At 40.6% G+C, this 120,658-nt stretch overlaps 5 protein-coding genes, 1 long non-coding RNA gene and 3 other non-coding genes across 13 annotated transcripts; 6 read left to right on the top strand and 3 right to left on the bottom strand.

Moving 5' to 3' along the window:
* Positions 1-1,088: 1,088 nt before the first annotated feature.
* Positions 1,089-47,338, bottom strand: MSH2 (mutS homolog 2). The gene is made up of 16 exons (XM_027713020.2): positions 47,080-47,338; positions 44,923-45,077; positions 44,215-44,493; positions 43,749-43,895; positions 42,593-42,742; positions 40,519-40,652; positions 23,036-23,235; positions 17,904-18,013; positions 16,002-16,125; positions 14,789-14,939; positions 11,789-11,886; positions 10,436-10,681; positions 8,756-8,960; positions 8,131-8,378; positions 3,921-4,093; positions 1,089-1,501 (listed from the first exon to the last, which is right to left on the bottom strand). Exons 1-16 carry the CDS (start codon positions 47,297-47,299, stop codon positions 1,328-1,330), a joined length of 2,814 nt encoding a protein of 937 aa, XP_027568821.1. The 5' UTR covers positions 47,300-47,338; the 3' UTR covers positions 1,089-1,327.
* Positions 47,339-52,697: 5,359 nt separating this feature from the next.
* EPCAM (epithelial cell adhesion molecule) lies at positions 52,698-59,537 on the bottom strand. The gene is made up of 9 exons (XM_027713027.2): positions 59,202-59,537; positions 58,675-58,779; positions 57,822-58,062; positions 57,475-57,540; positions 56,203-56,266; positions 55,737-55,838; positions 55,386-55,580; positions 54,968-55,009; positions 52,698-54,317 (listed from the first exon to the last, which is right to left on the bottom strand). Exons 1-9 carry the CDS (start codon positions 59,272-59,274, stop codon positions 54,276-54,278), a joined length of 930 nt encoding a protein of 309 aa, XP_027568828.1. The 5' UTR covers positions 59,275-59,537; the 3' UTR covers positions 52,698-54,275.
* A 352-nt stretch (positions 59,538-59,889) lies between these two features.
* Positions 59,890-65,380, top strand: LOC120322700. Its single transcript, XR_005562537.1, has 4 exons — positions 59,890-60,744; positions 62,089-62,296; positions 62,844-63,047; positions 63,998-65,380. It is a non-coding gene; the product is annotated as an uncharacterized LOC120322700 (long non-coding RNA).
* A 5,855-nt stretch (positions 65,381-71,235) lies between these two features.
* On the top strand, positions 71,236-84,848 carry SPDYA (speedy/RINGO cell cycle regulator family member A). Of its 5 annotated transcripts, XM_027712989.2 has the most exons (8): positions 71,273-71,328; positions 71,456-71,470; positions 72,012-72,258; positions 73,113-73,171; positions 73,429-73,514; positions 75,140-75,311; positions 76,425-76,713; positions 78,147-82,170. In XM_027712989.2, the coding sequence occupies exons 3-8, from the start codon at positions 72,030-72,032 to the stop codon at positions 78,233-78,235; spliced, it is 924 nt and encodes a 307-aa protein (XP_027568790.1). In that variant the 5' UTR covers positions 71,273-71,328; positions 71,456-71,470; positions 72,012-72,029; the 3' UTR covers positions 78,236-82,170. The 5 variants fall into 5 exon arrangements, with proteins under 5 accessions (XP_039234623.1, XP_039234622.1, XP_027568788.1 ...); XM_039378689.1 differs by lacking the exon at positions 78,147-82,170 and adding an exon at positions 84,292-84,848 and having other exon boundaries at positions 71,236-71,470; XM_039378688.1 differs by having other exon boundaries at positions 71,236-71,470; positions 73,462-73,514.
* On the bottom strand, positions 78,421-85,127 carry TRMT61B (tRNA methyltransferase 61B). The gene is made up of 7 exons (XM_027712985.2): positions 84,503-85,127; positions 84,300-84,402; positions 81,333-81,523; positions 80,072-80,163; positions 79,433-79,668; positions 78,730-78,810; positions 78,421-78,536 (listed from the first exon to the last, which is right to left on the bottom strand). Exons 1-7 carry the CDS (start codon positions 85,085-85,087, stop codon positions 78,493-78,495), a joined length of 1,332 nt encoding a protein of 443 aa, XP_027568786.2. The 5' UTR covers positions 85,088-85,127; the 3' UTR covers positions 78,421-78,492.
* Positions 85,128-85,299: 172 nt separating this feature from the next.
* Positions 85,300-111,378, top strand: WDR43 (WD repeat domain 43). The gene is made up of 18 exons (XM_027712990.2): positions 85,300-85,494; positions 90,095-90,229; positions 92,745-92,866; positions 97,945-98,065; positions 99,224-99,363; positions 99,870-99,972; positions 101,012-101,076; positions 101,449-101,620; positions 102,123-102,209; positions 104,032-104,163; positions 104,595-104,732; positions 105,536-105,622; positions 107,016-107,047; positions 107,859-107,922; positions 108,819-108,932; positions 109,360-109,429; positions 110,052-110,107; positions 110,205-111,378. The coding sequence occupies exons 1-18, from the start codon at positions 85,300-85,302 to the stop codon at positions 110,322-110,324; spliced, it is 1,953 nt and encodes a 650-aa protein (XP_027568791.1). The 3' UTR covers positions 110,325-111,378.
* On the top strand, positions 93,279-93,356 carry LOC113983674. Its single transcript, XR_003539168.1, has one exon. It is a non-coding gene; the product is annotated as a small nucleolar RNA SNORD53/SNORD92 (small nucleolar RNA).
* LOC113983675 lies at positions 99,484-99,567 on the top strand. The gene has a single exon (XR_003539169.1). It is a non-coding gene; the product is annotated as a small nucleolar RNA SNORD53/SNORD92 (small nucleolar RNA).
* Positions 102,985-103,063, top strand: LOC113983673. Its single transcript, XR_003539167.1, has one exon. It is a non-coding gene; the product is annotated as a small nucleolar RNA SNORD53/SNORD92 (small nucleolar RNA).
* Positions 111,379-120,658: the final 9,280 nt, after the last annotated feature.

Here is a 120,658-nt window from a genome sequence, read left to right as displayed (position 1 = left end):
CTTGAGCTACAATTTAAAATGCTAAATTTCAAGGAGAAAATAAACTTGTTACCAGCATGCTTTCAAACTGTCTCAATGAGAGAAGTACATCAGATAAAAATCAATGCATTCTTACCTTGTAGACAGACCTCACAAATCACGACCAACTCAGAAGTTCCAGTTAAACTGTAACTTCACTCCAGCCTCTGCTTTCATTACAAACCCACCAAAATATGCAAGACTTATCACCGCTCAGGCATAAAGAGCAGGCCCACAGTATATGTGAGTCAAGCATTGCCATCCACAGAGAAAACAAAAAAAAATCCTATCCATCCCACCCCTCCTCAGCTCTGTGCAAGGACACATGTAAAAGATTTCTGGAAAACCATAGAAACATTTGGTTGGAAAAGACTTGTAAGCTCATCAAGTCCAACCATTAAGCCAGCACTGCCAAGCCCAGTACTAAACCATGTCCCTAAGTCTACACATCTTTTAAGTACCTTGAGGCTGTTTCTTTTTGTCCTGAGAGAAGAGACCAGCTCCCACCTTACTACGCCCTTCTTTCAGGGAGCTGTAGAGAGCAATAAGGTCCCCCCATAAGCCTCCTTCTCTCCAGGTTAAATACCTCCAGCTCTGTCAGTTGTTCCTCATAAGACTTGTGCTCCAGACCCTTCACCAGCTCTGTTGCCCTTCTCTGGACCTGCTCCAGCACCTCAATGTCCTTCTTGTAGTGAGGGGCCCAGAACTGGACGCAGGATTCGAGGTGCGGCCTCACCAGTGCCAAGTACAGGGGGACAATCACTGCCCTGGTCCTGCTGGCCAAACTATTTCTGACACAAGCCAGGATGCCATTGGCCTTCTTGGCCACCTGGGCACACTTAGATCAGATGGGGTTTTTTTCTAATGGAGCACTAACATAGCCTTACTAAATCTTCGATGAATTAATTAATATAATTGCATCCCACAGAAAAGAATCATGGTATGGGATAAAAATTCTGTGTATGCACTGTTGTTTTTTAAGGCTGTGGTAGTTGTATGCCACCTCAACTGTTACATTTTCTAGCACACTTCTGGTAAAATACTACGCATTCTGTTTGTGCCGCCAATAATTCTCTCAATATGAAAAAGCACTTTATTGAAAACTTCTAGAAGAGTACAGTGGTCACAACTAAAGCAGGAATCTGGCACATAATGTGCTCAGAATTTTTTACAAAATAATTACAATCCAAGAAAAAAAATGCCTACATACATCAGTACAAGTATCATAAAGTATAAAAGCTACAAGACAAGAAAATTATAGTTCTTTCAATGCAAAATAGGCTTCAAGAGCTGTATGCTGTTCTCACACCTATAATGATGTAACTTTCATTCGAGAAATTATTTCATTCACAAAACTGTTGTTCTTTGCCAGCACATCATTTCTCAGCTGTTTCAGCTTGATTTTGATGTCTTCTTCTGACATGTCTGTCAGGGGCAATGCTTTCACTTGACAAAGAAAATCCTGAATTATCTTTTCACCTTCCTGAAATGGAGGGAAGAGAAGTAAAAGAAAACAGAAAGAATGTTTAGATTGCAAGCAGGATTTTTGCAAATTCCCTAAAGATACAAAGCACTGTTCATCAGGAGAAACTCGGTGCAGGCAAAAAACATGGTTGTTTTTGCACTTGCTATCAAGTTTTCAACACCAGAACAATCCAGTTATACTGGCATCAGGAGTTCTTTTCCCTTTCAATCCCTGAGCAAAAAGCATCAGTTGATCAGCAGAAGTACAATACTTAACATTGAGATGTCCTATATATGTTCCACATTTAATCCCAGTGTGCAGCCACATGAGGTGAGGATTGCCAGCAACAACAGCATAAGAATGGCCATATTACCCAAACTAGTTACTTTTAGGGGGGACCGTAAATCAAAAGCAATGTTTCAACATGCAAAAGGAAAGAACGAATTGTAACCAAGCAACTGGAGAGTGGTCGTCACCAAGGAGAACAGATGATAATTAAGCTTTATGCATATGCTTTTATACAAACAGGCGAAGTGGAACTTCTAAACAATCTGACTTGAATAGCAAGAACAAACATTTCAGTGAACAGTATTCAGAATCCCTGTATTGGAAACAATTTGCCCATAATACAGAATTTTGTCCAGTCCTCTGTATTTTAGAATTCTACTAAAAGGTTTTCTTAATTTTCCCCTATCATGTAAGGCTAATGCAGTTTTCAGTGCACAAGTCTCCAAAGCACTCGGAAATGTAATAGCACACTTTTCCCTCTAAATGTGATGTCAACCAAGGCAGATAAATTGCCTGGGTGAGACATCTAAAGCTCTGCCATTCTATTGCCTAGAGAGTTTATGAAATATTATGTATTACTGAAATATCCAAGAATAAAACATGATGCTGTATTTGTCACAAGTGTTTGCTGTGTCAATTTAATTTACATCAACGTATGACCGTGCAGCCAGGTCCAACTAATCTGAAAATTTCTTCACCATGACATCTAGCACACTGACAAAGGAAAGGTAATAGTGGAGCAACTGAGGTAGTTTGAAAGAAAATCTCCTGGCAGTAAAAGTACAACAAAACAGAGATCATTCATCTACAACATCAGATCCACTTACTGAGTCAGGAACAAATGCAGTTGACCTCCGAAATTGAAAACAAAGTAACAGATAACAGCCTCTGTCTAAAGCAAAGGCTTTTTAAATGTAGAAAGTGCTTTGGATATGGACTAACACTTCAAGGCTTCCATACACTGGAGTATTACCAAGATTGCCAGGAAGAGATAAATGAGGTGCAAGGCTGTGAAGTTTCAGATCGACTGCTGGGACACAGAACTAAGATCTATAAGCATATTTCTATGCACACAGCAAGGAGGACCTGAACTGGTGAAAACCAATGCAAGCCATAAGGTAGCACATGGATTTCCTAGAAGGCTGCCACAGATGTCAATGGAAGGATTCTTAATCCAGCAACAAGATGACACAGGATATCCTGAGAAAGCTTCCTGCAAGCCCTTGTTTTCTTTCACACTGCCTGCTAATGAAGCTTCTTTAAAAAGAAGGCAAAGGGAGAAAAAACAGTTCAGTCAACATTATACAATTGTATTATACAATGTAGACATGATCAGATCTATGATGAGATGTGGGTTTCCTCAACCTGTGCTCAAAGACCGTGTAAAGCCAAGAAGATTTTACTTCCCAGTTGAGTAGAGAAAGCCAAGCTAAAATTCTCTCATGTGAAATGGGAAGAACTTCATAACATCTGTAAATCAGACATTCCAGGTCCTTTGATATGATCAGCTTGTGAGATGTCTTAGTACTGATGGGACACGGAAAGGCACAAAGGAGAAAGCTGTGTACTCAGCTTTTCTGTGATGTGAACAGATCTGAGCACATTGAGCTTTAAGAAATTGGCACTAATGAGCTCTCAAACAAGGGGGAGCAAAACCAGGTGCAATCCAACTGCGGAGCTAAGAATAATCTACACAGTTATAATAAAGCTTTGTCTTAAGTCCCAAGAAACTTTGCACACAAATTAAATAGTCAACAAAAGTGATGAACACAAAATTCTGGCTTGGTTCACAGCATAAATAAAACTCCAAAGGTCAGGCAGAGACATGGTCCTTTGTATGACCCCAGTTGTTCACCAATCATACTCACTGGTGATCACTATTCTTTAAGAAAAAAAATGAGTTTCAACCTCACAACTACGTCTTTAGATAAAATTCTTGCGTATGTTAAGTTGAAATGAATCTAAATCAAAACCCACTATCCCTGAACATCTCTTCAATTCTTAAAAACTTCATAGCTAAAACATTTTGTTATGGAAAAATGTATTAAAGGTAATTATCCTCAAGCACTGGGGGAATCTGAATCCTTAAACTATTTTGCTTGAGCTATTCCAGCAAAAAAACTTTTAAAAAACATTTCTGATAGCAAACCTCTCTCTCTCTGTAGGGTTTCTTGGCTGATGGTTCTCCTTCAGAGTCCCTGGACTTGCCAATGTTCTGAAACTCCTCCAGCTCCAAGGCTTTCGCTCTTGCACTTTCTATCACATGTTTTGGGAAAGCTGCCAACTCTGCTACATGTATTCCAAAACTCTGGTCACAAAAACCTGGATGCAGAGAAATAACCCAAGAGTTAACAATGCTCAAAAGATAATATGGCTACATAGAAATTATATGAACAAGCTTGTAATAGTTCTCTGTTCTGAAGAATTAAGTGTGTATCATCATTTGGTTCTCCCCAACACTTTCTGATTTACCTTTTGAACTAAACCTGATAACACAGACTAAAGAATATGCTCTTATTTAATTAAGCTCTCTTAGAGCAGTAATTGCAGAGCTCCAAAGTGCTTCAGGAAGAAATGGAAAATTCTTCAGGCAGAAAGAATTTCCCTCTACTACTTGAATGACATTGAATAATGATTTTTATTAAAGCACTTCAGCACAGTCTGCAGTATATAGTAATTTGCCTCTTTTTTAATATATATCTCTCACACTTATATAATATAAATTAGTTATTTATATAAATATATATGTGTGTGTATGCATAAATATTAAAAATGTTGCATTCTCAAACATCCCTTTTCTCCTTTGCATCTGTAGCACATAACTCCTCAGTCTCCAGGAGTCCCCTCTAATTATATCAAAACCTTTCAACTTTAAGTTTACACTTATTTTAATTAATACATGGTTTATAACACTTGGTTGAGAAAGAAAAGTTCTCATAATTGCTCAAAATATCTAAATTATACATGGTTACATAAAACAATTTTCAAAATCTGTCAACTTCATTAGTTTACATTATCATAATTCCATTTGGCACCCCACAAATATTACTACATCCTTTTAATTCTGGTCTCCAGCCAAGAGTTATGAATAAATGAATTACACATGCAAAATGACAGTTAACTAATCATCTATTAAATACTGGGTATCCAAAGAAGAGGTAAAGGAAAACTTAGCATTTAGGTTTTTTTCTGTTTTATTAACCTTGTAATCTCTTAAACTTCTCAAAAGGAGACTACCATTTTTAAGCAGAAACTAGTCTCCTTGATTTTATACTAAAAACACACACCTTCCCAGACACAAAGCTAACTTGGTTCTCACTCAGAGAATCCTGAGCAGAGGCCTGGAGAACAGTACTTTCTGTGTCTCCTCTTTCAGAGATCTTCTCACACTCTTGAAGCATGAAGACAGGGTTGAACATACTGTATAAAAAGTTCCTTGTCACACACTTCAGATTTAGTTATGCATTTCAAATGACATGAAACCTGTTATTTGTTTCAAAACACAGCTGTATCCAAGCTGCCTCTACTCACATCCTTGTCAGAGCAACTTAACACTTCCAAAAGGGAAAGAGCACAACACTAAATGCAAAAACTTATGTGAGAGAGATCCAATTTTAGACCAGGTATTTTAAGATGAAGACTTCATAACGTTGTATCTCTTCGGTAGATAGATAGATAGATACATACATACATAGGTAGATAGATAGATAGTAGATAGATACAAACTACTGTGCCTCTACACTCAATAGCACTTCCAAGAAAATGGATGGAATGAAAAGACATTGCACGTACAGAGAAAAGGTGGGTATGACTAAAAACGGCAAAGATGATTCAAGAAAAATATGAAAATGGGCTTCTAGAATTTTTATCAGGACCAGAATAGTTGCATTAATACAGGTATAAAAAACAAAAGGAGTGGGTTGAAGAAAGAAAATTCACCCAACTATCTGGGAAGTATTAGGGGATTTTATCGTAAGAATTGCTATTCCAAAGGATGTAGAAGGTAGAAGGTTTTGATACAGTGTATATTAATTCCCTCCCCAACCAACGTGCTCAAAATAAGGCATCTAAATAAAGAAGGTTTGTTTGAAGATAATGTACATCACCAGCTCCTGCTGCACCAAAACCACTCATAGTTTCAATGTGTGCTTGCAGCAGCTTATTACTATATTTTTCTTCAGTTCCCATGCCACACTAAATCATCTTCTAAGCACTGATTTGAGCAACGCATTCAGAGGGCTCTGAACCGTCACTTGGTGGAAGGAGCTCAACATATGCTGCAGAAGATGGGAAACAGCACACTCGGGAAGAACCACAGACACTGCCTCTCCATGGGCAAGGCTGGGTGCCAGGACCGCAGCACTCTGGACTAATACTCAGAAGCCTGGAAAAGTGCACGAACCAAGAGCATTTCTAAGGAATAAAGATCCCAAAAGGCAAGGACTCAGGGTTAAAAGAAACAAGGCTGTGGCAGCCAGAGCTAATCTACCCAGCTGTAAGCAGACTCTCAGTAAAACCAGAGGAGAGCAGTACTTCTGGTCCTGCTGTGATTCCCCTTGTTCAGAGCGGTCTCCTAATCTTAGAGAAAAGTATCCAAAATCTAATTGGAAGATTATAGCCAGAGGGGAATACCAGATTAGAAATGGTCATACATGTAATCAAAGGGCAAGAAATGAAGTAATTTCATGGATTTAAAACCAGAAGAAACGAGTAAGAAATAATTAGTAATGTCATAGGAGCAAAACTTGCATGGTACCACTCCAGGGAGGCTCAGATCAGGAGATAAAACCACATTTACCAATTATCTAAGGACATTTAATAGTATGGTGATAGCCTGTGAAGATTATAAAAAATATCTTTAAAAGCATCTCAGTAAAATTTGATAGCTGGGCAGCATACGAATTACATTTCAGAACAATATATGTCAGAAGGAATGAACTGAAAAGTCCTAAACTGGCTAAAAAAATGAGGAAACAGTGGAGAGAGTGCCAAGATAATACATACTGAACATGCACTGTTCACAAATAGCAGAGTTATTAGGATGAACAAGGTAAGCAAAAGCAAGTGTTTGATATGTCAGCATAACAAAACAGCTTTTAAAATGAGGAATGTAGTACAGCAATTGTACCAGTAAGATTAAATCCTTAACAAAAAAGATATAAGTAAACGTCAGTCTCCAGGATTTGAGATGAGACATGGACTAGCTCCTTAGCCTTAACAAGGATGGATGATACTGAGTAATTCTTTTAGTAAAGTTAACAGCCTAACTCCTCAAATAATTATTCCTTTTTTGAGACAAAACCACTCCACAAGGTAAGCTGTTGATCAGATCCAGTCTAGCCAGAGTGCTCTACAGGAGCCATGTTCTACCTATTTGAGAGTCATCTAACTCATTCCTTCATTGTGGAACTCAGAAAAGGAAAATTAAGAGGCATTTTTAAGTGAGAATATAGAGTAACAGTACTCTGCCCACATTTTAAATCAAAATATCGGTCCAGAGGTTGCCAACCTGACTGAAATGCTCTAACGAGAACAATAAAAAAATCACTGTAGGGTTGACAACTAAATTAGAAGGCCATAAACGAGCACACCTTGCAAGCCACAGTTACACAGCCCTCCTTTATGTAGCATAAATACAGGCTCCTGCTGAAGGGAACAAGAAATGATTGGGGATATAGAGAAGCAGGAGGAACTGTTTTCTGCAGTGAACAGATTAAATTTATGCCTAATAAAAAATTGTTTAATTTAACACTGAAGGAATAACTGGATCCATTAAAGGATTTTAATTAAATACATCTAACTGATTTTACACTAACAAAACAGGCTACTTGTTGTTTCACTATGATGCCATTTGCTAAAAATAAACCATATGATTTTTCCTACATCAAACTACTGCATAAATTGGGCAACATAAGACTAAATCTTATCACAATGAAATAGACATTATTAAAAATTGCCAGTACATAAAAGTTGCACTCATTTCTTTTAAAAGAACAGTTTAAGGAACATAAGTATTTCCAACCAGCACGTTAAAATGGCTGATTTAAGAAAACAGAAAATAACCCTTTGGAACCATTCCCTCTGGTCCTTAAAAAAGGAAAAGGGAGTGACTCAAAAGCACCAACTTGAGTGGCAGAAACAACCTAGAAGTCTTAACAAATAATCATCAACATCATCACCAACTGCGTTCACACATGGTCACAGCTCCTGCCGTACACACTCCCTACGGACAGAGAAGAATGTGTCTATTATAAAACCAAAGCCTGAAGTATGACATTAATTTATTCCCCCCATTAAGACTTTTTCCTCTCTCAGGGCAAAATGAAGTTTACCCTGATTCACCATATACACAGTCTTACCTTCCTTGACACGATAAAGCATCGTCAGTGTGTCATCAGTGGTCAGAGCAGTAACATGTAGGTTATTTACTGTTGGCACTTCGTCAGCAAGAGCTGTCAGTTCATGAAAATGTGTAGCAAACATAGTGAAAGCACAGATTTTGGTAGCAATGTATTCTGAGATAGCCCATGCTAAGCCAAAGCCATCGTAGGTAGAAGTTCCTCTTCCCAGTTCATCAATAATTATCAGGGAGTTTTCAGATGCTGTCCTAAAAACACAAGAGCATTTTATAATGTTTGAGAACAGCATGAGTTCAGGATATTGGAGTATCACAAGTTATGAAGAAGCAAAAGACCTTTCCTATTTACATAACAACATACAAATAAAGTGCAAACACAGTGTCACACAGATCATTCCAAATTAGTTCCTTTGTCCCGTTCAGACTTTGGCCTCCCGGTAGCAGCTCTGTATTGACCGCTGAAATAAACAGAAGGCAACTTCAAGAACTTATGAACCAGATAAAAAGGCCTTGAGATCCTCCACTGAGGTTCTTCTACACAAAAGAAAAACATCAATGCATCTTTCTTAGAGCATGTCCTTCCCCATCAGCCCCAACCAACACAACCAAATAAGCACAGGACTTGCCTAAGGATTGAAGCAGTTTCCAGCATTTCAGCCATGAAAGTAGACACGCCTTTCAGCTGACTGTCTCCTGCTCCCACCCGAGCCAGGATACAATCCACAATGGTTATTTCTGCAGAGTCACACGGAACAAAACACCCAATTTGGGCCATAAGAACAATCACTCCTGTCTGCCGGATGTAGGTTGATTTTCCCCCCATGTTAGGTCCTAGAGAAGAAATTTTGCAAAAAATAATTAAAAAACCATCATCTTTTTACAATTCAACAGTTCTTTTAGAGGAGAACAGGCTCTAAATTAAAACAAAGAATGTTTAAACTTATAACTCTCTTGCCAGTAAAAAGTAGCAAACTTGTCTAACAGGTGCAACAAGTGGCTCCAGTACTTGGCTGGTTTGTTCATCTTTCTCACTGTGCTTTTTCAAAAAGAAAAGTGATCAGAGAGCATAAGTTTTAGGACTTTTCAGAAGTACAAGCAGTCATCTAAAATATACCTAAACCTTTAAAGTCATCAGTATTGCTGCTCAAGAATAATATTAATTTGTTTTCACCTCAAAAGACAATTAAAATTTCCCTGTAAAAATGAAACAACTTAGATATAGAGTGGGTAAAAGCTAATGGGTGATTTAAAATCAGCAAACCCAGATATTAATAAGTTAATTGTAATGAAGTATAAATGAAATAAAAATTATTTTTCAGAAAACTGATCACTAAAACCAATTTTATGCTTTTGCTAACCAGAAAAACAAGTGTCTTACCATGAATTTTTTCAGATTTTCAGTTTTGCTTTTTGATTATCTTAGAAGTGTTCATTAATCATTCTCTAATTTCAGATCTTTGCTACTCAGAATGTATGTCAAGGACATATGGATGGAAATTAAGATTCAATTAAATCTATAAACACTAAAAATGTTTTCCTGCGTAGTAAAATTATCTTAATTACACCAGAGAAAAGGGTAAAAAATGGTACCGTCATTGAAACATGTTTTGCATTTAAAATCAACCTTAATACTTAACAAAGAAAACACTAATGAAGAGGCTGCTTAAAATCTTGCCTACAAAAGATGCCTATGTGGCTACAGTACAATTGATACCCAGTGGAATTTTCCAAATCACTTAAGCAGTTTCAGGTTCTCCAGCTCCTGAGGTTGCCTGGTTTGTGGAGTTACATTCACTAAGGCAAAGAAAACATTAAAGAAGGACTAAATTCTTCTTTTCTACTGTCCTAGCAGCCTCTCTCTTCATGAATGACTCTTTCGAAATTAGTGATCGCCTTCTACAAAGAGTGCACCATAACTACAATCACAATAACCAAATCCATTAATATTAGTTTGGATGATGAGAAATATGCCTGTATGTGCAGAAACATGTAGAATATCCGTAATCAAAGGTAACATTTCACTAGAATATTATGGACACTTTCTTTTTTTTAATATAATAAACAACAGTAGCTTACAAACACCCTCTCTTCTTTTACAGAGCTAAATCTTATTCCCCATTCAGAAAGAAAAGTACTTTACTAGCTGTTTGTTGATTAGAGAAATTGTTTTGACAGAGTTCTATTAAATTGCTGGTTTGTTTTGCTTATTTTGTTGGTTAGGTTTTTTTAAAAAAACATCATTATTGGAAATACTCAAGACATTTATAAAGTAAATAACAACAGAAAAAGAGAACAGAAGTATTTACCAGTAATAATGTGGAACATCTGCTTGCCCTTCTCGAATGTAACGTCATTGGGGATGAAAGCCACCTCATCCTGCATTTCGAGGCAAGGATGCCTTGCACCTTTCAGCACAATCCTCCCCTGTCCCTTTTCCAGAATGACAGGACGGACATATGGCACCGGTGCTCCGTTGGACACGTGAGCAAAACTGACAATCACATCTAACTGAGCTACCACGTCGTTCATTGTCTGCATTGGCTCTGCATAACCTGTTTTGATTAGGGAGACACACAAATTCAATACTGTTAGCAATTTTTTTGCCCTTGCTGAAGAGGTGTCTTAAAGCCTGTAGCAAGCCCATAAAATCAGTTCATCTGCATTAACAACTTTGTTCATGGTGGCAGTCACCTTCTGGGAGAGTCCAAGATGTAATCCTAAAGTTCCCATGCCTTGAATACTAAGGGGACTTCTTCAGACTAAGACAGGGAAGAGTTGAGGCCATGTTGACTATTTTCGCTCAACACCCAGACAGTGAGAAACAGCTTAACCTAGTACAGGAGGCAAACACTCGCAGTGGCAGATGGCTGGAAATCCAGTACCTTTCTTTCCTCCATAATACACTGTATTCTGGTGCTCAGGCAAGCAAAGAGACACAGCACAGACACTTCAGGCACAGCAACCATCTATGTTTATGTGAATGATGGGAGGGAGAGGTCTATGAGATACAGCGCCTGTGATACCAGAGAACCAGACTGGATGGCCCAGCATCCCCAGTAACAGTTCTAAGTTTAGGTGTTTGGTTTTCTCCGGTGAAAGGGATGAGGTACAGGAGTCTACAGCCCAAATTCCCCAATGTCTCTTTTGCTTTTGGTGAAGAATACTAAAGAATGCTCTGTCAGCAGGCAATCTTGGAGCAAAATATATGGTAATTATTTATGAAAACAAGGATTTTTTTATTGCACCATTTAAGCAATGACTAACTTGATCTTATATTGCATACCAACGTTCTTCACAGACCTCGGGTCCCACTCCCTCAGTTCTCTGTTGTCCTTTACCACTTCTGCCATTTGGGTGAAGGTGCCCAGAGTCAGGGAGGTAGGTGAAGGATAGATGTGGCCTTTATGGGCTTATTTTTGTCCCTTCCATGGGATTAGCATTTGCACACACCTCATCACTGCCCATTTGTAGCAATGCCAGGAAAGGGTCTGACCACAGAAGACAACATATTTCAATCTTCCAACAACTGTCTGAAAGCCACACCTCACTTTTCACGTTAATTCTGTGGGGAATGAGAGCCTCTACAGAAGGCTCTCAAAGTAACTGCAAGTCCTCCCAGCATTCCAGACTGTGATACCCATCAAAACTGGCATTTTCACCTGAAGCAATGCTAATGATTTCCTTAACAATTGCATCCTGAGCCTCTTCATACTCTTCTCTGTTCCTTTTATATTCTTCATTGACAGAGCTCAGTTTGCTGTGAAAAAAATAATAATATTTAGAAGCCGTGGTGTTCTGTCTTCACCTGCAATGCCAAACTTCTGGCTCCTCATCTATGAGCCAATACCAGTTGTCCCCCACCTGTCTTAAGAGCAAGGTTCAGCACAAGGACCACAAAGCAACTAATCTACAATTCGTTCACACCAGGATATCTGCAATATTAATTCCAAGTTGAAGAACACCCACAAGGGCCAAACCACCAATTCTAGCATCAACACATGATTCTTCAAAATCTTCCAGTAGTTGTTTGTTATAGACACTCCATGTGATAAGGACTATCGCTTAAAGCTGAATTTCTGGCCATTTTGCTATGGGATGCGGCACATTATAGAACTGGTAGAGAAGAATTGCTGCTAAGCAACTGTGTAATTAGCCCAGAGTCCTACAGTAGGCTTATCAGAGCTGAAGGCATTGACTTATTTCATTTAGTAAAAACCTCAGTGAACTACTGTCACTGAGAACAGGTTCTAGTCTTCAAAATAAGGCAAGCTGAAATCAAGAGTTTAAACAAGTCTTTAGTTTTCTCAAGTTCGTCTCTCAAACAAGGAGCATGGTCTGCAAGATTGAATAAGAAACACACTCGAGTAGTGTACCCACACTATAAGCAGAAGTCAGCCTTGTGCTTCTAGCACCACCAACAGAAGCAACTATAACTCAAGTAAGCACAGAGAAATCTGTTTTATTAGTGATGCATGGGCTGCTTCCCTAAGGGAAAGTAACAGATGACACAGAACAGGTTCTAAGTACCATCTTCTCAGTTACAGAAAAGCCTAACTTCATCATACATTTAGATTCATAATATATCTAGAAGCAGAAAAGGCTGTTTTAAATTTCAGGGATGTTTTTAAAAAATATCCTCTGAGTAAATGTTAAAACAAAATGCAATTAAGGCTTACACTTTGTTCATTTAAGTAAATTGGTGTGAAATACACCAACACATTGGTTGGTGTGAACCAATATGTTTGCCCTCCTTTTCAAAGCAAAGGATTTATTACTATGAAAGTGAGTGATTAACAGAAAACAGTCACTACTGGTAATAGCCCTGTCTTGAAACCAACCTTCCCCTGTAGGCAGAGCTCCTCATACTTGTTTGTCAATCAAGATCTCTCTCTCAGTAAACTCCCTTCTCTGCTGCTAATTCCAGCAGGACATAGAGCAGTACAAGCAGGGTTTGTCTGAAACAGACTGCATGATATATTAAATTCTGCTGCTTTTACCCTTCCAGGTAGCACATGCAGGAGACTTAAAAATTAGTTTTCTCTGGGACCTGCCATTGACAGGTTTGTCAGAAGGCTGAAGTCCAATTAGTGGCTGATTATCAGAGGCATTTCTTAGGGTTGATACTGGGGCTGATACTATTTATGCTTTGATTAACAACCTGAATGATGGGGCTGAATAAACTCTCAAAGACTGTGAACAATACCACAGGAAGGAGAGCTGACAGTACGCGGGAGGACACGGCTGCTATTCACTGGGATACCTACAGACTTGAAAAATAAGTGGACAACAATTTCAGCAAAGGCAAACGTAAAGTCCTGCACCTGGGATGAAATAACTTCATGTAATAGTAGAGACTGTAGTCCAAACAATAAAAAAAATCATTAAATACTTGGGGGATCCAGTGGACAAGAAGCTGAGCACAAGGCAGCAGTGTGCCCTGAGGCAGAGAAGGCCAAGCCCATGTTGGCTGCACTAGCAAGACTGGACCCAGCATGTTGAAGGAAGCAATTCTTCCCCTCTATTCAGCACTTGTGAGACCATATCTGCAGAGCTGTCTCTGTTTTCTTCTTCCCTGTGAGAGAGATCAAACCTGGAGCAGATGGTCACCACAAAGATACAGAGCTGGAGCACATGGTACACAAGGACAGGCTGACAGAGGTGCCTGCCCAGGCTAAGAATCTGAAGTCAGCCCAGAGGGAAGAGGCACCAGACTCTTCTTGAAGGTGCACAACAAAAGAATGAGATACTAAGACCTCGAGTTTCTGAAAGGAAAATTCTCATTAGATCAGATCAGAAAAGTTTTCACAAAGAGTGATTCAGCACTGGAACTTCTGCCCTGCTAGGCTGTGAAGGATGCCTGAAGGATGGGCCCCTGGGTAAGGCCTTGGGCTACAGTCATCTAACTTGCAGATAGGATCTAATTTCCAAGGTGGATGTGCTTTGAGGGAGAGATAAGAGATTATCACCCAATTCTGCATATCTAACTTTCTACTTTAGTTTGCTCTGAGGAAAAACACTGAAGAACAGAGACATTAGATGACCGATGTAGTCCTTGCTCCTTCTAGAATGCTCTAAAAGAGCTAAAATTCAACAAAGAAAAAATAGACTTTTTGCTCAGTTGACCTGTGACAGAACTGCTGTCCAGACAAGGAGACACTGAAACAGCATCAGCCTGAAGACTGGAATTTTTAAATAGCTTAATCAAAAGAGGCACTGAATTGATGTTCAATACATAGGACTAACATTAGAGCATGACTTGGAACAAAGAAAAGGTAATCACCAACAAAATTGCTGCATGTCATATTTGGTGATAAACATAAATAGCTCTTTCCCTACTGCAGCTTGTAAAAGTGTCTGTATAAACACTTCAGAGTGACTGCAATTATGCTACTTGCTGCAGCTAAAACGGAGGAATTAGCCCAAGTCAAAGGACCAAAAATAGCTAACAGTTGGCAATGGGGAATGCAGCTTTTAACATAAACTGTATGACTATTCTTCCTTCATGCCAGTCTTGCTCCATATTTCAATCTGTGAGCCAATTAAAAATGTGAAAATTCAGCCATTCAAGATGCAGGGAAACCAGTTCATCGGTATAATTAAAAAGGAACAATCCTATTACTTCACAATAGGCTTGAAAAAGCACCAAGATGACCTCATACCTGTTGGTGAATTTCACACCATTCTTCTGTGTATCAACTATTGCATATTTTGAATTGTTGCGGAGAACTTTTTCCTCCTTGCAAGTTATTCGAAAGTGATGCCCAAACTGTGAATTTGTCTCCAGTTTGATACTTTTGCCAGCTTCCAAACCTTTTGGATGAAAAGAAAGAAAAAGAAAGCAACTGTATTATCACAAATCCAGCACCCTGTCCTATTTCTGCTCACTATTCCCCAGTTTCCATAAGCCAATTCAGCAGACTTGCTTTGATTCCGTACAGGTATGAGAAATATCCAGACCCAATAGGAGCACACTGATACATTCTCTGCTCTGACATTGATATGCTCTCAAACTGCATATTCAAATCAGGCTCACAATTACTGTATTGCTATGAATTCTCCAGAAAAGTGAAAAATGTTCATAGCAAATTGCAAGGACATTCTGCATTGCTGCTGCAAGCACAGCACCTATACTCTTGTGATCCTTCTACTAACACATACTTCTGCTGGTGAGATTTCTCATCTCATCCCTACACGATCTTTTCTTTCCTTCTTTTCATCCAGGTATCTTGTTTACACTAAAAAAAGTACCAAGACTACAAAAAATATGCAAGCCCTTAAAGGTGTAACCTAAAATGGTGTTGCCAGTTTTCCTTGCCACATTTGCATTAAAAGTTGGTGGCTTTTGTTTTTTTAAGTTGCTCTTTGAATGCCTGATTCATCAGCTGCACATGGAACTTTCTGCATAGGGTAATCAATTCTTTAAATGTCTCATTTGCTTATACATTACATTTTGCAAAGAAACATAAAAAGAAAACTAGCATGTCCTGAATGGACACTCAGGAGAATGCACGGGGGGGGGGGGGGGGGGGGGGCGAAGTTTCAATGCATGTCCTCAAAGGATGTAAAACAGAACTAGACTTAGCCAAGAGTTTGATGCGTTACAGTTCTACAAAATGAATTCTGCAGTATATTGCAACACGCTTGATAATTTCTGAAATGCTTCGGAATGCTGTCTTCAAAAAAAAATAAAGGCCAGGTTCTAAACCAAAAATCACTCTGTTTTCAACAGATTGTACTGCGACAACTAAAGTCACACCAATCCAACAACAAAATAATACAAACATACCTTAACTCCTCTGTACCAGTTTTCATCACTTGATCGCAAAACATTTTACAAAGGAGGTAAGAATCAAAGGCAGTTCCAAACCCTACCTAGTTCTTTGGCTGCAGTCTTTAACAAGGACTGCATTTGCTCTTCCAGTTCATTCATCTTCTCACTTAATTCTGTTAAATTAGGATCAAAAGAAGACTTGACAAGAAATTCATGATTATCCACCTAGGGAAAAATAACAAGAAAAAATTCACATGAACAGAGGCAATAAAAAAAAAATTACCTCCCTGATCATACACAGTGAAATGAATTCACTTAATCATTTATTCAATTTTTAAAACACGTATAATTTTGTAATGCAATGTTATTTATGATAGTTGGTGTCTGATTCAACTGCAAAACAAATACAGATTAAATAAGTTGTATTTCATCTTTTTTCTCTCTCTTCCCCATGCTTCCACTGCCAGGTGGCTGTATACTGAAAGCACCAACAAACACTGAAGCTGCCCCAAGTTGAGGAGGAGGTTGGAATAGAGGGTTTTTCAAAGGCCTCTTATGATTCTGTGAAAGACAAGAATGGAAGTGACAGTTTCTCAACTTTTATTACAGCTAGGTAAATGAATAACCACATCCCACGCTTTTTGAACTCAGATGTTTCTTTTTATATTAGAATGGATTATTGACATAATTTAGTTGCTATGACAACCTATCCTTCAATTGCACTCAGAATAGAGCTGGTTTTGTTTGAACTCCCTAAAAATCTAGGGGGAATTTCAAGTCAAAGTGCAAGTTTTAACATTCATATAGACAAGGGTTATTCTCCTGGTAAAACCAGTGTTGGCTTATCTATAGCTACTTTCCAGTACCTTGATGGGGAGGAAAAATCAAATCCAACATAACAGATTCTATGGTACTTGATTAAAAATAACTGACTTGTTATTCTGTTTAGGACAACAAAACATTTTTAAAGTAGAACCTGAAAAGAAGTTTAAAGAGCTGGACTATGAAGGGTGAAGGCTTAGAACAGCTGTTAGTTAAAGAAAACAGAGTCCCAGGGCACACGAACCGCATCAACAGATGGTCTGTAACTAGTATAAAGCTATAAATTTCTTCATTACCATATATCACAAATTACAGCAACATGTCAATCAAACAGTCTTTCCATAAACAGTAGAAGGCAGCTGATGGATGCATAACACAATACAAAGAGATAAAATGCAGTGCTTCTGCCTTTGGAGAAAAGTACACGTGTTCAAAATTTTAAAGCCACTGCAGTTTCCACAAGTTCGACACCTTGCCCTTGCACAACGTCTGGCACGAGGTTAGAGAGATTTCATCCTTTCAGAGTCAACTGAGACTGACACTTATGGCAATCTTAAAAGACTTCCCAAGTTTACCAAAATTACTGAAAGACCCTGCTGAGAGGAACATTAAATACATTTCTAACCAAGTATGTCCATTTCAAAATCCATCTTATCAGTTCTCTAACAAAGATAATGGGAGAAAAGTAAAGTCAGTCTTTAAGCCTAAGGCAATAATTTTTCAGAGAGGCAAACTGTTAGTTATGAAGACTTAATCCCACTAAATAGCACCAAGTCTAATGAACTTCTTTGAAGCAAAAAAATATGTAATAAACATATTCTGGCTACATTCTAGATATGAGGCATATCACAGTAACTTTAAAAATACAAAGAAGCAGAGAAATTACAAAATTACTTCTCCACTTTCAATACTGATGAGGTTTTGAAAAAATAGTTTCAGGTCCACAGCATCTCTGTATACAGAGCCTTTTCTCATTGGTTAGATAATTTCAGATAGCAGGTGAATATCCTGTTGATATTCAACTGCTATACTAATAACAGTCTTCATATATTCCACAGATAAATTATCACTAACTGCTTAATATAGAAGATCAATTAAATTTAGTGAGTGTAGAGCAGATTGCAAAGTTCAATAAGAAACTTTAATTGCCAAGTAAACCCCTCCCACGCACCAGCCCGTACCTTCTCCATATCCAGTGTTGTCTCTATCATCTCCAGAAATTTTGAGAAGTCAGAGTAGATATCATTAAGGGGTGTTATAAACACTGCCAACAACAACATCTGGTGAGCTCCTGTTAAGAACAAACAAGAAAAATTATCATTCACAAAACCCCACAAATTTACCAGAATTCACTTATCCAAGGTAAACAACACAACTACATAGCTGGTTAATTTTTACTAAGATGATTATTTCACTGGAATACGTGTACCTTCTCCTAAATTGGCATTATCCCACCTACATTCTGATCGAGTTTGTACCTATTCTGTCATCTTTGTTCTTAACTGGTTGTATTCCTTCCCTTCTACTATGAGTAAGACTACAGACAAACAACACTTTGAAAGTAAACCTGCTGTCTTGATATTACCAATTCTTGCACACAAAAAGCTGAAATGGCTTTAGTAAAAAGTGTAGGTCTTATCATCCACACTCAGTTTTTAACTTTTCTTAAGACAAAATTACCAAAACTTGGGAATATTTGGTAGATTACAATACAGACAAATAGAAATCGAGGTGTTTGATGTTATTTGATTTTGTTTTCCACAAAAAACCCAGATCTTTATAGTCACTGATGTTTCCACTAAACGGGAAGTTATCAAAATTAAATTAGTCTCTTCCAAGGTATTTTGTTAGCACAGATACTCTCTGCCACTAAGTGACATATTGGCTGGAAGTCACCAAAAGCAGTTTACAGTTAACATGCACAAATATTGCCAATTTTGTGAAAGAAGTATTTTCTTCAGGCCTACAAATAAGTACCTACACTCAGCAGCCAGCTCTGAAAATATTCTGACAGGAAATAAATGTTTACACCTTTGCAGTCACTTCAAGTTATGATTTAATCACAGAAAGATTAGCATTATTGACTATGTGATTTACAGAAAATGTCTCAAACTGAATCCAATACTAGGATCTTAGAGTCACAGGATTATGTACAGAATTATGGTATTTGCCTCTAATGTTTGCAGGCAAGGCTGCAGAGAAATACAGAATTAAGCTTTGGCTATTCCACAGCCTCTCAATTTCTCACCAGACTAGGGAAAAAAGTCCTAATCTTTCATAAGAAAAATTTCCATACAAATTTATAGAAGTCACATAGTGAGGACATGATTACCCAAGGGAATCTCTCTTCTCTCTCAGCTCTGTAATTCAAGTAGAAAGAAAAAGTTTGGTTTGATTCCTTTTCCTCCCATGCCTTTTTGCTTCCCCACTCTCTCAAGCTTTTAAACTTAAAGCTCTAAACTGATTAGTCTCTATTACTAGAGAAAAAAATTATATATTATTGAGAGATTATTTAACTTGTAAAAATGGAGTTTTCTGCTGATTAAAATCTTAAAAATTAAGAGAGAGATGAAATAAAGTACAGCTTGTTTTTTATTCCAAATCTCTTGCTTGGCTTCTCCTCCAGTAAGAAGACACCTAGAAAATAAAAGGAGTCGGCAAAGAAGGAAGAGACTGAAGAGCAGAAAACCTTCACATCTGCTCTTCAGAGTGGACTTAGCAGTTTCCAGTGCTCCAGCTGACAGAGTACATGGCACACACCATGAAATGATTTTCAGTATTCCTGAATTAATGAGAAATGATTGTGTCTGAACCTGAAGTAGAATTTCTTTTACTGAAAGGAGTAAGCTAAGTAGGGAAGTTTCATTATATCATTTAATTATTTAAGTTTGAAGAGTACATCTTCAGACACCACAGAACAATATCACATTCAAAAATTAAAATATATTAATTTATTAAGTAAATAAAATACCAATGTATTTATACATATTTATTACATGGTTAGAACTGATACATTGCAAAATTTATTTACACTTTCAGTCCAACTTGAAACTCAGTATCCAGCATTTGAAGGAAGTAAAACAGTGGAGTTAGTAAATAGTGAGGCTTTTTAAAAGCTGTATGGGTACGCCTTTCTTAAAAGCATAACACCCATCTTTAAGAGAATATGAGCAAGAAACACCATTGAAAAATTCTAAATGAAACTCAACATGTCTTGTACATGCATTCATAAACTCATAGAAAAGATGCATAGTAAAAAAAACTACTTTTGCACATACTCAACATTATCAGCATGTAAGCTAACCATTGAGAGAAAGAGTAATGAACCTATGTACAGTCAAAAGCACAGATGCATACTGATCACAGAGCCTATCTGTTCCCAGGTACAGTTTTTAATTTAAACCATAATTTACTTACTGAAGCACAGAGAAGTGTTTATTACACACATTAAAAACGTGACTATTAATATGGTTTAAAAGTGTTGTATAGAAATTAAAATCAAGCACTGACCTTCAGACTTGAAACACAGTTAGTCTGGCAACAAACTGACACTACCCAGGGAATACAGACAAATCTCATGACTAAGTGCACCAGCCATTTTGATATCATAATTGAAACTGGGATAAAAGGAAAAGAACAATGGAAATTGGGATAAAATATAGTACAGTTTACTAGAGGTAGATCATACCCATATAGTGCAACATCTCTCTGAGATACTGAATGCCTAAAACAAAGGGAAATCTGCAGACCTAATTTGGGCTGTTCTAAAGCATTCAGCAGGGTGTCACAGGAGATGTTAAGGTGCAAGGTCTATGATTCATGAAATGATCAGGAGGTAGATAAAGGGGACATCACCCACTTGCAAAGGATGAAAGAGCTGAAAGGACATCAGCAATACAGTCCCTCCAGGACTTAGACAAGCATTTATTTTTAAAAGATGTGTGAATTTATATTATTGCACAGAAGAAGGTTGTTTATAAAAGCCACTAAAATATACAATATGGAAGATACCAGTAGATTATATTGGAATAAGATGAATCAGAAATAGATCAGCACTAACTGACCTTAAAAACTGGGCTAATAGAAATGAAGTAGAATTTAACACAGAGTAAGATGACACTGATATATAAATGTGTTTCCACTATGAGTAAGGGAATAATCAGCTGTGAGAAAGGAGGGGGAAAAGCCAAGTTTTGATCACAAAATGGTTATAATACACCAGCGCAACAGTCTTGGAAAGAACAGTACTGAAACAGGCAATAAAAGGTATTTCCAAAAGCAGAGGAGGGGGGATTCAAGTCACTGTACACAGAGTGGTAAAAATACACCTGAAACCCAGCATCCAATTTCTGTGTCCTGCATATTTACAGCCTTAAGATAAAGAGTGTCCATTTGAGATGGGAAGGAAGATGTTTCAGTAGCTTCTTGAAGACAAAAATCTTTTAAGTACCAACATTTTACGCCCCAGTAATTTGAGTAATGAACTGCTGCTCCCTTTTGCCAGCCATAGCAAAATGATTTGATGACTCAGAGTCCTTTCCCATCTTATGCTGATTTCTTATGTCTAAAACAGAAGTCACCTTCACTCATTAGCTCCCTCCACAGGTTTCACCATCCATAAAAACAAGAATCTCAATTAAGCAATGCTTCGCACTGAGGGAAAGACAATCACTGCTGATCACTTCATGGTTTAGTTGCTCCATCTCCCCATAGCCATTCATGAGATAAGAAGTTCAGAAACCGGTAGATGCTCAGAATGGTCAAAAATCTTTCTGGTTTCCCATCCCTTGATGAGTTAAAACAGTTTGTACAGTCACAAACAGAAAAATTACCAGATCCACTCTGAATCAGTCACATACATTCAAAATTACCAGACCATTCATGTAGTTTAAACAGGTGGTACAAGCACAAAGAAAAATAAAAATAACACGTTGCCTATTTTAAATTATCTTTGATATACTGCTGGTGATTGCCCTACTAAGGCCAACTGATTCACATGTAGAACAGCAAGAACCTTTTGCAGTCTATTAATTTTTCCATATGGTGAGCTTAGCAGTTTGCCTTACACAGCTTGCTCCTCAAAACTTCTAAAAATGGAATTGTTTTCCTACCCCAATGTTATGACAGAGAAACTCTGTTGATCCAAATGACAACTAATAGAAAAAGAAATAAGGACAGGAAGCCAGCATTCTGACCTAATACTTCAGTTTAAGATGGGAATCCAAGAGTTCCATGTCAAGGCTAAAACAAGCAGAGCCTGTTTGGAAAAGCCAAAGGGACATGACTGAGGCAGCTAGAGTGGCACAGCTCTTTAAGAACAAAAGCAAACAAAAAAGTTGTATCTGCCAGTTCCTTCTCAGCTTCAGATTTTAACTGCTTCTGGAAATAACACAGCCAGCAACTAAAAATTAATTTATTTTAAGATTAATATTTTAGAAGATAAGTTTCATTACCCGAAGTCATAAAACTATAGTACAGAAAAGTATAAGACACTGGGTAGCTTTATTGCCTACTCAAATACAGGAGAGAAATTTTTGCAACCATACCATTTCAAATAACAGTTCTCTTTAAGGCTTTGGTGCTTGCTTTATGCACAGAGATTTTCAAACAAATTAATGGGCTTCTACAAAAATATGCTTTCTGGCAGGTTGGGCTGCTATTGCTAAATTGAATCATCCCTTCATTATGCTGATCTTATCCTGCATTTTCTTGGCTACACACAGAAAAGAAAAAGAAATAGCAGCGTTTATGTTTTCTAGAATTGCCTGCCACAGTACTGCTCTTCCTACTAATGAAGATCAGACAAAACTCTGCCACATTACTCGTATCAAATACAGCACTATGATTTAAAAAAAAAAGCCACTCCAATTATACTAATAATGCTTAAACTGATTTTTTTTGTGTTTAATTACAACCCAAAGTGCAAAATGTCTTCAAAAGGAAGACAACAATATTGTACGAATGTTATCTTTTTTGTAAGATCATAATAACACACAATTGGTCAGAAATTCTTAGAGACACATCCAGATCAAAGATTACCACACCATCACTCAAGTATTTAAGTATTCAAGTTCTAGTATTTCAGGTACACACTAATTGGAACACTTATTCATGTAAGGATTTGGCTATGTATATTATTAAGTATTTGACTGGCATTTCAGAATTTCAGCTCATTTCAAATTCAAATGTGTTTAAGCTTTATCCCTGCAACAAAAGAACACGGGAAAAAAAGTCATTTTTGGAGATCTACACACTCTTTCTTTGCATCATCCGTATACTATGAAACACTGAAAACAGATGGGGGTAGTATTACCTTCATGTTTTTCTAGTGCTTCTATAACACTAGGCACTTGATGAATAGCCTGGTACATTCGGTAACAGTCCTGTAAGTTTGCTGCTTGTCTCTGAAATTTCTTTGCCATCCGGTTGAGGTCTGGAAAGCGACGTAAGAGATCTTCTTGAAGGCACTGACGTAGTTCTGGATCCAGCACAAATGCTTCAACCAAATTCAACCTAAGTAAGAAGTTCATAACAATGATTAGCATGGCATAATATATAATTCTTTTATGACACCAATGAGAATGAAAACACTTATCCAGCAGCTCCTATCTGTACTTTCCCTATGGCTGTATCCATTGGCCAACTTGCCTGATTTAAAAAAAACAAATGAAACTAAGACAACCCATGAGCTGAGAAAGCAAGGATATTTAGCCTACGTCAGGCTTCGGTAGTTTTGAAAAGTTAGGGTTTCTAATGAACAGCATTGAAGGGAAACTGTTTTGAGCACAAATGCTAACATCTATTCAATTAGGTATGTTAACCCTCAGAATCAACTCTGAGATTAATCCTTTCCCTGAACCATAAAAGAAGTCTTCCAGTAGTCTATGAAAAAAGGAGGCATTAACTACAAAAAAACCCTCACTCTTGGCAGAGTTTAGCTTCCTGTGGTCAAGGCCAACATTTACACTGCGCAGCTGTGCAACCTTGCACCACAGAATCAGAGTCCTCAAGGTTGGAAGGCACCTCTGGACACTGACTACTCCAACCTCTGCTCAAAGTAGAGTCACAGCTAAAGTCAACTGCCCAGGAGAGTGCCCAGTCACATTCCGGGTATTCCCAAGGATAGTGCCAGTACTGACCCCTGGAACACACAACTAGTGACTGACCTCCAAGTGGACTTCATGCCCCTGATCACCCTCCTTTGAGTCTGGCAGCTCAGCTGGTTTTCAGTCCACCACACAGTCTACTTGCCTAGTCCATACTTCATCAGATGTAATGGGAGACAGTGACAGCTGAAATCATGATAAACAACATTCACTGTTCTTCCCTTATCCAACCACCTCAATTTGTTGTAGAAGGCTATTGGGTTAGCCAGGTTTGATCTTCCCTTTGTAAATCCATGCCAACTACTTCCAAACTACTGTTTGTCTCATGGCAGGTATTGGGGGACTGCATTTTTATCAACGTCTGTACTGTCTGCCAGCCTTCTTGTCACCACTGACTCCCAGCTTGCCTTCCCTTACTGCAGCTCCCTGACATTTTGGGTTGGCTATTTTTGTTGGTGTTTTTTTGTTTGGCTGGGGTTTTTTATGTGGGTTTTTTTTTTAATAGTGAAATAAATATTCTTTCACTGCCGAAAGCAAGTGTAAATCTCAACAAGAAGTGACAGAGCATTAAACTGTATTTCTTCACTAGAATGTAACTGACTTTCATACATTTCTTGTTTTGGTTTTTTTGCATCATCTCCATATATTTTGCATTTGCAGTTAAACAAAGAAGTCAGATATTGTTTGTTCTGGAGAGGTCAGTCTTCTTCGGTCATATTTTCAGAATAGGAAGGAAGAGCTCTGCCTCCTTCAGAGACCTCCACACATTATTTACTGTACTCATTACTGGTTAATCACATTAACATGTCATCTATCAATATCTTGGCTTCAGCAGGGAAGTTAATTTCATGTAGAGACATGTAAGCAAAGAAAGGACAGCTTTCACCATATTATTCCTCCTGGTTTGCTTACTGGCAGAAAAATGCATTCATCTCAATTACAGTAACATTTGCACTTGCAAACTGCATTGGAAATGACATTTTTTTGTCATTTTGAAAGCAGTAATCTCTACATTACACTATGCAGTGTTCTGCAGAGAGTGCCAGTTGCTGGTAACAGTATACAGGGGCTAACATGGTACACTGCCTCAGGTAATTAGCAAAGGCTCACTCAAGAAAGCAAGGCTTTGGCTAAGGCAACACAAGAGACAGAGACCCCCTGGACAGGCAGTGGTACACATCTGTATATAAAAAATTCAAAAAGGATGTCCTTCTGTTGCAGAAAGTATTCTACCCCCAGCACTTCATGAACCTTCATTATACCAAACAAAATCAATTAAAAAGATGAGAGAAGAATCCTACCTCTACATTTACCCATTCAACTACTGCCTTAATAAATACAGAGATCGACATTACTAACACAATAGTGCTTTCCTTCCAAAAGATAAATTCGAGTTTCAGCATGTACACAGAGCGTGTGATAAGTAGACAAGAATATACGTAGGATACCTACTGCAAGAATGCAGAAGATTTGTAAAAGAAACATGATAAAAGCCAAGTAATTTTCAATTCTAATCCCTGTTGGTGTTTCTGAGCACAGTTTCTAGCTTTCAGGCTTCTGTCAAGAAGGTTTAGAGGAATAATAAGAATTATGTGATCTTGTCACAGCAGATACATTGCCGTGTTTATGACAAATCCCTACATTTTACCAAGCAGACCTGACTTACAACTCACATCACAAACTGTCTTCTCTAAGGCACCAGCAGCAACCAGTGATCAAACACGTTTTCTAAAGACCATATTTCTTTTAAATATTAAAAAACAAAACCAAAACAAAACCCCAACCAAACCAAAGACACCCAATACAACTGCTTAACAGCCTAAACATAAGCCCACTAACCGGATGTCTTCCTAACATGCCCAAGGGATTGGAGAAGGAACCATCTTGCCAACTTGTACCTCCTCACAGAAACTAAGGAACTTGGTCATTTTTAGTCATTTTTAGTCATGTAATCTGGAAACAATTCCTTTGGGAAAAACAAAATGGGATTCACTGAAAACTTCTCCACAAAGCAGACCCATGTGTTATTGCTGCCTTCCTTGGTCTTTAGCAGTGACAGTCATGGCAAACACACAAGAGGCTGTACTATTCTGGTGTTACATGCTCTCACTTCTCAGGTAATATTTAAGATTTGTAAGCATATTTATCACTTCTCAATTATCACAATACCACCATGTATCAATCCATAAAGAGGAACTAGTTGCAAACACCTTAAAGTTCTATTATCCGCAAAACTCCACAAATTTCTGGTTTAAAACAACCTTTCATCACTTAAAAAAAGTACTAGGAAGAAAGCAAGACACATTAGGAGTGTTTTTCCACTAAAAAAGTAAATTTTAATCTAGAAAAATACTATTCTTGCCTGCAGCAGGAAACCAGAGTTCGGTGTTTTATCCAACCTGCTTAGACTACAGACTACTCCACAATTTCAACATTAAATTTTCCAGTATAAAAACTTTTTTTTTTTCTGATTTTGAAGGCCAATCTCACACAAGCAAGAATGTGCAAAATTCAAGTTCACCATCAACATTAGATCCTATCTTGCCCTCTGACAGCTTATGCTTAAAGCCAGAGCGCTTAGCTTCTCTTCCAAGAGGTCTTTACACAATCAGTAATACTGGAGTATGGATATATATACATAGAATCATTTCTTGGAACTTGCTAAATGTTGCACTGGGAAAAGACCAGCACCAACAGTTTCTATAATGCCACTGTACCTTATCTTTAAAACCCAACTGCACAGAGACTTGCCTTCAACCTGACACAGAGATGCCCAACACCCTTCCTGAATCCATGTAAACCTCTGTAAGACACAACCAGAATATGTTCATTCTTTCTATACACACTGGTTTATACTTTTTCTCATTAAAATCCAAACCATTCCTGTTCCCTCCAATCAGTTGGCCTGGTTTGGTCTTCATTAAAAGTTTGGTCCTTACTTGTGTCACCTATAAAAGTGTCAGAACAGCTGCTATAATGATCATTAAAGAGTATTTTCTGGACTCTTGAGCTTATCTCTATCAGGATTTAGACTTTTTTTTCTTGCTTGTGCCTTTTGCACAAACAGACCCTTCACTTTCATCACATGACTCCCTCAGCTTGTTCAACAGCCTCTTGGAAAAGGACTTGTCAAAGGCATTTTAAAAGCTCTAATTTATTTTTTTCCCCTCCTCTTTTGTCCACAACAACGACAAGTTCAAAGAAGTCTCAGATCAGCATGAACAATTTTCCTCTGCCAAAACCATGATAATTAGACTAACATTTCATGACCTTACTAGCACTGTTCTATCTTCCCCCTTACAGTTGCCAACCGCTAAGATATGTCTGACAGGTTTGTGTTCACACCACGTTTTGCATAACAATTTCCTGTTGGTAAGAACACATACAAGGTTGCTGAACAGAAAGGGTAACATTAAGGTAATGCAACCATAAGCCATGAATAATGCTCATAAGTAATAATGAAATCAAATGACAGTTTGTTTTTAATATAAAGCTCAACTGAGGAAAAAAAAAAAGAAAACACAAAAAGAAACAAACAAAAGAATCCAAGAAAGTGTAATCAAACAACAGCTGACAACACTGGATAACTTGTTTCTGCCACACAACCAAAAGGGAAAGGAAAATAGGGCAAAACTTTCCACCACAGATCTAAGGCAGCACAGTCAAGACAACAGAAAAAACTATAAGTAGTGAAGCCACATTAGAACATAAATGAAATCTTTGTTTCAAGACAGTTATTTAAGTTTGCAAACTAAACCACAAAAACAGTAAACAAAAGTTCTGCTAATACAACTGAAAATCAACACAAGTGCTTTTCTTGAACTTGGAAATTGTAACTACCTTTTATTCCTGCTATGCAAAACCACAGCTGTTTATCAGCTTTGAACTCTGTGCAATAATAAGTAACATTAGGCTTAGTGTGCTCTGAGAGACAGAGAGAGAAAAATAAACCACCTATCTCCAAGGGTCTGCTGGATATACTGGAATCCAACTGAAAGCATTTCATCTTTCCCCAGTTTTACTGTTACTAAGAGTCATCTCTTGAACCTACTATTGACAAAAGACTAATGCACTACACCAAAAAAAGACAACAAAAATCTGTTTTCAATCTAATAAATGTCACACACTTTCCCAAGTCTCAACACAATGCTTCTGTTCCACCGAAGTTGACATCACATTTGACATTGGAAGAGATTCCTTCTTCTTTTGCTACAGCTGTGCAGCATTTTTCATCACCATTTTAAGATTATTGCACTCAATACTGCCTCAACACAGAGACTGTCAGGAGGGTTTAATTATATTTCTAGACTTTTACAGAGCTAGATATAGAAGTTTAAGTTAATAGGGAAACATTAATCAAGACTGATTTGTATACAGATTTCAGAGAAGGATGAAAAGAAGTCAGTTTGCAGAAACAATAACTAAACTAAGATATGAAAATAAAAGACCAGTTTGAATGAACAGAATATTTTTAATGCCTGAGCAGGATCAGCTAGCACAAAAAAAAAAATCTAACAAATCAATAAGCTGTACAATACACTCATTTATAAAGCATCTAAGATGTAAACTTCTCCTCCACCACCATCCTGCAAAACCCTGGGTAGTTCCATGCCTCTCTGTGCATGCAGGAGGAATAACACTTCCCTCAAGCACCTCTGCTCAGAAAAAGGACTCTGAGGTTTTTTTATCATTTCATGAAACTTAGATCCATAAAAAATCAGTAATATATATTTAATAATGAGTAATATATATTTAATTACTACTACAGGGGTAGTGACTTAAAATCCCAAATACTCGTAGATGTTTTCATGGGGAAAAAAATGTACTAACGAAAAACTCCACATGACACAAGGAAAAAAAATTGTTAACACTGAAATCAAATTAAGAATGTACTCTTTTACAGGAGAAGCTGACTTTTAAGAAGATTTTAAAGTTTGTAACTCCCCTGTGTAACAGCTGCATCTTCTGAGGAGTGCATATTTGTATTCTCTGCCTGCTAAAGGGTTTCTTGACGGCAGATTAAGATCAACTTTCCTGTTCAACTTGATTATAGCAAATTTTAATCGAGAAACACCACTTACAAAAGCAACATATTAAGGAGTGCTTTAAGATATACTGAGCCTTTCATCTCACCACAAGTTTCAGAATATGCACAGTTGTATCAGTTTAATTTCATATTTTCTTTATACAAAGGAAAGTGGAAAAACACTTTATGTACCACTACTTTGTTTTCCCTCGGGTTTCTTTCAAACCCAGATCTCTTCTTAATCCAATGTAGCCAAGGCAAATCCTCCCTGGACATACTTAACCTAGACATATAAAACACCATCTTACCTGTTCTAATTGGGTTTTCTTTTCCACACAAAGCATTTGGGATTTTGACACCCTGGAGGAAGCCCATACCAGAGCAAGTTGCTGTAGTTGATTAATAACAGAATTTGTGTTTTCCAGCCAGAAAAAAGCAAGGCACTATCCTAAGTCCCCTTTATAAACTTCTCCTGGTGACCCAGTCATTCCCTAGACAATCATCTCTCTCACAAAAATCAGCCAAAGTCCAGTTCACTGCCTCAGGTAAGCAGTAGATATCACCTTAAATTTGCAAAGCTTTCTTTTCATGCCAGAGAACCTCAGTGTGCTTTACAGGCTTTTGAAGTATTGACAGACACCTAAGATGGGCACACGGGAACCAAAATCAGATCTCTGAAGCCTGATACAGAGAAGTACTTTAGTCCAGCTCACGTCTTAGCAGCATAAAAATCACACTGACCATCCTGAGTCATTTTGCCCAATACAATCAGAGCTGCTGCATGCATTTATAAAAATAACATTCCAAGTTTCTCAGACGAGCACAAAGAAGTAACAATGCAAAATATTTAGGCAACACACACGTGCTTTTCGAAGTGCTAAGTTAGGCACAAAAGACTTTTTTTATGAAACTGGAGCAATCTCTGTAAACAATTTGAAATAACACAAAACCTGAGGAATGAGGAACCAGCAGCTTTAGAGAGACTAATACCATCAAAAGCCATTTTATTTTACTCATACACCATAGGCTTAGGACCAGTGATCTGCTCAATCCCCACTCAGCTCACACTGGAAACTGCATAGAGAGAAGTTGCCCTGGTTTCTGGCAGTGAGCATCCAGCTGGTAGCAACTTTTACCCAAGCCACAGGAACAGCCTTGCAGGGGGCTCACCATAGGCACCAGTTCTTCCAGCACTTCGACAACACAAGACTTGAATCCAGGCTTTTGAGAACGTTGCTCTCTGGCTGAGTTGTATACACACCTCTCCAGCACTTCTTACATACGAGACAGAACATCCCAAACAAGGGGTCAAAATCTTCCTGTTGTTCTAATAAAATTGTACCAATTTGGCCCTAAAATATCTTTAGGGTCCAAAATCTGACATCTGAGCGAGTGTCCCAAGATCTCTTTCAGCTCTCCCAAATTTGTATGCACAAGTGCCTGTAGTTCAGAAGCAGACAACACAGGCAATTCCAACAGGCTTGGGAGAGAGGCTTGTGCCCCAGTAAGGAAGGCTTCTCCCTACTCTGTCTGCCAAAAGAGCAGCCTGCACATTCATGCTATTCCCCTCCATGCTAAATGGCTCAAGTTGTTCTTGTTTCCCACCTGCTCTTGCCCAAATCGTGTGACTTGTTATTGTTTCTTCCTGGTATGCTAGCAAAAAGTTGGTTTTGTTTCCTCAGTTAACATGCTATAAATGCCTCTTTGTTATCCAATCACTTCACAGTTTCCCTCCCTGAAAACTTGTTTCAACCTAAAAACAACAAAAAAAACCCCTAAACTAAAAGATATACCTTGCCTACATAACAAAACTTTGAAGATGACAGTGAAGTACAACAGTGCACATACATCCTCCATGCAGAATTTAAAGTGCATTACTGTTTTATGTGAGGGATGTGAAATTACAGGCTCCTAACAATGAAAAGAAATTGTATAATACATTAACAGCAACAGCAAACCAGGAACAAAGAGCCCCACAGTGATGCATGTCACAGTTTACCCGTAATATCTGTGTTCTTCCAAAGACAATGCTGTCATCCCAGTAAGATTATAGCAATCCCTGTACTCTGATGACCTCCCTAGCTTCTAAAAAGATTTTGCAATGATTCACAGTTCTAAACCCAAACAGTTTCAAAACTTCTTCCCTGCAGGAACAAAACAGTCCTAGAGACCTGGCTCAGTGGTAAAGCTTGAAAGCTGTCCTGCTCTTTACACAGGCAAGCCACGGAGCATGGAGGAAGAAAAGATGGTAGTCTGGAAAAGGGAGCTGTGGACACCTCAGGTTAACACTGAGGGTGATGCTCCCAGTTGCAGTCCCCTCCTTAAACACACATCTTCATTTGCTGTGGCTGTGTTTGCTTTCCACCTCTCGCTCCCCTGAACCACCTTGCCCTGGGGTGGCCCCACCAGCTGTGGACAAGCCCAGTTGTATCCTGATGTTGTCTCAAGATGTCTAAGAAAATATGCCCTCAAGCCACAGTTCCACCAACACTTCTAAGATGGCAGAAACTGGTACTGCCACCATGAAAAGTGTGAGATAATAGTGCTGCCCATTGTTCTTCTACCTGCCATACTTTCTCCCTCAAGTTTTAAATTAACTAAATCAAGGGATCTCAAGGCACATCTGATGCCCTCAGGATGTATTAAGCATTAAAAATTGGTCTTCACTCCATTATAACAGGGTAGCTCTTCAAATTGAAGCCACTACTGTCTTTTAATCTCAAATATAAGTTGAAGCAACCATAAATACGATGACTGCTTTTGCAGCTCTATTGAAGTAATCCCTTGCAACACAGAGCCCAAGATTTGAAGAGCAGCTTTAGACTCTAGGAGAGCCACAGAAATCAAATTGCACACACTTTCCAGAGCTCTGGGTACACAGAGCATGCTACTAAGCAGCTGGACAGACCAGGCTCCCTGCTGTTTAACCTGAAAGATTAAGCAATATAAGAGAAAGCCACATCCAAATATCAGTCTCCTGCCTTTTCTAGTTTTCCTAATTAGTCCCCAAACTAACAATACTGGATACTTCTAACTTCAGGATAGGTCATTTAAAGACAAACTTTTAACTCAAATAAATGCATTCTTCCAAACAATCAAGAGTTCACATTCCTCTACAACAGTTATACTCATATAACATAAAATTAATATTTCTTAGAGAAGCAACAGACTTTTTCCCACCCTACATGAATTCTTGAATGTACCATTTGAGTATTATGTCAAAGCTTAGAGATAGTAAATTAAAGCCCTGAGATTATCACAGGGGTATCAGGCACAAAGTAACTATTTTCTGTGACAACCAAGCAAAGCTTTGGAAGCTGTATGAATCGACTGTGAGGCAAGCTAATAAACTCAGATTAAAAATATAAAACAGGATTGTCAGGAAAACCAGTGAACTCCAGTATAACACTGGGGTTTTTTTCCTCCCAAGATACTTATGTATGCTGAAATAAGTTAACAATAATTCATTATTCTTGCATGAGCATTTAAACACTTGCTAAACCCAGGAGATGAGGCAAGGTAAAGAAGAAAACAATTCTTCAGTAGAAAAACAAAATCTTTGGTCTAATTCTTGCCAGCAAGGTACCACTTGATGCAATTAAGACCTTGCTACTGAAGCAGACTGCTGCAACAGCAGTATTTTTAGACTCTGAAGAAAAGGAGTATCTGGCATCATGTTGAAGAACATGCAACTAAAGCAGCATCACACAACAAGCAGAACTTCACTTTGCCCCCTATATCCAAGACACACATCAAAGTGAGGAACTGCAGGACTCTTGAGGCATGCACACAAATTCCCTACAACAAAAAGTAAGAGAAGCAGAAAGGAATCACTTTCCCTTCATTTATGGGGCAAGGATGGCAGTGCTCCTGATGGTACCGACACAGATCTGTCCCTTCACACTGGGACAGCTCTGTCCCTTCACAGGCTGTGAGCTGTGTTTCTCAGCAATACAGAGGGGGAATACTGCACAGAACGCCAAAGTGCTACCAACCTTTAGACATGCATGTTTATACAAGAAAAAAAAAACAGAAGATCCATCAGCAAAGTTGAATTTTGAATACAAGATGTTTTACCCAGCAAATCCTTTCAAATTTCAAAAACCCATCACAATCCTGCTGGACTAAACAGTCTCCTGCCCTCAAGGAAAGAGGGCACTTCTGCACAGACAGAAGTGATAAGAGGACAACTCATAAACCAAGGTTCTCCAAGTATCACCCAAAAACTCGTCAGAGACATGGTTTTTGTCTTTCCAATGTTAGCAAAGATTTTATTTATTTATTTCCATGCATATGTTATTTTCCATAAAATTTTCATAGTCTGCTTTCTGTAGGAGCTAAAAATAGTCAAATAGCATCTTCAGAGTGAATTTGTCAGGAAAGCAGCAGGTTTATTAAGCAATGCCAGTGCACAGCTCTATTTCACAGATTCAGACACGTTTCCAGTCCAAGGATAGGCAGATATCCATTCTATCCTCCTGTAGCAAGTTTGGTAATCCAACTCACAACATAAATTAATTAGCATAGGTTCTAAAAAGTCAAAAGACCAAGAGAAAGCAAACACTTACAAGTCAGATTATTAAATCTGAACAACAGGCTTTTGGTATTAGTTGACCTGCACTTAAGAAGATGTTAATCTTCTCATGTTTATGATGATAGCAGGTCATGGACCAGCTGCAGAGGAGCAAAAGGATTAATTTTAGATGACAACTTCCCTCACTTTTTCATGGATTAGTTTTCATCACATGAACAAGCCAAATCAAATTAATCTGGAGATATGAGACCAAAAAAAAAGCAAGTAGGAGGTACAGATTGCCCCTTTTGCCAACTGCCTGGTTTTATTGGATTAGATGCTATACAGCATGATATCCTTGATTATTTAAGAATGATAAACTCCCCATCAAAAGATAAATGAGGCGGCTACAGGAACACCAGTGCCAGTGCCAATAACAAGGGAACTGGTGACAATCCACACTCAGGGGTGTATGACTGCACCTTTTGATTTGAAGTGCTTATAGACAGTCAGCCATCTACAAAACAACTCGGTACCACAGACTGCTGCACGGTGCATAGGAGTCAAAAACAAATAAAAAAACCTTCACACCAAATCTTGACCACTGAAGACCAAAGAAACCTACATACAGAACAGCTGGTGTGAGCAAGTGTCAAGGACATGAGGGCAAAAAGGTCCTAATTTGAATAAAGACAAGAACAACCAGTTTTTCTTTTTTTGAACATTGTCATTCAATCAACACAGTATTTAGGCTTCTAGAAAACAAATGCCCATCTTTTAAGAATTATTAATAAACCTCCATTTCTTATATGATAACAAAGAATAATGAAGACAACAGAGCAAGAACCCATCAAGTACTACACAGTCATGGGCACGTTTGTAAGCTCCATATAGAGAAACTGCTCCACCCAAAACCTTCCAGAGAAACCCAGGATGAAAAGCAGCAGGGGCTGCTTCTCAGCCTACTGCCTAAAGCTGCAGAGGTTTTCTGCCAGTCTTCCCTTTTAATTAAATATGGCATTTTCGAATCCTGTGATAAAACTATATTACTGCATGCTCTTCAAAGACTAGAGACAGCTGAGGAAAGGTGTTTCTATTATTATTTTTTTGTGCTTTATTCCTTACAAGTTGCCATACACTATTAAAATTAAGAGGTTAAGTTTATTACACTACTCCATCAACACTAATACTCTTTTGAATTGCTAACCTGTGCATTTCTTTAATCTTGTGCAGACTAAGAGCATACTGAACAAGTTCTATTTCTTAGCTGTAAAAACCCAAATATTTCTTCATTTGCATTTATTCTGTACAGAAGAAACTCAAAACTGTATGTCAACAAAACATTAAAGACCTCTACAAGATTCATACATGAGAAATGAAATTAAATTGCAAGTCAAGACAAAATTATCTTGCCAAGAGCTTCCACTGCAGTGTCCTAAGATCCACTGTTTTTGCATATAAATTAAATAGAGTAGAAACAATAATGTGTCCACTGTTCTTTCACAGAGAATATACCATATTCCTGTATACAGTGTTCAAAATAGTGACTACCAAGGACACTGTTACCAACCTGAGAGCTTTGCACCTGTACATAGTAAAAGTTTTCATACAGTCCTGAACACTTAAACACAGATTCTAAGCAAAAGTTAACAATGGCAGTAAATGCTATCCACCTCTAATGGCAGGCTGAGAGACAAAGAACAGTATGGCAGCTACAGATTCACATTTCCCTAAATAAATAGCAATTTGATTATGTCTTACAAGTCTGAAAACCAATTTGACGTTTCAATCAAATTTTAATTTTCATTTCTGTTGAGCCTCAAAATTCAGATGCAAAAGACACTGACTAAAAGCTTAATCCTTCTATCCATTTTGCACCAAGTTAGGACTTGTCAGGAAGAAGTGGGTGAGACTAGAAGATACTATGACTACCTGCTCCAGTGCTGCACCACTGAATGCCACCTGTAATTTACTGATTTGCAACACTGATTGCTGATCCCTGACCTCGAAGACAAATTATTTGGTCAATGTACAGAATACAAACACCAACCTTGTCTTTCCCACACCTGAAGGTGTCATGAAAGGAGTCTTTTTTCCAGCTTGTCAGACAAGAAAACTAAAAATAAGTCTTTTGCAACACAAGAATCTAAGCTTTTTAAAAGGTTTCAAGTGCCTGGCATTTTAATGGAAGTTCCTTCCTAGAGACATGGCCTGTGTGACACGTGCCTGACTAGTAGAGTTTTTGTTTAATGTCTCTAGACAGCACTCAATGTCAACCTCAGTTTCACAAGCAGACCCAAATGAAAACACAGGTAAACTGGTAGTTTTGAAAATAGTAAACACAGGTGAAAGGAGGGGAGAGGGTTAAAGGAGAAGCACGGAGAGCTTCAAGCTCCAAACATTTCTGTAGGGAACTTAGCGATGATAACTTTTGGAATGACAAAGGTGACATTTTTCTAACATTTCTAGAGGCTTATTGGAAGCCAACACCATTTTCATGTCACTGGAATGACAACTTCTTTTATGCGAAGTATTTATTGCATCACGATCTCCATGACAATAAGAAATCATACTTCTGTCTTCCAATTGGTTCAGATTCAACCTGTATTTCAGAAGCTTCTTTAAAGGCATTAGGAGCACTCTGAGCATCTAAAATGCATTTGAATCAGGTCATTTAGACAAACCTCCAAGCTGGTCATATTTTTCCCTCCCTTACCGAGGACACAGGCCACCACATAGTAATTCAGCTGCCTGAAATCAGTCTGGCTGTGGAGAAGTACTGACCTGTACTCAGAAAAGTATTGAAGGTCTTTCCAGAGCTGCTAACCACAATGAAAAAAGCAACAAAGCCTGTCTGCAATGCTTTGCAGGGACAACTGCAGGTTAGAAAGGAACACAAAAGCAGTGAAGACCTATCACAGAACAATTTACCCTTGAACTCAAGGCCTCTAGGTCCAGCCCTTGCTCAAAACAAGGCTAATTTCAATTGAACACTGAACAAGAACAGAGATACCTCCATCTCTCTGAGAGAGACTGACCATCCTCATGGGGGACACTTTTTTTTTTCTATTCAGCTTGGAGAGTCCTCTGGTGAAGTTGGTGTCTGTTTTGTCTCATGGTTTTGCTGTGCCTTTGCAAGAAGCACCTGGCTTTGCCTTCTCTCTGACTCCCACTCTCTCAGCAGCTGAAACAAGCAGTTAGAGCTGCCCCTTAGTCTTCTCCTCACCAGACTACAAACCCAGCTCCCTCAGCCTCTCCCCACTCACCACACATGCAGCAGCTCACGGACCTGCTCAGTGGCTCTCCACTGGACCTGTTCCTTTTGTCTATCCTGTCCTGCAAAGCCCTACACTGGATACACTACTCCAGATGCAGCCTCACAGCTTCCAAGCAGATGTGAACAATCAGGTTCCTTGAGCAGTTCTTACCAGTGGAGCCCAGTGGAGGGTCACCCTTGACTCCTGCCAGGGCACTGCTGACCCCTCCCAGAGCTCAGCCGACTCTGCCAGCCTGTGCAAAGATCCAAGTATCACATTCCACCCCAGAAGGTGCTGGGGCTGACTTGAGTCCTCCAAGAGAGCCAGGGCCTTTGGTTATGTTTCTTCTTCTCATCTCAAGGGAACAAGTTAGGGGAACTTTTTTCATTTTTAAACAACCTGTTACTTTAATTATCAATCAAGACTGATTCGTGGTAACATCCTGTAAACTTGAATTTTTACCCTGCTAGCTATTTATTCACCTCAAGCTTCCCAAATATGTTACTTTCTGACTCTGCTAGAGACAGGGCTCATTTCCACAATGTGGCCCCCATGCAGCGTGATATTTAGGAACACCGGAGAAAAGCTCAAAATAGGCTTGAATCAGAACAAGTGAGTACAGCCTTTAACTCCTCTGAGACCCCTGCATCTCTTCTACCATGGGACACAGGCATATGAGAGGTTCAACCACAGTATATATAAAGGACTAAAAAGGTGAGATGCAATCTTTTATTTATGCTGTGCATAAATGTCAGAGTTTTTCCCAAAAACAGGAAAAAAATAAAATATATTCAGCATGAACTCTCTCCTCAAGACATAACAGAACAAGCACTCTTTTACACTGTGCCACATTTCTTAGACTTTCCAGTATCTGAAGAATAAACACTACATACTGAAGCTGCTTGCTGTATTACAGTCAACTGTGTTATGTAATTAATACATGTATTTGCACTTCCTGTCTCTGCGACTACATTTTAATTTCAGAAATATGCTGACTACAAGACAAGGAATAAGAACTTCATGTACTTGCCTTCTGAACACACCACATGGAAGATATAGGGCTGTATCTTGTATACTTATGACTAATAATTATTTCCTTAATCAAGGAAAACCAGGTGGACAAGGGCAGAACCCCAAGTCTTACAAGACAGGCAAGTATCAGGAGCCCCAGTTTTCTCAGTTCTCATTAGCAGTTGTTCCAGTAAATATCATTTTATCTGAAGCATGTGCACTATGTACTTTAATTTGTGTTGTTACTGTATCAGTGGTTAATACATACTACTGATGCAACACTGTGTTCCACTTATCCATAGAGGTTAACAATACACTGCAGATTACAAACTACAGAAAGAAGTTGATTCCTTTAGCTCCAAAAGATGACTTGCACCACCTGGAGGTCTTAGTGGAGGAATACAACAGCCTAACTTCTTTTAAAAAGTTAAACTTTCAGAAAACTATTATCCCAGTAGTGTAGAATTGGCAAGTTGAAATACCTCCTATACAGCCAAAACAAGAAGCTTCCTTCAAAACACTGTCACCAAACATCAGTCCAGCTTGGGCAGTTCTGCTTATTTTGAGAAGTTTTGCACTGGTTAGAATTAAATGGGGTCCTTCAACATGGTACACTTCAAGTCAAGAAATCATCAGTAGCTTCTCTTGACTACAAAGTTAACATAAAGGAAGAGCAGTCCAGGTATTTCCTTCTCAAAACACCATTATGGTTTGCAATCCTTAAAACAGCCACAATATACTGTAAAGCCTTTAGAAAACAACTTGGCAACTGCAAATCTATCAAAAGATATTTCAATCTGTCAATACACCTCATCAGCCCCATTAACAACTTCTCTTATGCTTGTTTCCTTTAGATTTAAAAAGGAACAGTCCAACAGTTTTTCACTTTGAAAAACGTGACGTTTGGGAAGATGGCAAACAAACAGCTTATGACTAAATGACATTGCTTTTATCCCAAAGAATTAAATTTCTCAAAGTAGTACCTCAAAGCAAGATGCATTCAGACAAGTTTAGCTATGCAGCAGAATAAAATGAAAAAGTATGACTATGGTATCTCAGTGCCCATAAGTAAAGGTTAAAGCAAACAACCTTTAACAAATTACAGCTCAAATGACTCTATGGCTGGACAACATACAGGAGGTTATCAATGGACTTCTTTCAACTTCGTAACACTTGGATACACTGACCTTTACAAGCTTCACTAAGAACTGAACTCCATTTAATTACTCCCCTCCTCCTTTAAATATAGCTTTTCCTAAACACAGTCAACATTAGCCATACAGAATCGCAGCACAAAATGTGGAGATGATCTTAACTCTACAGAACAGGTCAAGTTACATTTTCTGCTACAACTCAACCCCAGCTTTATAAAGAAAATAGTGTATCTCTTCCAAACTTGTAAGACTTCTGATGCACAGTAATGAGCAAACATGTCTGACACAAAAGTTAAAATTTCCAACGTTTACTTTGACATAAGAAAATTACAAAATGGGAGCTATAACTTTCAAAATCTTAAAACCAACAAAAAATTGGTTAAAAATAAACTTGGATCAGATCTTAGGATCCAAAACTGACAGATGCAGAAAATCCTGGGTACTTAGTCAAGAACAATAAAAGCTTTTGTAACACATGCAGGAGGTAAGATGTAGCATTCAATAAACCCGTGAACAAATATTTCAGTGTCACATTAACAACATTTCTAAGTGGGCTCTGATCAAGTTACTACACTTCATTCTGCAAACAATTAGGAAAAGTAGAAAAACTTGCTGAAGACAAGCAGAATAATTCAGTCTCCAGAAATCTAGAGAGAAAACTATCATTCTGATGGTAGTGAGCAAGTGGCTGTGCTTAGTTGCCAGCTGGACTTAAACCACAACAACTACTACACAGTTTATTTAAATATCAGCATGTCTAAGCCAAAATTTCTTTTTCGGTAGTAGGGATCTGTGCCAAAGCCCAACAGCATATACAGACATACCTGTAATGCCTCATCTAAAATATGAGTGTTAGAGAAGCTATCAAAGTTAAATCCAGTCTTCCAGCCTCTTCTGCTTTGTCAAGATACATTTTAATACACATTTTGCAATGCGTTAACCTGCTGATCACTAGAGTTGCATGAAGTTTGGTTTTAGATCATAAGAATGTAGCTATATTTAGCAGGAGTTCAAAAACCTTGTACTTGCATGGTGAACATAACCAAGACAAACATACACAGTAGGAATAGAACCTTTGCAGTTTTCCTTTCTGAAGGACTGAGACTTGACAGATTCTCTAAGGTTTCTTATCAACTGATACTGCTATCTACTGGTAGGGCAGCCACACAGTGACAGCAGGATCAAAGAGCAAGAAAGAAAAAGACCCCTTGTACTTGGGCTCACAGTATCTAGGCAAGATATGATAAGAGTGACCTACTGCCAAACCAAAAGTAGGTTTTTTTTCTGGAAATAGGAAGATATTACTACTGCTTAATTGTTTGGGTGTTTTGCTGTTTTGTTTTGTTTTTTAAGTGGTAAACTTGAAGTGACATCAAAATATTATTACACAGACTGAGCACTTGCAGTATTAACGACAGTTAGGAAGCAGCTGCTACGCTGCCTTAGCCTGTGGCACAGAATCATTTGAATCATTTCGATCATCTAAACATATTGTACCTCCTCTTTAAAATACATAATTGTAAAAAGCATTTAATCTAACAGTAACCTGTCACTTCGCATCTCAAGGAAAAATATATTCTGCTCTAACTACGATGCATTACAGGATAGCACACCAAAGCCTCCAACCACTATTATTCCTTGGTTGTAGTATTTTGTGCTTAAAAAGAAAGAGCCTTATATAAAATAGTTACTAACTTGTGTAAGTCTATCAAACACATAATATTGTTACCTTTCTTCAATTCTGTTCTTGTCCATAAGCGGTTGTTTGATCCACTGATTAACTAGTCGTTGTCCTTGAGGGGTTCTGCATTTATTGAGTAAACCAACTAGAGACTGTGCAGTATTCCCATTTTCCACAGAACTCTGAAAAGAAAAAAAAGAAAGTTAGTGAAGCTTATTGACACCCAATGAATGGCACACAACTTTGTTACTTAGGAACAGGTCAGTGGATTTTTTTCTATTCAACTATCATGCTTCCCCAGATCATCTTCGGAGTACTACAAAACATTTCTAAACTTGCTCTGTTCAGGCTATAGTTTACTATCTATAGTTTAAGTTTAATATTAGCTGGACCTAAGACAGAGTTTTGGGCATTTTTCTTGAGGTTTTGTTTGGTTTTTGCACAAACAGCTAGGAAGGAAAAATTTTGTTTATTATCGAAACAGAACAATCAAGCTTGTTTCAACTCTTGACTTGAAATTAAAATCTCAACCCTCTCCACACAAGAACAGCTGCAATTAAAACAGCAGGCAAGTATTCAGCCAGGAGCAGGTCTGGATGCCTGTGAACAATTTGGATGTAAAACTAGAAGCCTGACAACAGGAAATGAACACAGTGAGAAGGAATACTGACACATTTAGCCCCGGAGTATCTAATATCTAAAGTCGATGTGCCCATTTTCAGTTTTCTGAACAGTACTGTACATGAAAAATTCCTGAACGTAAGACGGTGTCACAGAGTACAGACATTATACACAAATTACCTATTTCAGCACATTCCATTTGCAAGGTACAGTTCCATATAACCAACTGCATCTGCTGCACCGTAAGATATTTACCTACACACCTCACAGGGCAACTCAAACTGTCCAAAAACCTCCCCACAGGCAGCTTCCTGCTAAATGGCAAACCATTGGCTCCAAAGCTCCTAGAGATAGACATGGCACTGGATTTCCTATCACAAAATGTGTAACACCTGCAAGGACTTGTAAAGGAACGCAGCTAAAACAGAACTTCCTGGAACACCTCCACATATATGGAAAAGAGATATGATTTTCGCTTCATTCCCTAGATGGTGGCACAGCACCAGGAAATAAAGAACAAAACCCAAATAAAACTTGGGACATCTCCCTCCAGGGTTAACTAGCTCAGATGCTGAATATATGCTCTATTTTCCTCTAGAAGTTACTCTAAGGTAAACAGGGGACCATTATCTGTGATTTCTTCCTATAAATCTGAAACGCAAGTGGATTAGGTCCAAGCAAAGGTCACTAACCAAGCCTTACTAATGTGGAAACAAAAGAGAAAAGCTGATACAACACACCACATTTTCCTACAACTATAAAAAGGGGCAAAGCAAAAAAACAGACATGATGGGAGGTATGAAGGAGCCTGGTAATCTGTTTGGATTTGTAGAAAATGTGCATAAAAAAGTAAAATTGACATCATCCAGTTAGCATGACATGGTGCTTTCAGAATGTTCTCAAGTAGTGTCCTGTTCATTGCCCTGCAGCCAGCCCTCCCTTCCTGTCACTACCAGCAGTGCTCCTGCCACATGCTACATGTTCCCCTATAACCATCTAGTTCAGGCTTGTGTTCTCTTCCCCAAACAGCACTACTGTATAAAGCAACTGTGCTTTGGCACTCCCTATCATACCACAAAAGTACACAACTCTCTTCCCCTCCCACACCCCAAATCTGCTCCTGCCACTGGAGATGTGAACTTTTCTGACTAAACCCCGGGAAAGACACAGCATTCCCCCCACTGCTTAACCTCAGCAGCTAAAACCATGAGGTACTGCTATGGCTTTTCCCACTGCACTGTACACTGTGGCCACTTTGTACCTCCTGGATGTTCTTCACTTCTACATTTAACACAAACTAACAGGAAAAAAAAACAAAAAAAGGTGGTAACAGTACTTAAATGTTTAAATCACACACTGAGCAGGAGTAAATGAAAATGAAGTTAAGATGCACAAGTTGCCATTAATCAGGATCTGGAGAGTTGCGATTGGGCATTTAGGCTACTTAGCAAGCAGCTAAGTAACTGTAAAACAGTTACTAACTCAAGTATGTATTTCTTACCTGAAAAAGGTTGAGGGCTTGAACAGCTGAATTATCTAGAACCATATACTGACTGAGATCAAAAGTAGTCAGTTCAAATTGTCCAAAATTAGACTCGTCTGACAGCAACTCTAAAAACTTGATAACGGCTGACAAGGACGAAACAGCAACCTGGAGTTTTTTTAAAAAAACACATCACATTCTAGTTAGAAACACTCCTGAATCTGAGAGTATTTGACCAATGATCCTAGAAAATTACAGCTGGGGAAGACTTTGAGCCATGTGAATTCTGGCAGGGCTATGAAAGACTCATCCTGTTTGACAAGACTTCCTTTCCATAGTGTCATTTCCATGGCACTGCAGCGTCTTTCTAGGTAGGTGCAAGAACAACGACCACATTTGCATAATCTGATAAACAAAATGTGAAGTGCACACCTTGCCAGCTTTCCAAAGCTGTTATCAGGATGTTTCCAGCTCAGGAACACAAACAAGTTGCTGCAGATAAATGAGATATCATGGATCATCTCAGGGCATAGTTTCAGGGTTACTTTTCAGCCAGAACAAGGATCTGATCTGACTTGCTGCATGGCATTACAAACTCTAGTGCCACTACAAAAGAAAGGCAGCAGCATGACTGACTTGTTCAGCTGCAACACACTTGAAAAAATTTTAATCTGCTATGAAATGACACATTAAGGGAGTATAACTGTGAACCTTACACCTGCAGTGAGCATCTGCAGTGAAGGGCATTTTATAGCATGTTTATCTCAACAAATTGCCTCTTGTTTGCAGCTAAGAACAAACATGCAGGCACTAAATCACATACTTAAGCCACAAGACAACACAAAAATATTATCATAAACATCACTTTGTTTTCAAATACCAATTTTCCTGTCATGCAAATTGTATTTCAGTCCTTAGGTTAGATGGATTGTGAACAGGAGGCACCTCTTATGCAGTCTATTTGCTTACCAGAGCTTACTACTTTAAAGAGATAAGTGAAGGGTTTTCTCAATTTTTTCCAGGACCACCTGGTATACAGCTTTGACACAGACTCAGGCTGAGCAGAATTACTAAACACTTCAGCAAGAGTGTAGAGGAGATCAGGTCACATCAGGTGCACATACCACTCCACTTCTAAAAAACAAAGGAACATTAAACATTGCTCTGTGCTCACCTGCTTTTCCATCTCTGGCAGTGCTGCACTATTCTTTTGTTCTTCTTTTTTTGATTTTAACAAGCGATTGAGATCCTGAACAATATCCTTTGTTGTGAAATCCGCCTTCTTCCTGTCTGTAATCAGGATTCCTCCCCTCTGAACGACCTGTTGCTCACAAACACACAGAGTTATCAATTACCTTCAATATTCGGGGGACAGATGGAAGCAAACACTGAAGACATATTTATTTCCTGCTAGGCTGCAGAGAGAGGAATGACAGACAAGATTTTAGAACAACTTTTCCTGATCAAAATCAAGTGAGTCAACAGACACACGATACATTTCATTTGCGTAAATCAAAACTTCCTCAAGTTGACATGTTGGTCCTTAATTTTTCCACAAATCATAGAGCCTAGCTAATAAATTAGAATATGGGCTTTTAGACAAAGTTTTGTATGACTGTAAGCCACCATGGTTCTCTTACTTGTCGCAGTTTTCCCATCTCTCCTGCAGTGTCTCCTCCTGGTAGGACACACTCCTTCGGTCCCAGTTGAACCAGTAGAGCTTCAAGGTTTGAGAACTGATCGTTATCTGGAAACTCACAAACACTCAATTTTCTCAGCGTGGTGTCAACAAAGCCCGCTCCTACTACTCTTTGTCCATCAGCAGTAGACAGCTTAACCCCCACAACCCCAACGGCCGTGGACATGTCATTGTTGGCAAAGAGAACTTCCTCAAACTGGGCAAGATTTCCTGGAGAACCCTATTTAGAAAAAGAAAAATACTTTTTTAAGAGTGTGTATATACACATACTTTCTTTTTTGTCTTTAAGAACAACGAATGATAAAACTAAGTACTGAACAGTCCACTAATATAATATATATAGCTGTTCTATTTTTTAACTATTCAAATTTTACGTATCATCTACACAGAGCAAAGTACTTTGTGTTTCCTTTATTTCCCAACCTATGGCAAAGACACAGAACAAGCTCTTTCAGCCTTATATCAGTAGAAAATACAGTGATATATAACAGATATATAACCAACATATTAAAAACATGAGTGATTTACCATCATACCACCCATGTCGGTCCGTTAAAATCCCAAAACTCCAAGCAGAGAAACTCAGGAAAGACTGATGGGTTTTTTTTTCTTTCATCTCATAGTTACAAAGAAAGGTTGAACAGTATACCTTGTAAGCTAAATACCAGTCATTTTCTTTGACAGATTTGCTCCCCGCTTTGTTCTTGTAAACTTCAACTCTGTAATGACGGACCAGAAGCAGATCTCTCACAAAAGATTCAAAGTTCATTTTACTAAGCACAACACTCTCAAGTTTCTGAGTTCCTAAAAGAAAAAAAAAAGAAGACACTTATAAATTGTTCATAAAAATTATTTTCTGTAATCAAAATCCCCAAGAAAGGCCTTCAGGAAAGCCACTATTCTAATATCAAACAAGCAATCACGTAGAATCCATGAAATGACAAAACCCCAAAACAATCAGCTGGTTAAAACTAATGAAGAAAGCATACTCCAACTCCAAATAAAAACAGTGTTCATTTCCAAATTTCACTAAATCTGTATGGTAATATATACAAAGAGATCTGTTCTCCTCACCCTTCCCCTCTCATTATGATATTCTTCACTTGGTTTACTAATTAACATTTCACACATTTTGATCTAATGAGTGATAGAAGCCTGCTACAGGTTTTCCTTCTGTTGACAGAACAGACTGTCACCCTAACCACACTCAGAAGATAGCAAGACACTTCCCTTTTATCACAATATATCCTGTAAAAACAATATATTCTCAAAAAACTCTAAACCATTCATAGTTTACATGAACATCTAACTTAGGAAGTGCTTAATTTAAAAACTTCTTGCTTCTGTTCCTTGAGGTGTCCAGGCAGATGATGCAGCTGAACAAATTTATTTCCACACAGCTGCCCAGAGGAGCAACACAACTTCCACCACCCCACCTCCAGCAGCAGCCTACTCACAGAATTAGGCAGTTCCACTATTGAACAAATTGGGATTTCAGGTGAGTACATTAAGTTTTCTGCCAGATTGGGAAGTGGAATTAACTCAGACTAGTGTCAGATACATGAGAGCTAGATGACATACCAAGTACAAGCAATAGTTACTGAATATCACATCTCTCTTTTTAGTAGCATGCCTTCCTCACATTTGAGGTCCTTCCTCCCTTACGTGAAAGATGTTAAATAGTGACTTTCCATACCCATAGGATCTTACGGTTTTATTTTAGACATGATTTTTTCATTTTCTTTCCTCTTCTTTCCTCAAATATCTAGTACGACTTTTTTTTTTTGAAACAGGTAAAAAACCTAATTCTACATAATTAGGTTTTCTTTCACAGTGCAGAACTATCCAAAACCCCACAATTTTTCTTATTTTTTCAGTTGAGACAGCATAATACACTAGCAGGGGGGCAGCTGATGTTTATGTGTGCTTTGAAATCATTCTGAAAGTAAAAAGTCTAGTTTTATTCTGACTTTAAACTGGATATGGTGGATAAGACTTTAAAGGGTTTAAAACTTGAGCTCACAGTCACATGATTATACCTACAAAATTATCACTTTTGAATGGAATACAAAAATAACACTGATGCATGTGTTTCTAGTCTGAAAGACACATCAAGCTTAGTGGCTTTGGGGAGGGGCTGGAGTTTCTTTGGTTTATTTTTTTTTACATGTGAGCTCATCACAATAGCAAGTGAAGAGCATGAGAATGTCATTCTGTTTTTAGTGCCATTGCTCACACACAAGAAAACTTCATTCATTACAAAGAGGTTTATTTTGCAAAGTACAAGCCAATAATTTAGCAACACTGTGTTCCTCAAGATTAAGGCTAATACTAAGGTTTGTCTCTTCTGCCAAGATAATTTATCATGATGCTCCTACATCCGACATCTGCAAGCTCTGTCATACACCAGGAGATAAATGAAAAGCATCAGTGGGTGGATGGCAGAGAAAGCCTTCTGCAATTCATAATAAAATGTTACTTACTTCTGCAGGCCATCGTTATTCAGTGGTAAATAATAAACCATTATTTACCCATCACCTGCACCACGGAACGCTGAGGCCCATCCTCAGTTAGTACAGAAAATATCGTGCAATCACATTGCCCAAGACACCACCAGATCCCTGTGACACCCCGCAGGCCTTGGCCTTGGGAACGGGGCACCGCTGCACCGGCTACCGGGGCTTCCAGGGGCAGCTGCCACCACCATGCCCGCCGCTCCCCTCCGGCCACCCGGGTCCCGCCCCGCCGCAGCCAGCCCCGGGGGAGGCGAGTCGCGCCCCCGGGGCTCCCCCGCGCCCCCACCCACCCGGTGCCCCCGCCAGCTGCCGGATGACGGCGCGGGTGCGGAAGAGCTCGCGGGCCGCCAGCCGCGCGTCGGCGCCGTGCACCGTGTAGTAGTCTCCGCGCTCGAAGAAGCGCACAGTGGTTTCGGGCTTCTCGGGCAGCGAGAGCACGGCGCGCACGAAGCCCGCGTCGGCCCCCGCGCCCTCGGGCCACACGGCCTCTCGCTGCGGCTCCACCGCCATCTTGCGCCGCCGCCGCCGGTGCTCCCGCAGCCACCGCCTCCCGCCAACAGCGCCGCGCGCGCGCCAGCGGCGGCGCCCAATCGCTGCGGGGTCCGCGCCGCGCGTCACGCTGCCCCGCCCCGCCCCGCCCCGCCCAATCGCTGCGGAGTCCGCACCGCGCGTACCGCTCGCCCCGCCCCTAAATGGCGGGTGCGCGCGCGCGTTGCCGGAGCGCGAAGGGTCCGCCCCCGCCGCCGCCATGGCAACGCCGAGCCCGCGGGGCTCGGGCTGGGCCGGGGGGGCAGCGCCGGAGGCGGCGCTTCCTTAATCTCAGAATCACAGATTCAGTAAGGTTGGAAAGGATCTCGGAGATAATCAAGTGCAACCTATGACCGAACACCACCACGTCAACTAGACCGTGGCACTGAGTGCCACGTCCGGTCTCTCCTTAAACACCTCCAGGGACGGTGGCTCCACCACCTCCCCGGGCAGCCCGCTCCGATGTCTGCTCACCCTTTCTGTGAAGAAATTCCTCCTGATGTCCCGCCTAATGCTGGACAACCCATGTGCCCCTGGCAGCCCTGCCGAGGTGCCACTGAGGATGAGAGTGTCCCGTGGACTTGGAGCATGGAGGTCCTCAGGGCTCAGTGTGCTGAGCTGCTTCATAGGCTGCCAGAAGGCAAATGCTGTAACACAGCCCCAGAGCAGGGCGGTCACCCCGCTCAGTCAGACCGCCAGCAGGCAGGGACCGTGACTGACAGGCCCTGCTTTGCTTACAGCGGGAATGGTGCCCAGAGACTCCACGTGCCCCCTCCGGCAAGCACAGAGCTTCTCTTGCCCGTCCTACAGGGAGGGGTCGCTCCTCCCGGGCAGCACCAGGAATATTACAAATGGCAAAAAAAAAACAAGACTTGACCCCCATTTACACACGGGGTTACCCAGGGACAGAAAGGGCTCTGACTGCCTGGCAGCACTCAGCGAGACCCCCAGCCCTGACTACAGTGTGATCCTTGTGCCCAAAATGCTTCAGGTTTTTGATTTTTCCTTGCACTGACCTAAGCATTTTTCTTCTTTGTTTGCCTCTTTTTCCTTGTGCTGTAAAGACACAAAAGAATAGAAACAGTGTGGGTGAGAAACTTTCATGTAGTGATTATTGTGAAAGAATAGTGAGAAATCCCATGTTTCATCAGCTAAATCAAGTCTTTTTGAAAACTCCTCTTGCCTTGCAGTACTTTTAACCTTTCCAGTCAGTTCTAAACCATTATTCTTGTATCCAGATCCAGCTGCCTGCACCCTATCACCCACAGACAAAACACATCTTATATTTTACATGCCTCAGCATTTCTTACATAAATCTTTTCTTCTGGTTTGTGTACTTTGCTGCTACAGAGTGTCCCTTTGTTTGCATACCACTGCTTTCTCTCCCATTTCCACCCTATTTTCATCAGCTTCTTGAAAATCATCTGCCATCCTTCCTTTCTTCCTCCCAGCCCAGCCCTGTTTCCAGCTTTGGAATGCTTTTGGGACTTCTTTTTCTACTCAGGGAATCAACGTGCTCCTCTTTAATATTGGTGTTCATAGGTGCTTTCCAAAAGGCCCTCAGATGCCCACATAAGAACTACTTTGGGTTTTCACACTATCCTTTTTCCACTGGGCCTTTTTCCACTAATAACTTAGTCTGAAGATATTGCCATGTGCTGCCTCTTCCACTCCAGGGAACACTTTGGTGTTCCCACATCTGCCCCATTCCTGACCAGGGCTTGCCTTGGCTTCCTATCCCCACTTCAACCTTTCCCGCTCAAGCTCCAGTCCTGTACCCTTGAGGTAACACAGTTTTTCCAGAAAAAGCCTTCAAAGCCCTTCTGTAAATGCCTTTGCTGAAGGACCACAGGCAGTTCTTGTGGCAAAGAGAAAGTCCATCTGCCTTCATTTGACTTAGTAAGAAAGGAGGAAAGCAGTTTACTAGAGCTTTGACAGATTTGTAGTTGCCCAAAATCTTCCTCTTCTCTCCATAGCACTTGTAAAAATGACAGCTCATTTAGAAGTGGCTAATCTGGTCCGATATTTCCCTTCACCAAAAGAGTTTGCTTGCAGCAGTACTCATGTAGGAAAAACCAGCCTAAAAAATTGTCATTTAGCAAAGACATAACCCTCTTATGGCACCTACAGTGTCAGGCAACCTTGTCAAGAGGCAATAATACCAGGTCAGCTCAAAATACACATTTTTAATAGCTGTGCAAAGACTGCTTGTCTTTGTACACTTACACAGGGATGGCTACATACAGGTAAGGTGGGAGATAGGACAAGAAGGAGAAGAGTGTCCTGTACAAACAGCTGGAGAGGAGGTGGACTCCAGGGAGCTCATTACCCCCTTCAAAAGAGGTAAAGTAATGTCTGCTGAGCTGTAATTGCTGCATGTTGCAGCGTTTCCCTCTCTCTCCCCTGGGCTGGTTACACCTCCTCATTCAGCAGTTTGCTTAAGGCAGGCTCCCATCTGCCTAAAGCCTCCACCCCAATTGGCCGCTAATGTTCTTAGCCTGGTGACCACAAGCCCTGAAAAACATTTATATTGTGACATCCCTTGCATAAAACATCACATTACCTTTCCTTTGAGCTTCTGCCATTTTCTCTGTCCCAGTTGTTCTTCCAAGGCAGCTCCAGCAGTGCACCAGCTGATCCCCACAGGTCTAACTCTGAGTGGGGATCCGTTCCCTGTTGCCAGGCTTGGTTGCTTCACCATGCTGTAGGTAACAGAACCCTTCCTTGCTTTCTCTCTTGCCTTCCAGGAGCGACAGGAATGAGAAGATGGCTTTAATTGTTACACACATGGCAGATGGAAAATGGATGCTAATCTAGACTTTAATTTTGTTGCCTTTTTATGCATAAGTGGCATATAGAGAAAGGTTGCAATGGCTTTTCAGTTAGGAAAATTGGATGTGCTTTAACGACTCTACAGGGAAAAAAAATAAGAAAAAAATAATTCTTTTTCACCGTATACAAGTGTGATCATTGGCATCTCTCATGCTTTCAAGTTGGTGGAGATGTCACCAGAAAATTTGGTTATTAAACTGATGTGTAGCTATATGTGCACACATACAGTGTAGCAGAGACTTAACATTAACAAGATAAGAATATTTAGATAATGTAAGTTTGAAAGCAGAAAATGTGCCTGTTGCCCTGTAAAGAACCTTTTAACTTTCTTCTGTGTATTTTTTAAACTCAGATTTGGCACAGCCATGCTCTACTTGGCAGGCACCTGAATGCGTGTGAAGTTTACACACTGTTATAAGCTGGTCAGTGTTTCCTCTAACATGACACATCACCTCCTTGTCATCCACTACCCTCTCCCTTGCATATGCCAGCCGTTGCATGTCACTGCTAAGCCAAGGAGGACAAAGGTTTTAGCAAAGTCCATAAAACTCTTCAGTTTTGGGCCCAACTGTCCCCAGCATACAAGGCACCCCTGCAGTGTGCCTGACTGCCTGTACGCCCAGAGATGAACCTTAGTAATACCAGCCCGCAGCCTCCCCTGGGAGCTGCTAGAATTCACTAACTACCAGGTGTAAAATGGGAGCAGCGGGGCTGGTAGCATTTTTAGTTGCCTAGAATGTCTTTCAGGCTATTTCAAACAGTCTGTAATCCAAAGTCACTGTATAATATACTGATCAAAGTCCAGCAGGTGAGGATATAAATAAACATGGTTCACAAACAATGTTATTTCTCTTACCAAACTTACTCTGACTGTTCAGGAAGATAAGGAGGACAGAACTGTCAACAGACCCTACACAGGCAATGCTGACCTTTCATTTTGTAGTTGTGGAAACTGCACTTCAGGATTATTTAGGTCTTGGAAGAAAGTTGTAATAAATAGGCTTTATTGGTCATTCTCTCTCAAATACATCATTTGCATACCCTCTTCTAAAAAGTCTTTCATTGTCTTTACATAAACATGTATTTAATTTTACTCAGCAGTAATAATAATATATATTTGCTAATGGAATATTTCACAAGGAAGTAATAGATTTGTACTTGCCTATACAAACACTGTTTTCCCATGCTGTACATAGGCACTAAGATAAATATTATTACTAGGGTTTCTGGCACAGTTTGTGTCCATCTTTTCTCTGTAACAAAAAAATCTCATCCAGTCTCAAATTGCTTAATAAATCTTCAATCTGCCCTTCATATGCTTTTTCACAATTGACATCACATTAAAAGAGGGGAAACATGGTATCTCAGTTTTGTGCAGAACTTCACATTTAAAAATATATGCTCCTTCACGTAAGGTAGTTAATGAATAAGACAAATGGAAGCATCAAAATATTTACCTAGTTAAAAATTGATGCAGTGACTACTAGTCCTTTAAGTTCTATTGCTTTGTTTCTTTTACAGGAAACTCACTTTTTAACTTTATTGAAGGTTTTCCAGATATCAAAATAGAGAACACTTAGTATTTTGCTATTTAATATTGTATTATTTTTCAATAGCAATTTTTTTTGCCAGCAGTTAAAAAGTTCATTATATATGAGAAGTATTATATGCATATGTAGAGAGTTGACACTGATAGCAGCCTTTTTTTTTTATTCCAGCATATTAATGTCCTCTAGCTATAAAAAAGGCTATGAAACACAATAACCTGGAGGATACCAATAATATAATTGGTAAATAATACTAATTTCTCAGGTCTTTTCCCCCCCTCATAATTTTCCATTTCCCTATAAGTACACACTTTTATACATCCAGATTATTGGACAAGTGCAGTATTTAGTAAACAAAACAGAACACTGTAAAAGCCAATATAGAGGTCAATAAAACTATTTATAACAGGAAACTAAGGAAAAAAACCTATTACTAATCATCATTTTGACAGCTGAGCACATCGTGTTTGTACCCTTCAGTTGTGGATGTAGTTACTTCCACTTATACTTCATTTCTGTAAACTTTGTGTTTTTCTAACCCCTTGGCTAGTTTCAGACAAATTTGACCAAAAGACAACATTGAAACATTAAGCTTCATATCTAACACAAAAACTCCATTAGGTAAAAAAAATTGTAAAGTGTCTATATGCCTTCCTCTAGTGTGGGAAAAATTAGGGAGAAAATTATGTTCAAACAAACGGCCTGGGACAAGGTCCAGGCCACACAGCAGGTACATACCAGCCAGCCCAGTCAAGTCAGCACATGTGCAGCTCCAGCCCAGTCCCAGCACACAACTCTTTCCACCCCACAGGCCAAAACCGTGGTTGAAATTGGGATGGGGAGGGTAGGGAGAGCAGGAGAGAAAACAGTGGCTTAGGATCTTAGGGAGAAGAAAGAAATGGCAAAGATACCATACTGCAGGTATTTAAGAGAGTTAGAGAATATTGACACAGAAGCATTGGGGAAGACAATAAAACACATGGACTCAGCACAAGAGAAACTTACTGAAAACTTGGCTTTATTTAACAGCTTACAGAATTGTACAAAACTCATACCTCAGCAAACCGCCCAAATACCTGGGCACAAAGGGAGTGGCATGTATCAGCAGGGGGAGAGCCTGCCCTACAGAAGTTACCACTGACAAAGCTGCTGGAACAGGCTGCAAAACACTCCAGTAAACCCTCTACTGCAGGACTTTTGTACAATATCCAACACAGCAACACAAGCGTGTCAGGTACCACCTTGTTGAAAGGCAGAAGGCATCCTGGTGAGCTATGACAGAGGTACATCAACACAGTTCAGCGACTTCCCTGTGGTATCTGCCAGGCACACAGATAGGGTATGCTTCACATTTTATTTTATGAACAGTACATAAAATATCCTCACTGGTTTATCCTACTTTTCCTGTTTTAGGCAGTGGGGGTCAAAACAAACATTAGTAACAAGGTTTGTCATTCAGTTCCTTATCTTGCATCTCATTATTTCTTTGGCAACAGGAGTTACAGCATTTCCTTTATAAATCAGATATCCTGGATGGATTTCTAGCCAACATATGTGACACAGATTACTGACAGCCAAAGCAAGCTCTCTTGTCCAAGGCTCTGGGAGGCAGGCAGCCTGTGTAAGTCTGGTCTGCCTCCAGGACAGTGAACAGTAATAAAAGCAGAAACAGCTTCTTGCTGTGCAACAGTTTTGCAATGGACAGCTTAGCAAATGACAATAGTAGTGTAAATGGCTCTTCCCCAGCTCCACCAGATGCCAAACCTGCCTGCCCCCAACCCTGCACCAGAGATGTTCTAGATTAGAGGCTTATTTTAAATACTAACATAGCATTTGAAAGAGTAGTCTATGCATTCCTGAAATTACTACATTCTCAGCATCTTGATTTTTTATACAACAATCCGTATTTCATTTCACTCCACTCCTGTTGCAAGCTTTTCACAGTTTCAAGAAAAACTATCATGCTATTTAGATATTAGATGGCTAATACAAACTGCTAACTGGAGTTCTAGGATATTTTCACCTATGCTGAGGTTGCTTCCTTTAAGGAAATATTAAACTACAAATTTGTAAGCATGATAACTTAGCAGATCATTTCAACATGGAAGAAGTAGAAGCCTGTTTCCAAGTTTTATTAATTCAAGTCATAAAAAAGTTACAGCAACTTCAAATATGTACAAACTGCCATAAAAACATCATGTTTAGTTATACAGGAGACAGTCTCATTACAACGTGGCTACACAATCATTTTCAACAAAACTCCCACAAGGGCAAAATAACCATTTAAGCATGTATGCTCCAAAACCCTAGTAACAGCAGATGACAACTCATTTTATCATCATCAAAAAAAGTAAAATCAGGGAGCAATAGTTAAGTTTGACTTGAGTAAGACGGGGCGTTTAAGATTTAACCCTCAACAAATAGTAAAAGCATGGTTACCAATCTTGGCTGTTTTACCAATCATTAAGTGAGCACAACTGCCTCCCTTTCAGGAGGAAACTTTTAAGAGTTAAGATCCATGCCTTCAATGATGTTTGTTGTCTTCTTGTTTGAATCTTACTTGTCTTCAGTTGTTTTCGTTAAGCATTCAGTCCTCTATGCATTTCATTCATTTCCTTCACCTGAGGGGAGGAGGTAGAGGGAAATCAACAGTTGTGCTACTTCTCAACGTTAAGACTCAAGAAGTCAGTGGGATTTAGCAGCTTGAATTTTTATTAGCAAATGCATTTGATGCAACACTATCAACCATACTAAAACCACCAGCTTTTTTTTTTTTTGGTTAAGAACAAAGCACTATTTAGGGTGTGTGCATGAAGCAGCCGTTTCTATTGAGCTACAACATTGTTTGAATTACTTTACAAAAGACTCCACACTTGGCGTGAAGCACCACTTTTTATTCCATTGGAAAGTAGCTCTTCAACAGACACTGCAAGCTGCATGCAAATACCTCAGCAAAGGTCTTCATTACAGAACAAGACTATCAGTATTTCCTGTGGATTGTACAGCCCCTTGCTATAGATATGTAAAGTAGTACTTGCCGTCAGAAGCGCACCCCACCCCCCAGACTTGTGAAACAGCAGATCACCAGTTCCCACTGGAAGTAGCGCAGAACTACACAGATGTGAAAACTAGCTACAGAATGTGAATACTTTGTCTCCTTGAACACAGACGAAGCACCCAAAGCAAGCTTTCAACCTACACCAAACTTAGGAGTTTCTGGTTTCTGGTCAACCTCCTCCCCGTATGTAGACCACAAATAGAAATTATTTACCTCAGCTTTCACGTACTTCCCTTTCCTCCTCCTTGTGAGGACCTGTAAGAGAACACAATTTTTTTTATTCTTGATTTACTTGTAACTTAATCTGGTTTTGACTTTAAAACACAAAACTTGAAGCTGCCCTTCCCCCATCCTTCCAAAGTGAGGTACAAAAGAGGTTGTGTGTCAGTCTCAACTACTTTAAAGCAGGAGGTACTTTCTTAATCTCAGTGAATTGTTCCCCATACTTGTTTTTCAGGTGACAACCTTCAGTTTTAACTTTAAAGTGACAGTATGCCCATCATCAATTTCCCACCTCTCAAGTCTGCAGAAGCAAGCCAATTTAGAGAGGGAGACTTTCTATCAGCATCCAATTACCCTGGTACATTATTACTTGCCAAATTGCACCGTTGGCAGCTTTGTTAGAACTTACCAGAACAACAATTGCAGCAACTATTGCTATCACTACTACAACAATGACAGCAATCAGGCCAGGAGTCAGAGACTTCATGGAAAACTCTGGTGCTATTTCATCAACGTAGTAGACCACTGTCCTCTCAAGCTTCAGCGGTTCGTTATCAATGCTGAGATTTAGTGTGTTACTATGAAAGATGGAGTCACCTTTCACCTAAAAACCGATAGGAAAGGAGAGACTTGCTAGTTCACATCGTAGTAGGCATTTATCCAGGCCCTGCAATAATTCATCTTGCTTTAGCCTGTACGCCCGAATGCAGTGCAATACACACAGCCAGCCTCTGGCAGACTTTACCCAGGACACACTTACATCTTTTTCAAAGTAGTAGGCCACATCAGCTATATCCACGCCTCCAGAATATTTGTCTGAGGAATTCTGCTTCAGATCAATAGTAATGTACGGGTTTTCATACTGCAAAAAATACAGTGTGGTATTAAGAAGGAGTTTAAAGCCTGGCAAAATATTATGATCCACCTCACGAACCCACATCCTGAATCAAGTTTACGATACTTCATCTCAAGCCAGCTGTTTACAGTATGATTCAAATTCCACTTTTTTATGGAAGCAAAGAATTCATCTACAGACTAAGGAGAGCAGTGTAATTTCTCAGCATTCAGTTCAGATACAGCTATTTGCTAACTGCTTAATAAGTGTCACTACTTTGAGAGCTTCTAATAAGACTCATGCTCTACTGCATTAGTCAAACAAGAGTTTTCAAAGTTACTCACAGCAAAATAAAATAATGATACTTTACTAAAAATTATGTGCCTCTTACCACAACATTAGTTATATAGCGTCCATTCAGCAAATAACGATTGGCAATTGTATCCGTGAAGAACCTGTAAGGATATTAAAGCCATGTGTTAGAAACAGTACTATTTTACACATATAATTTCAGAAGCAAAAAAGACCAGTGTAATTGTTTTTTCCCCGCAGTCTCTCTGTGGGGGGTGAGCCTCAGCCAGGAGCTAAATGTTTACCTAGTCTCTCACTCACTTCCCCCTGGCACGATTGGGAAAAGAATCAGAAGGGCAAAAATAAGGAAAAAAACCCCTCATGGGTCAAAATAAAGACAGTTTAATAAGTGAAAGCATTGGGTGGGGGAAAAAAAAACAACAAACAATTGGTGCAAAAGCAATAATCACTCAGCACTAGCAGATCAATGTCCAGCCAATCTCTGAGCAATGGCTACTTGGGAAAAACTTTCCCCCAGATTTATTGCTGAGCATGACATTATACAATATGGGTTATTTCTTCAGTCAATTCAGGTCAGCCCTGTCCCCTTCCCAGACTCTTGCCCACCTCCAACCTACTCCCTGGGGCAGCAGAGGGAGAGTTTGAGAAGGTCTTGACATTATGTATGCCCTGTTCGGCAACATCTAAACTATTAGTGACTTATTAGCACTGTTTTGGTCACTGGTCTAAAACACAGCACCATACAAACTGCTACCGAGAAAGTTAACTCCATCCCAGCCAAAACCAGTACACTCTTTTATAAAGTATACTACAGTTCAGTTATCTCCTAACAACGAAGATGCACTTATTGAAAAATAAACACACTACTGCAGTGTTATACAGAAGAGGAGCTGGAGAGCAGCAGCTTTTGTTCCATAAAATGGAATATCTAATAGCTACAAGCATATCTTTCTTGCTATATGACCTCTTACAGAGAGAAGTAAAATTTTGTTACAGGCAAAATAACTAAACTGTTCTTTTTCTCCCGCTGCTTCTATGTAGTCCCTCTGCCATCTTTGTCAGTTTACTTTCTAGCCAGTATCACCTATCACCTCCCATTTCCTTTAGTATATTGATTTTAGAAAAAAAAAAAAAAGGTAGAAATCAATTTTAAATGGAAACGAATCTCAGCAGTTAATTTATTTCCAATAAAAAATTAAAGCATTTCTATAAAGGATTCGTAGCTCACGTCTCAGATGTCTTACAAATCAGTTCATAAGTTTTACAGTGCTTTTAAACAATTATTTAGAATTACACTAGATATCTAGTAGAGCATGCAGACATGACATGACATCTTACAATCATCACTTACTTCTTTAAAGATTCGGCGTTCAGAGGAGCATTTCTCTCAGCATGTTTCATTTCAATGATGATCCATCTGAAGTATAATGAATATTCTTAAAGCATGTGCCTATAAAACTCATACCAAAAAAAAAAATCTAACCCCAGATTAAAAAACAGAACAGTGAGATAAAAACAAAGCAAGCAAAGTCCCTTCCAAACTCCTTCAAGGTCTCCTTGTTTCTGAAGAAAAAAAACCCAGCAGTAACCAAGTGCTTATTGCCCCATCTTCATTCATTCTCAGCACATCATTCACACAAGGCAGAGCCTCATACAGGAATGTTTTCATGTCACAGCACACCCTGTTGAAAGACTTACATCGTTCTGACTAATTGATTGCATTTCAAGTCTGAATCGTGTTTGTCAGTTCTTCTAACACCAGCTGTATTCACACACCAACAGGTGGTTCCATTGCACTGCTTCGCCTTGAAAGCACCACTGTTTTCACACTCAGGATCATAAAGGCCATCGGTATCTTGAAACGCATCTTTTGGTTTCTCACGACGCCCTGATTTTGAGCCCGTCGCTTCTGCTTTCATCAACAGGCATTTTGGAGTCACTAAAAATAACCAGAAAGTCACGTTCTGCAGCATCAGACCACGCATGTCCAAAACAGAGCTCTTAGTCCGTAGAAACACAGGATTACATCAGCAGCAACCAGATTTGAAGCCATTACATGGAAGAGCAGGTGTCTAAGGTGTAGGTGGTGCATAAAGTCAATACAATCGGGTATGTCGGCCTCTCAAGACAAAGGCCTAAGAAGTCCAGCCTTAGGACTTACAGCTTCCATTTTTTACAGCTAGAGGCTCACTTACACCTTAGCTGAGCTCAAACCTAGAGTAAGGTCTTGAGACAAGGCTCTTTCCTCTCTAGATTCGTAGCAAAAGTGATAATATGTGCTTGTAAGGAAGCTAAATATTCATCTTTGAGGAATCCTTGCCACTAGAGAACGAATATAGAGGAGGAGAGGAGAGCCTGCATCAATATAAGCGTACACACTTCCACAGAAGTCGCACGGGAGGAACCCTAAACGCTTATCTTCCGTCGCCACTTGACCTGGAAGGCCAGAGAGAAGCATTTCTTCTTTACTACCATTATTTGCTGAGGATTCAAGGGTCATTTTCACCTATATTCCGGCGCTCTGCCTCCCCACCGTGCCCTTTTTACTCACGGGTGTCGCAGTACACGGTGATACTGGAGCCGACGGCGTCGCACAAACACTTCGTATTGTCTATCCTGCAGTTGGTGACACGCTTGTTCATGTCGCAGATGCACGCTGGAAGAGAAGCGCGGCCGTGAGCAGGTACGGCGGGCAGGGAGCCGGGCAGGGAGCCGGGCATCGCCGCCCGCGCCCTGCCGCCGAGAGCCGGGAAGGACGGACAAAGCCGCCCCTCGCCGCCTGGGCGTGGCGTGCTCGCACCCCACCGCTTCCCACCTGGCCACCCGCCTCCCTCTCCGAGAGCGGGGCGAGAGCTTTCCCTCGGAACGCCCGGGCTCCCCTCGGGTCGGGGACAAAGGGGAGCGGGCCGGGCGGTTCTGATCCCTCCCCGCACCTCCGGAGGAAGGGAGGGGGGTGCAACTTGGTGGTGGCGCCGCCGGGGCGGCTCCGGGGACAGCGGGGGGCGGGAGGGGGTCCCGGGATGGGGGAGCTCCGTCGGGAGCGGGGCGCAGGGCGGACGGAGGGATGCGGGTACTCACAGCTCTGCTGGGCACAGGCGGCGGTGCAGAACAGCAGCAGCAGGAGAAGCGCAGCCCCGCAGAGCGGCTTCATGGCTGGGGCGGGCGGCGGGCCGCGGGGAGGCCGGGGGAAAGTCCTCGGGGACGCGGGCGGACGGGGAGCGGTACGTGCGCGGCAGCGGCGGCGGAGCGGAGTGAGCTGCCCGACAGGTTCCGCAGGTGGAGGTGGCTGCGCCGCGCCCTCCCGGCTCCGGTTACACCTGGGACGCGGGGGGGGCGGCGGCGGCTCCTCCCCCGGGACAGCCGAGCGCGCATTAAACCACCGCCGCCCCCTCCTCCCCCCGCACCTGGGCGAAACTGGATGGGGCAGGGCGGGAACCGCTCCCGGCCCGGCCCAAGCAGAGCCTCTTTGGCGGGATGGGGAGGGGGAGCAGCGGAGCGAGGGGCGTCCCGAGGCGCGGCCGTGCCCGGTAAAAGGGCTGCGAAACCGCCCCGCCCGCGCTGTGAGGGGCGGTGGGACGGGGCTGCGGCGGCGATCCGGGGGACAGCTGCCCCCGCCGTCGAGGAGAAACTGTTAGTCATCGAGGGAGCTCCCGGGCGTGTTTGCGCGGTGACACACGGGCAGGGGGAGCAGAGCCGGCGCCCCTCCCGGCGCGGGTTTCCCGCGCTGGCCGCTGACCTTCAGCGCGCTGGGACGGCCGCCCCGAGGTCCCTGCCCTGGCCGCGTGGCCGCCGGGATCTTCCCTCGGGAGGGCGGCGAGGGGTTGTCTCCGCTCCCCCCTCGTCGAGCCGAGAGCCAGCAGTGAATGCTCGTACTCCATAGTGAGCTTTGTTCGCGTCCGGGGATGCCCTGTGAGCTGCTCTGTGGTGGACATAGCTCCTGATAATTCCTCAGTTATCTTAAAAACCAGAACTCTTGTCTGTATAGAATGAACTATTTCGTAAGGACCTTTGTGCTGGTTATGTGTTTCGTTTTTATTTTCTTTTGTTTGTTTGTTTCTTATACCCAGTAGAGCTCTCTACCTTAGGGGCTGTTCTGAAGAGTCGCTCCTGGTGCTGCAGTATCCGCATTTCCTTGTTCAGGAAAACGTAGTCCTGGGTGCTTTGTCTCTGAGCAGCACAGCTTTGTGGGAACCTACAAAATGGGAAGTAGTGCCAGAGCCTTGCGAAGTTGCTGAGAAGGAAACACACGAAAGCCTGCTGCAGGCTTTAAAATGGCTTTCCTAAGAGTAAAAGCAATGCCAAAATGGAAGACAAAAGATATGCCACACTGGAAATATATTTTGAAGCTTGAGTTTATTAATTCAGTTAAAAAATATGCATAGATCTTTCTGAAAGATATATTAGTACCTGAGAAAAACAAGTTATTTTAGTACAGGAAAAAAACAGAATGACATCCCTTTAAGTCTGTTCCTGCATGTATGAGAAATCAACAGCATTTTCAAAGACTTGAAATTTCCTCTTACCAGTTCACTGTACAATAAAAACACGTTGCTGCGTTTGTACAGGCAGACCGCAGTTAATGAAACTTTGGAAGCTTTACAGGTTCTGAAATGAAATGCAGGTGAGCTATCTTTGTGGGTTTGTCTCTGTGCGCAGCTTGTTTGTGTTGTATCTGGTTTTGTATTTTGTATCCAGTGCCCTGCTGCAATCTGGTAGGTGCTGTCTCAGATGGATCCAAGTTAAAGGGCTGTTCTTTGAGTTTGCTCCTGGTACTGCCCAGATTGGTGTTTTGCAGCATTTATCTTGGTTCTCTTTGAGGTTTTTTGTGGCTTCTTATATTCTTCTGATACACTTGTCAAAGACTCAAAATAAAAGCTTGATCCTAGCAATATGAAAACTTGGGAAGATTGAAGACTCAGATACATCTTGCATTGCTGCTGTCAAATGATGGTGTTTTTCGGAAAGAGGAGCAGCATCAATAGGCTCAGAAACGCCTGCCTTACTGTAAGCTCATTTTCTATGTAAATGTACCAGTTTGTTCAAGATGAGAAGAGTTATCTTGTTATCAAATTGCCAAGCTGAACGACACAAGCCCTAATAATAAGGAACAATAAATTTTATTATAGCCTTTTGCCCTTTTTTCTTATTTTTTTTTTAATTTCAAATACTTAAATGGTACAAAGATAGATGTATCATGTTGCTTCTTCTAGTATGGTGCTTCATTTGGCTCCGGTTTGCAGGACCTAATAAAGAGCTCACAATGTATGATTTCACTAGGTTTCCAAATCTGAAAAAATGATTGTTTAAATGTTGCTCAGTAGTTTTGAAGGGGAGTTGCTCTAAGTGATGTTGTTCCCCAGTAAGACAATGGAAATGAGGGACCATTCACAATAGTGTTGATCTTACCCTCTTTCACAGTCGAGGGAAGTTTCTTCTTAGAATCAAAGCCAGTAGAGCAGGCATGTGGCTAAACAGATACAAGGACCTGAGTATTGCAGTAGCTTTATTACACAAGTACTTTGGTTTCCAGGGGGTTGGGAGGCAGTGTATTCTTTGTAACTTTTGTGGCAATTTTAACTCTTTGTGCTGGAATACATGACCTTATTCAATGGCTATTCTATATTAACTTTCCTCAGCCCACAGCTTTAAAGGTAAGGCCTCGCACATTGGTTATAAACAGGATAATTTTATCAACTGTTGGAGATACCTCCTCTTATCAAATAGCTGAATGCTGATTAGGCAGTGCAGTGTAGGCTAGTTGTGGTTTGCTCTTATTAAATCATAATTACAGCTCAGACAAATTATAATTTAAATGCTTCGAGCACATTACTGACTCTGCCATATAGCAAAAAGGAAAAAAAAGTTTTGGTCACCAAGACCTACATACACCATGTGAAACTATATTTGGAAAACTGATGTGATCTTCGTTTTTCAACTTTTGCTCTGTAATTTACATCTGCTTCAGGTCTGTTTGGAGAATAAAGTTCTATTCACTAAAGTACTCAGGAGAGGTTGACACCAGTGCGAGGAGATTTTCTGTTGACTTCTGTGAACTGCGAATCAGATCTGAGGAGATAAATCCAGCTCTTTCTGAAGCCAATAAGAATTGCTGTGATACTGGGATCTGAGCTAGGTTTTTACCGGGTCATTTCCAGGTCTTCACTACAAATTTGGTAAGTGGGCTTTGTGAAACTCCCCAGGTACAGGAAAGTGGGGAAATCTGCTTTCAGGGAAAGTCGCGAGGATGTGTGAGTCACTCCTGAAGTATCAGGAAACGATTCAAGGTGGGGCTGTGACATGCACTGTGGTCAGCAGATCAGAGAGATGAGTGGAGAGAACATGATCAGTGCCACTGGGGTATTTGGCAATCGAGCTCTAACTGAGATTCTTCAGAGGCTGCAAACCTGATTGGTTTTGGGTGTACCCTTGTGAAGATAACCAAAGTCTGGTCCCTAGAAAATAGGTCATGTATTATAGCAGATAGCAAAACATAATGTTGCTAAGGTTTTTCTAACAAAATCAATGGATTTTCAAAATTCATTATGGCTTTTAACTGGTTAAGGCTGACAATGATAGAAACAATCAGAAACATTTATGCTTAAAAGTGCCAACAGCTATTTTGAACAGTAGATGTTGCTATGTATGTCACCTATGTTATAGACTTGCTCAGGAACTTTATTAGGGTAGCTCTAGGATGTTTGCATTCAAATTTTTTGGCAGACTGGACCATCTACACAGAATGAAGCTGTGAAAGGACTGTAGGAAGAGAACAGTGTTGAGAAATTATATACAGTATCTTGTCCAGAACATGTTTCTGAATATTCCATGTCGTCACAAATTGACATATGCTGCTGCTCAAGGAACTGTAATGGTGCTTCTGCGCTTTTTATTTTTCCTGCAGGTTCGAAAACCACCATATAACAGGTAAGTCTTGTTATGCTGATTTGAATAATGAGAACATTGAGAGTCTTGGAGAACTTCGATGTTTTAGCCATATGGAGCTGGTCAGGTATAGAGCCAGTAAGAAAACAAATGAGCAGTCATGTCTTTCTGCTAGACTGAGTGTCTAACAACTTCCAAACGCTAAAAAAACCCCTAGTTTACACGTTTGTTTTTTTTTTTTTTTTGCGTCTTTCTATATTGTGACTTTTTTTTAATAATAAAAAAAGTTTAAAAATATGTCTGTGTATTTTGACAAAATTTTAATGCACACTGGAGATGGAAATTAGTTCAGAGGCAGTGGCAACCCTCATAAAACTGTCCTCGGTTTCAGAAGCCCACAACCTGGGTCTCTGTTGGGCTGGAGACCTTTGACTAAAAGTAAGAGTAGCTACTAAGAGGTAAAGGGCTGTTGGTTCAGAGGTTCATAAAACTAGACAGGGTGTAGCCACAGGAGAGAAATGCTCATGCCATTAACATATGTTCTATTTGCGTCTTTGAGGATTATAGAAACCAACCTGTCTGATACGTTGTGGCATCCTCACCTCTCTGCCAGGGCTTAGTCTTAACTCCAGAGGGTGGGGTCAGTAACAGGTTTGTCATCCTCGTCTTTACTTACCTGAAAATACATCTCCGTGGCTCTATTACTGACAGCATTTTTTAGAACATCTATTGTCAGCATTCAAAGCTGCTTAAAATGAGCAGCACTAGATGTAAAAAACTTAGTAACTCTTCATACCAACTGCTGTGTAGCAGCAAGGCAAGCCTTTTGATTTCATCCTGTGCCCGATCCCTTAGAACACTCCCTGGTTTAGTGAGGTTTGGAAGGGGCTCACAGGAAAACAACAGATCACAAGTTGTAGTTAAAAGAAGCTCCATTTACACTAAAATAGTTTCAATTCTGGCATCTAATACTTTTTCTTTTTCCCTTTTAGCCATTTTCTGTGAAAGAAGATACAGATGGAACTTTGTCAAAACACTTGTTAAAAATTGTTTGAAAAGTCCTGAGTGGTTTTTAACGTGTTTTATCACATGACAACATCTCTGTGCTGTGGGCAGGACTGAGGCAGATGGTTATACAGACAGATAGTTGTCCTGTCTCTCAGCGTGGTGTTATCAGAAGGCACACTGAGTACTTCTCTCACAACCTGAAGGTGTCTGCCATTGAATTTGCTTGTGCTGGACTTGTCTTATATAGGTACAGGTTGCTACAAGGCTAGTGAGGGTGTGGATTTCTAGTTTGTCAGGTAACCCACATTAACAACCTATGGACACAGCTGTGCCCAGCAGTGAGCAGAAGCCGTGTGTTCCTCAATGAAAACAGGGTCACAGCATGCACAGAGGCAGTTTCCAGGGAGCAGCTAACACGCTGTAAATCCCCACCCACTCTTGCCTCACTCTAATTTGTGTGCGTAGTCATACCCCAAGCAAAGGTGAATAAATACACCCATGAGCTGGGCAGAAAAATCTCATCCCACAAACGCCATTTAGCATAACACAACGGACAGCAGAGAGTGGGCTTAAGAAAGCTGGGTTTACCATTGGTGTCGGGGTTTTTCCCCTCACTGAAATAAATTGCTTTTGTATTGTGACTACTTTCACAGTTCACAAGTTTCCCTTTTTTTTTTTCCAGTTAGCAATAGCTGTTACCAAAGTTCATCTGTTTCTCTTTGCACTTTAATTTACAACCCTTATACTAGTCATTTTATTGCTTCAACCTCTGAGTAAGAGAATTTTTACAGCTTGTTCATACCGAACTCGGAGAAACAAGAAGGCTTTTTGACCTGTTGTGGTGTAATTATAGACCCCATTGCTTCTTGGGAGGGGCATTCAATGTTTAACAAACTGTGGCAACTCTAATTTAACTGTGTGGAGCCTGGACCATCGGATGTGAGTTAAAAAAAAATGAAAATCTTGGACTTTTTCCAGCTCACATTTTAATTTGTCTGTTTTTAGTCTCCAAGAGGGCTGCCCTTGAAGTTCTGTCGTCCCACTATGAAACTTCATGCAGCTCCTTTCTTAGCAGTATGAGGGCATTGGAGCCAAATAAGAAAACAATTTTCTCTTCCTTCAGAAATTATAGCTACACTACTCTTGATTAATCCTTTCATGGTATGAGTCTTCTGAATGCCATGCCATGAAAGTACGGCTCTTGACAACAAAAAAAATTGTCCTGTCTTAATTACTACTATTGTTACTATTATAGTTTCTTAATTGCTACTATTGTCTCCCCTATTATAGGGGATGTTGTCATGGACAAAGATTCAATTGTTTTCAACAGTATAAAAACAGAGAATAAATAGATACCATGTTTGAAAGACTTTGTGATCTGAATTTTGTGATCTGAATTATGTGATCAGTAAACTTTGGAACTGGAAAACGAAATGAGAAAAATTCGATTAAATTAACACATTTTGTCCAGTTATAGAATAATAAGCCAGCTAGGTAAGAGTTTGAAGGCTCCCACCTATTCTTCAGCCACTCAAACAGCTCTTATTTAAGAAATGCTGAACTTGCCTTCAGGAAAAGAATTAGGATGTTATTTTGAAAGCACCAATGTTTTTCTACTTTTGATGTCCCTAGATAATAACATAAGATATATTTCCTGGATAATAGATTGCTTAGATATTTTGTAGTTTAGTGTATTAATGTATGCATATACATTACATCAGTGAGACAAACCATTTGTGTTATTTGCCAGGCAGAACGGAACACTTTAGCTAATGCCATTTTATAAAAATGACTTCTTAAGTAAAATTCTTGAAGTTTTCTTTGTTCAGCCACATTTGCTTCAGAAATGTTTTCAAAGTCCAGGGTTTGCTAGTTGTTTCTGAGGGGAAAGCGGAGAAAAAGGGAAGCTGAAGAGTTCCCATTTTTCAGTGTTAATGTAGGCAACCCGGTCACTCTGTGCATGCGCAATATGCCGGCAGTGCCCTGGGCATGGCTGACACACACCTGCTCCTTGCTCCTGTGCCTCAGGAAGCCTGGTGCTCTTGGCAGCTGGAACAAATGGCTCCAGTGTCATGGAGGTATAGAGGAGTCCTGTTTATAGGGGTCTTTGCACAATTCAGCACGAAGAAACGGCATGGGCACAACCAGGTAACAAGTAACCATGGTTATTAAATACTTGCAAATCCGAAATACAACCTCCAGTGGCTTAAAAAAGCTACAGTTTGGTGGATAACATCAGATGATTCAAAAAACACTTAGAGAAGAACTGTGCAGATCTCCTTTCCCTCTGACATAAAACATGCACTGAGAGTTTTGAGTTACCCATGTTGAGAGATCCATCATTCATCACTTGCCTTTTTGTGATATGATAGTGAAGACGTAATGTAGTCTATCCCATCTATTTATTTTGACAAAGCAATTTGAACTCTTCTGATAAGACTGCTTCATTTCATTTACAACCAGCACACAAGTGCCAATTCTTAAAAATAAATCTTAAGGGCTTCCCCTGTCTGCTTTGAATTAGTTAAGTTCATAGAAGATATATCAGTCTATTTACAGTAGGAATGAGCAGCAAGTTCAGACTTATGTCCCTGGCACTTTATGTGGATTTGCTGCTGCAGAGTACTTGACTGTTTTGAAGTATGCAGGAGCAGCATGTTTAAACATGCACTGTGTTTGCTGGCAGCCTTCACCTTCTTTTACCACTCGCTGTATTAGTCTAGTCAGTGCAGTTCTTATTCACTCTTCAATTTGAAAATAATTTTTTTCTTCTAGTTCCTGAATTTCTCAGTACCTGAGGACACCTACAACTGTCCTGGGACTTAAGTATTAGAAAATGCTGCTGCTATATGCTTAGAAGTTCTTTTCAAGTAAACAAAGCTGGAAACAATTTTCCTGCCCATTCATCCATAAGTGACATACACTTAAGTGACACTGAACCATTTCTAGTTCTAATCATACTGTCATCATGGCTGGGCTTCGTGAACAAAGATTTGGGAAGGGCTCTACCCACGTTTGTCACAAGCGCGTTGGTGGCTAAAAAGGCCAGTACGGGATAGGCACGTCCGGTTGCAAAAGGTACAGCAGAAGGACTCTTTAGGTGGTAAATTCAGCAAGACAAGATTCTTTCTGCATTGTCTTTTCTCCTCAAGAGTGATCCTGTGTGCGTTCTCAAAAGCATCAGCAGCGTTATAGATGGTGTGTCTCCAGGCCTCCCGATTGAAGGCCAGAGTAGACCAGTTATGATGATCAGTATGGCCAGGGCTGAGATGTTGTTTCAGGGAGTCCTTGTATCTTCTCTTGGGGGCTCCTTTCTTGTGGCAGCCGGTGGTAAGCTCACCATAAAACATGATCTTAGGGAGGCAGTGGTCCTTCATCTTTGAGACGTGCCCTGCCCATCGCAGCTGTGCTCTCAGCAGCATGGCCTCAATACTTGTGACTGCTGCTTGTTCTAGAACAGATGTATTGGTCACATAATCTGACCAGTGGATGTTTAGGATTGTACGGAGGCAGCGTTGATGGAAGCGTTCTAGGAGACACAGGTAGTGGCGGTAGATGACCCATGATTCAGATCCACATAAAAGAGTAGACAGCACTATGGCTCTGTAAACACTGATCTTTGTACTTTTCTTCGTGTTTATTTTGCCAAACTCTTTTATGAAGCTTTCCAAAAGCACTATATGCCTTTGCTAACCTGTTGTCTATCTCTCTGTCAATCCTACCATCCGAGGAGATGAGGCTACCTACGTAATTAAACTGCTGGACTGATTTGAGCTCTGATTTGCTGTAACATTTGTCAAAAGCAAGGATTTAGCTGTAAGGCACCTTTCCAGTGTCCTTGCTCACTATCTCCAGTAGCAAACTGGTAAGGCATATTCAATCTGTTATGCTTAGCCCTAGCCCTGACACCTTGATGCCATAATAATTTGTTTCACACAACTCATCTAAATCCTTACTCTCTCTTCCCACGTAAGAAAAAAATAGGTTTCTGGTGTTAGATGTGGGTTCAGGTGGTTTACCTGTTCCTCTTTAATTTACTGAAACTTGTGTGACTTGCTCCACCCTTTATTCTGAAAGAATTAATGACATGTCCAAAGTTTGCTTTTTAGATGCATGTTTCAGTTTCGTTATGGTCTTTAGGAATGGAGTTTTCAGCCTGTGTGCATTTAATTTAGAACACATTTGACTGAGAGGCCAGGCTCCCCCAGCAAGGTCAACAGTCCTCTCTACGTGGAAGAGAGATTTTTTTTTTTCTATTTTTCATTTCGATTTTTTTTTCTATTTTTCATGTCTATTTTTTTTTTCTATTTCTCTGCAAGACCTGGGAAAAGTCTATAATTGAAAAATACATATTTTATTGTGAACAATGATCTGCATTTAAAAGAACTAATGGTGGTTCTTCATGACTTTGCTTGAAAAGAAATATCACGTGTTTTTCCTGTGGTACTTTATCTTTCTTAAATAAAAAAAAACATTCACTGAAAGGATATCAGAGCCGAAAGGCAACTCAAAAATATTAAAATATGGAAAAAAAGTAGGTATATCCTAAATATAATTTATCAAAACACCAATCCTCTTCTTCTTCAGTGATGCTTCTTAATCTATCTGTAAACATCTCAATCACTGAAAGATTTTAAGTTCTTTTTTCATGTAAAGGAAGCTAACTGCTCTGCAGCTGCCTCTTTGGACCAGCTACTGGATATCTATATAACTATATATCTCGTAGAATCAAGTTCCAGTGTATATATGGACATTTTTTATTCAGAAATAAGATTTTGTAAGACTCCTAGGTATTTTAAACACAGGTTTTATTATATATATATAAAACATAGTTTAAACTATATAAATACATTAATATAAAATTAAAATTATTTATATTTTTATATTAAAATATGATTTCAAACTGTAATTACATATAAAGAGTAGCTAAACTGATTTAATGTCCATCTACAGGAAGTATTAAGAATGATGTACAACATGAGTCCCAGTGTACTGTGCTGGACAAACACTGCATTGTCTCAGTTTAAACTGCTGATGGTGAAACAGCGCTCCCTGATGTCCAGCGAGCGACTTGGAAGTCTAAAAGTTTCATTTTTCCCGATATTCTTGGATGAATTGTTCAACAACCCTCTAAAAACTGTAGTTAATAAGTTGAGAATCAGCTAAGTCTATTATATCATGCAGAGGACTTAAGTAGAGTTCTGTTTCCTTATCGTCACGGTGTTCAGGCATCAACCTTTCCACACTGACGTTTTTCCGTAGTGTTTCCAAGTTGAATCCTTGAATCATCCCCATCTCAACAATCCTACATCAGGCTTCAGAGTCCTGCAAGGAAAGAAAGGTGGAGTTCCAGACGTTCTCACAGCTCTTTCTCGTAACTTCAGTTTCCTCAGAGTCTGAGCCAAGGTGATGCAGCTCATCTGAATTAGAGCAGAGCCCTTGGTCCTGGCAGGAAGGGGACAGCACACTGGGGGAAGAGAGTGACAATACCTGTTCAATAACTTGATCATGACAAAATTTTGAATGAAAAGAAAAAAAACTTTTAATATTTAGTTGCAGAACCACCAGCTCAAAAATTATTTTAGAAAGGGGAGACTTGCAGGAAAAACCATACAAACCCTGTAAAGCTCTGTGTGGATAAAGACTTACATTGTAAACCATTTTTTACCGATTTAAAGGTATAAAGAATAAGGAAGCATGCACATCGTAATTATCATTGCAGTTATGTTTTCCAGTAGGGGGAAAAAAAAAAAGTTTGTTTCCTGGTCTGAATGGTTTAGATGGTTGTATGGAAGTTTCTGTACCCTGCCCTTCCTCTGTTTTTCACAGTTATCAAATTAACAGCAATTAATTGATGAGTACTTTGAATTCCTTAGATGAAAAGTATTATGCAAAAATAAAGAACAATTTAATGAAGGGTAAGTCAATGTGAACATGTGCATATGAAGAGACAACCTCAAAGAAACAGACTTTTGCCTGACTGATGTATTTGGTATTATCTCCACTCCGCTGACAAGTTTCCTGATTTCAGCCTGTTTCATACAGAGATGTTGTTAGTTACTACATTTACCACTTGATATGTCTTTTATCTCCCTACCTGATCAGACACTTGGTATGTCCTTTCCCTGAATATGCTCACTAACTCAGAGCACCTAAATAATCTAGCAATTAATTAATACAAGGAAGGAGTAGAGGCCTCTCTTCTCATTATCATAACAGATGAGGCCAGTTACACTTTAATTGGCTTGTACAGGAGGAAACAATGAAAATGGATGTATTTCTTCCTGGATAAACCTTTAGCTCTTATAACAAAAGGCAACATTAAGATTTCACACTGAATCTTGCTAGTAAAGGGAAATTTTGATTCTTATTATGACATTTTAATAGAATGCCTTGGACTAATTGCACACTACTACATGGATTGCTTTGGTGGAAGCAGGGTGTCCTGCACCTGTATGTTTGATATTTAGTTAGATATGTCTTCTCCCTCGTGTTGTGCGTCTCCTAGGGAGATGTTTATCATCCTGGGGAGATGTTTTAACCATAGAATCAAAGAATGGTTTGGGTTGGAAGGGACCTTAAAGACCACCTAGATCCAACCCCCTGCCGTGGGCAGGGACACCTCCCACTAGACCAGGTTGCTCAAAACCCCATCCAACTGGCCTTGGACACTTCCAGGGATGGACGTGTCATCACCAGCTTCTCTAGGCAACCTGTTCCAGTGCCTCACCACCCTCACAGCAGAGAATTTCCTCCCAGTATCTAATCTAATCTAATCAAATCTCTTTCAGTTTGAATCCCTTCCCCCTTGTCCTGTCACTACACGCCCCTGTAAAAAGTCCCTCTCCGTCTTTCTCGCAGGCTCCCCCAGGCACTGGAAGGAAGGGAAGAGGAAGATTTCACAAAGCTGTTGGGCAGCTGAGAGACTAAAGTCAGACTTCCCCACGGCCCGTGGTGGCGATGACTCCCTCACGCAGCGCCGCCGCCCCGCCGCCCCCGCTCCCATTGGCTGCCGCGGCGCGGGCGGCAAGCGAGGGGGCGGGAGGTGAGAGCGCTCCGCCGTCCGATTGGCTGAGGCGGCCGCCTGGCGCGCGCCGATTGGCTGCGAGAGGCGCCACTCCGGGCGCGCGGCGGCGGCTGCGGCGTGAGGGGGAGGTGGCTGAGGGAGGCGGGAACGGAGCGGGAGAGGAGAGGGAAGGGAAGGGAAAGGAAGAGAAGAGGCCGCCTCGGGCTTTCCCGCGGGGAAAGAAAATTACAGCAACAGCTGAGGGCTTTTTCTGTTTATGTGGCAGCCAGCTAAGCCCTGGGGAGTCAGGTAGGCTGCTGTGAGCTGGCCTCAAACAGCCCCATGTGGAGAGACCTTCTGAAGGAGTAAATACATTTAATACCGCCTAAAAATACCTTTCCTCACTCTGCATTTGGTATCCTCTTGAATTTTGCAGTTACAAGCACCTCAGGTATGTTTCCTTGGTTGTGCCTTCAGGGTATGCCCGACTTGAGGGAAAAGTTTAATTCCTGATGGCTGTAACCAAATGTTAACAAAGTTAGGAGCTCAAGACTTGATTTTAATGTTACATGGCTTCTTCATGGTTCTGCTGCGTTCATTCTATTAATATTCTTTTAAAAAGATACAATCACAAATTGGAGCAGAGAAACAGATTTTTTGGTAGATCTAAGTAAGGGTGTGGAGCTATGAGGATCTGACAAACAGCAACTTTTTATGGAAAGGCTCTTTTCCTATTTTTCAAAATTTTGATTGGAAAAAGATTGAAGGCACCTACTGAAAAAAAAAAAGCTTTATCAAATTAGAACTAAATCGAAGGACTCAACATAGTTGGCTTAGGGCACAAGGCTTAGATAATTAGTACTGATAAAATTGATTTTCCATCACCTGACGTATAAGCTCTACTGAAATGCTTCATGTGAACTAAAGAAATGTAGAGTACCAATGCTCAAACTGACTGTTTTTGTAGTTAATTTCTTCTTCTTTTTTAACAGGAACCTTTACTTACCGAAATGAAACACAATCTGGTGTGTCAGACACCTCCCACTGTCACTGTTCATGTAAAATCGAGTGCATCCAGATCACATCAGCAAAAAAAACTTTATAGACTAAAGAGACCTGCTTTTAAAGACCATCAAGAAAATTGTGAAAAAGGGGTCCCTAGTCAGAAATATAAATGTCCAAAGGGACCATGTCTAGTTATTCAGCGTCAGGAAATGACAGCTTTCTTTAAATTATTTGGTAGGTTAATAATGACAGATACAAATGTACTGACTGAACAGAATGTTTTCTAAGCTCAGTAATTTTGAGAGTGCTTTTTATATGAAAACTAATGGCAATTCTTTATCTAAACATATTTTGTTGTTATATTTTGGTGTATAAATATTTAATGCTTAAGTTAAAAATACAAGAAGGGCTACCAAACTGATGAAAAGTATCTTTTTTAAAATACAAATGAAACCAAGGTAGTTTTGAATACCACCATAGACCATCCAAGCACCTCTTCTTTATCTGTGTCTCTTTCATATAATGTTTAGTATTTATTTAATTTAGTGAAGACATCAAATAATAGTGGAAGGTTACACTTGGTTTTTATTCGACCCTTAAATGCAGAAGTGACTCGGAGAGGTCGCGGTACTTACGGTCCATGTTCACCGACAGTGGTGCTCTGACCACAAATAAACAAGTATTGCCCTGTAAAGGCTGCCAGGTAATCAAGGTGCAGAGATCTCAACAGCCTGTAGTTCATCCAAAATAACAGTGTGGTACTACCCGGAACCACTGAATGCAAGAAGAAGTGACCCAAATAGAAGAAATACTTGTGATTTGTCACCTTCGCTTGCTGTTACTGAGAATGGATGAAATTTGGTCACTAAATTTTCCACCTTGCCTTTATGGTGGTTTGTCTTCTTTTGTGCCTTAAGTTTTTTCACACCTGATCTCCTACTCCCTTCAGTTTCTCTGTTTCCACTGGTGGGTCTAGTTTCTTTCCTTTTATTTGGTTTAATGAAACGACCGTCTGTTATTTATTTACAAATACTCTCTAACATAAACAATTTTGGTGTTTGAAATGCTACAACTTTTGCTTGTTGCAGATGATGATCTAATCCAAGACTTCCTTTGGATGGACTGCTGCTGTAAAATTGCAGACAAGGTAAGTGTGTTTCCTTCTTAGTTAACAGAAAATACATTGAGAAAGAAATGTGCCCTTAATCACTCGATACTTCAATGCAAATACAGAACATAATTTTTTTCTAATGGATTCATATGGAAGTTTCAAGAAACTCAATTCATGCTTTTGTCCTTGATGAAAATGATGAAATATCTTGGTGCAAGATAAATGTGCTAGTCAATTTAGGAAATAAGGCACTGAAATAACACATTGATACTTCATTTTACATTTTAAAACAGTATCTCTTGGCAATGACTTTTGTTTATTTCAAGAGGGCTAACTTCACAACAAGTGAGCATACCAGAATTAACTTCTTCGTTGCTCTGTAAGTACTTTTAAATTATCTGGTTTTATTAGGATAAACTTTGCATTATTTTATTTCTTTATGACACTGATCATTATGATAAGTGATGGGACTCCTTTGATGTGCAGTTGTTTGGGTCCTATATGAAGAATAGAAACATAAGCAACCTGATCTAGGGGGTGGCAGGGGGAACTAGATGGTCTTTAAGGTCCCTTCCAACCCAAACCATTCTATGGTTCTGTGATAATCTACTTACTGTACATAAATAGTGCAAATTCAACATTCTCCCTCTGATGGAACAAGCTTGAGCAGCAGAGAGGGGATTTTGCATTGCTGTAGTGATACATAGTTAAAAAAAATTAAGAAAAACAAACCTGAATCTGTGAACTTTTTAAAGCTTTACAAGAAATATATGCAAGACAATACATGGCAACATATACATGGCTCACAGTTCCTGTTATAAGACATATTCCATATCTTTGCCAGCCTTTAAGTCATTTGTGCTGGAACATTTCACCGTGATGTGCATCTCAGGAGTAACTTTTTATTAAAGTTTCAGTCACCATGATTTAAGTCGACTGCAAAAATGTTGCTAGAGAATTTCTGAGAATTCTTTTGAACAGTTGTAAAATGTCTATACTTTGAAACAGAGGAGCAATCTGTACTCTGTCTTTCCCAAGCCTACGTAATCCCTCCATATTTGGCTATACCTACAGGCATATCTATCTATCTGTCTACCTACAGGATTCTGCATTTATGGTGTTGAGATCCCCTTTTTCCATAACAGCGCTTCTCAGATGCTCTATTTGCACACTAGTGAGGGGACAAAGATGGCTGTTCCTTCTGGGTAACATCCACAGAGCATGGAGGAGGGAGCCCTCTGACTCCATTGAAGGGAGAAAAGCCAGGCCAGAACAGTGAAAGGCTCAGAAAGGGACAAAGGGTCTGGTGAGACTGGGACTAGAGGGAATATTGGGGTCAGGAGCAAGTGAGAAAACTGGGGAGGAGACTAAAAATCGTAATTTTTTCAGGTGTGATTTACAGTTTAGTATCAGGTGGGTCCAGAGGAAGTAAATATTTTCCTGTTGCCTGAGAAGATGATCCAGAACCAAAAGGAGCAGATAGTGAAGGAAGGGAGAAATACAGACATTAAAAAAATCATTTAAGGTTTTCATTTATATCTGAAGGTAGACCTGTATTTATTTGTTTGCTGCTAATATGAGCAACATAATTGTCCAAGAATAGCTAAAATCCATAGAGTAGAAAATGTAAAGTTTAAGATTTCATATAATAGTTTAAAGCTTTATTTAGAGAAATAAATTTCAGTCAGAAACCCTTCATTTTAGTACAAGGGTTTCTTGTCAGTTTGGAGAAAGATGTCAGTTCTTGCATATCTACTAATTTAGGAAAATCTAGGGTAAAGCAATTTTTATAAGAGCTTGTTTTTATTTACCCAAAGGATGCACAAGGAACTGATTAAGAAAATATTGTATTCCAGAGAGAAGGCTTTATTTTGCTAGCATTTTTTCCTCACAATACTAGAAAAAAGAAACACTTCAATATGTCTTTTAATGTTAGAAATCATTCTGATATACTGATTTAAGATTGAATAATATTTACAAACACAAACATATATATGTTTGAAGGTATCTGGCAAACACAGTTGAAGAAGACCACGAAGAAGCAAAGTATGACATTTTCCCATGGGCTTTGGGAAAAGCCTGGAGAAAGCTCTTCCCTGATTTCTTAAGGTTGAGAGATCAACTATGGAGTAGAATTGACTACAGGGCTATTGTAAGCAGACGCTGCTGTGAAGAGGTAGGGAAGGGGATTTAATATTTTAGATGCTGAAATTACACCAGTTAACACCAGTCACTGATCTATACCTGTGCACAATTGCCTCCCTAAAGTGCATTGACAATCCATGGCAAAGAACAGATGCAGCTAAAATGTAATGGTCCATTTATCCTCCATGACTTTTTTTTTTCCTTCTGCATTTAAAATAAAGTTTGAAATTATGTTTTTAAAGTAAACTAGAATATTTTATATTGCAGTACTGTTAAAAGTTTCTATTGGCTAGAATCTGCTTTATGCCAATATTTTTTATTTAAAATCTACCTTCATTTGTTTCGCTTCAGCCACTTTAGAAATAACTTTGTGTGCATGTTTGCTTTCAATCTGTAAGTTTGTACACAAGTAAAACCTTCAAATAAAAATCCCAGCAGCTCAGGTGAACTTTTAATGCCTTCAAAACTAATTATGCCATTTCAACTGACTTTTCAAGGTAAGAGTTTTTCACTACATTTATGAAAAACTTGGAAAGTTTTAACACTTTTAACATTCTCTACTATTAATGCAGTGTTACAACCTACAATTTCCAAATATATTAGGAAGGAAAAAATACATTCCTCACTTTTGAGGCAGAATGTATATCTGGAAAAGTTCTAAGTATATAATGCTTACTTGGAGCTGGCGGAAAAGAAAAGGGTTCCCTCTCTGGGGATGGGATTAGATGCTTGTAGGAAAAGTACAAGGAATAAGGTGAGTGCAGAATGCTTTTCCCAGCATCTTCTCATATCATTAGTTCAGTGATGTTGTGAACAGGAATATCCATCTAGTTGATGTTTAGTAGTTAGTCAAAGACACCATCTTCTGGTCCAACATGCAAAGAATGAGCTGGTGTTTGTGATGATTCACCTGAATATAGAAGGCTGTAAGTTGTTATGTTTCCACATCTGATTGGCATCTGGATTACTTATTCCTGCCTAAGGTAGCAACCTTTCTAGTGGGATAGAAGCAGACAGATAATACATGATACCCACTTCAACTACGCTGTATTAATTCCCTGCCATACGCTAATTGGATCCCTTGTTTTCAGCGTATGTTTTCCCATCACTTTTACGTTTTCTGACCCCATGGCTGTCCCAATAGGTGATGGCTATTGCTCCAACACATTACGTATGGCAGCGAGAACGTTCCATGCACCACAGTGGAGCCATGAGGAGTCACCATGATGAAGTACAGCTGCCCCGAGGACCCAGCGCTACCCCTACAGACTGCCTGCTGTGTGGCAAGAAAGGAAGATTTGTGCGACTGGGATTATCATCTTCCTCCTCATCTACCGACACTTTGGAGATGATGGAATTACATTCATCCCAGAATTCAAAGGACACCCTTCCGACTGAAAAAATGCTTGTTGACTCTCCTGCTTATGCCCAAGGTATGGTTTAATATTGCAAATAATTTCCATTTAGTTTAGGCAACTGAGGCTGTATTTACCTTTCAGAGTAGCGCAGGGACTTTTGTGTCTTTCCCTATTACCTTGGCAGAACTTTGTTTTTACTGCCACAGATCCATTTTCATTTTCACATCTTGTATCTTGACTTCTTGGAAGTACCAACTGCTTTACACTGAGCCTCTTCAAATTATCTTCATCTGCTACAGTAGATTTTGGGTTGCACTCCAGTCTATTTAGGCACTTATTACCATTCTAGCATTATAAATGAAATTGAAAATTCCATTTTAAACACTTAGGAGTCGGTGGAAGAAACGATAAAAATACTGAGGTGTGTCATGTGAGTTAAAAGAGAGGGTGTTACTGAGTTAAAGTGCTCTTGCTGAGACCACTGTTCTTAGAAAGGGCTGGCTGCTCAGTTGTGGTCATCAATTTGGACACAGGCTAAATCACAACTCACATTTTCCTTGCATCTCAATTGTTGACAGTTTAGACTTCATTTTCAGACTGGGGTATGAGTAAGAAACAGTACAAAAGTTTGTGAAAATTGGTGATGTGTTTGAATCTCTGCACATTAATCTACTCAAAATAGCATCCTCAGCCTTTGCACGAGAAGAACCATTACATACAGAAGTTATGGGGCACACTGATTATTAAATAATTATTGAAAGTGGAACACACTTGAGATGTAAATTCCCTGGGGCAGCTGTATAAGGCTTCAGCTCTGCAAAGATACTTCCATGTACTTAACCACTGGGAGTTCCTAGTGTAGTTATTTAATGCAGGGTTAGTTATTTATAGCTCTGTATTTTTTATTTGGATATGTTCTCATTAATATCCACTTTTCACTATTATAGTAAGATTGTGTTACTGCTTTTGACAGCTTTAGTAAAACTTAGTGATTCTCAAGGGACTCCTCAGCTTTGAAAAATTTGGCATTCGAATCTTTCTTGAGATACAGAACAAGTCACGTGTCTACAACACATCACTTAATAATTTAATGTGTTAAACAGCACCAGATGCTCATGTGAGACCCTTAAAGACTTAAAATTAAGTCTATTTTTACTTGAGAAATCTTGCTTTTCATATCTGGTCAGAAAAAATTGTGTTTACTTTGATTGTTTGAGAATGTTTTATATAAAACAAAGTTCACAATTAACCAGGCAACTTTCAGCATGAGTGGCAGAAGTGAACCAAAGCTGTATGTGTCAACAACTGTCTTTCTCTTGAGATGAGCACAGCTTTACCAAGCAAGCAAATTCAGTGAATTTCAGTAGCTCTTTAAGTGGTGCTTTAGGAACACTGCTCTTAAAGAAACCGACAGTCACCAGTTGGTAGCCAACCAAGTATTCATTTAAAAGAACAGACTTTGATCCCTTATTTTCTTACTACATTTTTTTTCTCCTTATTTCTGGTAGACTGTCAGAGACTGTCCAGCAAAAGGCAACCATGTAGCACCTTGAACCAAGATAAATCCATGGATTGGTTTATAAGCAATGAAGAATGAAATACACCCGATGAGACAGAAACAGATGCTGTGATTTGCAGAACAATCTGTGCTGCATCACAGGTGCACCAGACCTGATGATTCCCTTAAAACTTTTCCCTTTAAATAGTAGGTGGGGTTTCAAACTTCACACGAAGTAGAAATCAAAGCAGTAATTACTTAAAAGTTACACAACTTGCAAAATGTAGCAGCTACTTTGCAATGTTTTATTTTATTCTGATACAATATTCAAATTAGCAGCTAACGAAGCAGCAGCATCAAGAAAGCAGTGGCCGAAACTTTCTCAGCTTGGTAAGGAATGCTAATCAAAAAACAAAAGAAGTTACTACTTCAGTATTTCAGTATGCAAGGATTATTTTATTATTATAAGTTTTATGATTTCATGACATAGTAACATGCCAAATGCTAGTGCAAAAAAAAAAAAAAAGTAGTACTTTCTGGAAATAAAATATTACTACACATTTAAGATAAAAAACACTTTCCAAGTGTCTCACCTGAATGACCTTCCTGCCAGTAAGACGGTCTAGCAACGTAAGGCACTGACTGATACGTTTCAGCATCATCAGAAAGTGATCCTGTGAGAAGTACATTTAGTTTGTTACTTCTTTCCCACAAGTTTAAGACACACATGCAGACTAGAGTTGCCAATGTGCACAGATTATTTTACCTGACAAATTTTTTTTTTTTTTTTGCTTCTGTTATGGTGCTTTGTTGTCACCTATGACTCTTTGCTCTAGTATGGATTTTGCAAATCTATACTGTATATATATCTATATCTGTTGTATATGTGTACATATATATGTGTATGTGTGAGGCATCCTTTTTGGACAGCGTGATTTTTAAAGCAGAGCACACTGGCACTGTTTCTTCTATGGAATTCTTAAGTCCATCAGGGTCCTCTAAAGCAGCCTTAGGACAAATAAAAAAGAACTGAATTTTACTGAAAAACAAAAATTTGAAAACGGTAGTAGAAGAGCAGTCATTCTTTATTGCAATTTATTTTCTATTTAGTCTAGATTATTAATAAGATATTTAAAATTAAACAATTACTATTATAGTCTTTTGCAAATTTGACAAGGTCTAGGTTGTCCAAAACCTTGTCTATTCTCAGCTGATCTAAGAAAAAATACTGCCTCTTCCTACACTGGATTACCAAAGTGCAGTAAGAGAGTGTCTCATCAGCAGTAATGTTCTTACCATTGTATTCGCTTTCTTTAAGAACTGCTTGATCCTCAATGTGGATTTCTTCATATTCCTTTTGAAGTGGTTCTTCAATATTTTCTTGAGTTTCCACCATTTGGCTTGATTTGCAATCCTTGATTTTAGCAGGGAGTACTAACCAGTTTCTGTGAGTTACCTCAACAATCCTTTCACACAGAAAAGGAAGCTTGCAGGTCCGTATTCTGTCTAAAAGGTCAATAACCTGTGTGATGCTTTTGAAGAAATGCAAAGGATAAAGTAGTATTTCAAAAACTCAAATCACACAATCTTAATTCTAATGTGACTTTGTCACATTCTTTACCTTTGAGGTTATAAGAGTCCTTCAGTTTTAGGGTAAAGGAGCAGCAACCTGACTACTGAATTTGAGAACAGTACAGTTACTTTGAGGATGTCATAAAGTGCAGACTTCCACTGATCAGAATGAGAACATTCCCAAAGGAGAGGCCAAAGGATTTGGGCAAGTGTAATTTAAACCGACTGCAACTCCCTAAAGAAGTTACATGTGAGAAAAAACCCCAAACTTTGCTAAACATTTCATTAATGCTGGATGTGAATTTTAAAAGAAGTTTGGTTTTGTAACAATGCCAGCTGTAAGTGCCAGAAGTAAATACTTACTTTGCTAAATACACAGCACACACCCCACCCTGTTTCAGGCTTGGGTGTACAACAGGCAGAGCAGACTGAGGGTTAAGCATATCCAGAACTATCTGCAAAAGAAAGATACGTTAACATTTACTGGGAAAACAGGTATATCTACCAATGTAATACAGCAACACTTGGAAAAAAATGTTTATGGAAAATAGATGCATACAACAGCAGTATGTAATCATGCCTCTCAAAAGCTGAGGTCCACACTTCTACAAAACCCAGTCCTTGCTACTTCCAAGTGAATTTCTACTAAAACAAGTAGCGTTTCACCAACCAAGCAGGCCTGTAGGAAGTTAAACCTCCTGCTAACTAAATTCCATAATGCTGACATTACTAAAACCTTTTAGAAGACTATATTTACTAATACATATGAATACCTATTTCTCAAATGTAAAAAGAAAAAAAAAAAAAAGACCGTTCAGGTGCATCTTTATAATGAAAAGAGCACGCTATGATATCAACATCTAACTTGCTTGTTGTTTCAAGATTTAGAACTTGTCTTTGGCAATTTATCCATCTTCTACTAGAAAGTTATGCAAACTATAAGACAATGGGATATGCAGTATTTGATATTTCCTGTTGATTGTAAAGTTTTTTAAAAATGGTATTTTTATGTTATATATATATTGCTTAAACCGTTTAAAAAAATTGTCAGTTGTTTAAAGCATCTTGTAAGTAAGCAGTTGTAAGCAGTTTTTCTGCTTTACAGGGAAGAGTAGTTAACATAAAGCTATGTTCCCCAGCATGTCTTTAGAAAATCTGGATACAAGAAGCAGGACAGGAGAGCAACAAACAGCATTCTTTAACTTATGCTTGAGTTACATTGTCCATTCTATAAAGCTGATAGCAAAGTGATTATATATTTATATTTTTAATAAGGTTATGTATTCTTCTGAAATTTAATGCCTGAAATATGTATCTCAGTTATAAAAATATCAGTTTCTGACAAATACAAGGAAGTAAGTTGGTCTTTGCTTACAAGACAGCAGTAATTAATTGTTATACTTCTATAGTACAGCTTTATCACTCTTTCATTTGGGAAACCGTAACTGAAACCTTGAAAATACTTGTAAATCCAACAAAAACCCCCAGTGTTTCTTTCACTGATGAAGATGCGATTGTTTTTTCTCATGTTAAACTAGATATGGGAATCCTGTTCTAAGTGTGAGCACTAGGGGTTTTAATTTATGTAGAAAAGATACACGTCAAATGGACTTTTTGGACTCACTGCGTCAAGTGTTACAGATTTCATATCTGCAGCAGCTGTTGAAATGTCTCTAAGAATGAAATCCACGTTATCCGGCCACTCGTCCATGTGTCCTATTTCCCATGCAGTTCGCCAGTGCCTGTAATTCTTCTTAGCTAAATTATGATGATCATCTCTGATTTCATAACTTATAACACGTCCTTTGGGCCCAACTGAAAACAAACAAAAGACACTACACTTAAAAGCAAGCGCAGCCTACAACATGAGGACACGTTTATATCTCAACCTCACTTTGGGAAATAATCCCATAGGAGGCAATCAATTACCATCTATTTTATTCTTTACATTTAAAACAAACATATGCAAAAAAAGTGCCATGTTAGTTCTTTTACAGGCACCAATCCATCAATCCACAGATGAAATAAAGCAGTTACAGTAGTACAGACTGTTCCCAGCATGTCCTCCTGAAGTCACTCCTGCAGCAAAAGACGACCTGAGCATCTGTGGACCTATCAGCCTGTGATTCTCCTGCCAGAGCTACAAGAGGCACCAGCTGAGAATGCTGCAACAGTGGTCACAGCTCACAATGCTATAAAGCTGACAGACAGTGACTGCTTCTGTTGTTATTAAGATTTGAAACCGATAGTTTTAAAGTTTTTTGACAGTCCTCGTTCTGTGCATAGTTTGTTCTTCATCTGTTTTTCCTCAGGGTTGGGGAAAGGCTAAGAAAACTGCCAGGCCTGCTCACTGATCTCAGCCCCACAGACAAGTTTTCAAGTGTACTCTTTGATTTACATAGGCTCGTGTAATTTTCCTGTTATTGTTTGCAACAGCAATAAATTATTTTATTAAGTCTAAATTTACTATCCTGAAATTTACCATGTTAAGTCCAATACACAATGCTCCTCATAAAGGATGCATTACCAGGCCGTCCAGGCAGACAGCAGTCTGTGCACTGCTATTCTATCCTTGTATTACTCCCATTCCTCAAAGCTATCACACTGTTGGCTTTTCTCTCTCCTTGCTACTTTGGAATGGGCATGGGCAAGCTTTCAGCAACCACCAAATCAGAGGGTCACGTTCTGCGTCCTTCTAAGCCATTTCAGTTTGAAGTTGCCAGGCTCCTTCCCTCACCTGTGTGATCCCACTGTGAATCCATTCAGATAACAGAATAAAAGAAGCAATGTATTTCCCAACAGTTGCTCCTTGATCCAGCTCACCAGACAAAGGCTGGAGCCAAGATGTAAGAAAGGAGGGTTTCAGCAGGTTGCCTTGGATCACCTTAAGCAGTTGCAGAATTGCAGCACCAAGTCTTTATTACTTGACATTATCAGTTTAGAAATATCAGAAGAATAAAATTGTTCACATTGGGGGACAGTCTTACTCATTCAAAATAATTCCTACATTTTGTAACTGACTTTTTAATGGGAAAAATAAGATCTAGTTAAAATAAATAGGCAAAACTCTTTGTTATTGTGAAGCTACAGTATGTCAAGCTTAAATACATCGTATTGTCCAGTTTTCAAGGATCTTAAAGTCATGGCAAATACCACAATCTTAATTTTGTCTACTACTGCATGTCAGTAGTTTCTGGGAATGATTAAAGAAAGAATGGAAAAGAAAACAATGAGTAACACGAAGGGAGGAGATTAACAAGGTCTGTTAAATCAATGAGAATTTTGGAAATTAAATACTTCCATGGACCACTAGATTTAAATTCCAGCATTTACCTGTGTGGCAGCTGTTTTTCTTGTTGGGTATCACTGTATTTTGAAGTGCTGAAGGATACAGAGTAAGCCCACAAAAACAGAACAACCCGTAAACATTTCACAGAGACAGCATAGTCTATAATGCAGCTTTTCAATGAACAGTGGGATATAGTAAAAAAAGAAATGCTAGTTTTACAGCTCAGGTATTCAGTTACTCTGAGTGCCCTCAAACACCGAACGTAAGCCTTCAGAATATGCAACTTATGCTTTTCTGCTCTGTCAGTTCAAGATGATCCATGATGAGGTTCTTGTCTTTACCCTCCCATGTCCTTTAATATTGCAAACAGTGGGGGTTTAGTTTCCTTTCATTAAGGAATTTGTTCTATCAGGAGCCCATACACCAGATTATCCTGAAATGTGATCCACTAAGAGGGTGCCTACAGATGAGCTGAAGCTTAAGGCTGAGGTTTCACCCTCACTCACATGGCTGAGTGCGAGGGCTCTCTACCTTTCAGAGCACTGAGAGCTAGATCGAACCAGGCTGGCTGTAAGGTGAACAAACAAGTGTGCACCCACAGAGGCATTTTCACTGGTAACCAGCAACCGGATTACTCACCTGGTCCATTAAGATGAGGAAAAAAGAAACTGAGAAAAGCAAGATATTGGAACAACTAGCATGATTAATCCAAAGTCAAAAATAATTACGGCTGAAACTCAGCTTTCTGCAGGGCCTTCTGTAACCGTTTGCACCACAGCCCTCTAAGTAGTCAAAATGGTTTGTAGTCCCTGCCCCGGCTCTGGTGTAACTTTCCTTCAACAAACTATGTCTGAACACGTGAACTGCAGCAAAGCTTTTAAGAACGAAATCACAGAATCAATCAGGTTGGAAAAGACCTCTGAGATCATTGAGTCCAACCTTTGACCTAACACCACATTTTCTAATAGACCATGGCACTGAGTGCCACATCCAGTCTCTTCTTAAACACCTCCAGGGACGGTGACTCTACCACCTCCCTGGGCCACCCACTCGAATGCCTGATCATTCTCTCTGTAAAGAACTTCTTCGTACTGTCTAAGCTAAACCTCCCCTGGCACAGCTTAAGACTGTGCGCTCTTGTCCTACTGCTGGTTGCCTGGGAGAAGAGACTGATACCCACCTCACTACAACCTCCTTTCAGGTAGACTAGTACTATGAGAACCATGAGTATCTGATCAAAAGGAAGGCAAGGTGTGATAAGAAAATAAATAAAGTCTGTGTTTTCTAAAACCAGGTCCTCACCTGCCCGTGACAGAAACAAGCTCATAGCGCCAGACCCGCTGCCGGTTTCTAACACGGTGTCTCCCGGGTGGACATCCATCATCATCAACATCGCGCTCACGTCCTGCGGGGGCGAGAAAAACACGGCACGGTCACCAGCCTCGAGAAACTGAAAGGCGAGATTCTGCCAGCGACCTCCCGGTCAGGACTTGGTCCCCACCCACCTTGGGGTAGGCGATGGTGGGACCCCGCGGCATGAGCAGCACGTACTCCTCCAGCGACGGCCGCCTCAGCAGCAGCCGCTTCCCGGCCGAAGTTTGCAGCACCTGCCCGGGCATCTGCCCGATGATGTCGTCGTGGGGCAGGACCCCGCCGGGGCCGGCCAGCACCGCCCCGCTCGCCAGCCGGCACATCACCTTCAGCGTCCTGTCCTTCTTCCGCAGCTCCGCCAGCGCCAGCTCCCCGGCGCGGAACGGCGCGGGGAGCGCTCCCGCCGCCTCAACAACCCCACCCCGAGGGGCTGCGGTGGTGGCCGCCATCTCGTCCATCTCTCCCCCCTCCTCCTCCTCCTCCTCCTCCTCAGGACCTTGGGACGGCGCCGGCGCTGCCGCCGCCGCGCACCGCGACACCGCCGCCGCCTCCTCGGGCGGCAGCAGCCGCCTCACCCGCTCCAGCGGCGACAGCGAGGCTTCCCATGCCCTCCTCCGAGGCCTCCCTACGGCGGGAGAAGAGGAGGAGGATGAGGAGGAGGAGGACGAGGAGCGGGAGGCGGCGGGGACCGCCCGGCGCAGCGCGCGCAGGGCCCTCATGGAGCGGGGAAAGGCGGGAGGGGAGAAGCGGAGGGAGCGTCTCGCGCCGCCGGCGCCCTCGCCCCGCGCGCCTGCGCCGCGCGCGCCGATGACGCCGTCGGCGTCATCGGCGCGCGCGGCGCAGGCGCGCGGGGCGAGCACGCGGGGGGCGGGCTCGGCGGCTCGAGGTTGGGAGGGAAGGGGGGAGGGGGCGGGAAGATCGCGCGCCCGCCATGGCGTCCCCTCCGTGCGCCTTCTCGCCCCGCGGCCGCCGCCTCTTCGCCGCCTGCGGGCCCGACGGGCGCCTCCGCGTGTGGGACGCGGCCGGCAGCCGCCTGCAGCACGAGTACGTGCCCTCCGCGCACCTCAGCGCCGCCTGCACATGCCTGGCCTGGGCCCCGGCGGAGGGGAGGCAGATCCCCAGCAAGGTGAGGGGAGAGGGGATGGGGAGCGCTGAGGGGGGTGTGTGTGTGTGTGGGGGGGGGGGGAATGTGTGGGATGGCGTGTGTGTTGGAGCGGGGAGGAATGGGGATGGTGGAGACCCCGAGCGCAGCCCCTGACGCGTGGCCGCGGCCCGCTCGGCTTCACCCCGCCCTCCCGGCGCCATGTGGCCGGGCGGGCCGGGGAGCGGGGGAGCGGCGGGCCGGGGTGAGGGTCCCGCGGGCCCCGCGGGGCTCGGGCAGGGACACTGCCCGTCCTCCCCCTCGCCCCCACGGCGGTATGGCCACGTGTGGCGCGCCCCGGGTTTGGGGAGTAAATCCTCTCTTCCCCCCCCCACCCCCGCCATCCTCCGGCCCGGATGGCGCTGCACAAGGTAAATTTCACGTGTTGGTGGGGGAAGCGGCTCTGGGGGTTTTGTTGTTTTTTTTTTTTTTTTTTTTTTAAAAAAAAACACAAACAAAACAGAAAAAAAATTAGCGGAAGCACTGACTGTGTAAAACCATCTGCCTCTCGTGTAACCTGCACGGAAGAAGCCTTCCTTGAAAGAAGCGAGGTATGTTAACTTCACGGCGTGCCTTGCCTTAGTCGAAAAGATGGTGCCCCAGAGCAGGTCGGCTCTGTGCGCTCACTTAGTTCACATTCCAGTAAAGGCACTATCTCCCCACACTTCCTTACCCTTGGAAGTACTCCCGTGCAAGCTGCTTCGGTATCCGTGATGCATCTTTCTGAGCCCAGGAATCCTGCAAGAAGGTATTCAGTAGTTTTGTTCACAGGACACATCAGAGAGCTTGGATGTTCTCCCCCTTGATGAATGTTTAGTTAACTTCGGGTGAACACTGAACCTGAAAATATCTGGAGTATATACTGAGGTACCTTTTTATCCTCTTTATGTTGAAGTAATCCTATTTTCTCTAGCTAGAATATACCATTTCCTGAGGAAAACAGATGTATCACTTGAAAAAAGTATGTGAAGTCCACTAAGAAGTAGAGAGGGCTTTTCAAAGTGTGTTTTGGTACATCAGCAATTCAGTGTATTCGAAATACTGTTAAGAGTATTTCAAAACGTGTAACACATAGATTACCAACCCAAGGGAAAGCAACGTTGTCTCACTTTCCTCAGCTGAGCAACTTAGTTCCTGAACTTCAAGAGCTCCCAGGACATGCAAAGAATGTGGCAGAAAGGGTTAGATTGGCCTGAGCCTGTTCATCTGTCACGTAACTTTGAAGCAAAAAAGAATACGTGCATTAGTTGCAGAGCTGTAGAGGTGGTTCTTTGCTCTTAAATTAACTGAAACTGGCTTGTAAAAATGGGGTTAATCTGTGCTGTGTGGAGTAAAACTCAAGCTGACACTGCACTGCTGTGGTGCCGTAAGTCAAGCACAGGAGGTTTCTGAGTGGCTTTTAAAACCTTTTGTTCAAAACAACCCCATTTTCTAGAGATCTACTCCTGAAACCCACAGGTCCTTGGTTTTAACCTGGCTTAGGGCTGTATGAAAATGGACCTCATCAGACACCATTTGGCCACCTCTCAGTGCTTTCTAATCCAGTATTTTGAGTGCTGTCCCCTGCTTGAAAGTTGGTATGTTTTCAAGTGGAGCTGGAAAATATACTGTTTGTTGGAATAATGGTGCCATAAACCTTTGTAAATCATTGGTTTATCCTTAGACTGAGCTGAAGAACTAAAGCTTTGATGGTTCTGCCAAATACGTTTTATTAAATGTGTGCTTTCTGACATTACTTAGTCTTATTTTTTTGCTGGAGAATTGACATCTGTTTAAGTAGTACTAGTGTTTAGTGTTCAGGGGTAAAACTGTGCCAGTAGATATCTATAAATGGTGTTTGGCCTAATGACACCTAAAGTAAGTATGTTTTGGACTGCTGCCATGTTAAGGAAGGCCATGTGTTACAGGGGAAATCAAGTTTTGAACTGCAGGCCCTGGAATTGCTGATGCAGGAGTGGCTTATTGGGATGCTCCCTGCCCATGTGCTTTCACAGTGTCAGTGCTTCCCACGTGCAGTGTTCATCTCCTGCTGCTCCTTGTGGTGCCTTGTGCAAGAGTGCACCTCCAGCATTCAAAATACCTTCCACTTTCTTCCTAACAAGCTGCAACTGCTCCATCATCATCATCAACTGTCAAGACCTTTAGATTTATCCCCATTTCGGTGATTTAAGTGCTTTATTTCACATGACAGCAGCAGAGATTGGATTTCTGTTTAAAAAGAAAAGTCAATGGCTTACTTAGTGAATTAAGAGCATTAGGGGAAAATGCCTGCAGAGTTCCTTTTCAAATAACTTCCTTTAACCATCTCTGCTAATTAGAACACTGCTTTTTTAGGCAAAGTTTAAGGATTTCTAAATAAGCTTGAGCTTCCATAAATAATGGAAAAGAAAGAGAAATGGAAATGGAAAGAGAAATCAAATGACAAGGATACTTAGTATAATTCAGCTCCCCTATCCTGTCCATGAGAACAGGGTGCTCTTCTTTTTAAGACCCTGATCCATAAGTGAATCCCACATGGATGTATGTTTACTGCAGTTGGCAGACTGTCTATGGACTAATGTAATGCTGGGTAGAGAAGTTTGATTGATTTTTTTTTTTGATAGTTCTTAGTGTGTTTTCTCAAATCATCTCAGACATTAACAGCTGTCTGAATTTTCCACTGGCATTTCTTCATGCAAAAATTTCTGACAAAATACTCCACTCATACTGCTGATGGTCAGTAAAGAAATGCATGTGAAAAAACCCCTTGACTTCAGGAGGAACCTTCACTGCCTCTTGCTTTTTTCTTAGCACTGGAAATAACTGTGCACTTTAGTGGGAATTCTGGTGTACCTTTGGGTTGTTCCAAGGGAAATTGGCCATAACAAACTGGAGGGTGAACAAGTTTTAGTTAAAAGATTTATGCAAGGGAAGAGAATAAATTTCTTCTTAATTGTGATTTTGCTTTGCCCTGGGAGTGTGTGGGGTGATCAGTAAAACTACATAAAGAGATTAAAAAGTACCAGAAAACACATAAATTGTACTTTCCACTCTCTTTGCCCCTTGCCTTTGCATGTCAGACAGCAATTTCAAAATCGCTTAGTTGTCATTGCTGCCCAAATATCCAGTAGTTTAGTCTTTCCTCATATATTCTCTTTAAACCTGCTTGATTTACTTGGTTGTGCTTTGCAACTGTGATGGTTTCTCAGCATCTGCATTTGTAATATTTTAAAAACACTTTTCTTTCCGAGGAAAGATGAAGCCTAAACTAATACTTGCAAAAACTGCAGTGTAATTTTTCTCAAGAGCCTGCTTTTGATATAAAAGTTATCTGTATTTTGGTATTTCTTGGCCTAAACCAAGATGCTTTTCCTTGCAGGTGCCTGTGTTAAATACAGAGAAAAAGCAAGTCATGCTTCAAAGAACCAAAGTTTTTATCCTGCACTGTTAAACTTGTACATCTTGGTTGTGATGAAAACTCCCAAATCCCGATTGTCATTGTATGTGTGGTTCTGAGTAGAAATTATGTGTGTTCACTGTGATGTCTGTTGTAAGGCAGATGAGCTACACCACGTGGAACTTTCATAGAGCTGGTTGTTCACATTATATCAGTCTCCTTTGGCTTCTTCTGGTTGCTTGTCAGTGCAAGTAGACCTGTTGTGTAGAGGAAGCATTAGTTTGCGTATAATTTTTAAATTGGAGAGAATGCTTTGCTGCAATGTAACAAATGTAGGAAGACTTACTTCCAGTTAAAGACTTACGTCCAATTAAAAAACTTATCAATAGCATTAGAGATGTTTTTTTCTTCTGAAGTCTTTGAACAGTGTTTTTATTTTCTTTTTTCCATTTGTATGTGTATGATTAGTTATGTGGGATTAACCCAGTGATCTTAAATGGAGTGGCTTCTTCTGCCCTCTTTATTTTAGTTTTGCAGGAGCCAGTTTTATTCCTCTTCCCCTTCCCAGTGATGTGCTGCATTCATGTGTTTTTGCTTGAGAGATGAAGTAAAATCCCTCCTTGAAGTGGCTGATAGCACTTGTAGAGCGAGGGAGTGAAGATTTAAGAATTGCCTGATCATAGGAGGACCTCTGGTACTGACAACAGGACCTGGGCAGAGCACTTATTTTCAAGTACTGTCATTTCCCTCTGTGGAGTAGGGTAGTGCTTTTTTTATAGGAAGCATTGTGAACAGTTAATGTTTGCAAGACTCTTCTGAATAGCTTTTGAGAAACAAACAAACAAAAAAGATCATAATCATTTCCATTTTGTGGGTGAAGTGTTCTAATTGTGTTAATCTTTGCTTCTGCCTCTGGGACAGGAACTTTGTGAAAAACTTGAATGTATTTCCTCCCCTCATGGATAAGGTTGGTAGGGTAGCAAAATGGCCTCCACCAGATGTTTCCGAGTGACTCAAAGCAACTTTGTTACCTTGTACATGGAGGTACAATATGAATCTCTAGGCTTCTGTGCACTTCAGTGTCTTCATTTTGTGTCTGACTGGGTCTCAAACTTAGGGAAGTTTTTTTTCCCCCTCTGCTTTACCACTGTGATTACCCAGTCAGACTAATTAATTTTACGGTTTCTCTTTTTTTGTTGTTATTTCCAGGATGGCCCTCAGAGGAAAAAACGGAAGTCTGAAGTTGGAGAAGTGGAGAAGCAGTTAGATATCCTGGCTATTGGTACAGCAGTTGGTAGCATTTTGTTGTACAGCACAGTAAAAGGAGAATTACAGAGCAAGCTAGTAAGTAATACAGTCTTCATCACATGCTACCAAATACTGATGGTTTCGGCCAGTTTAGACTGAAAAATCCTGGTTTTGAAGTTAATGCAATATCTTAACATTGTCCATGGATTTGTTATTTTGCATTAAAAATAACGGTATTATTGAAATGCCTAACCTGGTGAGTTAAATCCTCTGTGGAAGTGTCATACCCTCAGTTGCTGCATGGTATTGTTGGAGAGAAGGACAGTACTCATCCAGTGCTTGGGAAGATGTCACACTGATGAACTTTTCTATAAGCTTACCTCCCTTGTGGAAGCTTTAGAGCTCTCTAAGCACATTATCTTTTATGAATGATACAGACTGACTTGCATTTTGCCTTTCCAATTGATAATGTCCCTGTTACTTCCAAGTATCTTGGCTTTAGTCTTGGGTTACATAACAAGCAAAATAAATCCACATGAATGGTTGTGCAGTATTTTGAGATACTTGGGCATACTTTTGCTTCTAAACTGTTAGTTATATGTACAGTGATAAATGTACATGAATTTAGAGAAAGCATAGTAGCTAATGAGTATCAACTCTGTTTTATGGAAAAACTATTTATACTTGAAAACTGTGAGCAAAATAAAGATGTTTTCAGGTTAAAATTTAGTTTCAGTTGGTTTGAAAACGCTGACTGCTCTTCTGTAGGAGCAGATGTTATTTCATGAGTACTTTGTTTTTATAGGTAGGTCAAATTAAAAGATTACTAATGTTATTAGAATAAGGGACATTACTTTTAGCTGTCCTTATTGAACAGAATATCTTTCTACAATGTAGTTTGTTTTGCTCAAGGCTGATTTGCAGTGACACTTCTGGGAGTAGTCTGAGCAGGTTGTTAGTGGTCCAAATAGTGAAATTTTATAAACTCCATGAAATATCTTCATAAATGATTGAAGGGTATATATATGGAGCTGCAAAGATTTTGGTTATTAAGAGGAGTGATACCCCGTATAGGGTCTTGTGATCTGATGGTAGCTTGCTCTTGAATGCTGATCTAAAAGGGGAGGCTCCTCATTTCTGAGGGCCCTTAAGGAAGCAGGCACTTAGATGACTGTCAGCAAGACGCCTGTGCTAGCCTTTCCTTTGAGTAAATTTGATGCTGTTAGCCTTGTTTGGCTGTGTATATAAAAATAGTAGGCAGGGCAATTTTTTTGTGAATTCTGAAGTCCTAGAAAAATCATAGAATCATAGAATATCCCGAGTTGCAAGGCCCAACTCCTCTCCTGTGGCATCTCACCCTGAAAGGGAAGGGAACATGCAGGTGCAAAGATGCTTGTGGTTGAAAAGGAATGACAGAAGTCAGAGGGTCCACAAAACCTTAGTAGTAAATTACACACTTGGCATGGAAATCAGTGTAAGTTAGTCTCTTCTAGTATAAAAGCAAGGCAGTGGATTTTGAATAAGGGGTAGGGTGAAAGAGAAGAAAGAGATTAAAGAGCGGGAGAAAGAGCAAAAGATGGATCAACAGTCCTGGCTCCAGCATCAGTCCAGTTGATGGGGTGTCCAGTGTCCTGGGGGTGCCACTTGGGCTTTGTGGGGGTCCTTTTTTATACACAAGTTCTCCCTACCTTGGAGCCAAGTTTCTCACGTTATGTGCAGTTCAGTTACCATGTACAGTTTGTTCTTCTAGACCTTTCTGGAAATGGATTGGAGAGTTTTGGGGGTCTTTGATGGTCTTGATCCCCCCTACTAGGTGGGCCTTTGGTCATCAGTCAGTGCCTGCTTCTTGACCTCATCCCCACACTTGGGCTGTGCTGTGTTGTGCTTACTACCAGGAGCCAGAACAAGGACGTTTGTCCCAGAAAAGTGCTGCCCTGCCTTCACATGGCCCCCTTCTCCATCCACATCCTGTTCTTTCTCACACTGTGCTCTTACCAACAATCCTTGGTGGGCTCCATTGCTGTCTGATGGCTTTCGGTGTCTGAGACACACATTAGCCCCTGATCTTCTAGGCTTCTACATGGCCCTGCACAGTGCCACCCAAAGAATCACACCGTGTGTCTGAAAGCATTGTCCAAATGCTTCTTGGACTCTGGCAGGGTTGGTGCTGTGACCACTTCCCTGGGGAGCCTGTTCCAGGGCCCAACCACCCTCTGGAGATTATTTCCCTAATATCCAAGCAAACCGCCCCCCGGCCCCGCTTCCTGCCATTCCCTCGGGTCCGTCACTGGTCACCACAGAGGAGAGATCAGTGCCTGCCCCTCCACTTCCCATTGTGAGGAAGCTGTAGACCACAATGAGGTCTACCCTCAGGTTCGTCCTCTCTAGGATGAATAAACCAAGCCAAAATACTTATGTGTATGTATCAAAATATGAAATATCTTTAATTTTATAAATTTATATGTATATTGGTCTTTTAAACCACACACACTCTTCAAGTTGCTAATGATTTGAATTTAATTCTTGAAAGAGCACTTTATTCACATTGTTGGAGTGGGGAAGACTCAGTAGTCAAGATACTTCAGTTAGTTGACACTCTTACCTTTTGTAGGATGGTGGTCATGACAGTAGAGTAAACTGTGTAAGATGGCATCAAGACAACTGTTGCTTGTATAGCTGTTCAGAGGACAAACACATTGTGGAATGGAACACACAGACCTGCAAAGTAAAATGGTGAGTGATGCTGGTTTTCAGTCAAATTTGTTTGCACTTACTTTTGTGTATTTCCTCCCTTGCAGGTTTTAATGAGGCCCCTTTGGAAGTGTTGCACTCTGCTATCACAGGCTTCATGCCCACTGTGCAGAATTGACTGTTGGCCATTATTTTTCTGAGATTGGAAGTGGTTTTATTGAGGGATGAAAGAGTAATTGTCATCCTCTGTGTATTGGAAGGACTAGATGAAATTGAGAGGGATTTGGTTCCCTCCACACTAACTTTTAGTGGGACTGAAAGACTAAAAGTTGCTCTAAATGATGAAAATCTAAGTTCTAGATAAAATCCTCAAAAATAGAGTGCAGCAGATACTGTAAGACCTCATTTATCCCATTTAAATCTGTTACATGCACCTGGCTTTGCTCAAAGGGCCTTGCTATGATGATAACCCACTTGGTTTCGCTCACTACTGATGTGCAGTGGGGACAGTTCCACTTGGCTGTCTGAGCAGGCTGCTACTGTTGAAAGTACTGTTGAGCAAAATAGAGCTTAGTACAGAGTAACGAGATGTCTGTTGTGGGCAATTACTTTCTTTTGTAATAAAGTCAACCTGTTTTTAAACTTTAAAGAAGAACCCAAAATTTCTATTAACGATCTTGGTTATCTTTCTTCAATAAAAGCCTGGTATGTGATGGGCCATTGATCCTTCTCTTGATTTTATTTCTATTTCTTAACATTTCCCGCTGTTTTATTACTGCAGCTCTCTTGGTTCTGTTAAAGTTAGCGTGGGTGCTGCAGGCAGCCCATCGTCAGTAGCCTCTTAGATTTCCCTAAAAAAGGCATGCATCCTTAGATTGCATTATGTTGAGACACTGACGTAAAGTACCAGAAGACAGCTGCAAAATCTCCTTCTAGCCTTTTCTTTTTAGGGTTAAACACACCTAGTTCCCTCATCTTTCCCTCTTCCATTATGTACTCTAGTCCCTAAGCTGCTTTTGTGGCCGTACATTGAATTTACTCCAGTGACTGTCAGTGACCTTTTTGTACTGCCCCAGACTGGATGCAGTGCTTAGATGCAGTTTCAAAAGAATTACACAGAGCAGAGGAATCACTTTCCTTGACCTGCTGATGACACTGTGGCTAATGCAAATCAGTATGTAGTTGGTCTCATTGCCACAAGGACTCCCTGCTTGCTCATGTTCAGCTTGACTATGAGGACCACAGGCCTCTTTCCTGCAGAGCTGCTTTCTAGCCATTTGTCCCCAGCCATTTGTACTGGGGTTTTTCCATCCCACCTGCAGGACTTTACATTTTCCTTTGAGCTTTGAGATTCTGACAGCCTGTTTCTTCCCAGGCCTGCTGAGATGCCCCTGAGTAGCAGCCCTGCCCTCCAGGATATCAGCTGCTCTCCCTGATTTGGTATTGAATGTGAGCTTGTTATGTGTGCATTCTGTCCTGTTTTGAGATCATTAATGAAGACCTGGGCAACTACGGAGGATATTAAGCAGAATTGGGATGTCCTTAGTGACACCAGTAATTGGCTACCAGCTGGTCTTCATACCAATGATCACAACTGTTTGAACTCAGTGATGCAGCCAGATCTTACCCTCCTTAGAGCCCATCCATTCAGGTTTGGCTGCAAGGATACTATGTGAGACATTGTCAAAAGCATTGCTGAAGTCAAGTTAAATGGCATTCGTGGCTCTCTTCCCATCAGCCAAGACAGTTGTCTCATTAAGAAGACAATCAGGTTGGTTAGACACAATTTGCCATTTATAAATCAATGCTGGATGTGCCTAGTGACTCTTCTGACCTTTCAGTGCCTGGAAATGGCTTCCAGGTGTATTTGTTGTATAACCTTCCCTGTTGTTTCCTGGATTCTCCTTCTGTGGATATATTTTGTCTCCTCTCTTTTTTTTTTTTTCCAAGTCATCAGAAATTTTTCCTGAGCCTGTGTGACTACTCAAAATGGTAGCAGGGTCTTAGGAGTTCTGGATGCATCCCATTCAATCTTAAGGAGTCGCATGTATAGAATTTAATGCTGTGATCCCTAATTTGATGTCCCTTCACTATAGTGGGTGCTAGTTCTGACTCTGGCAAAAGCTCAAGAACATGGGAGGCCTGCAAGACATTGCCCTTTAGTGCTTTGGCCTTTTCTGTGTACTGAATGTGTCCCTACACCATTCAGCATCAGCTCTGCACTTTCCTCAGTCATCATCTTACTGCTGCTGATGTGCTGTGTGTAGGTGTCCTTTTGTTAGCCTTCGTATTCCCTGCAGGCTTGAACACCGGCTAAGCTTTGGCATTTTCTGTTGCTTCATGCCTGGACAATATTTCTGTATTCTTCTGTGTAATCTATCTTGACTTTCACCTTTTGCATACTTTTTTTGTTCTTTTGAGTTGAGTCAGGAGTTGCCAACTTGGCCAAGCCAGCCTTCTGCAGTAACTGGTGATTTCCTGCTCAGTGGAGGGTACCCTTCTTTTGCTTTCAGGAGGTTATCCTGGAAAAACAACCAGCTTTCTTGGGCCCCTTTTTTGCTTGAGGGCAGCCAACCAGTGTGATCCTGCCAGTCAGTTCTCTGCATAAGTTGCAGTCTGCTCTTTTGAAGTCCAGCATTGTAATTCTGCTGTTTATATTGCTCTTGTTTTTTTAGGATCCTGAATTCCATTGTCTTGTGGTTGCTATAGCTGGAAGTTGTCGTGCTTTTTTTTTCCCTTTTGAGTGGCTGATCCAGTAAAAGTCACCTTTCATAGTACAGTTGCGAAGCACTTGCATCAAGAAAAGGTCTTCAGCACTTGCCAGCAGTTTTGGACTGCATGTGCACTCCTGTGCTGCCCTTCCGGCAGTTACTGGGGTGGTTAAAGCCCATTAAAAGAGCCAGGGCCTGGGATTACAAAGATTTATCAATTTCTTGTTTATTGGACAGTCTGTAACAGATGTGCACCACTGCTCCCTTGTTGATCTCTTCTCATACCTGCAAGTTCTCCAGTGGCCCTTTGCCTGTTTCAGAGGAAAGCTCTGTGCATTCATACTACCTTTTTATGTGGAGAAACCCCCCTCTTCTCTTTGCCTTCCTGGCATGTTGTTCCTGAAGTGCCTTCGTAAAGATCCTTGTCTTGCAAGGCATCCAGCTGTTGTTCTGTGAGCCCAGTGAGATCAAAGCTCTGAAGTTGCCCATGGACATCTAATTCAGTCTGTTTGTATTCCACAGTGTGTGTTCATGTACAAGTACTTGAGATGGGTCCCAGACATGCTGCTTTCTTGGGAAATGTGAGAATTTCTGCTGTCATGCTTCTTCTTGGGTGTTTCACTCTGCTCCTGTCCCATACCAGGGACCACGGAGGGGGAGGCTGTGGTTATGAAATGTAACTAGAGACATTGTGTTCTTTCATTTTAAAGATGGCAACAGAAAATAAGTCCTGGAGTGTACAGATTAAAAGTACATGAGCCGTATAACATCGTGGCTTTTATATGAAGATTTTCTCTGATAATATTATGTCATACCTAAGGTGGCTGAAATTGGAAAGAGTAGAAGAAAACAATTCTCTTAAAATTTTACCTAGTAGAAGGAACATATATCTGTAATAGTTGCTTATGCCCAATGTCCACGTGAGTGCTTGCGTTCTTCAACACTTGTCAGGACCTGGAAATTAGTATTTGCATAACCCACAGAGAAATCAGGATGGTTGCTCCTGGCATAGAGAAGCAGTATTCAACCTCTTTTTTTTTTTTTTTCATTTGCAGGCTTCTAGACATGTTTCTATAGAGGTGTGGACTGCTAGACAGGGAATAGAAACCATATGCCTTTAGTCTTGACTTTTCTAATTACTGTAGGAGTACTCCGTAGGGCCACTTCAGGAGGTCTGTGCAGCATACATGAAACCTTTGGCAGAGGGACAAGCTGTTGGGGAAGAGAGAGAGGCAAGATAAGGTGTTGTAGAGAGGTAGTGTGAAACATTCTGGATGACTTCCTGTTTCTCTCTAGCTTTTTCATGTCTTAAGTACTCTGACTACCGCCAGAGGCATTCTGGACATCTTATGCAGCTTCTTGTTTTATGAGATCCTGTTTAAAACTCTTTCCTGTTAAAATTATATGAAGAGTATCCAAACTGAAAACCAACAGATTTTTGCTCTGTCTTATATTCTCTGCAGTCTACTCCAGTCTCGTCTTTTTAGTACATTTAAAAATACCTTCTTGGTTTAGATTATTAAATGGTTTGAAATTCTTAGTCTTGACCTCTTCTTTGGAAAAGAATACAAGATCATGTCATACTCTCTGTAAGGTGTAATGCTGTTTGTCAGGTTTGTGGGCTGTAAAAGTTTCAGCTTCTATCAAAAGTGATACAGCAAATGATCTCTGTTTTGGAAGACAGGAGAGGCATTGCTTGGGCACGTGAAAGTTATTTGGAGGTATTCCCAGAACAGCTGTTTACAATCAGAATGTGGTGTGTTGCAGGCTACGTCCAAACTGTAAAGGGTTTGTGTTCATGCTTTCCTTGCAATTTTGTCCTGTGAGCAACGTGTAGTATTCGTATTCCTTCAAAGCAGATTCAAGCTTTTCAGGACACCGTCTTTATTTTTTCCCTTTTTAACTTTATTTTTAATTATTTTTAAATAGTGCTTTGAACAACAGACCATTAAGGTGAAGTTTGTTTTTGTCAGTGACATTGACAGCCTTGGGAGGAGAGCCAGGCAGGAACTGAATGGGCTCTGAAACTCTGAATTTTAGTGTTCAGAAGGCCTTTCTGAATGGATTGGTGTAAGCTTTTGTGATTATGGTGCACAAAGGAGTCTTGAAAACGGTATGGCTCTTTTTGCCCTATTTTCAGTGGTAGAGAACTTTGAGAGAGGAACAGTTCAGTATTAAATAGCTTTATATTATTGAGTTGTTGCAGTTTTTTGTAAACCAGTTCTGCAAAATGCAGAAGCAGCATAGCCTTGACCTCATCTTTGACTGCTAAAATTACTATTTTTTAAATTTTGCCTTAAATTTTCCATCATAGTGGTTGTGCATTTTGAGATTATCCTAATGAATGTTGTTTTTTCTGTTTCTCCATCTTTCTCCCTTTGTACAAAAACCCCTCCTTCCAAATTCTAGTAAGTGGAAAGGCGACAATAGCAGTGTCACCTGTCTATGCATCAGTCCAGATGGAAAAATGCTGCTGTCAGCCGGTAGAACTATAAAACTGTGGGACTTGGAGACCAAAGAAGTCTACAGAGTAAGTACCTCTGTACCTCTGTTAAAACAGATGCAAAAAAATACCCTTCTTGATTGGTGACATTACTTACCAAGTGTTCCCTGATCTGCAAGTTTCACTGTATGTGAGGAGACAATTGGCAGTTTCAGGATTTCTGGAAGCTTTTGCTCTGATGATACCCTAAACTGTAGTTTCAACTTCCTGATAGTTGAATGAGGACATTAAATTCCTGTTCCTGGGCATGCTACTAGCACCCTTTCTCAAGCCTGTGGGAGAAAGATGGATGCTGTCCTTTTTCACTGGCTCCCTGCCTGATACCTTTCTGGCAGGAGAACTTAGTTCGCCACTGTATCAGTTACTGCTGGCTTGGGTTTGTCTGTGAGCTCCCTGACTTGTAACATGAGTCCCTCCATGAAGCCTTCAGGTTTCCTTGCTAAACTTCATGTAAGTGGTGGCATTATCAGTTTTGCTGTTAAAACAGCTGGAGGCATAGGAGTGAAATCCTTGTTCCCTGGGCAGGGCTCAGACATGAGCAAATAGCCAGGCTTTAGGTGATCCCTGAATGCAGCCATGTTCTCTTGCCCTGCCAGCAGATAGGACACAGCTGGCCTCTGAATTTCCTGGTATTTGCTGTCAGGTGAGTGTGTGCACATGTGCTGTTACTGTGGTCTTGCTGGCTCATGGCAACTACCGTGTATGTCTGCATCCTATGATGACCAAAACCACTATTTGCAGAAGTAGATTGAAGAACCATTTTTTGGGGGGGTCTGGAGGTGGTATGTTGCACAGACTTAGTGTGTCAGCATGTCTGTGTGTCCGTTCTTAAAGTTGAGACTAAAACTAAGAATCTAGTTTCATTGTAAAAGTTGAAGTGTAAAACTGGGGGGGCAGAGGGGAGTGCTTTGTGACAGAAACAGTAGTACAGGTGGATGTGATTTTGTTTGCATGGATTTAGTCCCAGTGGATTTGCCTTTGATTCCCCATTTAACTTTTAAAATGCCGATAAATATCTGGCTGGACATACAGAAATGCAAGGAAGTTGATCACTAGTTAAAGACACCACTGAGTTGTCCTTGTTGACACTTGAATCTTTCCTAGTGTTCTTTGTTAACTGATGTTTTGGTTTTTGCAGTAAGACTGCTTATGACAATCATTGAAAAATCCTGTTTTTTCTCTTAGCATTTCACAGGCCATGCTACATCAGTGTCATCATTAATGTTTACCACAGTGAAACCTATGAATGAAAGTATACCTTTTGATGGGATTACAGGACTTTATTTCTTGTCTGGAGCCATACACGACCGATTATTGAGTGTATGGTATGTAAGCTTTTCATAATTTGTGACTTTTAATTGTGATCAGTATTGAGCACAGACTTACCAAGTGTGTTCTGAACTCTGATTAAACAGAAGGTGAAGCAGAAGGGGCACTCTGGAAAAATGCAGTGATGATCTCTTAAATGGTGGTTTCGACTCACTGATTGTTGGGTGAAGACGTGATTTTCCTTGGCTGTGTCTGAGCATGCTTCCAGTTGCCATTTGTATCACCATTGTGTGCCAGAACATACTGTGTAATAAAATTCCTTGCTCTTTGCACTTATTGTAAGGTTTATGTGAAGTTTTTTTTGCTCAATTTCACTTGGGAGTTACTTTGCACTTGGAAGTTAAAATATTTTCTAAGCTGAAAATTGAAATGTCAGCAGGATACTTTTGGATGTCGTAGATACTACCACAGTTGCTAGTGATTTATAGGATTTATAATGCTTGTCAAGTGCAGAGTTCTGTTTGTGCTGTGCTACATAACGTGTACTGTTCATGTCTTCCAGGCAGATCAGGTCAGATAGAAAAGAAAAGAATGCTGTGATGTCTTTTGCAGTAACAGATGAACCAATTTTTGTTGACCTGACTGTATCAGAAGTCAAAGAAGAGGTAGGAGCAGTAGTCTGTCACCATGTGTTCAACAATTTTGGGTTATCATATCAGTTTCCATTTAAGATTCTAAAGAAAGAAACTTTGTATTTTATGTTCTGTTAGGCAGAGATGAGGTCTAAACGCCAATTCACGTGTATAAGAATATTTATTACAGGTGCATTTATAAAGCTGATAGTTTCAAATACTCCTTATCAAAGCCACTAAATGCAAATTCAGTGGTTTTTCTCAGAAATTTTGTTTATGATGGTGGAAATGTCAGTTGTTTCCTATTTAGAACAAGTTATTCATCAAAATGGTTGTTAGAACTTGGCACGAAAAAAACACAAAATAGATTATTTCTAAAAATCTGTTTTGAGTATGTCCTGTTTGTTTATGATTTCAGGTGATTTTGGCAGTGTAACTGCATTTGGAATTAACTAGCCTTTAATGAGTTAAAGTAGCAATGTGCATTGCCCGTGTCTCAGTTTTAGCAAGGACAAATCTTTCTAAGTAATTGCCTTATGAAAAATATGTGCATGTAAAACATGTTAACAAACCGTTTCATTAATTATTTAAAACATTTTTTCTCCTGCTGTCTTTGGATTCTGTTTCTCAAACGAGTATTTCATGCTTTCTTTTTCTAATGTTTCCAGTTGTTCCCTCTTACTACATGTGTTGGAGAGTATTCCATAATGTACCCCTGTCATTGAATTGCTCAGAGGACTCAAATCAGTTTCTTTCCTCTAAGCATATTTACAGTGTCAGTGTCTTTGTAGGCCTGTGCCTCTAGACACCTCTGCTAGTGTGCAAACTGTTCAAATTGGCATGTATTAGTAGTGATACGGTAAAGTACAGTTATGAGTTGTATTTTTATCTCTTAATAGTTCTGCTAAGTGTTCATGAGTTATGTTTTTGATCTTCCTTACAGATTTAGTTTAATGTGCTTAGGTACTGAAAAAAGTCAAATTGTAGCCATGCAACTGTCCCTTGATGTCCTGTACTTCCAGGAGGTTTGTCCTTTGATCTAATTAAACTCTGTTACTGTGCTTTCTTTCAGCCTGTGAAGTTAGCAGTTGTGTGCAGGGATGGGCAGTTGCATTTATTTGAACATATCTTAAATGGGTAAGTTGGTATTCCTCTTGAGGGTATCTTTGGGAAGATCACCGTAAGGCAAAGTTCAGTTTTGTTATTCTGCTGCTTTTAAGTTCTTGTATCTTCTGCAAACCTGCTGCAGACCAGCTGGTTCTTTGTCTTGGGTTGCTGGACACATTTTTCGAGAACTTGTTTGTTGGTGACTGTGCTGCACTTCAGTATTAAGTGTGGCTGTAGACCAGATTTTGTGTGTCTGTGCCTCTTCTTAGCCACCTGTAAAAGCTTTAAAATGGCTGAGTTTGCTTAGTACCTGCTAATGAAAGGTGCTTAGATGTGCAGGATACTGAAGTGTTCAAGCTAAATCTCTTGAAATTTTTTAATTTCTTTTTTTTTCACCCCCAGTTATTGCAAAAAACCCTTAACGTCAAACTGTACTATCCAGATAGCAACACCTGGAAATGACGGGGACTCCACACCAAAACCAGTCCCTATTTTAGCAGCTGCGTTTTGCACGGACAAACAGTCTCTGCTGCTGGTGTATGGAAACACCTCACAGCCCGTCATAGAGAAAGTGGTATGTAAAATTTACCAGAGGGGGTTTGGATTCTCTGATACCGACTGCATACTGCTCTCAGTTGGAGAAATTTGTGGGTTTATTGGTTTTATTTTTTCTTTTTTTAAATGATATAACAATACAAAACATATTGCTCGCCCTTTTTTTGGGAACTATGACTGTTGCCCCAGAGCTGTTTCAAAAGGTCATTTGTATTCTTCCATTCTTATAATTGGAGTACAGCTTGATGTCACTGCTGGCTGTTTCTTGCCTTTTCAGCTGTTACCGAGTTAGGCCATGGAAACTGGTTTGAATAGTGTTTCACTTTACCTGTTTGAACTTCTTTGAAGAGCATAGAGATCTGGTAACAAAAGGCAGATATGCAAAGGAGCTGCTGTTGTAGAGTGAAAAAAAAGTTCATTGTAATTTATACCTCTGGAATTTGTTCTCTTCTTTAAGTAGCATAATAAATCACAGGTGTGAATGTCAAATATATTAACTGGTTTTGTTCCTGTCCTTCTAGTCTTTGAACACCAGTGAACCCCACATATGTTTAGTAAGGGACATCCAGAAAGTGTTGTCACTTAAAACAGATGCTGCTCTAACGAAGGTGAGTTTTGCATAAAATATGATTTTGTTGCTTCTCTTGTTTTACTTTGGAAATGGTAGAATTCACTGCTCACTTAAAACAAGATTGGATTTCTGGATGGACCTGTTCAGAGCTGCAGTGATAGCTACAGATGTCTGTAGCACTCAGGCAGGAGTGCGTAAAGAGAACTCTGTGGCTCCTGTGTATGCTGGCATGTGGGAGGGCACATGGTGACCCTCCTGCTCTCAGCAGGTCTGCTTGAGAGACAGGACTGATTGGTGGGGTTTTTCTGCTTGAGATCAGTCCTTCCCTTGGAGTCTGTCAGTTTGTACAGCCTCTTTGACCCTAATGGTTTGGGGTGAAGGTGGGATGGCTTTGTTTTAGAGTTTAAATAAAATGTAATGGAACCTTAAAGGGCACATCCTTTTGGCTCGTTCTTGATGTGGCTTTTATGTGTTCCTACTCACAGGGACCTGGGAATGTGAGCTTGGCACTTACATGGATGGCAGCAGTGTCCACTGAGGCCACTTGCCACTGTTTTCTCTCATGCAGGATCCCCTGGGTGTTTAGAGACAGGCTGTGGAATTCTTAATCATTGTGCATATTCAAGGCCTTGAAGATGTGAAATGCTTGGAGTATCAGTGAAGTGAGCAGACAGCGCTGTTTTTCTGACCCTAAAGTTACCTACTGGATCTGGTGCTCCATCAGCCAGGCGGGGTTTTGTGCTGTTTCCTCAGCCCTGGAGCTGGTGGGTAGCAGAGCTGAATGGCAGTGAGAGGTGTAGGAACTCCCTGGCATGCAGTGATGATACCCATCTTGGTTTCGCTTTTTGCTGAATTCCAGTGAAGACGCATTTCTCTTGGCTGTCTGAGCATGTCGTGTGGGGAGAAGGTCAGTGATGAGTGTGGTGAGCAAAGGGGGCAGTATTTTAACACCATTGCTGTTCTGTGTTAAAATTCTTGAGCCAGAAGATGGATTTTTTTGACTTTTACACACAGCGTATGGAAGGTGCTTTGCTCACTGTAGTAGATTATATTTGTATCGCTTCAGTGGGCACCCAGCAGGGCTTCCACAAGTACAGAAGTTTGGGTAGGTACTTCAAACAAAGGCCTGGACAGAAGTGCTGTGGTTAAAAAGTGTTCTCAAAGTAGCTGGTAGCATTCTTGATATTCTGGAAGTTGCATGCTCCCTTATATCCTCTGTGGGTCAGGGGAGCATTTGATTATTGAATATATTGCCTTTAAAATTCCATCTCCTTTGTGTTCATCGAAGATGATACCTTAGCTTGCTTGGTATAACCTGAAGTTGCTCTGTTTGTCACCATCATCATAGTCTAATTCAGACAACTGAGTTCTGTGTCTGAGCAATCCTTAGAGGAAGATAGGTGGGACTGACATGAGTAGTAACTACCTTTTACTATTACATTGTGCTGCTTTTTGTGGTCAGTTACTGCCTTCCAGTGGCTGCTGAATTAATCTGCATGCGGTTTATGGGGCTGACTATTAGTACACGTGGTACCTATTGCTAGCAAACGTCCAGATATTTGTTGTTGGATACAAAGGCGTAGTTCTATGAATGTTATGGCAAAAGCTTGTAAGAAAAATGATTCACAGGTGATTCCAAAGAGACTGCTGCTTTAGTTACTTATGAAAATTAGCTGACTGTTACTTGAGGTTATTCATTGCTCTTAAAAATGTCACATTTTCCTAGTATATCAAGAAGATGGGTTGCGTCAGGCTGGTTTTAGCATGTATGTGTGAGTCTCGGAATAAAATTAGTATTTTAAATTGGAAGAAAACCCAAGGTATTAGCAATTCATGCAAATGTGGTATCTCGGTCCTAGGTAAAGACGCCTGTTGTGAACTCGGACACCAAAGTTCTAGTGCCTGGCATTCCAGGACATAGTACAGCTGTCAAAACTCCAGCCTCGGGAAAGGAGAAAAAGAAAAACAAGAGGAAACCAGGGGAGACAGAGGTAAAAGCCTTCCTCTTTTAAACACAGCAATAAGGGAGAAACTAGAATCGTAAATCATCATTATGCCTTCTTTTGGTGAACTCGAATTTTCTTTGTTTGGTATGGAAGAAAGGCTAATGATACCATCTTTTTGTATGGAAGAGACATTTCCTTCACTCAACCCCTGTGTGCCTTGCCCATAGTTTTGCCAGGTTGTTGCAGAACTCTGTCACACACTTGTGTCTGTGCCAAGGTATATTAATGTCTTTCAGTCAAAACTTCTTTTCTCATGCTATTCTCTGTCAGTACATGTAAAAGACTATGCACAATTTACATTGTTTCTCATCAGAATTAGAGGGAATGCTGTAAGCTAGGTACTTTGTTTTCAGCTGATGTTTCTGAGAAGCTGAAGCACTGAAGCAGCACTGCCCTTATTTTCCTTTCGTGTGCAGGAGAGCATTGAGGAGCGCCTTGGGGCATTGGATATTGATGTAAGCAAAGTAAAAACTCCAGGTGGCCTTCCACAAACAGACAGCTTAGCCGTGCTGCTGGTTCAGGGCTTGGAAAGCAACGATGCAGAAATCTTAAATGTAAGTGTTGCGAGCTCAGTGTTTGCTGTTCAGTGTATTCACTGGGGCTTGTGGGGAGCCGTCCTGAAAGCTGGGGGAGGCTGAACGGTCAAGATCCTGTTGTTTCTCCCAGCTGGTTTTTGCTGATTTGCTGCTCAAGGCAGTGGTATTATGAATTATAGTGGCAGTATTATTTTTTTGTTGTTTATCTGCCTTGCCTTCTGAGTCAGTCCATGAACTAGGAGGCACTTCTTTTATGATAAATTCGTTATGTCACAGTTCAGATCTTCCCTTTAGCTTGAGCTGGAGCGTAACCTGTTGTTTAGTCTCCTGGGTTTTCAAGTAGATACTGTTTGAAAAATGCATTGAAGACAACAGTTTCACTTGAAAAGCTTGCTGTTGCACTTGGACTGGGAGGACATAAAAGTACTGGGGCACCAAAATGTTAAGATTTTGACACCGAATAGAAATTTCTTGTCACTGATGCTGATGAAAGGCATTTATTTACAGAAGTCAAACAGAAAATATCAAGAGAAATTTTAATGTGCCTGTGATGCATCATTTCTAACATGGGACAGGTGGGCTAGAGGCACTGGCAGATTGTTTTAAATGGGTTAATCGAGTGTCTTACTTTGTTAATTGTAGCTGACTTGGAAAATGGAACTCCTTTGCTCAGCCTATCTTTTGCTCATTGTCCTATCTTACCATACAAAGGTAGTGGAGTAGAAAAAGAGACTTGAAGCCAGGAATTTTTGATTTTGCTGATTGCTCGTATGCATGTTGGATCTGAATGATTCTCTGATCGTATTTTTTCACTTTAACAGAAAGTGCTTAATACAAGAAAGGAAAATATAGTAAAGAACACAGTAGCCAGAATGCCTATATATGCTGTCATTCCACTGCTGCATGAGGTAGGAGAGACTGATCTTCTTGTACTGTCCTGCAAGCCACATGTGGTTTGCATTCTAGCTGGGGAAAATCCAAGATATGTCTCTTTGTTTTTACTAAAGAAATTGGTTTGGTACTTTTAACGAGTCAGAAATGTTTCTTAATTTATCTCTGATACACTCTTTGTCTTTTTTGGATGAAGCTTAACCAAAGGACCAAGTGCCGCTGTCAAAGATAGGAAGAGCATTAGATCATGTAATAATATCTTAAATGATTATGTGGGAAAAAGAAATGGAAGAGATTAAGCGAAAGGATGTTTAGTACATGGCAAACAATTGCCATTACATCTTATTTTCAACTACTAACATGGATGATAATTCAAAGCATGAAAATAGCAGTGCTAGCCAGAGCAAGCTATATGAGCATAAATATGCTGGATACTCACGTGAGAGGAAGGAGAATAGAATGCCTACTTAGAACAGTGAGTTTACAAGACAGTTGGAAAATGAGGGGTAATTCCTTTCCTGTTTTGAAGATAATCAGAAGCCCTGCTGCGGTACTTAAGCTTTGCAACATCATTTACTAGCAATTTTAAAAGGGATTTGGCTTCTGAACTGCTTATTCAGTGATATTAAATAAAATCTGTGTTTGGACAGAAATATTTTAATGATTAGCCTTAACTAGACATTAGTTTTTAAACTGAATGTCGATTAGTTGCTCTTGTTACGTGAATGACATCTATAACATAAGTTAATGGTTAGATTTCTTATGTATTTTAATGGGCTGGCCACAAATAAGATTTAATTTTTACTTATGGTACTGATCTTAACTGAATTATGCAGATGTCCTGGTGCTGAATGTGTAGTCTTGCAGCACTTCCTTAGGCTTACGTTAATGAAATGCAGCGTTTCTTCCCTGGGAGCTTTGTCAGGGAATCTCAGTGCAAGTGTTTGACTGTATAATCTCAGTGGTGGACAGACCTTCATGTAACTGCCTTCCCCAGAGCTTGAGATTTGTTCTGGGAAATGGCCTTTACCTGATACTAACTTCACTTGTTTCCCCAAATCGTCCACCTTATAACAACTGCTTTACTAAGCAGATACTCAAAAACATATAAAAAAGGGATTTCCCTCTATTTATTCCAGCATTTGCTTTTGCTGAATGTTTTTCCTCTTAAGAGTTACAGCTTTCTTGTAGTCATGAAACTCAGCTTCTGCGAGTTATCAGCCCATCTACAGGATGGTAGAGCCAGCAGTGTAATTTTCTGGAGCCTGGCTGTGGTTAATCCTAGCAAACTTCAGATGTCTGGTGAACCTTCTGCCCCAGTACTGGGGCTGTCACATGGTTGTAATGTTGGGGTTTTAAACTCATTATGTTTGTTTGTTACTTATTGCTGACTATTTTTTGTCCTTTTAGCTTACGAAGAGATTGCAGGGCAACCCATACAGGTGAGACAACTCAACTAATGTGTAATTCACCTGAAACTTTTTGTGTGCATGTGTGTTAGGGTTCCTCCCACCACCTATGTGATTGACTTCCACAGTAACTGTAATTAAACTGCAGCATGTGGAGGTAAAAACTCTCACCTGATTGTGGGTGTAAAGAGGAACTTTTATTAAGGCTTTCTCAGGATGGCTGAAGTGAAATTAAAAAAGGAAAAGGATACCTGAAATAAGTGTGTAATCCCGAGAATGTGACTGAAATCCTCAAATGCTGACAGTGATGAACCTGATCAATATGTAAGATAAAATAGCTGTCAGATTTTCAATTTAATTATCAGCTTGTTAACTGTAGTTATCAAATGCATTTAGACTTCTCTTGCTATTTTGTTTAATAACAAAACCAGTTTCTCCCCCATCTTATGTTGCCATAAGGACAGCTCTGCTGAGACTAGCTGTTCTGAATTGTGGAGGTTAGGTTGGTTTGGTTTTGGTTTTATTTTTCTAAATATAAATTTCCTCATTGGAGGTGGACAAAAGGTAGCATGCTTTGATCTTTTATTCACTGAGACCTCCCATAAAAGATGTCAGAAGCACAGACCCCTGAAAACGTCTAGTTTAGTCCCTCAGTGAAGTGTCTGTTCTTTTCCTAGCACTGATATATCTCATCTGGATAGCCAAACTGTTACATTTCCATCTGCATTTATCTTTTTATCTAATGAAAAAGGAACACTTTATATAGAACTGTTTAGCATCTAGAATGTGAAATGAGTGTCTCTCTGCCAGTATCTCTTTGATACAATTAATTTACCTTTTCCAGTGCCTCACTAATGGTTCGATGGCTGAAGTCTGTTTTTACCCTACATGCATCCTACCTTTCCACAGTAAGTATTTTACATTAATGGAAATGCACTTAAATAGAACTAGATTTAAATGCTTAAATAAATGTATACTCTTTCTTCAAGAATCTGTCTCCTGCTCTCCATGTGTGGGAGTGCCCAAATCAATGTACAGAGAGGGATATACTTCTGCCACTTTTGCCAAACTACTACACATTGCAGATAAATTGTTTGTCTCAGTCATTCATGACATAATTATAGCCATCCCAAAGTCAGGCCAAGATAAGTTATGTCACACCTGTGAGAGGGAACAAAATTACCATCAAAGAGTAATGTAGTCTGTGCCACTAAATCTTACATAACTAAATTTTCTTTGCTCTTGTAATGCTCATCCTGAGACTATCTTGGGCACGGCTAGATGTATGGGGTAGAGGTGTGCCAAAGGTGCCAGGGCAGTAAGTAATGTCATAGCTTCTGCATTGAAGTCCAGCCTTGCCTTACAGGTGGTTGATACAGCACTCTTGCTGGGTTAAGAAAAAGGCATTTTTGGCACTGGCACTTCTTTGTCCCATTTATTATAGGATTGATGAGCTTCAGAACTTGCACACGTTGCTGAGGTTGCATTTGTTCCCTGGTGTATGTTTGCTTCTCATTTACACAGCTTTCTGAGTAGTGCTTCGACACCTGCCTATGGCAGTGACTGTGCAAAGGAGTAGTGTAAGAATTGCCACTTTCTGAAAGTAGATGATATTTCTAAACATGGCCAAGTGTTGACTGATCAGGCTACAGGTGATTTCCGTGAACACTAACTCTCCCTTCTGTTTAGAATGATGTGAACAAGGGTTGCTTGCCCCAAACACACGGAAGTAGTTTAAAATAAAAAGATGTTTGGGATGTGTTGATTAACAGCTTCATATTTTTTTCATCTCTCCTCTCTGAAGTTGCCAGACCTTATTCCTCAGCTGGGAATGTTATACCAGTTAATGGAGAGCAGAGTAAAAACTTTGCAAAAGCTTTCCCGTCTGCATGGAAGACTCTTCATTCTTGCCAGCCAGGTGAGCTTCAACTAAATAACATGGGATGTGCAGGAGTATTGTTTGCAGACTTCACCTCCTGTTGTGATTGCATCTGATGGGACCTGTCGTTGGGAACTGGACAGTGACATTGGTGATGTCAGTCACTACACTTAATGGACTGTCCTGTCAGCCTGTGCTCTCTGGAAGTGTTACACGCTTTGTCCTGCCAAATGTGACTACTGACCCATAGAGTTTTAAAGGGGTATAAATGGGAGGCACTTCAGAGCAGATGCCTCTCAAATTTGACTTTGTCATTTGTACTTGTTTGTCTGTTAAACTACTACTGTAAATGAATTAATGTGTGTCACTCTTGATGTAGACTTCATTTAAATTGTTATGAGTTTTGTTGCCTTTTAAGGTTGAAGTATATGATTTCCTCTAAGGCTAATCTTCAAATTCCATTCAGGTTGCAGCATCAGAAGCAGTTCAGGATGTACCTGAGGTTAATCAGACTGCAAAGCTGGTCTATGAGGATGGTAAGTGTTGTATACTAAGTGTGACTCAGCTCCTGAATTCACATGACAGCCAGCACTTGGCGGCTGTTCATCATGCTCCTCTGCTTATCTACCAGAGTACAGGCTGCAAATAGAGAGGTTTTGTGGGATGTCCATGGCAGTAGAATCTGTGGCTAATGATGGGGACATCTTGCAGCTAGTTGTTCCTTCCTTCCCCTCCTTTTATCTCTTTTAATTCCCTTCCATCCCTGCTTCACAAATGGAGATATCAGTGACTTGGAAGTTCAGTATGCTGCTTTAACTTACCTGGTAACCTCAAATTTCTGCTGTTACTTGCCCTTCTTCTAAGGTAGATACAGTCAAGGCACTTCTACGTTTGAGTCAGCGAGACATCAATGTAGTGGATGTCCATGTGTGTGCACGTACACTTCCAGTTTGGCTGTTTTCCTACTGTCTTCACACTGTATATGCATAACAGAAGTGACTTGTTCCTAATTGTTGTTGATTACCTCATCTTGAGGTAGAATTAGTTTTGGAATTGAAATAGAACAGTTTGAAGACCTTGGCAGCATGTGGGGTTGGGCCTTATTTGCACAATTTAAAAGCCTGTTCTCCAAACTGAGATATTGTTTTCTCTTTGCAGAATCCTCGGAGGAGGAAGGCTCAGATGATGAGATGATTGCAGATAAAGACTCGGATGTAAGTGGAGCTGGACCACATCTTCTCCCATTTGCTTGTAACAGAAATGGTGTGACCGACAAGGGTTCAAATGTTTCTGTTTTATTTTTTTCTCCAGGAAAACTGGGATGAAGATGAAGAAAAAGAGGAGCAATCTGATGAACAAGACATGACTGTTGAAAAGGAAATCAATGGTGATTCTGATTTGGAACCAGAAAATGAAAGCGAAGAAGAATAACAGCACGAAAGAATAATTTTAACAGTTTGAACATGTGGGCCACCGACCTCTTTAATTCTGGATCATGTTGCTGAAAGATGCTGTATTTGCATATCAGGAGTGCAGAGTCATGCACGGCCTGTGTGCAGAGGCACATGTGGGGCACTGTGCATTTCTGAATCCAGAATGTTTAACCGTGCCAGCCTTCTCTCGCCCTATTTCCCTGCGCTTACTTATAGAAACATTTCTTCCACCTCATGGTCAAAGTATGCCTGTCATGTGGACATGCATTTGTATCTCAAATGAAATAAATCTGCCACCACTGTTTGTGTGGTAAACTTGGTTCAGCTTTACATTGAATTTGTTTCAGATATTCAAGGATCAAAGACAACTGGTCTATAACCTTCTTTCCATGCTTCAGTTAGCAAATAGCAAGTGGGCATCCTGCTGTTTTTTTTTTTTTTTTTTAAAGGAAACAAAAAAAAGAAAAAAAAGATATTTTTGTAATATTTAAATTCTATACTGAAATTCTTTTCTTCCCCTCCCCCCCCTCATTGGCTTAGCCATGCCTTGGCAATATCTAAATGCCAACCTGACTTAAAAATGTATTTTTCTTTTTTTTTTTTTAACAAATTTGAACTCAAGATTTTTGTATGTACAAATCAATGACTTTTCTTGTGCTTTAAAAGGACCTTAGAACTATCACTGGCTCCTAATTTTGTTTTAATGGAGGCTGTATATAAGTTCAGTGCTAACCCAGAGGACAGACCGTGTTGAGGTGGGTGGGGAGAGGAGTGACACAGGGAAATGAGAAGGGGAATTCTTGTGAATACATAGCACACGGCTATACCTTTATTATGGATTTTTAATCTCTCAGTGGCAGAACAAGGACAGCTATTTGCTCAGCTAATGGAAGCTGAAGTGGTGCAAACATATTTTTAAGAGCAAAACAAGGTAAAAGTTTGAGCCATTCACCACTATAATGTACAATAATATATTTGTCTATAAATGGAGCTGTTGCAACTAAATACCACCCTCTTTGTAAAGTGAATAAATATACATCTCTTTTACCAAATACCTGTCCTGTGGTGTTTGTTGAGAGAGAGGTTAGGTAGCTATGGGTGGTGGTTCAAGATGAAATGCTGCTTGTAGAAAGCAGATTTCTAATGGAGGAGGAAGCCAGTCTGAAAGGTTACAATGTTCTGCAAAGGACCTGTTGTTACTGATTTCTTGTCTCCTTTTTGTCCTGTCTGTTGGTTTGTCCACTGCTTGGATTGCATTGGGGTTGCAGTGTTTTCTGGAAGTGCATGGGGTTATGTCATGGACAAAGCTGGAAGAGATGTTCTTGGTTTTGGAGAGGTGGAGGTAGAAGGGCAGCAGGGGGAGGCTTTTGGTCTTTGGAGGGTTTTAACTGGCAGTAAATTAGTGTCTTAATACTTTATAAATCTGGGCTTTATCTTTTTCAGTTCTGAGATGCTGTGAAAGTAAGTGCCAAGATTTGTGCACTTGTCTGCACTCAAAACCACCAGATTAGGCTGAACTTGTGTCAGTTTTTAATCAGTCCTGCTGTTACTATGTGCGGGCAGGCTTCGGATCGGGCAAAAGAGGGGTTTGAATGAAGATGTGTTCTATCTCAGGTGAGTGCTGGTCTGCTGAGCTTTTGAAGTGTGGAGTAACACAAGGAGCCAGCTGTGTTTTGGTCGTGCAAGTCGTACATGGGTCTACATCCCAGCCTGTCCAGAAGTCGAAGCAGAAGCCCTGGGTTGGGGCTGAAAGAGCAGGCGGAGTATCTCGTTTGCGCTGTTTGGATGTGGGGAGTGGTGGCATTGGAAACTTTCCACCACTTCCCATTGTACCTGCAAGGTTGGCATTGCCTCTGTCCATCATTTCTGTGCACAACAGACCTGTTCCAGCAGTAGAGCTGTGGGAGAACCTGTCAGCAGGAATAGCAGAGGCATCTCAAGAAGATTTTGTTCATTCTTTGTTCTCGTGGGCATGAAAATCCTGTGAATCTGTTTCAGTTACAGACAGAGAGCTGGTGACAGGGGTCACCAGAGGTGAGTTCTGGTCTCCTGCTTGCTGTTATGACAGCCAGGTCACTCTGTCCTCAGCTCTCTGCCTGCGTCACCTCGAAGCAGCTGTTGTGTGTGAAACTGTGTGGGTTTGGCAGCTGTGAGTAATTGGGCTCCTTGGTCAAAAATGCCCTCACCTTAGAGCTGATAATTAACAGTTCTGTGCACTTTCTAATCTTTATGACTATTTATCTACAAAGCCAAGGTCTCAAAACAGTTTGAGCTGTGTGTCTTCATCTTCCAAAGATGCAGCATTGTCTGGAGAAAAAGGCTGGAAATGGCATAGATTCTCCCTTCCAGCACTAATCCTGGTAGTTTTGGAGCAATGAAGAGAGTGAGGAAGACAGACCAGCTGCTCATTTGGAGCAGTGGAGTTTGGATGAGAATTCCTGTGAAGAGCCAAGGTGTGCCCAGGGCAGACCTCCCCAGTTAAGTAGCAAACAAATCAATGGGGTAGAAACTCTAAGGTGTGCTCTTGGTTTTATTTGCCCAACTAGTATCGTGTCCCATTTACAAATGTGTATTTAATGTCTGTCCAGGCACCACTGCAGGGCCTATGGGATTTTTGTTTGCTGTTTTTCTTGTGGTGGCCTTCTTCCAGATTATAGAAGTATATAAACTGTCTCTGACAAGGAGCAATACCACAGATGGCCAGCGGGTGCCAGACCAGCTCCACAAAATTCCTTACTTTACTGGGTGGCAGGAGCTACCTGTGATTTGTGCCTTTGAGGATGGTGCAATTGCATTGTTGCTGAGTTCTTGCCTCTGGGTATGGTCCTGCTTCCGAAGGAAGTACTAGAGGACTTAGTACTACATCAGGACTTGGGACAGTAAATGTCTGTTGCCTCCTTTGCTAAATATTTCAGTGCCACATCTGATTCATGGAAGTTTCGTAGGGAGTGGGACGTGCACCTGTGTCTGTTAAACGTTGTGCTTTTGGGCTCCCTCCATGCTATGGGAAGTGATTTAATTTGTTTTTAAAAAACCCACAGTTTTGGATTCATCCTTAAAATTACTTGTGCTAATGATTTCTCTGTCCCAAAACAAGTATCTCAATGACCTTGGTTAAGTAGAAACAAACAAAAGCAAAATGTGCTGTTGGAGAGGAGAAGAATAATGTGGAAAAGGAGAAAAGAAGGGAAGATACAGAAGGCACAACTGGTTCTTGGAAAATTCCTGCTTACTGGCAACATGAGCATGTAGACATTTGAGAAATGCACATAAAAATTATGGAGATGGTGTATAGCTCAATAGCCAAGTTCTAGTTCAGGTTGTCTTGTGATGAAACAGTAGCTTGGTACTGTATTGGCCCTTCCTTGCTTGATCAGAACTGTGGGGTGACAAGGAAAACCGACTCTGTGCAGTCTTGCCCTTTGCCCCTTTAACATCTGCCTAAACCAAGATTAAGTCTCCTAGAAACTGATCCATGGCCTTTGGGATGTTATTTCCCTGCTCCTTGGAAGGAGGGGACTGAAGGAGAGGCTTATAGCAGACACTCTCTTTCCTTGCAGGTGTGTCCAAGCTCACAGCTGTGGAGACTCTCCACTCTCCTTTGTAGGAAAGACAGATATTTTGTGATTTAATTTATGGCAGGTGGCTTAAAACTTCAGTTTTGCTTTAAAGAGCAGTATGATTGACCCTGGAAGGAAAATTTACTCCTACATCTCCAGTCTGCTAGAAGTGGGTGAGTGCCACTTCAGCTGGTTGCATGGTGTCCATAGCCCTCCAGTTAGGAATTGGGTTTGAGATCGGACTTCCCATCTCCCTTCTGGCATGTAGGTCCCTAAACTCTCTAACTGGGTGTGCAGAGCACCTGGAGTCACCAGGAGGGCTGCCGGAGCTGTGGTTTGGAGGTGATTTTTGTAAAGCAGGTAGTGTGTAGTATTAAGTTACAGTGTCAGGATGCCGCAGCTGTGATGTTGTGAGAGCTGTGGTGTTTTTCAGTTCGTTTAAACATTTATGAGGGCTTGTTTTGAGCTGGAGAGAGGGAAATCCACTTGCTGTTGGGGTTGCAGAATAACGTGTGGGAAGCCACTGCACTCAAGCAGAGGAAATAACTTGCCAAAACATGTTTGGTTGTTGCCAGCATGATTGCATTTGACTCAACTGCTGCCTGAAATGTAGCATCTTTTTTTGAGCTTTTCTTCAAATCCACCTTCTACCCAGCCCTTGAAAAATCAAGGAAATCATAAAGTAAATCCTGCTTGGGAGTAAGCCTGTGCCTCTGCATGATGAAAATTTTGTCCAGGTGCCTTCATCTCTGTTTCTGTTTTGGCTGCAAGATACAAAATTGCTCAGCAAGGAGGTACAAGAGACAATTAAGAATTGTGTGAGTGAATCTCACATTGTCTAGGAGAGGAAGTGAAGTCATGGTCAGACCTGGAGCCTATCCAGAGCTCTTCTAATCATGGAGATGGGGTTAACTAGGTTATTTCAAATACCTTGGCTCAGTAATGAGTGCTTTTAAGTTATTTAGGAATAACTTAAGGAATTGATGCATTATGTCTTTGAGAAGAACGTGTTTCCCTTAAGCTCCACGGGAGCCTGGAAGGGAGGGCATTGTCTCTAGGTTCCTCCTGTAGTGATTACTGCACACACAAGCTTAAGACCCCCTGGATCTCTGCATCTGTGAGCTGGAGGACTGTTTGCTTTCATCATTAGCGAGCACTTGTCTGTTGGTTATTTTAGAGAGTTCCCAAAGCCCCTGCAATGAAACAGCCAACAGTGTTTCAGTGCCTGATGGTGAACTTCAGACCGAGCGGGTTTGTGCGTTTGTCATGGTCTCTAGCACAGAGTAAACTCATCCTTTATATTCAGCTGTTGGCCAACAGGGTGGGTGGGGGGCAATAAATGATTTATAACCATGGCAACGGTTGCTGTGGGAAACTGGCATCAACAAGAATCATTCCGTGTCCACATCAATGGAAGTATTAAAAATCTTCCCACTCGGAATTGGGTGAGACCCAATTTGTGACCCTTCCCAAAAAGGTGGTTTAGAGATAAATCAGATTGAAATGATCTCACACAGACTGTCTGGTATAGGAACCAATGACCTTTTCAGCTGCCTCAAGTTGGAAGTTCCTGCAATCAGATCAAAGAAACATTTTCTGCCCTCAGCAAACCAGGCTTTCTGGGAATGGGGGCTGACAGTGAAGGTTGGTAAAATCTGCTTTTGCTGGAGCTGTGCTGTGATTTCTGTAATGCAAAAAATCTCAGGGTGTCAACGTGGGAATTGCAGGAACGTGGGTAGTTGTAGTGGCTGTTTCGTCTCACTGGCTTCCAGCGCTTGTAGGTTGGAAGGAGCTTGGTTCCTCTCCAAACCCATGGTTCTCTGAAGCTTATCGTGTGCTCAGGCTCCTCAAAGCTCCTCAAGCATATATATATATATATATATATATATATATATATATATATATATATATATATATATATATATATATATGAATGAAATAGAGTTCATAGATATGAATTAAAGATTTGGAAAAGGGGTACATTTAGTGAAGGAAACTAATAGGATAAAGGAAAGGCTGTTCTGGAAAATATGAACTCTGGTGGATGCTTCAAACTAAATGACTTTACCTTTAAATAACAGGAGTTTCAAAGTAACAATTCGTTTTCTACAATCCCCTAATTCCAGTGAAATATGCTTATAGGAAAAGTTTTTCCTCTATCTGTAAATAAATTACTTTCTAAGGTAATTCCACTGAAGATTCCCTTTGTAAGGCATTGAAACCTGTGCTTGCTGCTGCTTCATAAAGGGATCTGATAACAATTTCGCTGCTTTCAAGGGCTGGCACATCCCCTTTCCCAGTTTCATAAATTCTAACTTGGTTTGCTAATCTTTGCTCATTCTATATGTTTTTTTTAACATGTATTAGTGCTGTGATGACCACTGCTAGAAACTGCAACCATCTGCTCAACATTTTGTGCAGATTAATAGTTCGAAGCACAGAAAAGGGAGAGGGTGAAGTGAATGATAGGGAATGGAAAAATTGAAGAAATATTGAAGTTTTTTGTCTGTTTTTATTGGGGAGAGGTTGAAGCATTTTATTTTAGTATTCTAACAGAATTGATGATTTTTTTCTTTAGAATTGCATGTTTTTAAACTGCCTTTCATATTTTCGTTTTATCTCCTTTAGGTACTCACAAAACAACCGCTAATTATGTCATTTTTAGTTTTTGATGTGGTTTTCTGTCATTTTCTTTTTTGAATTCAAGTCCATTGAATTCATCCATCTTAAATTAAAACTTCAACCTGAAAATTTTGTTTCCCTCTCAGTCCTGGCAGTGGGAGCTGCTGAGAGATAGTACAGTGGGCAGCAGTGCAAGTGAAATCCTGCTCCAGAGCCACTCATCAGATGTGAGGTGCTCTCAGTTCTTCATGATCTTCGTAACTGCTCTGGGAAGCAGTGATGTTCCTGGGAGTAGTCATGGTTCAGCATTTAAAAATGGATATATTGATAACAGTGCTGTAATCCTCAAACTATTTTGAAAAGGTGACCAAATGCTGGATTACTTCTGTTGTTTGGCCAGGCAATAAAACATGTAAAATACCATCCAAAGGGGGAATATATTTTTTTGGGGTTGGAATAAACAAAATGACCATCAAGGCAGGTTTTTCTTCTTGTCTTTCAGGTTGCAGCTCCAAGCTGTTGATTGCTTTGGAAAATGGTGGAGGAAATGCACTGAACACAAAACCACTGTAATACTCTTGCGCTGTTTGTGCTGCCTGGTCCTGACCCAAGGCCTTTGTGGTCCACCAGGCAGACAAGCCTCAGAGTGTGCTCCTTTGAACGTGACCTTTGGCCCTTTGTCTCACACTGCATCAGTCTGTCTTCTCTGTGGGAAAGGCTGTTGCAATGTTCTTAAAATGTTGGAATGGTAGAAAAAAAATTACAGACCATCATGACCACTTTTTAAGTAAGGCAGAGAGAGCACTTCTGGAAACACGCAGAATTTAAGTGCACTGAGGGACCATAAAGGTTGCCATCCAGTCCTTGTGAGAAGATATCTGTAGAAATGGGAGTTAAATAAGCATGGTCTGTGTTTCCCAATTAATTTGCACAGTGTGTTTCTCTGGTGCTGAAGCTTTGCTGGTGTGTGAGGAATCTCAGCTTTCATCGATTTTTGTTTTTTTTTTTTTTTTTGGTGCACTTTTAGTTTCCTTGGCTTCGAAAAGCACTTCCCAAGAAAGCCAAGCTCTTATTCCTCTCAGCATCCCTCTATTTGTCAGACCTTCCTTTGGTTATCGCCCATCACTTGCCAGGGCCAAATAAACAGTGCCGTTTGAAAAAAAAAAAAGCCTTTGATGCTGTTTTGTATGCTGATGAGAGGGGACATTTTGGAGGGTCTCCTCTGCTCCAGTTGTCTGAACTCTGGCATTCTGCATTTCTGTTCTCTAAAAGGTTTTAAAGTATGATTTCACAGGGAACAATTCCAACTCAGTATGTGAAGAGTGGAAAGGCTGACAGAGCAGGAGGGAGGTGTGTGCACGTGTAAGAAATCCTTGTTCATTAAAGATGGTGGGGAAACAAAAATGAGCTGCCACGCAAGTTTGAACCCTGATGTGTGCCTCAAGGGAAGAACTCAAGTGCAGCCCCGTATTTTCCCTTTAGAAATATGAATACAGCTGCAAGCAATGAGAAGTCTTAATACAGCTGCAGCTATCTTCCCTTGTTTTCCAGACCCTGCCAAAGGGGACCTCTAGGAGTTATCATAGTATTTTACGCTGGTGTCTCTTTCTTGCCTTTGTATCTGAGCTATCTTGCAGCATCACAGTGGGCTATGTGGAGTCTGGTCCCCCCATGTTTCTTTTGGAAAAAAGCTCACAGGCTGAGATAAGGACAGAGAGATCATGTCCCAGTTACCACAGGGGCTGTGGAGGACCGGCCCTGACCTGCCCTGACTGTCACAGAAAGTCCCAGCCTCTCCTTGCAGAGGGCCCCCTGTGCCACCCAGTTCTGCCTTTGGAGTGTGGACCTGGTTGTGGAGCTGTGACCTCAGCTGCCAGCACTGTACATGGAGCCTAAGCAGGTATTTATAATCAGCTACTGTGCCTGCAGGGGGCTGTGCACTCAGGTAGATGAAAGGTAGGGAGAGGTTTGCAAGAGGGATGAAGCTGCAGATAATTTAACTGGCTTGTGTCACAGATGTGAGAGATGAGATGTGCTGAATCAGGAATGTGGGAATTGACAGGTGGGATGGGGCTCAGGCCACTTCTCCTGTTCTCAGTCCTTGGGCAGTCCTGGGCCCAAGCATGAGAGCCCTGCCAGGGGCAGATAATGATGTTTCATCCCAATGGAGGGCATAAACCCAGCCCTGATCTCTGCTTCAGAGTGCTTGATGTGAGCTGTTGGGAAATTGATGACTTAGACAAGCACTGAAGATCCCCAAGAGGTTTCCTGTCAATGATTTCCTGTCACACCTCTGTTCAGTTCCTAGGAACCCCTCCTTGAAACTCAACTATTCGAGGAAGAGCAAATGAACCCAGCCCTGACCTGTCAAGGCACTGTTACCTCGCTCTCAAGTGGAGTCATCCAGAGTGCAGACTCTCTTTAAATCAACTTTATATAAGCTCTTAATTACACAGCTTGAAGAAAAAATAATGAAGTGATGCCAGATGTGAAACAGGGTAAGACATCGACTCCTGCTTGGAAAGAGGAGATGGGGGTTTTGCACTGAAATATATTTAACTGTTAAAGTGCCATGCAAGATTCTGGAGGTTTTGCAGTTGTTGGCCAAGAGACTGCTGGTATGTTAGATATGTTGGAAAGGTTTGATGATAAGCAGGCAAACCCCTGCTGCCTGGTTCCTCTTCTTCCTCATTTGTTCTTCAGGAGAGGCAAGTGCAATGCTTCAGCTGAGTGAAACAAGGACTTGGCTGCTAATGAATGGGCAGGCATCAGTGTATCCTTCAGCTCTACTGCTGAGGTATACAGGCATTTGGGGTTTGTGTGTGGAAGGGTTTCCCTGTGGAGGTAGCAGGAGGTGGACTGGGTGCCAGGGGAAACTCACAGGAACTTGCGGCTGTGGAACTGTGTGGTCTCATGTCCTGGACACTGGGAGCACAGGAAACAGAAAAGCCTTCTCCAGTATAATCCAAGCAGCTGCAGAGCCTCTGAACATCTGTAGCAGGACACACCCAGAAAAACTTTATTTTGATGCAGGTATACTTCCTTTTTGCAGTAAAGGACTGCTTTGTCCAGACCTGCAGGCTCACTAAGAGTCCTGTGATAAGAAACTAATAGAGCAGACTGAATGGATCTAAGAAAGGTTGGTTTGTATTTTGTGAATAAAATGCAGGATCACGTGATATCTTCTGGGAAAAGCTGTGTTGTGGTTGCCGTTGCAGGAGGTTATGTGCTTAGCTACCTGTTTGCTCAGTGAAATGTTCGGAAACTGCAAAAATTCAAGAATTTCAGTAAGTCTAATTGCTAGCTCAAAATTCAAACTGAAAAGCAGCTGTAATTTAGGGTTCATTTTGTTTCTGCTTTTTTTACCGGCTTCAGTTACTTAGGAAGCAGAAACAATGCCATATGGCCTGGGCACCCACTTGCTCATGTACCACGAGTGCAGAGGCAGCAGTGTGGCAAACTGTTCCAAGAATAATTACTCATCTGAATGTTGCTTCTGTGATCTATTTGGAAAATATTTGCTAATAATCAGTTTCTGCACAAAAGTCAGTATTGGTTTGTAGATAGACAAATGAGCTATATTTGTCAGCTAATTTATTCACAAACATTTCAACCAAGGCTTATTTTTCTAAACAAAGGAATCATGTCAATAGATACTGTTTTGCTTTAAAACTCCAGAGCTTTACCAGCCATTACCTGAACCACCAGCTAAGTTGAAATTTTTGGAAAGCATCTTGTCTCTTTAAATATTCAGCAGTAGATTTAAATAGGTGTGGAGAGAAGCAAAATGTTTTTTTAAACAAAATGAACACAAACAGCTACATGGATAATATTCCTAGACTTAACTGTGAGTGTACTTAATGCACAGACCATACTTGTGTGGATTTTACTGGTTTATCCCTGACCAAAGAAGGCACATGTTGCAGCCACACACAAGATGTCTTACCAAGCTTTCACATCTCTCCTAGAACTGTAGGTTTTTTTGGAATTGCATGTCCTGTGTCCCATTACACTTCAGAATTCTCCTCCAAGTATCTTTCCAGCCTGGTTCTGCTTAATTTGTGAAGTCTAATGAGATCGTAGTCCGAGGTGAAAGTACTACAAGGCAAGCTGCCTGCACAAGTCAAGTATGTGCCAATCAAAATGTATT

Source organism: Pipra filicauda, unplaced genomic scaffold, assembly GCF_003945595.2.
Source record: "Pipra filicauda isolate LSUMZ 115617 unplaced genomic scaffold, ASM394559v2 scaffold143_size2779998_pilon, whole genome shotgun sequence".
NCBI lineage: Eukaryota > Metazoa > Chordata > Aves > Passeriformes > Pipridae > Pipra > Pipra filicauda.
This window is presented reverse-complemented; position numbering and strand designations above follow the sequence as displayed.

Coding starts and splice junctions, on each gene's coding strand:
- WDR43 (XM_027712990.2), top strand. CDS start 85,300: ATGGCGTCCCCTCCGTGCGCCTTCTCGCCCCGCGGCCGCCGCCTCTTC. Junction 85,495..90,094: donor GGAGGCAGATCCCCAGCAAG/GTGAGGGGAGAG, acceptor TGTTATTTCCAG/GATGGCCCTCAGAGGAAAAA. Junction 90,230..92,744: donor GAGAATTACAGAGCAAGCTA/GTAAGTAATACA, acceptor TACCTTTTGTAG/GATGGTGGTCATGACAGTAG.
- TRMT61B (XM_027712985.2), bottom strand. CDS start 85,087: ATGAGGGCCCTGCGCGCGCTGCGCCGGGCGGTCCCCGCCGCCTCCCGC. Junction 84,403..84,502: donor CCACCATCGCCTACCCCAAG/GTGGGTGGGGAC, acceptor TCGCCCCCGCAG/GACGTGAGCGCGATGTTGAT. Junction 81,524..84,299: donor CTTGTTTCTGTCACGGGCAG/GTGAGGACCTGG, acceptor GTTTGTTTTCAG/TTGGGCCCAAAGGACGTGTT.
- MSH2 (XM_027713020.2), bottom strand. CDS start 47,299: ATGGCGGTGGAGCCGCAGCGAGAGGCCGTGTGGCCCGAGGGCGCGGGG. Junction 4,094..8,130: donor GCTTTATCGTGTCAAGGAAG/GTAAGACTGTGT, acceptor CTCTGCATCCAG/GTTTTTGTGACCAGAGTTTT. Junction 1,502..3,920: donor AACCCTACAGAGAGAGAGAG/GTTTGCTATCAG, acceptor CCTCCATTTCAG/GAAGGTGAAAAGATAATTCA.
- SPDYA (XM_027712987.2), top strand. CDS start 72,030: ATGAAACACAATCTGGTGTGTCAGACACCTCCCACTGTCACTGTTCAT. Junction 72,259..73,112: donor AGCTTTCTTTAAATTATTTG/GTAGGTTAATAA, acceptor TGCTTGTTGCAG/ATGATGATCTAATCCAAGAC. Junction 75,312..76,424: donor GCAGACGCTGCTGTGAAGAG/GTAGGGAAGGGG, acceptor CTGTCCCAATAG/GTGATGGCTATTGCTCCAAC.
- EPCAM (XM_027713027.2), bottom strand. CDS start 59,274: ATGAAGCCGCTCTGCGGGGCTGCGCTTCTCCTGCTGCTGCTGTTCTGC. Junction 58,063..58,674: donor CACCGTGTACTGCGACACCC/GTGAGTAAAAAG, acceptor GGTTATTTTTAG/TGACTCCAAAATGCCTGTTG. Junction 55,581..55,736: donor CCTACTACTTTGAAAAAGAT/GTAAGTGTGTCC, acceptor ATCGGTTTTTAG/GTGAAAGGTGACTCCATCTT.